Genomic DNA, 139641 nt, shown 5'->3' on the forward strand with positions numbered 1-139641 from the left:
ATTTTTGTAATGAGTTTTTTGGCTCTGTAAAATCAGTCTCTTTCTTTTTTTTTTTTTTTTTTTGGAGACGGAGTCTCGCTTTGTCGCCCAGGCTGGAGTGCAGTGGCCGGATCTCAGCTCACTGCAAGCTCCGCCTCCCGGGTTTACGCCATTCTCCTGCCTCAGCCTCCTGAGTAGCTGGGACTACAGGCGCCCGCCACCTCGCCCGGCTAGTTTTTTTGTATTTTTTAGTAGAGACGGGGTTTCACTGTGTTAGCCAGGATGGTCTCGATCTCCTGACCTCGTGATCCGCCCGTCTCAGCCTCCCAAAGTGCTGGGATTACAGGCTTGAGCCACCGCGCCCGGCCCCAGTTTCTTTCTTTCTTACAATGTCTATTTCATCTTCCACCTCTTGTGTCATTTTACTGGGTTAGATTCCTTAGATTGGATTTCAACTTTCTTCCGTACCTCAACGATCTTTGTTTGGCATCCAGATTCTGAATTCTACGTCTGCCGTTTTAGCCATTGCATTAAAAATCACAGATGGCCACATAATAAATGAAAGTAGCACTGTACCTCTATCACCCCATCCCCCAGTCAGGATCAGCTTGGAATAAAGAGGGACTTCTCCTTGATGGAAAAAGCTGAGAAAAGAACCTAGCAGCTTCCATCAACACTTTGGACACCTGTAGATCTCACCATTGGAGATTCCCTTTCACAGATGCTAAGCACAGCTGATGGAGCTACCCACCACACAGCTGCACTCACCCAGGAGAAAAGACCGACACTGTGCCCCACTGTCCATGGCCGTTGTGGCTCTGGCACTATGCCATTGTGGAATGGGATCCACTTCTGGATCTCCGGGGGACACGTAGCCACAGCATCCTTCCATTGCTGAGGGGTTGTCACCGCTGAGCCAGCCTTGCCTAGTGGCCTGCCATCCCCGGGCTGAGCTGCTGCTATTCACTATCCTGTTGTGCCAAGCTGCCATAGAACCGCTCTATCCACCTTTCCCAGTAGCAGATGCATCCTGACCCTCAGGCACTGAGCTGAAGTGGAAATGGTGCCCTGGGTTTCACAAGAGTAATGACCCTGTGCCTGTGCTGATGTGACAACCTGTGTAGTAGGGTTCTCCAGGGGGACAGAACTAATGGTGTATATATATGTGTGTGTATGTATATATATGTCTGTGAATATATATTATTATGTTAGTGTATCAGTCAGGGTATATATATTATTATATTAATGTATTAGGGTTCTCCAGGGGGACAGAACTAATGGTGTATATATGTGTGTGTGTGTATATACATGTCTGTGAATATATATTATTATGTTAGTGTGTCAGTCAGGGCATATATATTATTATATTAATGTATTAGGGTTCTCCAGGGGGACAGAACTAATGGTGTATATATATGTGTGTGTATGTGTATATATATGTCTGTGAATATGTATTATTATATTAGTGTGTTAGTCAGGGCATATATATTATTATATCAATGTATTAGGGTTCTCCAGGGGGACAGAACTAATGGTGTATATATGTGTGTGTGTGTATATACATGTCTGTGAATATATATTATTATATTAGTGTATTGGTCAAGGCATATATATTATATTAACAGAACTAATGGTGTATATATATGTGTGTGTGTGTATATATATGTCTGTGAATATATATTATTACATTAGTGTATTAGTCAGGGCATATATATTATTATATTAATGTATTAGGGTTCTCCAGAGGGACAGAACTAATGGTGTATATATATGTGTGTGTGTATATATGTATAAAATCATATGTATGTATACATATGTGTGTATATATACACATATGTGTATTATGTGTATATATATACACACATATGTGTATATATATACATACAGAGTATATATACTATTATATTAATGTATTAGGGTTCTCTAGAGGGACAGAACTAATGGTATATATGTATATATATAGATATGTGTGTGCATATATCATATATGTATATTATATATACTGTATATATGTGTGTATATACCATACCATACAAATATATACACCATACATATATATGTATATACACCATATATATATATGGATGTTTATTAAGTATTAACTCACACTGTTTTACAAAATTAGCCAGGCGTGGTGGGGTGCACCTGTGGTCCCAGTTACTCGTGAGGCTGAGGCAGAAGAATCAGTCGAACCCGGGAAGCGAGGTTGTAGTGAGCCATGATTGTGCCACTGTACTCCAGCCTGGCGACAGAGTGAGACTCCATCTCAAAAAAAAGTTAAAATTAAAAAATAACTCACACTATCACAGCATCCCACAATGGGCTGTCTGCAGGCTGAGGAGCAAGGAGAGTGAGTCCGAGTTCCAAAACTGAAGAACTTGGAGTCTGATGTCCAAGGGCAGGAAGCATCCAGCACAGGGGAAAGATGTAGGCTGGGAGGTTAGACCAGTTTCATTTATTCACGTTTTTCTGCCTGCTTTGTATTTTCTGGCAGCTAACTAGATGGTGCCCACCCAGGTAAAGGGTGGGTCTGCCTTCCCCAGCCCACTGACTCAAATGTTAATCTCCTTCTGCAACACCCTCGCAGACACATCCAGGATCAATACTTTGCATCCTCCAATCCAATCACGTTGACACTCAGTATGAACCATCGCACCCTGCATCCTGGTGGAACAATGCCCTGGCCTCCGAAATCAGCCATGTCTTCCATGCCTGAGCTAAAGTGACACCCTGCCTCTGGACAAAGTGGTGCCATGGCTGAGCTGAGCATCCCCGGGGTGATCTGACGTGTTACCCCATTTCCCAGGGAAATAGAGTATTGACTGAGCAGAGATACATGGCCCTGTAGACTGAACAGCTGTGGTAGTCCGCTTCCCTAGAATTAGACCAGCCCCCTTGAGTCCGCGCTGCAGATACGCCTCTCTTCCCAGGCAGTGAAGTAATCCTTATAACACTCCCTATTTCCCAGGGCCCAATAAGCACCTCCATTTGTCTATTCTGGGGTCCCTGCTGCTGCTGAACCTGGCCTCATATGCTGTAGGAGATTTATTTACTTTTATTTTATTTTTTTGAGACAGAGTCTTGCTCTGTTGCCCAGGCTGGAGTGCAATGGCTCAATCTTGGCTCATTACAACCTTTGCCTCCCGGGTTCAAGCGATTCTCGTGCCTCATCCTCCCGAGTAGCTGGGATTACAGGTGAACAGCACCACGCCCGGCTAATTTTTGTATTTTTAGTAGAGACAGCGTTTCACCATGTCAGTCAGGCTGGTCTCGAACTCCTGAACTCAGGCGATCCACCTGCTTCGGCCTCCCAAAGTGCTGGGATTACAGGCATGGGACACCGGACCTGGCCCATTTATTGTCTTTATAGCTGTACCTATTATGTATATCATCTACAGCTTTCTATATCCCTGTTTACATCTACGGTAGCAGAACCCCCAAACTGCAGAGTCTCATTCACAAACTGTTCAATACATCCAATTTTAAGAGGCCATTTCAATGTTCTTTCGGTACCAGTAAAATCAAGCCACTGCATGGTACATATCTCAGGTCTTCCCCAGAATATCCTGTGGCCATGTTCTCATTCCCTCCACTGATTTTGTGGGCATCTGCATTTCCATTCTGAGAATAAGTCTTGGGCTATTTCGTTTAAACACGTCAGGCATTCGGAGTCCTCACAGACTCCTTCCATGAGCTCCGACAAACCCATTTTCAGCACGAGCATCCACTGGACTAAGGGAGGTTTGCTGCCCCCTCCTGGGTCGAATGTGTTCCATGTCATCAAGTCGTTACCAGGTGGATTGCTGGTCCCTTCTATGGATGGCATCACATCCAGACCTCTCTGCTGGTCACAGGTGAGACTTTCAGCTACAGTGGTGGCTACATGGTCCTTGGTGAGAGGGAGTCGCTGGTGTTGGGTCCATGCATGTCCTCCTTTCTTGCTCCATGGCTATCCCATTCATGGGCCCCTCCTGCTTGCACTGGGACTGCTGACCCCACAGCTGGATGGACTCCACCGCATCAATCCTGTACTCCACCTGGTGCCTGCCCCCGCTGTGGACTGCTCTTGCTTGCTTCTCAGGGGTAGGCGCACGGTGGGGAGTAGAAATTTCTCCCGTCCTCACCCAGCCTCAGTCTTGGGCAATTTCTTTCTTTCTTTCTTTCTTTTTTTTAAATTATACTTTAAGTTCTAGGGCACATGTGCACAATGTACAGGTTTGTTACATATGTATACATGTGCCATGTTGGTGTGCTGCACCCATTAACTCGTCATTTACATTAGGTATATCTCCTGATACTATCCCTCCCCACTCCCTCTACCCCATGACAGGCTCCAGTGTGTGATGTTTCATGGTGTATATGTGTGACATTTTCTTAATCCAGTCTATCATTGATGGGCATTTGAGTTGGTTCCGAGTTTTTGCTATTGTGAATAGTACCGCAATAAACATACATGTGCATGTGTCTTTATAGCAGCATGATTTATAATCCTTTGGGTATATACCCAGTAATGGGATGGCTGGGTCAAATGGTATTTCTAGTTCTAAATCCTTGAGGAATCGCCACACTGTCTTCCACAATGGTTGAACTAGTTTACAGTCCCACCAACAGTGTAAAAGTGTTGCTATTTCTCCACATCCTCTCCAGCACCTGTTTCCTGACTTTTTTTTTTTTTTTTTGAGACGGAGTCTCACGCTGTTGCCCAGGCTGGAGTGCAGTGGCGCGATCTCGGCTCACTGCAAGCTCCGCCTCCTGGGTTCCCGCCATTCTCCTGCCTCAGCCTCCTGAGTAGCTGGGACTACAGGCGCCCGCCACCGCGCCCGGCTAATTTTTTGTATTTTTAGTAGAGACGGGGTTTCACTGTGGTCTCGATCTCCTGACCTTGTGATCCGCCCGCCTCGGCCTCCCAAAGTGCTGGGATTACAGGCTTGAGCCACCACGCCCGGCCTGTTTCCTGACTTTTTAATGATCACCATTCTAACTGGTGTGAGATGGTATCTCATTGTGGTTTTGATTTGCATTTCTCTGATGGCCAGTGATGATGAGCATTTTTTCACATGTCTGTTGGCTGCATAAATGTCTTCTTTTGAGAAGTGTCTGTTCATATCCTTTGCCCACTTTTTGATGGGGTTGTTTGATTTATTCTTGTACATTTGTTTAAGTTCTTTGTAGATTCTGGATATCAGCCCTTTGTCAGATGGGTAGATTGCAAAAATGTTCTCCCATTCTGTAGGTTGCCTGTTCACTCTGATGGTAGTTTCTTTTGCGGTGCAGAAGCTCTTTCATTTAATGAGATCCCATTTGTCAATTTTGGCTTTTGTTGCCATTGCTTTTGGTGTTTTAGTCATGAAGTCCTTGCCAGTCTTGGGCAATTTCTATGTCTGTGGGCCTCGGGGGTGGGGCTCTCTCAGTGTTCGTGTCCTCCTTCCCCTTGGCAGCTGGATTGTACCTGGTAGCTTTGGTTGATTAGGGCAGGAATTTCCTGGCCCTCTCCTGACATTTGTATATCTGGGATTATGGTTTCAGAAAATTTCCTCTGTACTCCTAGTGATAGACTCTTAAATCTACCTTGTTACGTCCACAATGGGTTGTTTCCTGTATTGTGAGATTGGCAGGTTTTGCCCATCCTCTCCCAATGACTTAAGTCTTTTTCTACACATGGGAGAAGTATCTACACATGGGAGAAGTATCTACACATGGGAGAAGTATCTACACATGGGAGAAGTTTCAGGCCATGCACAGTGGAAGGTAATCATGTCTGACCACAAATTTCGGGTCTCCACCTTACTTCTAATCTATGTTGTGAATGTCCAGTTGAGATCCACGGAAAAGAGCTCGTGGCTGAATGTGAAGTGCTCCTCCGTCTTAAGTTCCCAGAGATCCTCGTCTCTTGGAGGCCAGCAAACACCGACTCTTGAATTCCTGACAATTTCATCCGATTTCTCTTTCCCAGCTTGTATGGCAGCCTCCCACTCTCGTGTGTTCTGCCTCTGTAGAGGCTGTCATGGCATCCTACTCCTCCTTGGAATTCAGGTTACCCCGTTGCTCCCAGAGCTCGGATTTCTGATGGTCTCAGGTGAAATATACATTATGGAGTTGATCTGAGTTTTACTCGTGGTTAGGATGGCCGTGAAGCTCTTTTTTTGGCGGGGGATGGGGAGGCATGGAGTTTCACTCTTGTTGCCCAGGCTAGAGTACAATGACACAATCTCTTGGCTCACTCACTGCAACCTCTGTCTCCCGGGTTCAAGGGATTCTCCTACCTCAGCCTCCCTAGTAGCTGGGATTACAGGCATGTGCCACCACACCCAGCTATTTCTTTGTATTTTTAGTAGAGATGGGGTTTCATTATGTTTGCCAGGCTAGTCTCAAACTTCTGACCTCAGGCGATCCACCCGCCTCAGCCTCCCAAAGTGCTGGGACTATAGGTGTGAGCCACTGTGCCCAGCTAGTGAAACTCTTTCCAGCTTCCCAAACCCTGGGCAGAAGCCTGGATATACATCATTTATTTATTTACTTAGTTATGTGACATAACTCACACCATATGAAATGCACCATTTTTTAGTGTACAAATAAATGGATTTTAGTGTCTTCACTATGCTGTGCAATCACCATCCCTACCTCATCCCACAGCATTTCCCTCACCTCAGAAAGAACCTCTTAAGTACTCAGTCCTAATTCTCCCCTTCCCTCAGCCTTAAATCACTAGACTACTTTCTGTTTCTATGGCTTTGTCTATTCTGGACATTTCATATGAATGAAATCACACCAAATATACATCCTTTTGTAGCTGTTGATGGAAAAGAAGTGGTTACCATGAAGGAACTGAAGTTTTCCAAAGACAAAATTATAATGTGGCCTGACAGAAGAAGCATAGAAATTGATAACAAAAGCAAATCCATCGCAACGTACCATGAATCTGGTCATGCCATTATTGCATATTACACAAAAGATGCAATGTCTATCAACAAAGCTACAATCATGCCACAAGGGCCAATATTTGGACATGTGTCCCTGTTACCTGGTGATGACAGATGGAATGAAACAAGCCCAGCTGCTTGCACAAATGGACATTAGTATGGGAGCAAGAGTGGCCGGGGAGCTTATATTTGGAACTGACCATATTACAACAGGTGCTTCCAGTGATTTTGCTAATGTCACTAAAATAGCAAAGCAGATAGTTATCAAATTTGGAATTAGTGGAAATCTTGGAGTTATGACTTACAGTGATACAGGGAGACTAAGTCCAGAAACTCAATCTGCCATTGAACATGAGATAAGAACCCTTCTAAGGGACTCATACAAATGAGCGAAACTTATCTTGAAAACTCATGCAGAGGAGCATAAGAATCTAGCAGAACCTTTATTGACCTGTGAGACTTTGGGTGCCAAAGAGATTCAAATTGTTTTTGAGGGGAAAAAGTTGGAAGTGAGAGGAGAACTCTCTTGATATGGATGCTTTGCCAGTTTTATTGCAAGATTGTAAGTAGCATTGCAGTAGTCTCCTTTTTGCAACGCTTTCTCCTCATTCTCGACGTGATGTAATTTAAGGGTGTGAAACATTTTGTCAATCTTTTGTCACATTTACTCAATTTTGGTTATTCCCATCGTGACTCCTATTGCAAATCAGCGTCCTGTGGCAAATATATTAAAAAAAAATAAAGAATTATCAGGATTAAGGACAGCTCATTTGGGAAATGTCAATTAGTTATTAAGTTGAAAGTAACTAATGATTTTATGGTTGATTACTCTACTAGATGTGAATAAAAATTCTCCTTTTTTGCTGGGCGCGGTGGCTCATGCCTGTAATCCCAGCACTTTGGGAGGCCGAGACGGGCGGATCACGAGGTCAGGAGATCGAGACCATCCTGGTTAACATGGTGAAACCCTGTCTCTACTAAAAATACAAAAAATTAGCCGGGTGTGGTGGTGCGCGCCTGTAGTCCCAGCTACTCGGGAGGCTGAGGCAGGAGAATGGTGTAAACCCGGGAGGCGGAGCTTGCAGTGAGCTGAGATCCAGCCACTGCACTCCAGCCTGGGTGACAGAGCAAGACTCTGTCTCAAAAAAAAAAAAAAAAAATTCTCCTTTTAGCCTTCTATATACATCAGTGGCAACTTAATTAAGATGCATTATGTTCCAGATTGACCATAATCTAAATGTAGAGAATTGTAAGCATACAGTTGCAACTCGAATTTAAATGATTATAACCTTTTGGCACGGTGTGGTGTCTCACACCTGTAATCCCAGCACTTTGGGAGGCTGAGGCGAATGGAAGGCTTGAGGCTAGGAGTTCGAGACCAGCCTGACCAACACAGTGAAACCCTGTCTCTACTAAAATACAAAAAAAAAAATAGACACCTGTGGTGGCGCACGCCTGTAATCCCAGCTACTTGGGAGGCTGAGGCACAATAATTGCTGGAACCCAGGAGGCAGAGGTTGCAGTGAGCTGAGATCACACCACTGCACTCTAGCCTGGGCAACAGAGTGAGACTCTGTCTCAAAATAAAATAAAATAAAATAAAATAAAATAATTATAACCTTTCAAAAGTGGAAAAAAAACAACAAATGTATGTCCTTTTGTGTCATTATTCATGATAGCTAAATAGTGAAAGCAACTCAAATGTCCATCAATTGGTGAATGCATAAACAAAATGTGATACAGCTGTAGAATGGAATATTCTTCAGTCACATAAGGTAACAAAGACCAGTGACATGTTATAACATGCATAGACCATGAAAACATGATTCTACGTGAAATTGGGTTTTTGTCATTGTTGTTGTTAATGTGATAAATTTATTTTTATTTATTGGTTTTTTAAAAAAATTCAATAGTTTTTGGGGAATAGGTGGTGTTTGGTTACAGGAATAAGTTCTTTAGTGGTGATTTTTGAGATTTTGGTGCATGCATCACCCGAGCAGTGTACACTGTACCCAGTGTGTGGTCTTTTATCCGTCATCCCCCTCCCATTGTTCCCTGTGAGTCCCCGGAGTCCATTATATCATTCTTGTGCCTTTACATCCTCATAGCTTAGCTCCCACTTATGAGAAGAGACGATGTTTGGTTTTCCATTCCTGAATTACTCCACTTAGAATAATGGTCTCCAACTTCATCTAGGTTGCTGCGAATGCCATTATTTTGTTCCTTTTTATGGCTGAGTGGTATTCCATGCACACACACACACACACACACACACGTTTTTCATATGTTTGTGGACCGTTTGTGTATCTTCTTTTGAGACTTGTCATAAAGGGAACTGGATTTGGAGGGAACAATTTTATGGCTATTTTTCAGTATAATCATCAGGTGAATATAGTGTCTCTTCAGCCAGTGTTACTTTAACCCATTGCCTGTAGCCAGGAAGGGAGACGTTTATCACAGAGACAGGCACCAACCTGGGATGCTTTTCCTCAAAGGTGAGTGACTGTAGTGTGAGCCCTAAATTTCAGTGCAGTTTGGTCCTGATTTGGCACAAGATAATGCTTTATCCACTGACGTGAAGTGTCCAGGTGTTTTTCGTATGGTTTTGTTGCTGAAAGACACAACACCCTCTAATCTAAGGCATCCTCTCCAAATCCCACTGAGGCACAGGAGCGGCACTAGGGAGGGGGTCCCGGAACTTACTGCGAGAGATTCGCCTCCTGAACCCCGGGCGGATCCTCCCCACCCTGGGATCTCTGCGAACCTCTGGGGTCTCCTATTCAATCAGGACCAAGTTGTGAGGTGGGATTCCTCCCAGGCTACAGTCTCCCCGCTCCCTCTTTCAATTTCATCAAGACAGATCAGGAGCGTGAGTGTGGGAGTCATGGCGTCTCCTCCCACAGCCCCTGGCTGTGCAAATGGAGGAGGCCACAGTTCCTGGGTGGAGTAAATCTACTGGAAGCCTGGGTTCTCCGTCATGAGGCTGTCCCGTCAGCAGCCCCACAGGAAGGGGAACTGCCCTCTCCGGGAGGCTGGCTTCCATTTCCCCAAGGCTGGGGCTGGGGCAGGCACCAGGCTCTCTTCAGATACTTCATACAGAGATGGTATCTCCCTGACCCTTTTCTGCTATTTACCCCATCGGTCCTTATCTCACCTCAGGACATAGGAGCCAATAGACCCAGCACCTTTCTGAGTCTGTCCTGTCCAAGTGAGGGTCACTGGGGCCTTGTTCTTCTTCTCAGAGCCTCCCCGTGGGGTCTCCTTCCTTCCTTCAGCCCGTCCATCAACACAGCATTGTGGGATCCTTACCATGGCGGCCCAGCCCTGGGGATGCTTCAGGGAAGCTGCAGGTCCCTGCTGCAGGGCAGACTCAGATCAGCAGAGACGCGTCGCACACCTGGCTGTGAACTTCAAGTTGAGCTGCAAATGGCAATGAGAAAAAAGAAGAAATAAAGAAATGCTGACTCTTCTTTTGTCTTTGGAGTCTGGGTTTTATTTCTTCCAGTTTCCTTCTTAGACTTCCCTCCTTTTTTTTTTTTCTTATTTTTTAACAGTGTTCACCTCCCCCTCCCTTAAAAGTAACCTCTGAGTCATTCCTGCCTCCTCGGTGTCGCTCCCACCCCCAATCCCGCTTCCTTGGGCATTCCCCTGCATCTCAGTCTGCCTTCAAGGGTTTGGAAACAAGTACTTAGTCTTGAGTTCTGATTTCGGGGTGGGATAGGGAGTTAATTTTTTCTGAATTGCTGACCTTCACCCCTGCCTGCATGACCTTGGGCAGTAAGTCCCATCTCTGAGCCTCGGTTTCCTCATTTGGGGCCTGTTGTCATGAACCCCCCTCCTGAGCGGTTCGGGGGCCAGTTGTGCCTGGGTCATGGGAGGGCCTCGGTCATGGCACATTTCCAGAGCGGGTTAAGACTCGAGGGGTGGACGCATGTGTGGATGCTGGTGTTGGACTGTGCAGTCACAGTGAGCGACTGACGTGCTCAACAGCCCACATCTGCTCCCAGCACTGGGAAAACCTGTTTACAATGTGTCTGAAATATGCAGCCACAGTCCTACGAAGAAAATGAGAAATGAAACTTCCTGTCATAGGCAGGAAACCTTAAGAAGCAGAAGAGGTCAGAGCTGAGTGGTGCTGGTGACTTGCGATGTCAGGCGGTCACTAAGGGGGAGGTTTCCACCTCTGTATGAGACAGAGGAGAACCCCCGGGCCCTCACACTCAGGGAGGGATCATGGTTTTGGACGGAAGTGGGGAGTTGTGGCTCCTCCTCCCCTGTGTTTGTGGATGGCACTGGGGTATCTCTGCCCATTGACTCAGGTCCATGGTCACCCCTGAGCCGCCTCCTCCATGTGTGCGAAACAGATTCACTGCAGCGTTATCACACATGGGCGTCTGTCCCACATGCGAGCCTGAGGCTCACATTGGACCCTCCCCTGCTGGTGACAGCCCTGAGCAGACTCATGTGGCACTGGCGGGTGGCACCATCTCCCCTTTTCCAGCCTTAGCTCCCAGCACAGCCCTGGTAGAAACCCTCTCTGGAAGGTGAGGCATGTGGGAAGCATGTGTCCAAGAATGACAAGAAGGAGGAATTGTCCTCATGATCAAAAGTGCTATGATGGGCCGGGCACCGTGGCTCATGCCTGCAGTCCCAGCACTTTGGGAGGTCAAGGCGGGTGGGTCTCTTGGGCCCAGGAGTTCAAGACTAGCCTGGGCCACACAGCAAAAACTCTTCTCTACAAAAAATACAAAAATTAGCTGGATGTGGTGTCATGAATAATGGCCTCCAGCTCATCCAAGTTGCTGCAAAACTCAATTCCTTGTACAACTGTTGCAAAAAATTAAAAATACCTAAGCAGATACCTAACCAAGGAGGTGAAAGATCTCTACAAGAAGAACAGTAAAACGCTGCTGAAAGAAATCGTAGATGGCACAGCAAAACAGAAATATATCCCATGCTCATGGATTGGAAGAATCAGTATTGTGAAAATGATCATACTGCCCAAAGCAATCTTCATATTCAATGCAATTCCCATCAAAATGCCAATATCATTTTTCACAGAATTAGAAAAAAAATCCTAAAATTCATATGGAACCAAAAAAGAGCATGAATACCAAGCCAATCCTAAGAAAAAGATCGAATGTAAATTTAATACACATATCCTAGGCTGAATTGCGGGGCTTTTTTTATTTTTTCTTTTTGACAGAGTCTCACTCTGTTGCCCAGGCTAGAATGCAGTGGCATAATCTCCTCTCACTGCAACCTCTGCCTCCTGGGTTCAAGCAATTCTCCTGTCTCAGCCTCCTGAGTAGCTGGGATTACAGGTGTGCGACACCACGCCTGGCTAATTTTTGTACTTTTAGTAGAGACAGGGTTTCACCATGTTGTCCAGGCTGGTCTCAAACTCCTGACCTCAAGTGATCCACCTGCCTCGGCCTCCCAAAGTGCTGGGATTACAGGCATGAGCCCCTGCGCCTGGCCTGAATTGTGGGTTTTAAAATGTTATTTTTATATTACATGATTTTCAACTCATTAAAAAAATACAAAGAGGTCTGGCCTGGAAACAACAACAACAACAACAACAACACAAATCCTAAAATTATTTCTTGGTAAAAATGCAAATTATTTCCAATGGATTTGCATGCTCATTGGGATTGGAACTTCCAACACCAAATTCAGCACCAGGAGATACTAAAGAAATGCCTTCAGAAATTCATGGTGAGCGAAGAATTCTATGTTAACCCAAATTACTAAAGACAAAGGTAAACGACCTGTTGGCAGCTTGTCTCACACATTAAACCCAACACGTCAGGCTTCATCTTGAGAAACGGGGACGGGTTGGCCGTAGTCACCTTAACCATTACATGTACTTTCCCTTCTACATCTTTTTCCTTATGCTTTATTTAATATAATTCAGGACATAGGCACGGGCAAAGATTTCATGGCAAAATCACCAAAAGCAATTGCAACGAAAACTAAAATTGACAAATGGGATCAAATTAAACTAAAGAGCTTCTGCACAGCAAGAGAAACCCTTATCAGAGCAAGTAGACAAGCTACAGAATGAGAGACCCTTTTTGCAATCTGTCCATCTAACAAAGGTCTAACATCCAGAATCTACAAGGAACTTAAACACATTTACAAGAATGAAACAAACTCATTAATAAATGGGCAAAGGACATGAACAAACACTTGTCAAAAGAAGACATCTATGCAGCCAATAAACATGAAAAAAAGCTCCACATCACTGATCATTAGAGAAATGCAAGTCAAAACCAACCACAATGGGATACCATCTCACACCAGTTGGAATGGCGATTATGAAAAAGTCAAGGAGAAACAGATGGTGGTGAGGTTGCAGAGAAATAGAAACACTTTTACACTGTTGGTGGGAATGTAATTAGTTCAACCAGTGTGGAAGATGGTGTGGCGATTCCTCAAAGATCTGGAACCAGAAATACCATTTGGCCCAGCAGTCCCTGGGTATGTACCCAAAGGAATGTAAATGATTCTATTACAAAGATACATGTACCCGTATGTTTATTGGAGCACTAGTCATAGTAGCAAAGACATGGAATCAGCCCAAATGCCCATCAACGATAGACTGGATAAAGAAAATGTGGCACATATACACCATGGAATACTATGCAGCCATAAAAAGGAACAAAATCATGTCTTTGTCAGGGACATGGATGGAGCTGGAAGCCATTATCCTTAGCAAACTAACGCAGGAACAAAAAACCAGACACTGCATGTTCTCACTTATAAGTGGGAGCTGAACAAGGAGATCACGTGGACACAGGGAGGGGGACAACACACACTGGGGCCTGCTGGAGGAGGTGGGGTTGGGAAAGGGAGAGGATTAGGAAAAATAGCTGATGCATGCTGGGCTTAATACCTAGGTGATGGGTTGGTAGGTGCAGGAAACCACCACGGCACACGTTTACCTGTGTAAAAAACCTGCAGACCCTGCACATACACCCCAGAACTTAAAATAAGAATAAATTTTTAAAAAATTTCACAAATCTTGATAGAGAGTGAAAGGGAAAGGAAGGTATTTCCAGAGCCACAATTAAAATTTTTTTTACTGTTTTCACACTCAGTGAAAGCAATTCTAAATGATGAAACTTAGTTGGAAGATCACAGGATTCAAAATGTGTAATGTGATACCCTCGAGGGAGGAAAAATGGGAAAAACCACACACTAAAACACACACTTACACACACGTGCACATGCACCCTCAGAGACACACACGTGGGTGAGTACTCAGACTGGGAAAACCACACACCGAAACACACACACACACACGTGACCATGCGCCCTCACAGATACATCCATGGGTGAGTACTCAGAGTTCAGCTAATGTGTAATTAGGGCCCGTTTTCTCTACAGGGAGAGCAGAAATGAATCCTTATTCAAAAATATAGAATTGTTTGTGAAACTTGGCAATTGTGAATCGTGCTGAACTTAGGAGTGTGGACATCTCTTCTGTGTGTCAATATCATTTCCTCTGGGTTTGCTGGATTACACGGTGGTTGCACATTTAGTTTTTTGAGAAGCTTCCATACTGTTTTCTAAAATGGCTGTATTAATTTACACATCCACCAATGGTATGTAAAGATTTTCTTTTCTCCCCATGCTCAACAATCTGATCTTCTACCATTTTCATAACAGGCAATGTAATAGCTGTGAGGTGATATCTCACTGCAAAATTTCACTTTTTACACATGCATGTGTATACATATGTGTATATATATACATACACATGCATATATGTACATACGTATCTGTACATATGTGCATATGTACGTATGGATGTATCCATATGAATGCATACTTTTTCATATATAAATATACATATATACATATAAACTTCAACAAGCTATAACCTCACGTCTGTTAGGATGGTTACTATGAAAAAGAATAGGCCGGGCACGGTGTCTCACGCCTGTAATCTCAGCACTTTGGGAGGCTCAGACGGGTGGATCACCTGAGGTCAGGAGTTCAAGACCAGCCTAACCAACAAGGTGAAACTCTGTCTCTACTAAAAATACAAAAAAATTAGCCGGGCATAGTGGCAGGCGTCTGTAGTCACAGCTACTTGGGAGGCTGAGACAGGAGAATTGCTTGAACCCGGGAGGCGGAGGTTGCAGTGAGCCAAGATCACGCCACTGCACTCTAGCCTGGGTCACAGAGCATGGGTCTATCTAAAAAAAAAAAAAAAAAGCAGAGTAGCAAGTGTTGCCGAGAAAGTGGAAAAATGGAACCCTGCACTCTGCTAGTGGTAATGTAAATGAGTACAATGACCGCAAAAATACCATAGATGTTTTTCAGAAGTTAACAATCAGAACTGCCCTATGCTGCAACAATTTCACTGCCGGGTGCGTATCTAAAGGAAACGACATCAGTATGTTGAAGAGATGCCCGCCCTCCCATATTCATGACAGCTTTAGTCACCATAACCAAGACGTGGAACCCACCCAAGGGTCCACCAGCAGGCGAGTGGATACAGAAAAGGAAGTGCTCAGAGTATCCACAGCGAAAAACTACTCAGCTTTCTAGAAGAAGGAAATCGTTTCATTTGTGACATGGATGAGCCTCGAGGACATCACGCCAGGTGGAGTAAAGAAGACACAGGAATACCCCTGCTGCCTGATCTCCCTTACGTGTGGATTGCCCCAGTTCAGCTCATGGAAGTAGAGTTGAAGGTGGTTCCTGGGAGCTGAGGGGGCGGGGGTGGAATCAGAGAGCTGCATGGAAAGATACCGCGTTTCAGTTAGACAGGAGGAGTGAGTTTAGCAGATCTGTTGTACAATACGGTGACTACAGTTGCTCACAATGGATTGTATACGCGAACATTGGTAAGAAAGTAGATTTTAGGGCCGAGCGCTGTGGCTCACACCTATAATCCTAGCACTCTGGGAGGCCAAGGTGAGTGAATCACGAGGTCAGGAGTTCAAGACCAGCCTGACCAACATGGACAAACCCCGTCTCTACTAAAAATACAAAATTAGCCGGGTGTGATGGTGCATGCCTGTAATTCCAGCTACTCGGGGGGCTGGGGCAGGAGAATTGCTTGAACCTGGGAGGTGGAGGTTGCGGTGAGCTGAGATTGTGCCACTGCACTCCAGCCTGGGCAACAGGAGTGAAACTTCGTCTCAAATAAAAAAAAAAAGTAGATTTTAAATGTTCTCTTAACAAAAAGATAACTACGTGATATTACAGATATGTTAATTAACTTGACCTACTGATTTCACAGGGTATTCATATATACTAAAATATCATGTTGTACACCCTAAATATGTAGACTTTTAAATTGCCAAATAAAATAAAGTAAAACGTTAAAACAAAATAAAAATATTATTTTGAAATAAAAAAACTGTAGAGTTTAAAACGTGCCTTTTATAGAATGGAAAATTCCATTTTATATGTGATGACTTTTTTATTTTTTTAATTTTTTGAGACAGAGTCTGGCTCTATGGACCAGGCTGGAGTGCAGGGGTGGGATCTGAGCTCACTGCAACCTCCACCTCCTGGGATCAAATGATTCTCCTGCCTCTGCCTCCCCAGTAGCTGGGATTGCAGCGTTAGCCACCATGTCTGGCTAATTTTTGTATTTTTAGTAAGAGATGGGGTTTTACCATGTTGGCCAGGCTGGTCTTGAACTCCCGGCCTCAAGTAATCTGCCGCCTCTGCCTCCCTATGTGTTGAGATTTCAGGCGTGAGCCACCGCACCCAGGCACATTGCCTATTTTTCTATTCTCAAGAAACATTTGTGACGCTCTGGGTGTGTTTGTGCATTTCATTAGTGTGTCAATATTTGTAAAAAAATCACCAATGAAGCTTCGTGAACTGGAGTTTATACCATGGGAACATTTTTATTAGTCAGTATATTTCACACACACACACACACACATCTAAAATGAGTCAGATTCTCTGATCACTCTTACGTTCATTAAGTAAACTCCAGTTTTGAATATTTCATCTATTTAATCTGCATTTTCTAGTATATTGGCATAGGTTTGCACCCTGTTCTGTTGTTAGTTTTTGAAAATGTGTGTAGGGTCTGCCGGGCTGTCTGCTTCTTCGCGCCCACATGGAAATGCGTGCCTGCTCTTTCTTTTTCTTGCTCAATGTAGTTAGGATTTATGAGTGTAATTAATATTTTCAAGAATCAGCTTCACTGGCTTTGTGGAATTTTCACGTTTTGGTGTTTCCTCATGAGCAACTCTGCTTTTTCTTATTATTCCCTTTCTCACACCTTCATTTGGGATAATTTGTTATTCTTTTTCTAAATTCCTGATACGAAAGCCAACGTCGTTCATTTCCTAGTGTTTTGTTTTGTTTTGTTTTTTCTTTTCTACTTTTTTCATTTGTGGTTTGTAGTTTTTCCATTTCATTGTGTGGTGTGTAATATTTATATTGTGATTCAGTTTCAAGCACATTCTTACTTCTGATTTTAGTTTTCTCAGTTAACTCATTGATTATTGAGAAGTCTGTTGTTTAATTTAAAAATGTAGGGATATTAGTTATTTAGACTACAGAATCAAGCGATTCCCAAAGTTCCCAGAGGTCCAGGCTGACTGAGGTTCATTGCTGTCCACTGGGGGCAGCTCCCGTGCCTTCAGCAGTCCCGAGTCTCCTTCTGCTGAGTGTGGGGTCTGGGTCCCCTCCAGGTTAGTGGATGGCCAGAGTGGCGTAGACGCTGGGCTCAGCTGGAGGTTCCCCTTCCTGGGGTGGAGGAGGCTCAGTTGCCTCCCGTCTGAGGGTCAAGCTCTGCAGCTGGGCGTAGGTCACATCCTGGGGGTCTTCAGATGCAGCAGCCTGCAGTGGGGGAGAGTGAGAGGGAAGGAACGTGGTGGGGGTGGGGGAGGCCTGGGGGCCTGGAGAGGAAAGGACTCACCTCAGTGTCCATCTGCCTGTCCTCTTCCGCCTGTGTGTCCTTTGTGTCCAGGAATTCCTCGGACAGTGGGGAGGGAGGGGAGGTCATTTCTCTCCTAGGTCCGGAGTGTTTCACCTGGGCGTATGTCACTGCCTGGGGGTCTTCATCGTGTGGGCTCTGCTGGAGAAAGACACTGGTGGGGGGTGTCCTTGAGTCCCCCTGACCCCCTGGAGTCAATTTTCTTCACTGTTCCCAGGATGATTCGACTACATCCCTTTCCTGATGGAATCTCAGGGACGCCCTAAGGCCGTGGAGGGTCTGGCCGCTCCCTCCCTGTGGTTCTGGCCTCTCCTCCTCACTCTGACCTTGCCCATTTGGCTGCAGCCTCACACGGCCTTCCTGCAAGAGCTCGCTGCTGCCTCGGGGCCTTTGCACGGCTGTTTCTTCTGCCTGCAGGGGCTCGTCCATTAGAGGATCCTGTGGCCCCCTCCATCCAGGCTTCTCAGATGACAGCTGAGCAGACAGCCCTCCCCTTACATTCAGACTGGCCCCACTGCCCCACACTCTCTGCCCTTTCCCTGGTTTATGTTTCTTACAGCACGCTGCACTGCTGGACACTGCATTTATTTGCATTTTGTTTCCCACCATGAGGTGAGCTCCAGAGGCAGGGGTGGCTCTGCTCCCTGCTGTGTCTGCAGCTCCCACAGGGAGCCTGATCCACAGTGAGCTCCCTGGGAACACTCGCTGGATGAATGAATGAAGGGAGCCCAGGGGACCGGGGTGGTTCATCTATTCCTCATCCTCCTGAGGCCTGGGGAGCGCTCTAACCACCAGACGGCCAAACAGAGGAGGAGGAGCGGGAAGGGGACCCAGAAGGAGGCCCGTGAGGTCCCAGGACAGCAGGAGAGAGTGAGGTCACAGCAGGCGGGAGGCAGCGTGCTGGACAAGGAGGGGTCCACCCCTGACGATGCTGAGAGCCAGGGGAAGGAGGACGGAGAAGTCCTGCAGGATTAGATCTGGCACCAGGAGGCCTTTGGTGCCCGGGACAGGGGCGGGGTCTCACCCGACTGTCCAGCTCCACCCTGTCCTCAGGCTGTGTGTCCTTCACGGCAGCATCTGCTGGGGCAGAGCAAGGGGTTTGTCTCCTCGGAAGGTTCCCTGAGACCTCTCAGTCCTGCGGGCCCCTGCCCAGCTCCCACACGGGGCCACTGCGATGCAGGGAGGGGCTGCGATGTTCCCGAGGTCCCACAGTGTGGGGTGAGATCATCTCACCCTGAACCCCAGACCCTTTCCAGCCTGTGCCCCTTTCCCCATTGCTACGGAAACTTTGGGGCCCCCATCTCCTCCTGGCTGGTCGCCTCCCCCATCTCCTCCTGGCTGGTCGCCTCCCCCATCTCCTCCTGGCTGGTCGCCTCCCCCATCTCCTCCTGGCTGGTCGCCTCCCCCATCTCCTCCTGGCTGGTCGCCTCCCCCATCTCCTCCTGGCTGGTCGCCTCTTCCTGTCACTCACAGAGGTTTTCTTCCTGGGTGTCGGCAGCTGGGCTGGACCTGGGGGAGGAACGGGAGCTTTAGGGGCAGTGTACGGGGGCCCAGTGGGAGTCTGGGGTCTTCGGGCAGAATTACCTCCTCTGAAGGCCTCTGTCTCTGGGCTCTGGCTCCACAGCCCCTGCAGGATGTTGGAAATCAGCCTTTCTCTGGGCTGGGGGAAGAAGGACAGAGCCTCAGCCCTGGGAACATCGGAGCCCCCTGCCCCCCCCACACAGCTCGAAGGTAAGGAAGGAAACCGGAAAACACTCCTGCCTCCGTGTTCCAAACGCCCCATGAGATGGACAGAGCCCGAAGGACACTTTACATTTGTAGATGGGACTGACATTAAGTGCTTTCTCCATTCGCCTGGTGAGAAATGCTGGAACAGTTCCTCAAAGCTGCATTTGCCCAGTGGTTTGGATTCCCTTTGGCTGCACCCTGAGCCCACCCTCGGTCGGCCCATGGGGTGCCCCCTTCCCTACTCACCTGATGTCCAACGTTTGCCCTGACGTCGATGTCGGAGGACGAGGAAGAGGAGGAGGAGGAGGAAGAGCAGCAGGACGAAGGCCACCAAGACACCGGTCACAACCCCCAGGTGCCTTCCCAGACCTTGAGCATGATGACATCAGAAATGGGGGTGATGTCATTGACATGAGCTCCTACTGTGTGCTGGACATTCTGTTCACCACCTCCAACCCCCACAACAGTCGTACAGCACGGAATGAAAACACAACCCACCCACCTTACAGATGGAAAACTGAGGCTCAGAGAAGTGAATCGCCTGCCCCAGGACCCCCAGCCGGGAAGTGGCAGAGCTGGGAAGGGAACCTGGGAGTCTGACCCGCAGCCCTTGTTCCCTGCACCAGAGCTGAGCCCCAGAGATGCAGGGAAAGAGCCTGACCATCCTGAACCACAGCCCTGCTCCCCTCCCCTGCCCCAGGTCACCGTCACTGCTGCAGGTGGGACAGGACAGGCCCCTGTGGAATCGGGTCTGGGAGGCTTCCCTGGGAGGCCTCCTCTCCCAGGAGGTCACAGCTGGGAGTCAGAGCTGAAAGGAACGTTCCCACCCGCAGGCCTCTCTCCTTTACACCTGGAGAAACTGAGGCCCAGGCAGGGGAGGGGCCTGTCCACGTCACCATCTTCAGAGGAGCCTGAACCTAGGACAGAATCCACCCCTGCCTCCCCGGACCCCGCCCACCTTCCTCTCAGAGCCGTCACTCACCACTCTGGGGATCCGACCCCGTGGGGTTGAGGGACTGGTCCTCAGGGCCTGCTGGGTCAGGATGGGAAGGTGAGGGCTGGGGCTGCCCTGCCCCCCATGTCAGCCCGGCTGCTCCTCCCCCAGGCTGGGCCCCAACACGTCCCTCTGCCTTGACCCCGCCCCTCACCGGCCCAGCCCCAGAGCCCCTGGGAGCCTGTGGCCCCTCCTCTGGCTCTGCCCAGCTCCCAAGATGGAAGCCCGAGCTTGAGTCCCCGAGGGGAATGGGACTCTGGGAAATGTGGGGGAGGCCGTGCTCCCTCCGAGCCCAGAGGCCTCAGGGACTCACCAGGTGTGGGGGTGGGACCAGTGAGTGGGAGGCTGGGACTCCCAGAGGGTCCTGGGTAAACGAAAGAGACGAGGCTGAGGAGCGGGGCTTCCTTGAAGTTCCCACCTCAAACCAAATTTCTCTACATGGGCCCTGTGGCCTCCTCAGGCCCCTCCCTCCACCCACTTCTCCTCTTCATGATGCTGGCGGGCCGCTGAGTGTCGGCATGCCTGGGAGGGCCCTGTTGTCCTCCTTCCCTCTGAGGGTGAGTGCCCCTCTGGCTAAGCCCCGCTCAGATCCCTGCTCACTCCATCCCAGCTCAGAGCTCTCCTGGGGCAGGGCCTGAGCTGAGCCTTTGACTTCAGAGAGGACAGGGTCAGGGCCCCCACCTGAGACCACGAGCTCCAGGGGCTCACTGGGGTGAGTCAGCAGGTAGGGGTTGTAGCTGAATGAGGCGTAGCACCTGTAGGTCCCCGCGTGGGCTGAGGTCACAGGACCCATGGGGAATTCAGCCTGGTACTTATGAGACCGGTGCTTTGATTTCAGATGCAGGGGGGCATCAGCTGCTCCCTCCTTGGTCAGAAAGAAAGTGTCCATCCATCCCTGTGACTGACACAGCAGGGTCACGTTCTCTCCTGAGGCCACTGTGGGGCCCGGCTGCACTGAGAGGGAGGGTCTGGCATGGGTCTGTCCTGGAGAGAAGAAGGATGGGTGAGGGACTGCCCCACCTTGTTCTGAGCTGAGACCTCCCCAGGGCTCTCTCTGGGACCCTCAGTCTCTGTCTCTGTTTTCTCTGAGTCTCCCCCTCCCCACCCATCCCTGTCTCTGTCTGTCTCTCCCTCCCTTGGGACCCCCACCCCTCATCCCGGCCATCACCAGCTGGAGTTCCCCAGCAGGGCCTGAGCAGAGCCTGCGTCCCTGACTGAACCCACAGGGTTCCTCACCTGAGATCAAGATGTCCAGGGGGTCACTGGGGGCCGACCACTCGGAGGAGAGGTTGTGTGCACCGTAGCATCTGTACTGGCCCCCGTGGGAGTGGCTCACAGGGCCCAGGGTGAAGTTGGCCTGGGAGAGCCCAGCCTGGGGCTGCTGGCCAGGGCACTGGAGGAAGTCACGTCCCCGCTCCTTGTATAGAACAAATCTGTCATAGCCGGCATCAGAGCCACACTGGAGGATCAGCTTCTCCCCAGGGGCCACGATAGGACCCGGCTGCACTGACAGTGACGGCTTCTTAGAAACACCTGGGAAAAGGTGGTCACGGTTTCCAGGAGCGACCCTCAGGCTTCCCCACAAACCCTCCCTCTCCCCCTGGGCCTCACCACTGCTGATCTTCCTGTGTCTCTGGCCCCAGGAGCCCTGAGCCCTCTCGTCCCAACATCATCCCACCTGGCGCTGCCCTGAGACGCGGCTCCTCCCCACCTGCCTGGAGACTCAGGGAACTCCAGGCAATGCTGTGAATTTCTCACCTGAAACCAAGAGCTCCAGGAGATCACTGGGTAAAGACCACAAATAGGGAAAGCTTGAGTCATAACCATAGCACTGGTACGACCACCTGCGACTCGGGCTCACGGGGCCCACGGAGAAGACGGCCTGGGATGCCCCACGGGTACGGGGCTGGGAGTTCAGGCATTGTGGGTGTTCATCTTCTCCTTCCTTACACAGAACGAAGCCGTCAAATGCCACCCGTGAGACACACTGGAGGGTCACATTCCATCCTGAGGCCACCACAGGGCTGGGCAGGGCTGAGAGGGTGGGTTTGTTGTAGGCTCCTGGGAGAGAAGGAGGCACCGTGTTAAATGGAGCTCACACCTCCTACATCATCCCCAGGGCTGGGCTGTGAGAGTGAGACACCCCTGAGAGCTGACCCCCTTCCTGAGGACAGAGCCTGCGGCTGGGACCCCTGAGTGTCCTCTCACCTGTCACCACCAGCTCCAGGGGGTCGCTGTGCTCTGACCACCAACTGTGGCTGTAATACTGACAGCGATACCGCCCTGCGTCTTCCCAGGTGATGGATGGGATGGGGAACTGGCCCTTCCTTACAAGCTCTGGTCGTATCGATGTAATCCAGGATGCTGATTTTCTCTCCCTATATAGATGGTACCCCAGGGCTTCAAGGTTTCCCTGACACCTGAGGGTCACGGGACTCCCCTGGGTGATCACACGGTCTGGCTCAGCCCAGAGCATGGGCTTGGGGAGGATTCCTAAAAGGAAATCAGAGGTCGGATTCTAAGTCATTTCCCACCCAACAGATCTCAGCTGTTGGCTGCAGGACCCTCCAGACGCCCCCATCAGTCAGCCCAGATCTGCTAATCCCCGTCCCCAGCTGCACGGGGGTGGCCCCTTGTCCCCAGTGAGTAGGAGGGACCTGGGACAGCTGGGGACAGACTCACCTGCCTGCACGCGGGTCCTGGGGCCCAGACTCAGCCCTGGAAGAGAGTTCCCCGTGAGAGATTTGCCCCTGAAGCCTGAGCAGGTCCTCCCCTCCCTGGGATCTTTGTGAGCCCCTGGGGTCTCCTTATGCACCAGAGTTTGGCTGTGGGGTGAGGCCCCTCCTAGGTTAGAATCTCCCCTCCCTCTTCAAATCTCACCGAGACAGATCAGGAGCGTGAGGATGGGGGTCATGGCGTCTCCTCCCAACACCCTGCTGTGCGGATGGAGGAGCCCTCGGTGCTGGCAGGACAGAGACACACAGAGAGAAATAGCCTCCCCTCCTTCCCACCCTGTGCGAACGCTCGGAGGCTGGGTCCTTCTCCTGGGGTGTTGTCATCTGCAGCCACACAGGAAGCAGAACTGACCTCCCAGGATCCTGACTCTCATTCTCTTAGGGCTGAGGTTGGGGCAGGCACCGGGCCCTCTGCAGACATGTCAGACTGTAATGGGGTCTTTCCTGACCCCCAGCCACTGTCTGTCTGGTTCATCCTCGTCTCACTGAGAGCCGGGATGTAGCGGCAAATAGAACTGGTGCTTCCTGTGTCTGCCCTTCCAGATGAGGGTAGCGGAGGCTTCCCCTTCCTTCTCACAGCCTCCCCCAAGGTCTCCCTCCCTCCTTCAGCCCGTCCATCAGCACACGTTGTGTGGTCCTTACCATGGCAGTGGTCTCTCCAGCCCTGGAGATGCTTCAGGGAAGACACAGGTCCATGCTGCAGGCAGACTCAGATCAGGAGAGACGCATCTCACAACTGACTGTACCATCCAGGCTGAGCTGTGTGTGGCAGTGAGGACAGAAGAGAAATGCAGGGAAATAGGGGAAGAAAAGTTGACTTCTTTCTTGGCACTGGACTGTGGGTTTTCTTTCAATAGTTCCCTCTCAACTTCTCCTTTTTTTTTTTTTTTTTGCTACAGCGTACACCCCCTCCCCCCAGGAACAAACCTCTGAGTCTTTCCTGCCTCCTCGGTGCCCCTTGCGTCCTTGGCCGTCCCTCTGCACCTCAATTCCTGGTCAACATTTTGGGAACAATGGCTTATGTTCGCGCTTTGATTTGAGGAGTTGAGGAGGGAGTTGATACTTATTTGATGACTGGTTTTCATCCACTGCCTATGTGACCTTGGTCTGTAGTGTCCCATCTCTGAGCCTCAGCTTCTTCCTTTGCAGACTGTTGTCATGAATCCCACTCGTCACCGTGGTTGTGGGGTCAGTGGTGCCTGGGACATTGGGAGGGGCTCATTTGTGCTTGATTTCCAGACCAGGGTAAGACCTGAGGTGTTTGGGACATGAGAGGATCTTGGTGTTGGACTCCACAGTCTGTGAAGGTGATTGATGTGTCCACTTGAGATGTCACATCTGACCCTAATGGAGAAATGTACATCAGGCATTTCTGAAATACCCAGAGCATCAATGTCATGAGCAGAAAAAGATGTGTGGAAGCCCCGAGTGTAGAAGGATCCACAAGAAAGAACAGAGGCCAGAGGTGAGATGCCACAGGGTCCTGGGACCATCAAGGGCTCATTAGGGTGTAGGTTTCCGCCACTGAGTGGAGCGGGGAGAGGAACCTCGGGATCTGCAATGACAGAGAGGGGCTCAGGGCTCCAGACCAAGGTGGGAGGCTGCGTCTTCCAGCCACACCTGAGGCTCGAGTGGACCCCAAGCAGCCCAGAGGAGTTCCCTCAAAGGAGTGCACCAAACCGTCCAGTGATAGAGCTGCTGGGATTCCATAGAAAGAAGCACTAAACACCGGGGTGTTCATAGAGCATTTATTAGGGGGACTGCCATAGAGTGGGGCATCCTTGTCTCCTTGCCCAGTGTCTCCTTGTGGATCTCAAGGATGTGCTTCCACATAGCAGCATGTTCTTCAGATGGACAAGGAGACACTGGATGTTCTATCCAAAGCTTTAACCTAAAATAAAAATAAACACAATAATAAACCCCTAGAGAATATGATCTCTCAGTACAGTTGTTTCTTGGGATACACAGGCAGCTCGTTTCAGTGCCCTCTACACGTAACAAAACTTACTTGTACTCCAGCCCTGACATTGTCTCTGCTGGACCTGCATATAGGAAAAGCCCGCTGTTCATATACGCAAGTTTTGCTTCTCACAAATGCAATAGTTCTAATCCCCATTTATTTGAAAACAGTGTGGCCGGGCGCGGTGGCTCAAGCCTGTAATCCCAGCACTTTGGGAGGCCGAGACGGGCGGATCACGGGGTCAGGAGATCGAGACCATCCTGGCTAACACGGTGAAACCCCGTCTCTACTAAAAATACAAAAAAAAATAGCCGGGCGAGGTGGCGGGCCCCTGTAGTCCCAGCTACTGGGGAGGCTGAGGCAGGAGAATGGCGTAAACCCGGGAGGCGGAGCTTGCAGTGAGCCGAGATAGTGCCACTGCACTCCAGCCTGGGCGACAGAGTGAGACTCCGTCTCAAAAAAAAAAAAAAAAAAAAAAGAAAAGAAAACAGTGTGCACATAAGAGACCCCAGGAATTCAAGGTTGCATTGCTCCAGGGTTGCCTGGATTTTGAGTGTATTTGGGAATGAGAAGCACGGATTATAATCTGGAGTGCATGGCATGGCAAGCCACAGTGCATCCGGGGAGGGAATTGTGAAGTTGGGATATATGCTGGTTTTCACCTACGGTTCCTGGTTCATAACTCCCATAGCGCTTGTTACAGTCTTTCGTTAGAATGTTGGCTGTGTTGGGCTTAGGTGGCGCCTCTGACCTCCTTCTGCCCTTCCTTCACCTGCCCAAGGCACAACTCGAATGTTCCCTGCCTTTCTGATGGTGGCTCATAAGACCCTCCCAGAGGATGGTCTCACTCTGTTCCTTGTGGGAGGAAATGCTGACATCATGAAGCTGCCATAAAAGCCCAAGAGGACTGGGTTTCATGAGTTTCTGGATGGCTGAACACATGGAAGCTCCTGGAGGATGGCGCCCAGGGAGGGCATGGAAGCCCCGCGCCCCTTCCTGCGTGCCTCCTGCTATGTGTCTCTTCATCTGTGTCCTCTGCAGTGTGCTTTGTATTCAACCAGGAAATGTCAGTGTTTCTCTGAGTTCTGTGAGCTGCTACAGGAAATTAATCAAACCCAAAGTGGTGGTCATGGGATCCCCAACTTGAAGCCAGTCGATCAGAAGTTCTGGAGGTCTGCACTTGGGAATGGTGTGGGGGACAATCTTGGGGACTTAGCCTTTAATCTGTGAGATGTGGGACTGTCTCTGGGTAGACAGCGTCAGAGCTGACTTAGAGGACACCCAGCTGCTGTTCGCTACTGGGTCTGGGGAAAAAAAAATCCCACACATCTGGTCCTAGAAGTCTTCTTCTGTGTTGATGATTCCTGTGATGTGAGAGTAGAGGAAAAGCACTGTAGAGAGAGCTCTCTGTACATAGAGAGGTAGAGGAAGTTCTTATCAACAACGAGGGAGAGGCTGACAGAGCTGCCTAGAAACAGAGTTCCCTGGTTCCAGAGGTTCAAAGCCAGAGTTGCCGTCAGTCCTTTGGAGGAGATGCCGTTGCTGGGCAAGTGTTCTCTCGAGAGCATCTTATCTGAATTCCTGACGTCCTAAAGAATAGCTAGCGATAAACCTTATCAAAGCAGGAGGAGGGTGAAGGACGTGGAAGAGGGACAGAACTAACCTTACAGCTTTTGATTTATGATACTGGGATGACGTTTTCCTTATTTAGGTCTTTTGTTATTTCTTTGAGCAGTAGTTTTAAATTGTCAATGTGTATCTATTGCATCTCTTTGGTTAAATGTATTTCTCATTTTTTTTTGAGACAGAGTCTCACTCTATTGCCCAGGCTGGAGTGCCATGGCACGATCTCAGCTCACTGCAACCTTCGCCTCCTGGGTTGAAGCGATTCTGCTGCCTCAGACTCCTGAGTAGCTGGGTTTACAGGCGTGTGCCACCACCCCCAGCTACTTTTTGTATTTGGATAAATGTATTTCTATGAGTACTTTTCTTGTAGACACTGGTATAAATTGACTTGTTCCTCTAATATACATGTTGAAATGCTGAGCTCCATTAGCTATAAATGTGAACATAGTTGGAAATAGTCTTTGCAAATGCATTTAAGTCATGATCAAGAGATCATAATGAATTAGAATGGGTCCTAATTTGATCTGAGTGATATCATAATCTGAAGAAGAGAAGAGACACACAGAGAAGAATGGGTGTAAAGACAGAGGTACCCAGGTAGACGTAGGCTGAGAAGATGGAGGCAGAAATTGGCGCAACACTGCCCCAAGCCAAGGAGTGTCTGAACCAGCAGAAAGTAGGACAAGTCATTTAAGAATTCTTCCATCGGCCAGGTGCAGTGGTGTACACCTGTAATCCCAGCACTTTGGGAGGCCGAGGCGGGCGGATCACCTGAGGTCAGGAGTTCAAGACCAGCCCGACTAACATGGTGAGATTCCCATCTCTGCTAAAAATACAAAGATTAGCCGGGAATAATGGTGCACACCTGTAGTCCAATTACTCGAGAGGCAGAGGCAGGAGAATCGCTTGAACCTGGGAGGGGGGATGTTTCAGTGAGCCGAGATCGCGCCTTTGCTCTCCAGCCTGGGTGACAGCGAAACTCCATCTCAAAAACAAAACAAAACAAAACAAAAGAACAAAACATTCTTTCATTGAACCTGCACAATTATGTCAACATCTTTCTTATGTTGTACTTAGATTTTTAAGTGAGCCGTGTTATCTCTCACATCAGATATTAATATGTCTGTCTTTTGTGGATATACTAGGATAGCAGTGTCAGAGTTTCATTTGACCTGTGCCATAACACTGAAGCAGAAGTGATCATTGCCTCAGAAAGGACTGTAGGTATATGGGTGAGCTCTCAGTGGGATGTGCCACAGGTGCCTGGTGCTCCTTAGTGAAGACACCTGTGTCACTCACTTCCCAACCCTACATTCAGTGAGAACCTATTGGCACCTTGATTAGGGCTATGAAAAGAAATATTTATGTCACAGAAATTGGTAGATACCACCAATAATAGCATTTGAAAGACGTCTTTTTCAGAATCAGCATAGCTGTGGTGTCACTTGAAATGTGTGAGTGATGATTCCAAGAGGTGATATTTCAGGAAAAGTTGCACACAGAGCATCTGAGAAGGAGGGAAGGGCTCCAAGGGTGCAGAGAGGCTGTCAGGGTCTCAGGGTGGATTTATGTTTACCTGGTTGGAATTTGATCTGTCGTTGACTTAGTTGGTGGTTCAGGTTTGGATCTCTGAACTGAAGAGATGGCGACTCAGTAAGGGACATCAAGGAGTGTGACAATGAGGAATAAGGAAGACTGTGTTACATGCTGTGGACCAGAGCACGCAGGTGTGCGGAGGTGTGGACCCAACGCTGCCTTGTGGGATGGAGCCTCATGTCTGGGGATGGTATAAAAGGGGGATCCATTCGAGGAAAGTCAACATTCATAGTTAAAAAAATGTATCACAGTTTAATGATCTTCTAGGAATCACCGCAGACAGTTTCCCTGCACACAAATATGGATTCCTGTCTCTAGAAGTGACCAGCAGAGAGTTCAGATAATGTAGGTCCTAGATTGTCCTCCAGAACTTCCTGGGATCATCAGATCTGTCCCTGAGGCTCCACCACTCTGAAGGGAGCATTGTCGTCTCTGCTGTTCACTGGCCGGCTGCATCTTGGGGGCTTCTCTGGCTGTGCTGAGCCTCAAATAGCAGAATCCCGAGGACCACCAGGACCAAGCCAGCCACGCCCATGCGGATGAGATTCTCCACTGTGTAATCCTGTGGGTGTTGGCCTAGGGGTGGTGGACAAAGAGGTCACAGAGGTCACGGCAGGTCAGAATCACCCCGGGACCCCTGGATGTCCACCCAGGGCACCCACCTCCCCTGGACAGTCCCTGACCCTCTGTGCCAGTCCCATAACGGAGAGCATCTCCTCACTCACCAGTCTTGGAGTCTGTCTGGTTTTGTGACGGGCTGAGGGTCTCAGCTGCTCCTGAGAATCAAAACAGTGGAGAAGAGCCCTGAGGCCCGCCTCGCTCCTGGGCTCTGCATTCTTCTCTTCCCCTGTGTCTCTTGACATGAGTTTTATGGAGTTCCTCAGAAACCCTTCCTCTGCTGTAGCAGGGTTCCCTCCAGTCTCCTCATTAATTATGTCAGACTTCCTGTGCCCTACAAATCCAAGCTTGGCTCCTGAGTCATTTGGGAGAGTTTTCCTGCACCCCAGGAGCTCAGCATCTATAAGGAAAGTGGTCCCCAGTCCAGAAATAACCGAGACCTTGGGTGCTCTCTGTGCATCCTGGGACCTTGTGTGCTCTCTGAGCCCTAACAGGCTGCAAGGAGCAGGTGCAGGACCACAGCAGTCAATTTCCCTGGAGATGAGAGTCTCACGTATCCACCAGCTGAAGACGTAGGCTCCATGGAGGAGGAGTTGGACCTCAGGGGCTCCTGAATGTCAGGAGCACAGAGGGGTGAAAGTCTGGGCCTGCCTCCCCTTCATGCCCTCAGCCACTTCACCTGGGGTTTCATCTTCCATTTAATCCCTAGGTAACGAATTCCTCGTGCAGGCAGGAACCCCTAGAATGCAATACAGGTGCACACACACCCGCACACACAGATAAGCATGTGCTAAGTGGCGGTGCTATCTGAGCTTCATAAATCAATATTTCTGCTTTTAGGAAGTGTGAATTTAGCTGAGAAAACCAATAACAAACATGTAAAGACCTGTCACGTCAAATGTATTAAGCATATGGATGAATACACATAAAAATGTATTTAGATATACCTACACACATTCAGATGTAAGTATATAACTGTACATAAACATGTGTATATATGTAAAACTTCAGATATATGCTTAATATGAAGTTATATACATGTTAGTATTTGAGTGAGAAATATTGCTATGCAATTTAGAAATAAAGAAATCAAATTTCCATGTTTTATAATTTATATAAATTTTACCAGAAATTAAAAGAGATCTACTGAAAAGTAATTAGAAAGGAGCGATTCTGTAGTGAGTGAACACGAATTTAAAAGAATATGCTCAAACCAGTCGCTTTCTCATGGATACCTCTTTCTTATTTTAAAAAAGATAAAGAAATCAAATATCTCACCTAAAAATTGTTAAAGATGTTGAATAAGTCTTTAAGTTAAAATGAGCATACAATATTCTTATGAGTAAAATTTCAAAACACTTCTTAAATTCATTAAGAAAATTTCCATTTTGAATGTCTAAAGGAGGAAGATTTGATATTAATGAGAAATTCGTTTCTACATTGAATGTGTGAATTAAATCAAGACCCAATTAAAGGGGGAGTATCATTCATGATTTTTAAATAATAAATGCATACAACAAACACAATTATAAATTTATATATTCAAATATTGTTTTAAAAGTTTTAGATAAAAAGGAACGATGGACACGTGCGTATAGAAAACGCAGAGTAGAAATGAGTTGTACAAAGGATGAGCTGTGAATAATTCCCTAACTCGTTCAGGGAGCAGGTGCACAGCCCCTTCTTATTCTCAGGGGTACCCTGAGCACAGAAGCCTCCAGATGGGCACAGGAGGGGCAGTGTGAGGGGCACCCACAGCTGGGGTGCTTCTCTCTAAAGGAGCGGGTCTGGGGCACACTCCAGCCTCATCACAGTCAGATCCCACCGAGGCCCGAGCAGCTTCTTCTCCAGTCCTGAGACGGCCCAGGGACCCCGCAGGTGTGGGTGAGGGGCTCATTCTCAGGGACCCTTGGAAATGAGAAATGAGAGCTGCCAAGGGAACGTCTGTCTGTCCTCTCTCCATCTCTCCTGCCTCTCTTCCTCCTCCATCAGTCCAGCATCTTCCCCGTGTCCAAGTCAGACTGGGCCCCAGATCCTGCTGACCCAGCCTGTTCTCCTTTCTCTACTCATCACACATCCTGCAGGACAAGGTCGGAGTCTGGGGGTCCTGCAGAGCTGTGCCAGGTGTTGCTTTTAGTAGAAAAATGGAGAGATTTTCTCTTATACATGAGACAGAGGCGATTGTCAACCAGTGGGGTTTGTAAACTTTTGTTCTTTCCAAAATAGTGTGGCTTTGTCTTACTAAGCTGAGATTCCAGGAGGGATGAGCAAAACTGCACGCACCTGCCCCCATCTCTGTTGGTTTTTTTTTTTTTTTTAAACCCTTACAGTTATTGGGACAATCAGGACAGGGCCTGAGAGGGCTGCACGGGGGAGCAGATCTAGGATGAGCCGCATCCCAGATGCCCCAGAAGGTCAGAAATGAAGGGGCTTTGGGGTGATCAGATCCAGGCAGCTCCCCGTTATTCAGATGGGGAATCCTGGGTGCAAGGAGAACCAGCTTTTTCAGAATTTCCACCTCCCAAGGAGAGGGTGAGCCATCACAGACCCAGCCCCACCTCCCCGGGCTCCTCCCACCTGACTCCTAGAGCAAGCACCTGCCTGTGATCTCCACTGGCCCTGGCTCCCCATGAGAGGTGATGGCTCCTGGGAATCCTGCTCGGGGAGGGGGAAAGTCCCCGCTGCTCCACTCATCAATGCCGAACCTCAGACACCTCCCTCCCCTCTGACCACCACGGAGGGAGCACCTGCCCCAACCCTGGAGCACCAGGAAGCCACGCGGACCACATCCTTACTGTCCACCCTCCCCTCTGCTGCCCTGGAAATCAGACCCTGCTTATTGGAGGTAGCATTGAGATGAATCTAGAAACTTCTCTTGAGCTGGGAGTGGCTGTTTTTGTCACCCATGAGTCAGGACTTAGAGGTTGGGACCCCCAGAGGCTCTGATTCTGAGGTGGAGACATCAGGAGGGGAGCGGGTGGGGCCTCCGTCTTCCACCCTCAGTCTAATCTCATCTCTGAGCTTCACCGCCGTCTCCTCCCAGCCCTCCCTACTCTTTACCCTACTGAGACTTCAGGGGTGGGAGCCAGGGGTGGGAGATCCCATGTATTTCCACCCTCTCATGGGCTGGGCCCTTCCCTGCGGACCCTCCCCCTTCACTGCCCTCAATCATTATTGTTCCAGAGCTCCCCTGGAGGCAGGGCCTGAGCTGAGCCTTTGAGCTCAGAGAGGACAGGATCAGGGCCCTCACCTGAGACCACAAGCTCCAGGGGGTCACTGGGGGCCGACCACTCGGAGGAGAGGTTGTATGCACCGTAGCATGTGTACTGGCCCCCATGGGAGCCCCTCACAGGGCCCAGGGTGAAGTTGGCCTGGGAGAGCCCAGCCTGGGGCTGCTGGCCAGGGCGCTGGAAGAGGTCACATCCCCCCTCCTTGTACAGAGCGAATCTGTTGTAGCCGACATCAGAGCCACACTGGAGGGTCAGCTTATCCCCAGGGGCCACGACAGGACCCGGCTGCACTGACAGTGACGGCTTCTTAGAAACACCTGGGAAAAGGTGGTCACGGTTTCCAGGAGCGACCCTCAGGCTTCCCCACAAACCCTCCCTCTCCCCCTGGGCCTCACCACTGCTGATCTTCCCGTGTCTCTGGCCCCTGGAGCCCTGAGCCCTCTCGTCCCAACATCATCCCACCTGGCGCTGCCCTGAGAAGCGGCTCCTCCCCACCTGCCCGGAGACTCAGGGAACTCCAGGCAATGCTGTGAATTTCTCACCTGTGACCAGGAGCTCCAGGAGATCACTGGGTAAAGACCACACATAGGGAGAGCGTGAGTCATAACTATAGCACCGGTAGGACCACCTGCGACTCGGGCTCACGGGTCCCACGGAGAAGACGGCCTGGGATGACCCACGGGTACGGGGCTGGGAGATCAGGCATTGTGGGTGTTCATCTTCTCCTTCCTTACACAGAATGAAGCCACCCGATGCCGCCTGTGAGTCACACTGGAGGGTCACGTTCCCTCCTGACGTCACCACAGGGCTGGGCAGGGCTGAGAGGGTGGGTTTTCTGTAGGTTCCTAGGAGAGAAGAAGGCACCGTGTTAAATGGGCTCCCACCTCCCGCATCATCCCCAGGGCTGGGCTGGGAGAGGGAGACGCCCCTGAGAGCCGACCCCCTTCCTGAGGACAGAGCCTGCGGCTGGGACCCCTGAGTGTCCTCTCACCTGTCACCACCAGCTCCAGGGGGTCACTGGGCTCTGACCACCAACTGTGGCTGTAATACAGACAGCGATACCGCCCTGCGTCTTCCCAGGTGATGGATGGGATGGGGAACTGGCCCTTCCTTACAAGCTCTGGTCGTATCGATGTAATCCAGGATGCTGATTTTCTCTCCCTATATAGATGGTACCCCAGGGCTTCAAGGTTTCCCTGACACCTGAGGGTCACGGGACTCCCCTGGGTGATCACACGGTCTGGCTCAGCCCAGAGCATGGGCTTGGGGAGGGTTCCTAAAAGGAAATCAGAGATCGCATTCTAAGTCATTTCCCACGCAACAGATCTCAGCTGTTGGCTGCAGGACCCTCCACACGCCCCCATCAGTCAGCCCAGAACTGCTATTCCCCGTCCCCAGCTGCACAGAGGTGGCCCCTTGTCCCCATTAAGGATGAGGGAACTGGGACAGCTGGGGACAGACTCACCTGCCTGCACGCGGGTTCTGGGGCCCAGACTCAGCCCTGGAAGAGAGTTCCCTGTGAGAGATTTGCCCCTGAAGCCTGAGCAGGTCCTCCCCTCCCTGGGATCTTTGTGAGCCCCTGGGGTCTCCTTATGCACCAGAGTTTGGCTGTGGGGTGAGGTCCCTCCTAGGTTAGAATCTCCCCTCCCTCTTCAAATCTCACCGAGACAGATCAGGAGCGTGAGGATGGGTGTCATGGCATCTCCTCCCACTGCCCTGCTGTGCGGATGGATGTGGCCTCGGTGCTGGCAAGACAGAGACACACAGAGAGAAATAGCCTCCCCTCCTTCCCACCCTGTGCGGACACTCGGAGGCTGGGTCCTTCTCCTGGTGTGTTGTCATCTGCAGCCACACAGGAAGCGGAACTGACCTCCCAGGATCCTGACTCTCATTCTCTTGGGGCTGAGGTTGGGGCAGGCACCGGGCCCTCTGCAGACATTTCAGACGGTAATGGGGTCTTTCCTGACCCCCAGCCACTGTCTGTCTGGTTTATCCTCGTCTCACTAAGAGCCGGGATGTAGCGGCAAATAGAACTGGTGCTTCCTGTGTCTGCCCTTCCAGATGAGGGTAGCGGAGGCTTCCCCTTCCTCCTCACAGCCTCCCGCAAGGTCTCCCTCCCTCCTTCAGCCCGTCCATCAGCACACGTTGTGGGGTCCTTACCTTGCCAGTTATCTCTCCAGCCCTGGAGATACTTCAGGGAAGACGCAGGTCCATGCTGCAGGCAGACTCAGACCAGCAGAGACGCATCTCACAACTGACTGTGCCGTCCAGGCTAAGCTGTGTGTGGCAGTGACGACAGAAGAGAAATGGAGGGAAATAGGGGAAGAAAAGTTGACTTCTTTCTTGGCACTGGATTGTGGTTTTTCTTTCAATAGTTCCCTCTCAACTTCTCCTTTTTAATTTTTTTTTTTTCTTTTTGCTACAGCGTCCACTCCCTCCCCCCAGGAACAAACCTCTGAGTCTTTCCTGCCTCCTCGGTGCCCCTTGCGTCCTTGGCCGTCCCTCTGCACCTCGATTCCTGGTCAACATTTTGGGAACAATGACTTATGTTTGCGCTTTGATTTGAGGAGCTGAGGAGGGAGTTGATACTTATTTGATGACTGGTTTTCATCCACTGCCTATGTGACCTTGGTTTGTAGTGTCCCATCTCTGAGCCTCAGCTTCTTCCTTTGCAGGCTGTTGTCATGAATCCCACTCGTCACCGTGGTTGTGGGGTCAGTGGTGCCTGGGACATTGGGAGGGGCTCATTTGTGCTTGATTTCCAGACCAGGGTAAGACCTGAGGTGTTTGCGACATGAGAGGGTCTTGGTGTTGGACTCCACAGTCTCTGAAGGTGATTGATGTGTCCACTTAAGATGTCACATCTGACCCTAATGGAGAAATGTACATCAGGCATTTCTGAAATACCCAGAGCATCAATGTCATGAGCAGAAAAAGACGTGTGGAAGCCCCGAGTGTAGAAGGATCCACAAGAAAGAACAGAGGCAGAGGTGAGATGCCACAGGATCCCGGGACCATCAAGGGCTCATTAGGGTGTAGGTTTCCGCCACTGAGTGGAGCGGGGAGAGGAACCTCGGGATCTGCAATGACAGAGAGGGGTTCAGGGCTCCAGACCAAGGTGGGAGGCTGCGTCTTCCAGCCACACCTGAGGCTCGAGTGGACCCCAAGCAGCCCAGAGGAGTTCCCTCAAAGGAGTGCACCCAACCGTCCAGTGATAGAGCTGCTGGGATTCCAAAGAAAGAAGCACTGAACACCAGGGTGTCCATAGAGCATTTATTAGGGGGACTGCCATAGAGTGGGGCATCCTTGTCTCCTTGCCCAGTGTCTCCTTGTGGATCTCAAGGATGTGCTTCCACATAGCAGCATGTTCTTCAGATGGACAAGGAGACACTGGGTGTTCTATCCAAAGCTTTAACCTAAAATAAAAATAAACACAAAAATAAACCCCTAGAGAATATGATCTCTCAGTACAGTTGTTTCTTGGGATACACAGGCAGCTCGTTTCAGTACCCGCTACGTGTAACAAAACTCGCTGGTACTCCAGCCCTGACATTGTCTCTGCTGGACCTGCACATAGGAAAAGCCCGCTGTTCATATACACAAGTCTTGCTTCTCACAAATGCAATAGTTTTGATCCCCGTTGGTTTGAAAAAAGTGTGCACATAAGAGATCCCAGGAATTCAAGGTTGCCTTGCTCCAGGGTTGCCTGGATTTTGAGTGTATTTGGGAATGAGAAGCAAGGATTACAATCTGGAGTGCATGGCATGGCAGGACACAGTGCATCCAGGGAGGAAAGTGCGATGTTGGGATATATGCTGGTGTTCACCCGCGGTTCCTGGTTCATAACTCTCATAACGCTTGTTACAGTCTTTCGTTAGAATGTTGGCTGTGTTGGGCTTAGGGGAGGCCTCTGACCTCCTCCTGCCCTTCCTTCACCTGCCCAAGGCAAGACTTGAATGTTCCCTGCCTTTGTGATGATGGCTCTTAAGACCCATCTAGAAGATGGTCTCACCCTGTTCCTTGTGGGAGGAAATGCTGACATCATGAAGCTTCCATAAAAGCCCAAGAGGACTGGGTTTCGTGAGTTTCTGGATGGCTGAGCTGTGGAAGCTCCTGGAGGGTGGCGCCCAGGGAGGGCATGGAAGCCCCGTGCCCCTTCCCCCATGCCTCCTCCTATGTGTCTCTTCATCTGTGTCCTCTGCAGTGTGCTTTGTATTCAACCAGGAAATGTCAGTGTTTCTCTGAGTTCTGTGAGCTGCTACAGGAAATTAATCAAACCCAAAGAGGGGATCATGGGATCCCCAACTTGAAGCCAGTCGATCAGAAGTTCTGGAGGTCTGCGCTTGGGAATGGTGTGGGGGACAGTCTTGGGGACTTAGCCTTTAATCTGTGCGATGTGGGATTGTCTCTGGGTAGACAGCATCAGAGCTGACTTAGAGGACACCCAGCTGCTGTTCGCTACTGGGTCTGGGGGAAAAAAAATCCCACACATCTGGTCCTAGAAGTCTTCTTCTGTGTTGATGATTCCTGTGATGTGAGAGTAGAGGAAAAGCACTGTAGAGAGAGCTCTCTGTACCTAGAGAGGTAGAGGAAGTTCTTATCAGCAACAAGGGAGAGGCTGACAGCTGCCTAGAAACAGAGTTCCCTGGTTCCAGAGGTTCAAAGCCAGAGTTGCTGTCAGTCCTTTGGAGGAAATGCCGTTGCTGGGCAAGTGTTCTCTCGAGAGCATCTTACCTGAATTCCTGACGTACTGAAGAATAGCTAGCAATAAACCTTGTCAAAGCAGGAGGAGGGTGAAGGACACGGAAGAGGGACAGAACTAACCTTAAACCTTTTGATTTATGATACTGGGATGACGTTTTCCTCATTTAGGTCTTTTGTTATTTCTTTGAGCGGTAGTTTTAAATTGTCAATGTGTACATATTGCATCTCTTTGGTTAAATGTATTTCTCTTTTTTTTTTTTTTTTTGAGACAGAGTCTCACTCTGTTGCCCAGGCTGGAGTGCCATGGCACGATCTCAGCTCACTGCAACCTTTGCCTCCTGGGTTGAAGCGATTCTGCTGCCTCAGACTCCTGAGTAGCTGGGTTTACAGGCGTGTGCCACCACCCCCAGCTACTTTTTGTATTTGGATAAATGTATTTCTATGAGTACTTTTCTTGTAGACACTGGTATAAATTGACTTGTTCCTCAAATATACATGTTGAAATGCTGAGCTCCATTAGCTATAAATGTGAACATAGTTGGAAATAGTCTTTGCAAATGCATTTAAGTCATGATCAAGAGACCATAATGAATTAGAATGGGTCCTAATTTGATCTGAGTGATATCATCATCTGAAGAAGAGAAGAGACACACAGAGAAGAATGGGTGTAAAGACAGAGGTACCCAGGTAGACGTAGGCTGAGAAGATGGAGGCAGAAATTGGCGCAACACTGCCCCAAGCCAAGGAATGTGTGAACCAGCAGAAAGTAGGACAAGTCATTTAAGAATGCTTCCATCGGCCAGGTGCAGTGGCGTACACCTGTATTCCCAGCACTTTGGGAGGCCGAGGCGGGTGCATCACCTGAGGTCAGGAGTTCAAGACCAGCCTGACTAACATGGTGAGACTCCCATCTCTACTAAAAATACAAAGATTAGCCGGGAATAATGGTGCACACCTGTAGTCCAATTACTCGAGAGGCAGAGGCAGGAGAATCGCTTGAACCTGGGAGGGGGGATGTTTCAGTGAGCCGAGATCGCGCCTTTGCTCTCCAGCCTGGGTGACAGCGAAACTCCATCTCAAAAACAAAACAAAACAAAACAAAACAAAAGAACAAAACATTCTTTCATTGAACCTGCACAATTATGTCAACATCTTTCTTATGTTGTGCTTAGATTTTTAAGTGAGCCGTGTTATCTCTCACATCAGATATTAATATGTCTGTCTTTTGTGGATATACTAGGATAGCAGTGTCAGAGTTTCATTTGGCCTGTGCCATAACACTGAAGCCGAAGTGATCATTGCCTCTGAATTAGAAAGGACTGTAGGTATATGGGTGAGCTCTCAGTGGGATGTGCCACAAGCGCCTGGTGCTCATTAGTGAAGACACCTGTGTCACTCACTTCCCAACCCTACATTCAGTGACAATGGCACCTTGATTTGGGCCATGAAAAGAAATATTTATGTCACAGAAACTGGTAGATACCACCAATAATAGCATTTTAAAGACGTCTTTTTCAGAATCAGCATAGCTGTGGTGTCACTTGAAATGTGTGAGTGATGATTCCAAGTGGTGATATTTCAGGAAAAGTTGCACACAGAGCATCTGAGAAGGAGGGAAGGGCTCCAAGGGTGCAGAGAGGCTGTCAGCGTCTCAGGGTGGATTTATGTTTTCCTGGTTGGAATTTGATCTGTCGTTGACTTAGTTGGTGGTTCAGGTTTGGATCTCTGAACTGAAGAGATGGCGACTCAGTAAGGGACATCAAGGAGTGTGACAATGAGGGATAAGGAAGACTGTGTTACATGCCGTGGACCAGAGCACGCAGGTGTGCAGAGGTGTGGACCCAACGATGCCATGTGGGATGGAGCCTCATGTCTGGGGATGGGATAAAAGGGGGATCCATTCGAGGAAAGTCAACATTCATAGTTAAAAAAATGTATTACAGTTTAATGATCTTCTAGGAATCACCCCAGACAGTTTCCCTGCACTCAAATATGGATTCCTGTCTCTAGAAGTGACCAGCAGACAGTTCAGAAAATGTAGGTCCTAGATTGTCCTCCAGAACTTCCTGGGATCATCAGATCTGTCCCTGAGGCTCCACCACTCTGAAGGGAGCATTGTCGTCTCTGCTGTTCACCGGCCGGCTGCATCTTGGGGGCTTCTCTGGCTGTGCTGAGCCTCAAATAGCAGAATCCCGAGGACCACCAGGACCAAGCCAGCCACGCCCATGCGGATGAGATTCTCCACTGTGTAATCCTGTGGGTGTTGGCCTAGGGGTGGTGGACAAAGAGGTCACAGAGGTCACGGCAGGTCAGAATCACCCCGGGACCCCTGGATGTCCACCCAGGGCACCCACCTCCCCTTGACAGTCCCTGGCCCTCTGTGCCAGCCCCATAACTGAGAGCATCTCCTCACTCACCAGTCTTGGAGTCTGTCTGGTTTTGTGACGGGCTGAGGGTCTCAGCTGCTCCTGAGAATCAAAACAGTGGAGAAGAGCCCTGAGGCCAGCCTCGCTCCTGGGTTCTACATTCTTCTCTTCCCTTGTGTCTCTTGACATGAGTTTTATGGAGTTCCTCAAAAACCCTTCCTCTGCTGTAGCAGGGTTCCCTCCAGTCTCCTCATTAATTATGTCAGACTTCCTGTGCCCTACAAATCCAAGCTCGGCTCCCGAGTCATTCGGGAGAGTTTTCCTGCACTCCAGGAACTCAGCATCTATCAGGAAAGTGGTCTCCAGTCCAGAAATAACCAAGACCTTGTGTGCTCTCTGAGCCCTAACAGGCTGCAGGGAGCAGGTGCAGGACCACAGCAGTCAATTCCCCTGGAGATGAGAGTCTCACGTATCCACCAGCTGAAGATCCAGGCTCCATGGAAGAGGGGTTGGACCTCAGGGGCTCCTGAATGTCAGGAGCACAGAGGGGTGAAAGTCTGGGCCTGCCTCCCCTTCATGCCCTCAGCCACTTCACCTGGGGTTTCATCTTCCGTTTAATCCCTAGGTAACGAATTCCTCGTGCAGGCAGGAATCCCTAGAATGCAATACAGGTGCACACACACCGGCACACACAGATAAGCATGTGCTAAGTGGTGGTGCTATCTGAGCTTCATAAATCAATATTTCTGCTTTCAGGAAGTGTGAATTTAGCTGAGAAAACCAATAACAAACATGTAAAGACCTGTCACGTCAAATGTATTAAGCATATGGATGAATACACATAAAAATGTATTTAGATATACCTACACACATTCAGATGTAAGTATATAACTGTACATAAACATGTGTATATATGTAAAACTTCAGATATATGCTTAATATGAAGTTATATACATGTTAGTATTTGAGTGAGAAATATTGCTATGCAATTTAGAAATAAAGAAATCAAATTTCCATGTTTTATAATTTATATAAATTTTACCAGAAATTAAAAGAGATCTACTGAAAAGTAATTAGAAACGAGTGATTCTGTCGTGAGTGAACACGAATTTAAAAGAATATGCTCAAACCAGTCGCTTTCTCATGGATACCTCTCTTATTTTAAAAAAGATAAATCAAATATCTCACCTAAAAATTGTTAAAGATGTTGAATAAGTCTTTAAGTTAAAATGAGCATACAATATTCTTATGAGCAAAATTTCAAAACACTTCTTAAATTCATTAAGAAAATTTCCATTTTGAATGTCTAAAGGAGGAAGATTTGATATTAATGAGAAATTCGTTTCTACATTGATTGTATAAATTAAATCAAGACCCAATTAACGGGGGAGTATCATTCATGATTTTTAAATAATAAATGCATACGACAAATAAAATCATAAATTTATATATTCACATATTGTTTTAAAAGTTTTAGAGAAAAAGGAACGATGGACACGTGCGTATAGAAAACGCAGAGTAGAAATGAATTGTACAAAAGATGAGCTGTGAATAATTCCCTAACTCGTTCAGGGAGCAGGTGAACGGCCCCTCCTTATTCTCAGGGGTGCCCTGAGCACAGAAGCCTCCAGATGGGCACAGGAGGGGCAGTGTGAGGGGCACCCACAGCCGGGGTGCTTCTCTCTAAAGGAGCGGGTCTAGGGCACACTCCAGCCTCATCACAGTCAGATCCCACCGAGGCCCGAGCAGCTTCTTCTCCGGTCCTGAGATGGCCCAGGGACCCCGCAGGTGTGGGTGAGGGGCTCATTCTCAGGGGCCCTTGGACATGAGAAATGAGAGCTGCCAAGGGAACGTCTGTCTGTCCTCTCTCCATCTCGCCTGCCTCTCTTCCTCCTCCATCAGTCCAGCATCTTCCCCGTGTCCAAGTCAGACTGGGCCCCAAATCCTGCTGACCCAGCCTGTTCTCCTTTCTCTACTCATCACACATCCTGCAGGACAAGGTCGGAGTCTGGGGGTCCTGCAGAGCTGTGCCAGGTGTTGTTTTTAGTAGAAAGTTGGACAGATTTTCTCTTATACATGAGACAGGGAGAATGTCAACCAGTGGGGTCTGTAAACTTTTGTTCTTTCCAAAATATTGTGGCTTTGTCTTACTAAGCTGAGATTCCAGGAGGGATGAGCAAAACTGCATGCACCTGCCCCCATCTCTGTTGGCTTTTTTTTTTTTTTTTAACCCTTACAGTTATTGGGACAATCAGGACAGGGCCTGAGAGGGCTGCAGGCGGGAGCAGATCTAGGATGAGCCACGTCCCAGATGCCCCAGAAGGCAGAAATGAAGGGGCTTTGGGGTGATCAGATCCAGGCAGCTCCCCGTTATTCAGATGGGGAGTCCAGGGTGCGAGGGAACCAACTTTTTCAGAAGTTCCACCTCCCAAGGAGAGGCTGAGCCATCACAGTCCCAGCCCCACCTCCCCGGGCGCCTCCCACCTGACTCCTAGAGCAAGCACCTGCCTGTGATCACCCCTGGCCGTGGCTCCCCATGAGAGGCGATGGCTCCTGGGAATCCTGCTTGGAGAGGGGGAAGGTCCCCGCTGCTCCACTCATCAATGCCGAACCTCAGACACCTCCCTCCCCTCTGACCACCACGGAGGGAGCACCTGCCCCATCCCTGGAGCACCAGGAAGCCACGAGGACCACACCCTTACTGTCCACCCTGCCCTCTGCTGCCCTGGAAATCAGACCCTGAATATTGGAGGTAGCATTGAGATGAGTCTGGAAACTTCTCTCGAGCTGGGAGTGGCTGTTTTTGTCACCCATGAGTCAGGACTTACAGGTTGGGACCCCCAGAGACTCTGATTCTGAGGTGGAGACATCAGGAGGGGAGCGGGTGGGGCCTCCGTCTTCCACCCTCAGTCTAATCTCATCTCTGAGGTTCACCCCTGTCTCCTCCCAGCCCTCCCTGTTCTTTACCCTATTGAGACTTCAGGGGTGGGAGGCGGGGGTGGGAGGTCCCGTCTATTTCCACCCTCTCATGGGCTGGGCCCTTCCCTGCGGACCCTCCCCCTTCACTGCCCTCAATCATTATTCTTCCAGAGCTCCCCTGGAGGCAGGGCTTGAGCTGAGCCTTTGAGCTCAGAGAGGACAGGATCAGGGCCCTCACCTGAGACCACTAGCTCCAGGGGGTCACTGGGGGCCGACCACTCGGAGGAGAGGTTGTGTGCACCGGAGCATCTGTACTGGCCCCCGTGGGAGCCCCTCACAGGGCCCAGGGTGAAGTTGGCCTGGGAGAGCCCAGCCTGGGGCTGCCGGCCAGGACGCTGGAGGAAGTCACGTCCCCCCTCCTTGTACAGAGCGAATCTGTCATAGCCGGCATCAGAGCCACACTGGAGGGTCAGGCTCTCTCCAGGGGCCACGACAGGACCCGGCTGCACTGAGAGTGACAGCTTCTTAGAAACACCTGGGAAAAGGTGGTCACGGTTTCCAGGAGCCGACCCTCAGGCTTCCCCACAAACCCTCCCTCTCCCCCTGGGCCTCACCACTGCTGATCTTCCTGTGTCTCTGGCCCCAGGAGCCCTGAGCCCTCTCGTCCCAACATCATCCCACCTGGAGCTGCCCTGAGTCGCGGCTCCTCCCCACCTGCCCGGAGACTCAGGGAACTCCAGGCAATGCTGTGAATTTCTCACCTGGGACCAGGAGCTCCAGGACATCACTGGGTAAAGACCACACATTGGGAGCGCTCGAGATATAACCATAGCACCGGTACGACCACCTGCGACTCGGGCTCACGGGGCCCACGGAGAAGACGGCCCGGGATGACGCACGGGTACAGGGCTGAGAGTTCAGGCGTTGTGGGTGTTCATCTCCTTCCTTATACAGAATGAAGCCGTCAAATGGCACCTGTGAGTCACACTGGAGGGTCCCGTTTCCTCCTGAGGCCACCACAGGGCTGGGCAGGGCTGAGAGGGTGGGTTTTCTGTAGGTTCCTAGGAGAGAAAGAGGCACCGTGTTAAATGGAGCTCCCACCTCCCGCATCATCCCCAGGGCTGGGCTGTGAGAGGGAGACGCCCCTGAGAGCCGACCCCCTTCCTGAGGACAGAGCCTGGGGCTGGGACCCCTGAGTGTCCTCTCACCTGTCACCACCAGCTCCAGGGGGTCACTGCGCTCTGACCAGCCTGCCGTGGGGTTACCATAGATGCAGCGATACCGCCCTGCATCTTCCCAGGTGATGGATGGGATGGGGAACTGGCCCTTCTTCACAAGCTCTGGTCGTATCAATGTAATCCAGGATGCTGGGTTTTTTTCCCTATATAGACGGTACTCCAGGGCTTCAAGGTTTCCCTGACACCTGAGGGTCACGGGACTCCTCTGGGTGATCACACGGTCTGGCTCAGCCCAGAGGGTGGGCTTGGGGAGGATTCCTAAAAGGAAATCAGAGATCAGATTCTAAGTTATTTCCCACCCAACAGATCTCAGCTCTTGGCTGCAGGACCCTCCAGATGCCCCCATCAGTCAGCCCAGATCTGCTAATCCCCGTCCCCAGCTGCACAGAGGTGGCCCCTTGTCCCCAGTGAGGAGGAGGGACCTGGGACAGCTGGGGACAGACTCACCTGCCTGCATGTGGGTCCTGGGGCCCAGACTCAGCCCTGGAAGAGAGTTCCCTGTGAGAGATTTGCCCCTGAAGCCCGCGCAGGTCCTCCCCATCCTGGGATCTTTGTGAGCCCCTGGGGTCTCCTTATGCATCAGAGTTTGGCTGTGGGGTGAGGTCCCTTCTAGGTTAGAATCTCCCCTCCCTCTTCAAATCTCACCGAGACAGATCAGGACCATGAGGATGGGGGTCATGGCGTCTCCTCCCAACGCCCTGCTCTGCGAATGGATGAGCCCTCAGTGCTGGCAGGACAGAGACACACAGGGTGTGGCCACTCGGAGGCTGGGTCGTTCTCCTGGGGTGTTGTCATCTGCAGCCACACAGGAAGCAGAACTGACCTCCCAGGATCCTGACTCTCATTCCCTTAGGGCTGAGGTAGGGGCAGGCACCGGGCCCTCTGCAGACATTTCAGACTGTAATGGGGTCTTTCCTGACCCCCAGCCACTGTCTGTCTGGTTTATCCTCATCTCACTGAGAGCTGGGATGTAGCGCCAAATAGAACTGGTGCTTCCTGTGTCTGCCCTTCCAGATGAGGGTAGCAGAGGCTTCCCCTTCCTTCTCACAGCCTCCCCCAAGGTCTCCCTCCCTCCTTCAGCTCGTCCATCAGCACAGCGTTATGTGGTCCTTACCATGGCAGTGGTCTCTCCAGCCCTGGAGATGCTTCAGGGAAGACACAGGTCCATGCTACAGGCAGACTCAGACCAGCAGAGATGCACCTCACATCTGGCTGTGCCATCCAGGCTGAGCTGCGTGTGGCAGTGAGGACAGAAGAGAAATGGAGGGAAATAGGGGAAGAAAAGTTGACTTCTTTCTTGGCACTGGACTGTGGGTTTTCTTTCAATAGTTCCCTCTCAACGTCTCCTTTTTTTTTTTTTTTTTTTTTTTTTTTTGCTAGAGCGTCCACCCCCTCCCCCCAGGCACAAACCTCTGAGTCTTTCCTGCCTCCTCCGTGCCCCTTGCGTCCTTGGCCGTCCCTCTGCACCTCAATTCCTGGTCAACATTTTGGGAACAATGACTTATGTTTGCGCTTTGATTTGAGGAGTTGAGGAGGGAGTTGATACTTATTTGATGACTGGTTGTCATCCGCTGCCTATGTGACCTTGGTTTGTAGTGTCCCATCTCTGAGCCTCAGCTTCTTCCTTTGCAGGCTGTTGTCATGAATCCCACTCGTCACCGTGGTTGTGGGGTCAGTGGTGCCTGCTACATTGGGAGGGGCTCATTTGTGCTTGATTTCCAGACCAGGGTAAGACCTGAAGTGTTTGGGACATGAGAGGGTCTTGGTGTTGGACTCCACAGTCTACGTAGGTGATTGATGTCGCCACGTAAGATGTCACATCTGACCGTAATGGAGAAATGTACATCAGGCATTTCTGAAATACCCAGAGCATCAAGGTCATGAGCAGAAAAAGATGTGTGGAAGCCCGGAGTGTAGAAGGATCCACAAGAAAGAACAGAGGCAGAGGTGTGATGCCACAGGATCCCGGAACCATCAAGGGCTCATTAGGGTGGAGGTTTCCCCACAGAGTGGAGCCGGGAGAGGAACCTCAGGATCTGCAATGACAGAGAGGGCCTCAGGGCTCCAGATCAAGGTGGGAGGCTGCGTCTTCCAGCCACACCTGAGGCTCGAGTGGACCCCAAGCAGCCCAAAGGAGTTCCCTCAAAGGAGTGCACCCAACCGTCCAGTGATAGAGCTGCTGGGATTCCATAGAAAGAAGCACTAAACACCAGGGTGTTCATAGAGCATTTATTAGGGGGACTTCCATAGAGTGGGGCGTCCTTGTCTCCTTGCCCAGTGTCTCCTTGTGGATCTCAAGGATGTGCTTCCACATAGCAGCATGTTCTTCAGATGGACAAGGAGACACTGGATGTTCTATCCAAAGCTTTAACCTAAAATAAAAATAAAAACAAAAATAAACCCCTAGAGAATATGATCTCTCAGTACAGTTGTTTCTTGGGATACACAGGCAGCTCGTTTCAGTACCCCCTACACGTAACAAAACTTACTTGTACTCCAGCCCTGACATTGTCTCTGCTGGACCTGCATATAGGAAAAGCCCGCTGTTCATATACACAAGTCTTGCTTCTCACAAATGCAATAGTTCTGATCCCCATTTGTTTTAAAAACGTGTGCACATAAGAGACCCCAGGAATTCAAGGTTGCATTGCTCCAGGGTTGCCTGGATTTTGAGTGTATTTGGGAATGAGAAACAAGGATTACAATCTGGAGTGCATGGCATGGCAAGCCACAGTGCATCCGGGGAGGAAAGTGTGATGTTGGGATATATGCTGGTTTTCACCCACGGTTCCTGGTTCATAACTCTCATAACGCTTGTTACAGTCTTTCGTTAGAATGTTGGCTGTTTTGGGCCTAGGGGGGCCTCTGACCTCCTGCCCTTCCTTCACCTGCCCAAGGCAAGACTTGAATGTTCCCTGCCTTTCTGATGGTAGCTCTTGAGACCCATCTAGAAGATGGTCTCACCCTGTTCCTTGTGGGAGGAAATGCTGACATCATGAAGCTTCCATAAAAGCCCAAGAGGACTGGGTTTCATGAGTTTCTGGATGGCTGAGCTGTGGAAGCTCCTGGAGGGTGGCGTCCAGGGAGGGCATGGAAGCCCCGCGCCCCTTCCCCCGTGCCTCCTGCTATGTGTCTCTTCATCTGTGTCCTCTGCAGTGTGCTTTGTATTCAACCAGGAAATGTCAGTCTTTCCCTGAGTTCTGTGAGCTGCTACAGCAAATTATTCAAGCCCAAAGAGGGGGTCATGGGATCCCCAACTTGAAGCCAGTCGATCAGAAGTTCTGGAGGTCTGCGCTTGGGAATGGTGTGGGGGACAGTCTTGGGGACTTAGCCTTTAATCTGTGAGATGTGGGACTGTCTCTGGGTAGACAGCGTCAGAGTTGACTTAGAGGACACCCAGCTACAGTTCGCTACTGGGTCTGGGGGAAAAAAAATCCCACACATCTGGTCCTAGAAGTCTTCTTCTGTGTTGATGATTCCTGTGATGTGAGAGTAGAGGAAAAGCACTGTAGAGAGAGCTCTCTGTACATAGAGAGGTAAAGGAAGTTCTTATCAGCAACAAGGGAGAGGCTGACAGCTGCCTAGAAACAGAGTTCCCTGGTTCCAGAGGTTCAAAGCCAGAGTTGCTGTCAGTCCATTGGAGGAGATGCCATTGCTGGGCAAGTGTTCTCTCGAGAGCATCTTACCTGAATTCCTGACATCCTAAAGAATAGCTAGTGATAAACCTTGTCAAAGCAGGAGAGGGGTGAAGGACATGGAAGTGTTTCTTGTGGGTTTTTTTTTTTAAGTCCTTAGAAACAGTTCTTATCTGAGACCTGGAAGCATGAGCGTCTTCTCCTTCAGGCCTTTCTGGCCCTGTGGGGTGTGAGTTTGACCAAAGTCATCTCATCCTTGCACCTGTGACTTTCCTATTGGGTGTCTGCAGTGAAGGCACTGGGTTACGAAGTTTAACCTGAGAGTTTCAGGAATTTGGTTGAGGGGAGGACTCGTTTCTATATTTTTAGCAAAAGGGTTAATTTTTCAGTGTTTTCTAGAAACAACCTAAAGTGCTTTATGAGTACTTGGGGATGCTCAAGACCTCCGCTTGGGTTCCAGCCTGCAGGTGGAAACAGGCATCTGTCCAACCCACAGAGCAGTCGTGGCACTTTCTCTCTCTCAGAACAAGGAAAAAAGTGGAGGAAACTGTGGGACCTTAGAGACTGTGGCTCTCCGTCTTTTGTGTTTGTGGACAGACCCTGGGATAACTCAGTGACCCAGGCCACACTCAACACTGAGCCACCTTCCTGGGTGCACACGACACAGACTTGCTTTATCATTGTTGGACCGGGCGTATCTGGCACTTGAGTGTGAAGGTCACATGGACCTCGCCATGCTGGGCATAACACGGAACTGATTCAAAACTTGGGAGTGTGGACACTGCAGGGCAGGAGTGGCTACAGGAATGCCCTCATCAGTTTTCATTCCTGAGTCAGTCCTGGGAGAAACCCTGTATGGAAGATCATGTGTGTTGGGAGAAAAACCCACCCCCGAGGAATAAAAATCAAACAGTCCATTAGAGAAAAAACAGGCAACTATAGAAATGAATTAGGAAGCTATTGTGATGTGAAAAATAGTAAATTATATTAACACAGTTAGAAATAATTTCATCAAGAATGAGACACAGCTGAAACAATAAACATTGTATTGGTGTAGAATATTTATTAAAATTTTTCATTAGTCATCAGAGAAAAACTAGAAATAAAAAAATAGAAAAGATAATTAATGCACACAAGAAATGGAATGAGAAGAGGAAACAGATATCTCTCTATAGATCACACTTTCAGAATGAGGGAAATAAGGAGTATGTTAGTAAATACTTGCAAAGAAATAAGTTGACATTTTTACAGAAATGAAGAAAGAACATGAGTTTAATGTGCATAAACTCATAAATAACATTAATGTCTTAACTATGATAGAGCAAACAATACCTAGAATAGATACAAAGTAATTTTAAAATTACTGGAGAAAATGAAAATTATTCTCAAATGAAAGACAAGCACGTTGGGACTGGATTTCCCAAGAGTAAAAAGTGACAAGAAAATGACTGGGGGTTGAAGTTCCAGTTGGCTGAATGGAAAGGGCTGGAGTCTGCCTGCTCACCAAGAGGACCCAAAATGGCAAGTAAATAACAACAGGTCAAGTGGATCTTCCAAGAGGATGCTGGGGTTCACCTGAGAACCATGAGGACACGTAGAGAAGAGAAGAGAAAAGGTGGGAGCCAGGAGAGGCTCCTAACATGGGGAAGGGGTGAGAGAGAGATTCCCTAACATGGGGAAAGGGTGAGTGAGTGAGAGATTCCCTAACACGGGGAAAGGGTGAGTGAGTGAGAGATTCTCTAGCATGGGGAAGGGGTGAGTGAGTGAGAGGCCTCCTAACAAGGGGAAGGGGTGAGTGAGAGGCTCCTTAACAAAGGGAAAGGGTGAGTGGGTATGAGGCCCCTGGGATCCACTCCCCTGCCTTGGCCCTTTACAATTCTGGTCACAGGAGAGCCCCTGACCCCCCTTGGCCTGCAGAGGCACACAGGGAGTTCCTGGAGATGGCGCAGAGGCACCTGTGGAGCCCACGTGGAGTCCCACAGGCTTCTGATCCCTGGGCAGCCTGGGTCCAGCTGCCACTGCCTTAGCAAGGAGGGAGGAGGCCAGGCACCTCCGTGGGCCCCAGAATCAATATGACAGCTGGGGCACAGGAACAGCGAAGCTGAGCACCACACAGCTCCCCACCTCTGTTGTGTCCTGCTAAATTGGGCTTCCTTCCTGTTAAATTGGGCGTCCTTCCTGTTAAATGGGGCTTCCTTCCTGCTAAATGGGGCTTCCTTCCTGCTAAATGGGGCTTCCTTCCTGTTAAATGGGGCTTCCTTCCTGCTAAATGGGGCTTCCTTCCTGCTAAGGGGGCTTCCTTCCTGATAAGTGGGGCTTCCTTCCTGCTAAGTGGGGCTTCCTTCCTGCTAAATCGGGCTTGCCAGCTGCAGGGCCCCAGTGCACCCGTCCTGCCCCCACCTGAATACCGTGGCCCCGGCTTGGTGCCCTCTGAAAGCCCAATGCTCAGAGACCCCTGACAAGCCCTTTGCAGTCACTGCCACCTCTGCCTCTGCCCCTAGGCTGCCCCAGGCTCAGGGAGGGTGTGGGGAGGCCTGGCACTTTTGCATGTCCCCAACAGCAAAACCGAGTGCCACTTTTTCAGGTGGGCAGTGTGAGCGGGCCCTGTGCCCCACAGCTGCCAGTCTCCAGTGCCCCAGCCAAGGGGCCCTGCCCTCCCTAGTGACAGGCCCACAGCACAGCCACCCTGCCCCCACCTGGACATTTTAGCTGCAGCCTCCAGCCCTTCTGAGAGCCCAGTCCCCACAGGCCTGTGATCTGCCCACGGGCTCTACCACCTGAGCCTTCTGCCTGTCCCGCCTGAGAATTCTGCCTGTGACCTGGGGACCAGCCCAGCCCTCCCCATCACAGCCGGCACCTGAACCCTGGAAGAGCCGAAACCCAGTCAAGCCCCTACAGGACTCGCACACACTGTCCAGCCGGCCACCTAGGGGCCTGCAATCCAGGAACTGCCTGCCCTTTCCTACCCTGCTGGCACCTGACCAGTCACCCCAGGGCCTGAGGTCGGGCCCACCCAGCCGGTAACACCACCACAACTGACGTCCACTCTCCCATCCAGAGACGCAGAACCCCCCACATCCCACCTACATGAAGCAGCTGCCACGTCGGACAACAGACAGCCGTTCAGGGTCTGCACTGGGCTGAGGGAGGAGGCTCTGCCTTGGAACCATGACTGCAGAGGGTGGCAAGGCAGGTGTTTCCCACGGCTCCCAGCCACACCGTGGACAGCCGCTCAGGGTCTGCACTGGGCTGAGGGAGGAGGCTCTGCCTTGGAACCATGTCTGCAGAGAATAGCAAGGCAGGTGTTTCCCACGGCTCCCAGCCACACCGTGGCCTGGGGAGAGACAACAGTGTGAGTCTGAACTGAGACTCACGAGCCCTGGAGCAAGGGTGTGATAGGGAAACAGACAATGTTCCTCCCTATGGGACTGGAAGCAGATGTAGCTCCTTCATCCCCTGCAGAGACCTCAGGGCATTTTACCAGGCGCTGCCCCAGCCATGTCCATCAGGACTGGTGCCTACACTCATCATTAGGATATTCGTGGGCAAGCCAGGGGTTCCAGCTCTGCCCCGCTGTGTTCTCTCACCCCGTTAGAACAGGAAGCTCCGGGCTCCAGACACTCCACGGTCCAGCCCTTCCGCTGAAACGACAGACAGCACCTCACAGGAAACACGCCAGGTCCATATGCACCTGCTTGTGCTGAGGGTGGCTCTTACCCTTAAGCACCAGCTCCCGGCCTGCGATTTGAACTGAACAGCCCAACACAAACCGTGCTGCAGAAGCGCCCAAGGCTATGGGAAAAGCCAAAAGACCCTTCCCAGCATGCTCTGCAGTCACACTCCCCGCGGGACCGGGGGGAAAATGCGCAAAAGAAATCCCATCCAGATGAAAATAAATTCAAAGAGAGTAAGTGGCAGCCTCTCCAGATGAGAAGGAATCCGTGCAAGGATTCTGACGCCGTGAAAAATCTGAATATTGTGGCACCACCAAAGGATCGCACTAGCTCTCTAGCGATGGACGCTGAAAACAACAGAAACTCAGAAAGGACAGGTAAAGAATGCGACGGAGACAAAAACATCACAAAGAATCAGTGAAAGAACGTTGGTTTTTTAAAAGCATAAATAAAATTGAGAGATGGCTGACTACACTAATCACAAAAAGGAGATTTAAATAAGCACAATCAGAAATGATCAAGTTGACAGTACAACTAACACCACAGAAATACAAAAGATCATCAGAGACTACTATGAACAGCTTTATGCACATAAACTAGAAAACCTAGAGAAATGGATGAATTCCTACACACATATAGCTTCCCAAGATCGCACAGGCAAAAAATAGAAACCCTAAACAGACCAATAACGACCAATGAAAAAGGATCAGTACTAAAAATTCTTCCAGCAAAAAGGCCCAGGAACAGATGGATTCACGGCTGAACTTTGCCATATGTACGAAGAAGAGCTGGTGCCAATCATACCGAAAGTATTTCAGAAAATCAAGCTTGTGGAATTCTTTGCTAGTTCATTCTACAAAATCAGTATCATGTGGATAGCAAAATCACACAAGGATCCAACAGAAAAATAAAACTACAGGCCAAGAAACCTGAGGAACACAGATGCAAAAATCCTCAAGAAAATACTAGCAAACGGAATCTAACTGTGTATCAAAAACATAATTCATCATGCTCAAGTTGGCTTGATTCCAGGGATGGAAGGATGGCTCAATATATGCAAGTCAATAAAGATGACTCATGAAATAAACTAAGAACAGAAAGCATATGATCATCTCAATAGATGCAGATAAAGCATTCAAGAAAGTCCAACATCCCTTCACGATAAAATCCCTCAACAGACGAGGCATGAAAGAAACATACCTCAAAATAATAAGAGCCCCGGCATGACAAACCCACAGTCAATATCAAATTGAATAGGGAGAAATGAAAACTTTTTCCCAGGAAAATGGGAATGGGATCCTCCGTAATTCCCTGGGGTCTCCTACTGGCCTACCTGTGGGGCAAGGTCCCTCTCATACTGGAATCTCCCATTCCCCTCGTCAAATCTCAGTGAAGTGAACCATGGCCATGGGCGTGAGAGTCATGGCGTCTCCTCCTACTGGCCCCGGCCGTGCGGGTGGATAAGGCCACAGTGCCCACTGGACAGAGACACACAGGGCCTGGGCACATAGAAGCAATGTTCTCCCACTGACTGGATTTTCCCACCAGCATCTCCACGGGTGGTGAACTGTCCCGGACCCCACCACGAGCCTGGCTCTTGTTTTCCCAGGGCTTGGACTTTCTTGAAGGCTTTATCTGCCTCTGTTGAGATGATCATATGGTTTTTGTTCTTAGTTTATGTCGTGAGTCACGTATATTGAACCATCCTTTGAGACAGGCACCGGGCTTTCTGCTGATATTTCAGCCACACGAGGCATCTCTCCTGATCTCCTTTCGCTGTCTGCCCGAACTGTCGTCATCTCACTGAGGGCCAGGATGTAGCTGCAAATGGACGTGGTGCCTCCCTGAGTTGGTCCCTTCGAGGTGAAGGCAACGGAGGGTTCTTCCTTCCTCTCAGAGCCTCTCCGTGGGGTCCCACTCTCTCCTTCAGGTCACCCGTAAACACACCCTTGTGGGGAACCTACCGGGGCCAGTCTTCTCACCAGTCCTGGGGAAGCTTCAGGGAAGATGCAAATTCAGGCTGCAGGGCAGACTCAGATCAGCAGAGACTCCTCTCACGTCTGGCTGTGCAGTTCCAGTTGAGTTTCACTGTGGCAATGAGCAGAAAGCGGAAATACAGGGACACAAGGGAAGGAATCATGACCCTTTTCCCAGAACTGGAGTGTGGGTTTTCTCTATGCAGTTCTCTCTATGAGAAGTTCGTTCCCTTCACGAACTTCTCATTTACTCATCGCAACGGTCATCCGTCCCGTCTCCCTGGAAACATTGGCCTGACTCTGCCTTCTTGGTGCCCCCCCTTTCTTTCAAACACTCCTGTTCCCATCCTGCGCTCCTGCGTTCAAGGTTGTGGGACAATACATAGGGTTAGCACTCTGATTTGAGGGGAAATCTCGTCTTTATTTAATTATTCGTGTGTTACCCCTTGCCTGTGTGACCTTGGGCAGTAACTTCCCATCTCTGAGCCTCAGTTTCCTCATTTGGAGCCTGTCATGAACTCCATTCCTCACAGGGTGGCTGGGTCATTGGTGCCTGGGGGCTGCAGGGGGCTCAGCCATGGGTAATTTCCAGAGAGGTGAAGACAGGAGAGGTGGGGGCGTGAGGGGATGCTGGCGCCCACCATCAAGGCCTGTGATTGAGGTTTGCACTCAGGAGTGCCCGTTTGTTCCTGCCCTTGAGAGATGCTTCTCACAATATTTCCTCAACACCCCGGTTATCACAGTCATGTGCAGAAAATGGGAAATGAAAGCTGGTCAGAAGGAGAAGCACCTACATTAAAGAGAAAATTAAAACTGACAGAGCATTTGTGTCTGGTGCCATTAGGGGTCATTAGGGAGGAAGCAATTAAGTCACCAGGGTGCATGCATTTAAGCATGAAATGCAAATCATTTCTGAGATGGAGTCTCATTCTGTCCCCCAGGCTGGAGTGCAGTGGCGTAATCTCGGCTGATCGCAACCTGCGCCTCCCGGGTTCAAGTGATTCTCCTGCCTCAGCCTCCCGAGTAGCTGGCACTACAAGCACGCACCACCACACCCGGCTAATTTTTGTATTATAGTAGAGACGGGGTTTCGCCATGTTGGCCAGGCTGGTCTTGAACTCCTGACCTCAGGTGATCCACCTGCCTCAGCCTCCCAAAGTGCTGGGATTACAGGTGTGAGCCACTGCGCCCGGCCAAAATGCAAATCTTGACCTATCATGAGAAACTGAAAAATAGGAGTAAATTAAAAAATATAGGCCGGGCGCGGTGGCTCACGCCTGTAATCCTAGCACTTTGGGAGGCCAAGGCAGGTGGATCACAAGGTCAGGAGATGGAGACCATCCTGGCTAACACGGTGAAACCCCGTCTCTACTAAAAATAGAAAAAATTAGCTGGGCGTGGTGGCGGGCGCCTATAGTCCCAGCTACTCGGAGGCTGAGGCAGGAGAACGGTGTGAACCCGGGAGGAGGAGCTTGCAGTGAGCCGAGATCGCGCCGCTCACTCCAGCCTGGGCGACAGAGCGAGACTCCGTCTCAAAAAAAAAAAAAAGGTCAATGACTCCAAAACGTAGAATATGAGATGCCGCAGTGATGAAAGTGGGAAACAGTCTAGTATTTGAAAATCACACACACACACACACACATGCACACACGAATGCAACCACACGGGAGCACACACGTATGAGTACGTGTGCATGTACACATATCAGTACTCAGAGTTCAGCTACGGGGGATTTAGAACCTGTCTTCTCTAAAGGCGAGGATAAATGAATCTTCATTCGAAAATATATAATTGAATGAATACTTAACTAAATAGGCGAAGTTATTCCAAACTATTCATTTTTTTACCCTGTACGTAAAAGAGTAATTCACCCACTGAAGGATGAGTTAAATAGCTCAGTAGCCCCAATAACACCTAGGCATGAAACACAACAGTACCATCCAAAATAAAGTGATAATTTACAATCGGTAAGTGAAGAAAGGTATGCTATTATAATATCTATTGGAAATATTAATACCCAATAAAATGTAACATGATACAAAAACTTTCAGAAATAAAAACTAAAATTTTGTGTTTTAATGAAGATGTAAGAGCTGGGCATGAAGGGTTTTTGCAGGTTGAGGTGGGAGGATCACTTGAGCCCAGGAGTTCAAGACCGGCCAGGGCAACATAGTGAGACTCATCTTCATTTATTTTTTTAAAGAAGGTATTAAAGATGACAAAAGATATGTAAACTTTTTTTTTTTTTTTTTTTTTTGAGACGGAGTCTCGCTCTGTTGCCCAGGCTGGAGTGCAGCTTCGAGATCTTGGCTCACTGCAAGCTCTGCCTCCTACGTTCACGCCATTCTCCCGCCTCAGCCTCCCGAGTAGCTGGGACTACAGGTTCCTGTCTCCATGCCTGGCTGATTTTTTGTATTTTTTTGTAGAGACGGGATTTCACCATGTTAGCCAGGATGGTCTCGAACTCCTGACCTCGTGATCTGCCCTCCTCGGCCTCCCAAAGTGCTGGGATTACAGGCGTGAACCGCCGCACCTGGCCAAAGGTATGTAAACCTTCATTCATCTAACCATAGGTTCTTGAAATTATACAACATAAAGTTATATTTATTTGGTGATTCAAACAAGTGTTTATCAAGACCTGATAGGTTAAGAGAAAAAATTAATGAGTAAAGTGTACACATTAATGTTCAATCTCAATTACATACATATGGTAAAACATTCTAGTTACACATGTTATGGGACTTGTATAGACGAATTCTGATTCTGATATGTGTGTATACATATATATGTTAATATGTGTATATATTTACCTATCATGTACATATACTATATATAGTACAAATACTATATATACACACATTATATATGTGTGCAGATGTATAGAGAAATATTATAAAGTTTGTATAGAACAAAGAATCCACATATATTTGGATATATAGGATACATACACTTAGTCTAAGTGTTATGTGTGTATTACTCACATATCACATAAAAACACTATGTGTGTATACACTGTATGTGTAGATGCTACTGTACAGTATATACATGTGTGTGTGAGTGTATATATGCGTGTACATTTATGAACACATATCTCAAAGGAGGAAATGCCCATATTTAAGGCAGGCATTGCACATAAAATATTAAGTATTTAGTAGACAAAAAAGGAAAAAAACTCTTTCTACATGGCTGTCTTACACATTATATTCCCAGACACAATTGTTATTCAATTTGCAGTCAACAATCAAAAGATACTATGAGAAAACCTCACTATTGCTCAAAATTAATAGAATCCTCAGTCATTTTGTATGATATTTATTTGAATTCATGATGTACTAAGAAATATTTTGCTAGATGGATGTTTGTATTTTATAGTGTTTGGATGATTATTTTCCTTTTTGTGGTATATGAAGAATTCCGTTTCCATTTTATGAAATGGAAGCCCTGAGGAGATTGCCGTGGAACCAGTGAGGAATTTCTGGCAGAGGAAACTAGACGGCAGTCCTGGGAAAAATTACTGTGTGAAAAACTGAGGAAGAAGGAATTAGGGCTCCTGGATGGGGTGAAGACCCACATACAGAGTATCTCCGAGCCCTGAGAGTAGAGCAGTGTGTTCAGGGCCCTGAGCCTGTGGAAGGAATCTTCTCTGAGATGTGAGTCTGTGGAATGTGTGTTGTAAGACCTGCCTTTTACTAGTATAATCCAGCAAAAGCCCTTGGGTGAGGACCCAGTTTTATTTTAGGGAATGTGGGGACAGTATATTTCTTATTCATATTTGTGCAGATTTCATAGTGCTGGTCAGTCATGTAGAAGGCGGAGGTCAGTGTGTTCACAGGATTCGCACCCGAGAGTCAGGAGGCACACGCGGGGGTCCGTGGAAAAGGCTGGCGGCCTGGTATGGCGGGAAGGTCATCAGCGATAGACGCTAGAGTCTCTTGCTTGATCTTGCTGAAATCTGGCTCAAATGTTTGGCCTGGCACAACCAAACTAGAACTTGGAAGATGCTGTATAGATGAAACCTAATATTGTAACCATTCATATTGTTATGGATATGAACATAACGTTGAAAATGTCCTTAATAAGATTTCTTTATTCTAGAGGGTAGATGGTGAATGATGAGATTTCTTTGTTCTAGAGGGTAGATGGTGAATGATAAGATTTCTTTATTCTAGAGGGTAGATGGCAAATGATAAGATTTCTTTACTCTAGAAGGTAGATGGCAAATGATAACATTTATTTACTCTAGAGGGTAGATGGTGAATGATGAGATTTCTTTATTCTAGAGGATAGATGGTGAATGATAAGATTTCTTTATTCTAGAGGGTAGATGGTGAATGATGAGATTTCTTTATTCTAGAGGGTAGATGGTGAATGATAAGATTTCTTTATTCTAGAGGGTAGATGGTGAATGATAACATTTGTTTATTCTAGAGGGTAGATGGCGAATGATAAGTTTTCTTCTAGAGGGTAGGTGGTGAATGGTAAGATTTGTTTATTCTGTAGGGCAGGTGGCAAATGATAAGATTTCTTTACTCTAGAAGGTAGATGGTGAATGACAAGGTTTCTTTACTCTAGAGGGTTGATGGTGAATGATAAGATTTCTTTGCTCTAGAGGGTAGGTGGCGAATGATAAGATTTCTTTATTCTAGAGGGTAGATGGGGAATATTCGGTCCCTCATGTTTCTCACGTTCCTCCCTCCAAACATTCTATTCTATGCAGCAGGGTTTTACATCCTTCAAACACAACAGTGGTCTTTGACCTAGACATGTTGAACTCTTTAGTGCTAGGACTCAAGTTCTCTTGCTGTTTTGGGACAATTCAGAAAAGAATCAGCCCCAGTCCTTTTGCATACTTCTGTCTGACTGTCCTAGGTGAGTAGAAAGAAACAGTTCAACTGCTTGACAAGATTCATTGACCTGAGGTCTTGTCTGCAGCTGGATTTCTATTCTACTTCTGTGATTTTCCTTTCGTGGATCACCAACGCACTGCAAATGCCTATCATTGCTTTTGACATGATGTACTTTGGTTCTGCCTGGAAAGGCAGGGAGTCTCGGAGTGAGGAGCTCACAGATCATAGGCAGATTGAAATGTTTTCAGCAAGAATAGGCAAAGCCATAGAGACAGAAAGCACACTCGTGGTTAGCAGGTGCTGGAGGGAGGAAGGAATGGGGGGTGGCTGCTGACTCGGTGTAGGGTGATGACAATGTGTGGAACAGGATGGCAGTGATGGTTACACAATGATCTGAGGAGAAGCTGCACAGGTAGCATCTGAGAAGGAGGGAAGGGCTCACAGGGTTCAGAGAGGGTGTCAGGGCATCAGGGTGGATTTATCTTTTCCTGGTGGAAATCCGATATTTCCCCCATTGATTTAGTTACTGAAGCGTGTTTGGAACTCTGAACTGAAGAGATGGAGGCTCAGTAAAGCACACCAGGGAGTGTGGCAATGAGGACTAAAGAAGACTGTGTTACGCGCCATGGACCAGAGCACGCAGGTGTGCAGAGCTGTGGAGCCAACGCTGCCGTGTGGGATGTAGCCTCATGTCTGGGGGTGGGAAAAGAAGGGGATTCAACCAAGGGAAGTCAACATTAATAGAGAGGAAAGGTATCACATGTTAGACGCCGGAAAATGTCTCTGCAATCCAACACTGATTCCTCCTTCTGGAAATGATCGGCAGACAGTCCAGATACCATTGGCCCTAAATTGTCTCCCGGAACCTCCTGGGATCACCAGATCTATTCCCAAGGCTCCCACTCTGAGGGGTGCATTGTCCTCTCTGCTGTTCACCTCCCGGCTGCATTTTAGGGGCTTCTCTGGCTGTGCTGAGCCTCAAATAACAGAATCCCGAGGACCACCAGGATCAAGCCAGCCATGCCCATGCAGATGAGATTCTCCAGTGTGTAATCCTGGGGGAATGAGGTGGGGGATGGTGGACAAAGAGGCCGCAGAGGTCAGGGCAGATCAGCAATGCCCAGTACCTCTGGATGTCCACCCAGGGCACCCACCTCCCCTTCACAGGACCTGACCCTCTGTGCCAGCCCCATAACTGAAAGCATCTCCTCACTCACCAGTCTTGGGGTCTGAATTGTTTTGTGATGGGCTGAGGGTCTCAGCTGCTCCTGAGGATCAAAACAAAGGAGAAGTACCCTGAGCCAGCCTCTCTCCTAGGCTCTGCATTCTTATCTTCCCGTGTCTTCTGACACGAGTTCTAGTGAGTTCCTCAGTAAACCCTTCCTCTGTAGCAGGGTTTCCTCCAGTCTCCTCATGGAACCATTTCAGCTTTCCTGTGTTCTACAAATCCAAACATTGCTCTTGAGTCATTTGGGAGAGTTTTCCTGTACCCCAAGGGCTCAGGATCTGCAAGGAAAGTGTCCCCAGTATAGAAATCACTGAGCCCTGGGTGCTGTCAGTGCAGCCTGGGACACAGGAGCACATGAACCAATTCCCCCGGAGATGAGAGTTTCACAGATCCACCAGCTGAGGACCCAGGCTCCGTGCATGAGGGGTTGGTCCTCAGGGGCGCCTCAATGTCAGAAGCAGAAAGGGGTGAAAGTCTGGGGCTGCCTTCCCTTCATGCCCTCAGCCACTTCACCTGGGTTTTCAATGTCCAATTAATCTAACTAATTCTTCATATAGTCAGGAAAACCTAGAATGATGTGATACCTTCCCCTCCATCCCCACTCACAAACATCTGTCTGCTAAATAGTGGTGCTATTAGAGGTTCATAAATCAGTATTTCTGCTTTTACAAAGTGCGAATCTAGGTGAATCTAGACCAGTAACAAACATGTAAACTCCCACCACACAAAATATCTTTTTATTTATTTATTTACTTATTTATTGAGATGGAGTCTCTCTCTGTTTCCCAGGCTGGAGTGCAGTGGCATGATCTCAGCTCACTGCAACCTCCGCCTCCCAGGTTCAAGCAATTCTCCTGCCCCCAGCGTCCCAAGTAGCTGGGATGACAGGTGCGTGCCACCACCCCCAGCTAATTTTTTGTATCTTTAGTAGAGATGGGGTTTCACCATGTTGGCCAGGCTGGCCTTGAACTCTCTACCTCATGATCCTTCTGCCTCAGCCTCCCAAAGTGCTGGGATTACAGGCATGAGCTACCGCACCAGGCCTATTTTTATTTTTATTGAGATGGAATCTCACTCAGTCGCATAGGCTGGAGTGCAGTGGCGCTCTCTTGGCTCATTGCAACCTCTGCCGCCTGGGTTCATGAGGTGATTCTCATGGTTCAGCCTCCTGAGTAGCTGGCACTACAAGGGTGTGCCACCATGCCCAGCTATTTTTTTTGTATTTTTAGTAGAGACGAGCTTTTACCAGGCTGGTATCAAACTCCTGACCTCAGGTGATCTGCCCGCCTTGGCCTCCCAAAGTGCTGGGATTACAGGCGTGAGTCACCGTGCCCGGCCATCAAATATATTAAGAATATGGATGAATATATATCAGATGAACTTGGATATGCCTACACACATACTCAAATGTAACTTATATAACCACACATAAATATGTATAGATATAAAGCTTTAGATATTTATTTAAGATGTATTACATACATATTGGTATTTGAAGTGAGAAATATTGGCAAGCAATATAGAAGTAAAGAAGTAAAATTTCCGTTGTCTCATGGTTTGTATAAATTTTATCAGGAAATTAGAGGAGATCCATAGAAAAGCAGTGAGAATGGAGTCATTTGGTAGTGAGTTAGTACGAAACACAATGAATATACTCAAACTCAGCTTTCTCATGGATAATTACCTTTTATTTTTAAAATATGAAAGAATAAAGTACTTCACTTATAAATTGTTAAAGGTGTTGAATAATTCTTTAAGTTGGAATGAATATAATTCTTCAAATGTCCGCCCAGGACACCCAGCTCCCCTTGACAGGACCTGACCCTCTGCGCCCAGCGTCTTCACCGCGAGCATCTCCTCACTCGCCGGCCTTGGAGTGGGACTTGGTTTGTGGTGGGCTGAAGGTCTCAGCTGCTCCTGAGAATCAAAACAGAGGAGAAGAGACATTCAGATGTAACTTATATGACAAATTCTGCCTAAGGTTATATACAACTTACATAACTTCCCTGTCAAGGGGAGGTGGGGGTCTTGGGTAGACATTTAAAAAATTATGTCCATTTTAATTTAAAGAATTATTCAACACCTTTGACAATTTATAAGTGAAGTATTTGATTCTTTCATATTTTTTAAACAAGAGGTAAGTACCCATGAGAAAGCTACTGGTTTGGGTATATTCATTGTATTTCATATTAACTCACTACCAAATTGCCCTCTTCTAATTTAAATTTAAATTATCAAATTTAAAGCACCTCCTTTTCCTATAAAAGAGGTTTATTTAGATGTTAGAATCATGCAGTGATTGGACAAGATTGGACATGAACCCACCCGGGCCCAGGGTTGAGCTGCACTGCAGCCCCCGCTGACCTCCCGCGGGTTTCACGAGCCACACGGAGCCCCCCGGTCAGTTTCCCTGGGGCCACTGTGCTTTGAAACATCCAAACACTTCTGAAGTTCATTAAGGAAACCTCAATTTTTAATATGTAGGGGAGGAAGACTTGAGGTTAACGAAAAATGGATGTCTACATTGAATATATAAATTAAATCACAGCCCAATGAAAGAAATATAATTATTTTTAAATAATAGGTTCACATAACTGAAATAAAAATTATAAATTTACATATTCAAGTATTGCTTTAAAAGGTTTAGAAAAGAAGAGAGTAACAATGGGCAAGTGCATATAGAAAACGCAGAGTAGAAATGAGTTATACACAAGATGCACTGTGAATAATTGCCTAACTCATCCAGGGAGCAGGTGCACGGCCCCTCCTTAATCTCAGGGTGCCCTGAGCACAGAGGCCTCCAGGTGAGCACAGGAGGGGCCGTGTGAGGGACACCCACAGCTGGAGTGCTTCTCTCTAAAGGAGTGGGTCTGGGGCGGACTCCAGCCTCATCACAGTCAGATCCCATTGAGGCCTGAGCAGCCTCCTCTCCCGTCCTAAGACGGCCCAGGGACCCCGCAGGTGTGGGTGAGGGGCTCCATCCTCAGGGGCCCTTGGAAATAAGAAGTGAGAATGGCCAAGGGAGCATCTGTCTGTCCTCTCTCCATCTCGCCTGCCTCTCTTCCTCCTCCGTCAGCTCAGTATCTTCCCCGTGTCCAAGTCAGGCCTGGACCCCAAATCCTCCTGACCCAGCCTGTGCTCCTTCCTCTACTCATCACACATCCTGCAGGACAGGGTAGGGGCCTGCAGGACATGCAGAGCTGTGACAGGAGTGGCTTTCGGTATAAAATTGGAGGGATTTTGTCTTTTACATGAGAGAGGGGAGATTCTAAAACAGTGGGACTTTGTAAATCTTTGTTGTTTCAAAATAGTGTGGCTTTGTCTTACTAAGCTGAGATTCCAGGAGGGATGAGTAAAACTGCATGCACCTGCCCCCATCTCCGTTGGCTTTTTAACCCTTACAAGCCTCCGTTATTGGGAGAATTAGGACAAGGCCAGAGAGGGCTGGAGATGGGAGCAGGTCTAGGAGGAGCCACATCCCAGATGCCCCAGAAGGTCAGAAATGAAGGGGCTTTGGGGTGGTCACATCCAGGCAGCTCCCCGTTATTCAGATGGGGAGTCCAGGGTGCGAGGGGAACCAACTTTTTCAGAAGTTCCACCTCCCAAGGAGAGGCTGAGCCATCACAGTCCCAGTCCCACCTCCCCGGGCTCCTCCCACCTGACTCCTAGAGCAAGCACCTGCCTATGATCGCCCCTGGCCCTGGCTCCCCATGAGAGGTGATGGCTCCTGGGAATCCTGCTCAGGGAGGGGGAAAGTCCCCGCTGCTCCACTCATCAATGCCGAACCTCAGACACCTCCCTCCCCTCTGACCACCACGGAGGGAGCACCTGCCCCAACCCTGGAGCACCAGGAAGCCACGCGGACCACACCCTTACTGTCCAACCTGCCCTCTGCTGCCCTGAATCAGATCCCGAATATTGGAGGTAGCATTGAGATGAGTCTAGAAACTTCTCTTGACTTGGGAGTGGCTGGTTTTTTTTTGTCACCCATGAGTCAGGACTTAGAGGTTGGGACCCCCAGAGGCTCTGATTCTGAGGTGGAGACATCAGGAGGGGTGCGGGTGGGGCCTCCGTCTTCCACAGTCATTCTAATCTCATCTCCTCTGAGGTTCACCCCCGTCTCCTCCCAGCCCTCCCGACTCTTCACTCCACTGAGACTTCAGGGGTGGGAGCCAGGGGTGGGAGGTCGCATCTATTTCCACCCTCTCATGGGCTGGATCCTCCCCTGCGGACCCTGCCCCTTCACTCCCCTCCTTCATTATTGTTCCAGAGCTCTGCTGGGAGCAGGGCCTGAGCTGAGCCTTTGAGTTCAGAGAGGACAGGGTCAGGGCCCTCACCTGAGACCACGAGCTCCAGGGGGTCACTGGGGTGAGTCAGCAGGTAGGGGTTGGAGCTGAGTGAGCCGTAGCACCTGTAGGTCCCCGCATGGGCTGAGGTCACAGGACTTATGGGGAATTCAGCCTGGTACTTATGAGATTGGCGCTTTGATTTTAGACGCAGGGGGGGATCAGCTGCTCCCTCCTTGGTCAGAAGGAAAGTGTGCATCCATCCCTGTGACTGACACAGCAGGGTCACGTTCTCTCCTGAGGCCACCGTGGAGCCCGGCTGCACTGAGAGGAAGGGTCTGGCACGGATCTGTCCTGGAGAGGGGAAGGATGGATGAGGGGCTGCCCCACCTTGTTCTGAGCTGATACCTCCCAGGCCTCTCTCTGGAACCCTTAGTCTCTCTGTCTGTTTTCTCTGAGTCTCCCCCTCTCTGCCCATCGCCTGTCTCTGTCTGTCTCTCTCTCCCTTGGGACCCCCACACCTCGTCCCAGCCATCACCATCTTGGCTCCCCCAGCAGGGCCTGTGCAGAGCGTGGGTCCCTGACTGAACCCACTGGGCTCCTCACCTGAGATCAGGATGTCCAGGGGGTCACTGGGGGCCGACCACTCGGAGGAGAGGTTGTGTGCACCGGAGCATCTGTACTGGCCCCCGTAGGAGCGGCTCACAGGGCCCAGGGGGAAGTTGGCCTGGGAGAGCCCAGCCTGGGGCTGCCGGCCAGGGCGCTGGAGGAAGTCACGTCCCCACTCCTTGTACAGAGCAAATCTGTTGTAGCCGGCATCAGAGCCACACTGGAGGGTCAGCTTCTCCCCAGGGGCCACGACAGGACCCGGCTGCACTGACAGTGACGGCTTCTTAGAAACACCTGGGAAAAGGTGGTCACGGTTTCCAGGAGCGACCCTCAGGCTTCCCCACAAACCCTCCCTTTCCCCCTGGGCCTCACCACTGCTGATCTTCCTGTGTCTCTGGCCCCAGGAGCCCTGAGCCCTCTGGTCCCAACATCATCCCACCTGGCGCTGCCCTGAGACGCGGCTCCTCCCCACCTGCCCGGAGACTCAGGGAACTCCAGGCAATGCTGTGAATTTCTCACCTGGGACCAGGAGCTCCAGGAGATCACTGGGTAAAGACCACACATAGGGAGAGCGTGAGTCATAACCATAGCACCGGTACGACCACCTGCGACTCGGGCTCACGGGGCCCACGGAGAAGATGGCCCGGGATGACCCACGAGTATGGGGCTGGGAGTTCAGGCATTGTGGGTGTTCATCTTCTCCTTCCTTACACAGAATGAAGCCGTCAAGTGCCACCCGTGAGTCACACTGGAGGGTCACGTTCCCTCCTGAGGCCACCACAGGGCTGGGCAGGGCTGAGAGGGTGGGTTTTCTGTAGGCTCCTAGGAGAGAAGGAGGCACCGTGTTAAATGGGACTCACACCTCCCGCATCATCCCCAGGGCTGGGCTGTGAGAGGGAGACGCCCCTGAGAGCCGACCCCCTTCCTGAGGGCAGAGCCTGGGGCTGGGACCCCTGAGTGTCCTCTCACCTGTCACCACCAGCTCCAGGGGGTCGCTGGGCTCTGACCGGCCTGCCGTGTGGTTACCATAGATACAGCGATACCGCCCTGCGTGCTCCCAGGTGGTGGATGGGATGGGGAACTGGCCCTTCTTCACAAGCTCCTGTGGGATCCGTGTAATCCAGGGTGCTGTTTTTTCTTCTCTATATAGACGGTACTCCTGGGTCTCCAGGCTCCCCTGACACCTGAGGGTCATGGGACTCCCCTGGGTGATCACAGAGTCTGGCTCAGCCCAGAGGGTGGGTTTGGGGAGGGTGCCTGGAAGGAAATCAGAGTTCAGATTCTAAGTCATTTCCTACCCAACCCAACAGATTCCAGCTCCCAGTCCAGGACCCTCCAGATGCCCCCATCAGTCAGGCCAGATCTGCTATTCCCTGTCCCCAGCTGCACGGGGGTGGCCCCTTGTCCCCAGTGAGGAGAAGGGACCTGGGACATCTGGGGACAGACTCACCTGCCTGCACACAGGTCCTCCGGCCCAGACTCAGCCCTGGAAGAGAGTTCCCTGTGAGAGATTTGTCCCTGAAACCTGAGCAGGTCCTCCCCTCCCTGGGATCTTTGTGAGCCCCTGGGGTCTCCTTATGCACCAGAGTTTGGCTGTGAGGTGAGGTCCCTCCTAGGTTAGAATCTCCCCTCCCTCTTCAAATCTCACCGAGACAGATCAGGAGCGTGAGGATGGGGGTCATGGCGTCTCGTCCCACTGCCCTGCTCTGCAGATGGATGAGCCCTCGGTGCTGGCAGGACAGAGACATGGGGTGTGGCCACTCGGAGGCTGGGTCCTTCTTATGGGGTTTTGTCATCTGCAGCCACACAGGAAGTGGAACTGCCCTCCCCTGGAACCTGGCTGTCATTTCTTTAGGTCTGAGGTAGGGGCAGGCCCAACCCCTTTGTAGACATTTCAGACAGAAATGGGGTCTTTCCTGACCCCCAGCCACCGTCTGTCTGGCTTGCCTTCATCTCGCTAAGACCTGGGATGTAGCAGGAGAAAGAACTGATGCCTTCTTGAGTCAGCCCCTTTCAGGCGAGGGCGACCGTGGGCTCCTCTTCCCTCTCAGAGCCTCCCCATGGGGTCTCCCTCCCTCCTTCAGCCTGTCCATCAGCTGAGTGTCGCGGGGTTCTTACCATGGCAGTCGTCTCTCCAGCCCTGGAGATGCTTCAGGGAAGATGCAGGTCCACGCTGCAGGCAGACCCAGGTCAGCAGAGACGCACCTGACACCGGGCTGTGCAGCTCAGGCTGAGCTGCGTGTGGCAGTGAGCACAGAGGAGAAATGCAGGGAATAAAGAGAGGAAGTCGTGACCCTCTTTGTGGCCTTGGACTATAGATTTTCTTTCTAATCAATAGTAATCCCCCCCTTTTGTTAACTTCCTCCCTTTTTGTTTTCTACAACGTCCACCCCTGACCTCCCTGGGAACAAACCTCTGAGTCTTTCCGGCCTCCTCGGTGCCCCTGGCGTCCTTGGCTCTCCCTCTGCACCTCAATCCCTGTTCAACGTTTTGGGAACAATGACTTATGTTTGAGCTTTGATTTGGGGAGTGGGGGAGGGAGCTGATATTTATTCAATGACCGGTTATCATCCACTGCCTACGTGACCTCGGGCGGTAATGAACCATCTCTGAGCCTCAGTTTCTTCCTTTGCAGCTTGTTGTCGCAAATCCCACTCGTCACCATGGTTGTGGGGTCAGTGGTTCCTGGGACATGGGAGAGGCTCCTTGGTGCTTCATTTCCAGACCAGGTGAGGACATGAGGTGTTTGGGATATGATAGGATCAGAGCGTTGGATGATTGATGTGTTCACTCGAGATCTCACATCTGAGATCCCTAATGGAGAAATCTACAGGCAGCATTTCTGAAATACGCAGAACATAACTGTCAAGAGGCATGGAAGCCCCCAAGTGTAGATGTCATGAGGCATGGAAGTCCCCAAGTGTAGATGGATCCACATTAAATAACGGAGGTCAGAGGTGGGTCGCCACAGGTGCCCAGGACCCTCACGAGGTCATTAAGGTGGAGGTTTCCACCAAAGGTGGCCCAAAGTGATTAGACTCAAAATGCCAGACCTGCCTTGGTTTATTTACTATAGAGAAACGGATTCAAATGTTTAGGAAGATTGAAATGTTAGAGAGGAGTTGTCATTCAAAACTCCTCATCTAAATTGGAAGAGTCTAGAAGATGTATCTTTCTTTTTTTCTTTTTCTTTTTTTTTTTTTTTTTTGAGACGGAGTCTCACTCTGTTGCCCAGGCTGGAGCGCAGTGGTGTGATCTCAGCTCACTGCAACCTCCATCTCCTTGGTTCAAGCGATTCTCCTGCCTCAGTCTCCTGAGTAGCTGGAATTACAGGCGTGCGCCACCACACCCAGCTAATTTTTGTATTTTTGGTAGAGACAGGATCTCACCGTGTTGGCCAAGCTGGTCTCGAACTCCTGACCTGAAATGATCCACCAGCCTCGGCCTCTGAAAGGCGTGAGCCACCGTGCCCAGCCGAAAATGTATCTTTCAACAATCTTGTGAGAAATAAATGTGTGAGGGAAGACCCAGAATTGTGGAAGAGCTCTGTGATGATTTTTCTTTTTAGATTCAAACTTCAGGCGAGAGCTGCTGAATCGAGAAACATAAATGTAACTAGAGTCATTGGATCCCAGAGTGGCAGGGGCCATGCGGCGAAACTCCACTAACAAAGGCGAGATTGGTGTGACCACAGTAATGCAAAGCAGACTCAAAGCAGCAATTGAAATCATGTGACTTATGCGACTATGTGGTGCTTGCTAGTTTGTCATGGTGTTCCCATAAGTGAAATAGATAAGAAACCTACTTAATTTTAATCTGTGTCATCAGAAAATGGCTGGGTAAAGTAAGCAAAAGTTTAACCTGAATCATAAAAGCATACACAGCAGTCCCTTAATCAATTCCTGGAATGGAGCCAGTTTATAGGCCCAGAACCCCTTGAATTATGATGAAGGCCACATTTCCTTGACATTGCCTCTGCTACACTGCCATTTACACTGTTAATCTCCCTCCCAGCCTTCCTGAAGGAGACCTATGACCTTTTGTCAGGGCAACTGTGCACTAGAGAAAAACACAGTTACCAGACATCTTGGGTGCTACTGGACACTGATTCTGAGCTGATACTGATTCCAGGAGACCCAAAATATCAGTGACCCTCCAGTCAGAAGGGGTTTGTGGAGATCATATGATCAACATAGTCTGAGCTCACGTCTTTCTCAGTGTAAATTCAGTGAGTCTCAGACCTATCCTGTTGACCATATCCACAGATCTGGTATGAACAATTGGAATAGACAACTATTCAATTTTCTTTCTTTTTCTCTCTTTCTTCTCTCTCCCCTCCCCCTCCTCCCCTCCCCCTTCTCCCCTCCCCTCCTCCCCCCTCCTCCCCATCCTCCCATCCCCCTCCCCCCCCTCCCATCCCCCTCCCCTCTCCCCTCCCCTCTCCTCCTCCTCCTCCTCCTCTTCCTCCTCCTCCTTCTTCCTCTTCCTCTTCCTCTTCCTCTTCCCCTTCTTCTTCTTCTCCTTCTCCTTCTCCTTCTCCTTCTCCTCCTCCTCCTCCTCCTCCTCCTCCTCCTCCTCCTCCTCCTCCTCCTCCTCCTCCTCCTCCTCCTTCTTCTTCTTCTTCTTCTTCTTCTTCTTCTTCTTCTTCTTCTTCTTCTTCTTCTTCTTCTTCTTCTTCTTCTTCTTCTTCTTCTTTGAGATGGAGTCTTGCTCTGTCACCCAGGCTGGAGTGCAGTGGCACAATCTCAGCTCACTGCAACCTCTGCCTCCCAGGTTCAAGCAATTCTCCTGTCTCAGCCTCCAGAGTAGCTGGGACTATAGGCACGTGCCACCATGACCGACTAATTTTTGCATTTTTAGTAGAGACGGGGCTTCACCTTGTTGGTCAGGCTGGTCTCGAACTCCTGACCTCAGGTGATCCACCCACCTTGGCCTCCCAAAGTGCTGGGGCCCCACACCTGGACCTCTCTTGCCTTCTCATGGGAGAATTGTGTAACAGTCCTTGCTAACCTCAACTTCCACCTCAGACGGAGCACTGTATGATTTCCTTCCTCAAATTTGTTCCAGTTCTTGGGCCTCATTGAGGTCACCACCAACCTCTTGGTTTGGGGGATAGTAAGAGTTTAGTTTTGCAACCACAACTCAGTGACAGAAAAAAGGATTTCAAAGACACAGCAGTGCTTAACTATGCTCCTTTCTCATCTCAAATTTCTTCCCAAATTAGCTAAACCCATGCTTAACCCCTTAAGGTAAATACCTCTCGTAACTCTTCACCTGTCCATACAGAATTCATGTGTGTGTGACTCTAGGTTGTACCAGAGCCCAGCATACAACAGAGCCAAAGGCTGTCACTGCCTTTTCTATTGTTCTGCCTCATCCAATTATCTCTGTGGTCCAGTGCAGCTTAATACTACTACTACTAAAAGTAATAATCACTGACTCACTTTTAATGATTGGGTCCACCCATCTGTCCTGTTCTGCAATGAATGACTATAGCATCCAAACCTTTTTTTTTTTTTTTTTTTTTTTTTTGAGGCAGAGTTTTGCTCTTGTTGCCCAGGCTGGAGTGCAATGGTGAGATCTTGGCTCACGGCAACCTCTGCCTCCCAGATTCAACCGATTCGCCTCCCTCAGTCTCCTGAGTAGCTGGGATTACAGACATGCGCAACTATGCCTGTCTAATTTTGTATTTTTAATAGAGACAGGGTTTCTCCATGTTGGTCAGGCTGGTCCCGAACTCCTGACCTCAGATGATCTGCCCACCTTGGCCTCCCAAAGTGCTGGGATTACAGGTGTGAGCCACCATGCCAGGCCGCATCCAAGCCTCTTTTTCAGGAACAAGAAACACTACAGTGAACAAAATCTCCCATTGTTAATTCAATGTATAAACTCATGAGAAAAAAGCAAAAAATTTTTAAGGAGATAAATTAGAAAAAAAAAAAAACCATGTGCAGACGGATACATGGACAAAAAATTAAGCTACCTAGAGATCTCAAATATGTGTTAACCTAATACAAGGACTATTAGAGAATATAGGTGAGCAAGAATCACTTAACCTACTTTGTCATGGAAAATGTCTTTGCGGATGTGACAGGTTTGGTAAGAACCAAACAATGAGAAGGTGGTCACTATATAAAGATCCAGAAAAATAATATTATTCAATATAAGATCAGCTGATTGAAGTATTTTGTGAACCAATATGCAGAAAGTTTCCTAGTGTGGACAATACTTATTTAATTATGAGCAAATTTAATAAGTGATGTGAAGTAACATAGATCTGTATTTACAGATGTGCAATAAATTGTTAAGTAAAAATCAATGAAGAAATAAAATGAGAAAAAACCTATCTACAATAAAACCATGAATCTCAAATCATTGGATGGAGAGAAATATACATATGCAGAATACTCTCTGAGAAGAACTAGAATAAGGAGATATGTGGCCGGGTGCAGTGGCTCACACCTGTAATCCCAGCACTTCATGAGGTCGAGGTGGGTGGATCACTTGAGGTCAGGAGTTCGAGACCAGCCTGACCAACATGGTGAAACCCCATCTCTACCAAAAATACAAAATTAGCCGGAAATGGTGGTGCACGCCTGTAGTCCCAGCTGCTCGAGAGGCTTAGGCAGGAGAATCACTTGAGCCCAGAAGGTAGAGGTTGCAGTGAGCCAAGATCGTGCCATTGTACAGGAAGTTTCAAACCCAGGAGAGATTATCTTTCAAGTACTCAGTGTTGTGGTTTCCCCTGCCAGGGTGACAACCTGATGATTATGGAAATCTAATCAGAAAACTGCTATCTTGCTTTTGTTCCTGCCTCCACACGATGAAAACAGTTACTGGTGGAGACAAAATATGTCCAGAGTAGACAGAGGTCACAGAAAAAGTGAATTCTGACACGTTCTTTCCCAGGAAGTTACTGGTACAGAAGTTTAGAGCTGAGAGACCTTTTGGAAATAAGGATGGCATTCTGCCTTTGATGGATGGAAGAGTACCATCCTAGATTTAGACAGAGTTTGCTAAAGGCATCTATCTTAGAGTGGCTGAGCCATCTCCACTTCAAGCTATCACTCTCTGTGAATTACCCACCCACTTGTCCTACAGAATATGAGGGACCTTTTAGTCTGCTCTTCCGGTTGCAGACCTGATTCCACAGGTGCCTGGGGCATCTTTGCCATCCCTAGGAATCAGCACCATGGACAGGGACAAGGACTCGTGTCCACTCCTCTCTCCACTTCAGCTGGACCTCTCCTTCCTTCCTTCCTTCCTTCCTTCCTTCCTTCCTTCCTTCCTTCCTTCCTTCCTTCCTTCCTTCCTTCCTTCCTTCCTTTCTTCCTTCCTTCCTTCCTTCTTTCCTTCCTTCCTTCTTTCCTTCCTTCCTTCCTTCTTTCTCTCTCTCTTTCCTTCCTTCCTTCCTTTTTCTTCCTCTTTCATTATTTCTCTCTTTTTCTCTTTCTCCCCTTCCTTCCTTCTTTTCCTTCCTTCCTTCCTTCCTTCCTTAGTTTCTTTCTTTCTTTCTCTTTCTTTCTTTTTCTTTCTTTCTTTTCTTTCTTTCTTTTCCTCTCTTTCTTCCCTTCCTTCCTTCCTTGTTTCCCTTTCTTTCTCTCTCTTTCTCTCTCTTTCCTTCCTTCCTACCTTCCTTCCTTCCTGCCAACTTTTATTTCAGATACAGGGGGTACAAGTACAAATTTCTTACATGGGAATATTGCTTGATGCTGAGGTTTAGAGTATGGATCACATCACCCAGTTAGTGAGCATAGTGCCCAATAAGTAGTTTTCTAACCCTCCTACACCCTCTAGTAGTCCACAGTGTCTATTGTTCCTATCCTTATGCTCATCTTTTTCTTTACATATTTCATCTCATGCAGCTAATTTTTTTATTTTTAGTAGGGACGGGGTTTCACCATGTTGGCCAGGATGGTCCTGATCTCTTGACCTCATGATCCACTCTCCTTGGCCTTCCAAAATGCTGGGAATATAGGCGGGAGCCACTGCTCTCGGCCCAAAAATATTTAACATTGATAAATATATGTTGTCAGGATTTTAACATTTTTTTTCCTGAAGAAATGGTTGAAGCTACCTTAGGACAGAAACTATAGGAGATGAACTCAGAACCCCTTATTGTTCAAAAGAGCAAAGGAGTCACCAAGTACCCTCAGACTCATGTGACCAGAAGAAAAAGGGTTCCCAATGGAGGATTCTTATTGGCAAAGTATGGGACATTTATAGCATCAAATAATATTTGTAATGGATAAAAAATGAATAGATACAAACTCTATGTGTTTAATACCGCTATAAACAAAATACAACATACAACACTTCACATTTGGGATATGGTAAAGAACCAAATCACTACATTGCAAAGTTGCAAATGGAGGCAAGACCCAAGTGCTCTCTTTTCTCTATGAAGTACTTCACAGGAAACATTCTTTTTCTCTGTAGAATTTTCCACCTAATAATGTCAAAGAGTGGACATACTTGGGTAATCTGTGTATTGCGTGTATAGGCAATAAAGACCAATGGCTGCCCCAACCCTGAGGTTACAGGTCAATGCTAAATATAAAAATGGGTGGATCCAGTTGAAGATACAGCCATAGGGGCAGAATTGCAAAATGGAGAATGCAAGACACAAGCAAATGAGTTACTGTGTCTCAGTTCTGACATTAAGAAAATTAAAAAAATAAGCAGGGTGCAGTGGCTCATGCCTGTAATCCCAGCACTTTGGGAGGCTGAGGTGGGTGGATCATCTGAGGTCGGGAGTTTGAGACCAACCTGACCAACATGGAGAAATCCCATCTCTACTCCAGCCTGGGCAACAAGAGTGAAACTCCGTCTAAAAACAAACAAACAAACAAAGTCAAAAACCTGTGTTATGCTTTCAAATCCGTATTGTTTTCAAAATCTTTAATTTTTACAAGAAACTTACAATTAAATCCCAAGATAGAAGGAGTGGTATTATTAACATGGTGGAATAGACAAGCCTTGCCCTCAGACCCTCTAGGAGCATCCATTTTGACTCCCGTCCATGAACAGAAATATTTCTGCGAGAATTCAGAAGTCCAGTGCAGCATCTTCAGAACCAGATTAAGGGAAAAAAAAAAAAAAAAAAAAAAGGAGAAATGATTCTTGAAGAGTGTAGGAAGAAACGTTACCGTGTTTCTGCATTACCCCTCCTCCAAGGTGGCACAGCTCAGTGCCAAGCAAGCTCCCACGGCGTGCAATTCCTACCAGAGGGCTAAGTGGGAGCAGAGTGAGCACACAGCCTCCCAGCCTCAGGGAAAATTGCCCAAGAAGCCCAAACCACCCTGCACCCACCCAGATCACTCAGGAAATTGGTACGACCGAATAGTCTAGCCATTCCAAAGGAGCTAGCACCAGGGAAAGACGAAAGACATCACAGTAACCAACACAGAGATCTCAAAAACTGCTGCAGAGCCTAATAACTGACTTGTGGGGCCCATCAAGAGACCCGGGCATGAACCATGGGAGATGCCTCACCTGTGGCCCTCACAAGTGGCTAATGTGTTCCCCAGGAATCTGCATGTACGCCCAAGATGGCTCACATGAGCCTTCACAGACAGTGAGCACACACCTCTTCAAAGGGCAGTCCCAGATCCCTATAGACAGCACATGGATATCAGCAGCCAGGTAACCGGGTACAGGGAGAAGGCTGGGAAAATATCGCCAGACCAACACAAAATCACAGTTTCCAGAGCTTATATACCTTCTAAGTTATATGTCTATGCGTTAAGTGTTCATTCACCTAAAGACATAAGTGGTTAACTTCTTCTTTTTTTTGTTTTTTGAGATGGAGTCTTGCTCTGTCATCCAGGCTGGAGTGCAGTGGCCTGATCTCGGCTCACTGCAAGCTCCACCTCCTGGGTTCACGCTGTTCTCCTGCCTCAGCCTCCCAAGTAGCTGGGACTACAGGTGCCTGCAACCACACCCGGCTATTTTTTTGTATTTTTAGTTGAGATGGTGTTTCACCGTGTTAGCCAGGATGGTCTCGATCTCCTGACCTTGTGATCTGCCCACCTCAGCCTCCCAAAATGCTGGGATTACAGGCATGAGCCACCATGCCCAGCCATAAGTGGCTAACTTATTTTAATCTATAACTAAGACCTGAGTCCTGAAGACCTTCCTCTGAAGCCTCAGTAAATTTACTTAATCTGAATGGGTCCAGGTGCTGAGGTGATTCCCTCTGCTTACAAGGTGGGGCCACGGTGGGGAGGGGACCCGGATCCTCCCTCCTACCTGTCACTGCCGGGGGCAAGGGGTGACTTCATTTTTACCAGACATTCCAGCTGTGATACACACAGGCACACCACCCTGCAGTGTGTGAGCTCTTGTAAGCTATGCAGAGAGGCGCCTTGTTGATGAAGTCCTGCAGGGCCGTGTATCTGAGAATTGAGAGACCCTCACTTTATATAGATGGCAGGTGCCAGCCTGCAGAGACCTCTGACAACAGATGGTTGTAGGAAGCTCCGTGATGATCAAGGAACCTGGGTCAGCCCAGGTGGAGGATCTGTGGAGGGTTTCTGGGAAGGAATTGGAGCTGAAGTTCCTAGGGGGTGCTCTACTCCCTCAATTTCCCCGGCTGTCACTCCAAGTCACTACCCAGCCTAGTCCTCATAACACCAGGTTCTCTGTGCACCCAGGCCCCCTGCAAAACTACTCTCACGGCTCCATTGGGTTGAACCAGGAGGTCTGGGGAGGATGCACCTGCTTGTGCTGGTCCCGTGGATCTTAACACAGCTCTGGAGGAGGGACCCCTAAGAGAGCTCATCCTGACCCACACATAGAAGCTGCTCCAGGCCCGTTCTGGGCCCCTGAGAGCTGGCATCACAGATGGAGCTGAGCACATTCTCTCCTTCCTCAAGGACTCAAGCCCCTGAGCCTCTGGGGTCTCCCAAGGGGCCATCAGCTGGAAGTGGGAAGGGAACTCTGTTGCAAGAAAGATGAGTCCCCAAATCGGGGCTTAACCTGGGAGGGTGCTTATCTTCACCCAGGATTCACAGGTAAACCAATAGTGTGAAACAGGAATCTTTTTTTGAATAAGGCTGATCCTTGCAGAGAAGGGCTCACTCACAGTCAGTGCACCCAAGTTCTACTACATTTGAGCTCTTGGCAACTGTATTTATACTCACGTAAACCTACCTTATATTATATGCAAATTAAGGAGCAAGTCAATGCAGATTGAGGGGAGAGTTATTTAGAACTTTCTAGGAAATGGGCAGTAGCTTCTGAGTCATTGCAATGAAAAGTGGTGGTAACTTTTGGGTCTTTGCCATGGCATTTGTAAACTGTCATGGTACTGGTGGGAATGTCTTATGCCAGTGAGCCACGAGGACAGCTAGGGATCTCTTTTGTCACCTTTTGCTGGTTCCTGCTGGTTTCTTCATTTCATCATGTCTGGATCAGATCCTGTTTTGGTTGGCAGGGTGACCAGAACACAAGTACTGCTGGTCTTTCTACCTCAGCTCCATTCCTCCTCTCTCCCCAAAGCTCCCAGAGAAGGGCAATGAGGGTCAAGATCTGGTACTACCTTCCATTGGCCCTCAAAGGTACAAATTATAAAGACCACAAAGCCCAGCAGGGCAGATGGACACACAGGTGTCACAAGCCCTAAGCGCTGTGTCACAGGGCATGGGTTCCTCATAAAGGGCGTCTTAGGAAGGGGAACAGCCTCCCCTGAAGGATGAGGCAGAGGAGACAGCAGGCTCCAGGGATCTTTCAGACAAGATCTGAGTCTCACCTGACTCCCCACATTCTGCCTGACCAGCCTGCCTCCATCTCATGCCAAACCCACACCCAAGGAGTGACCTTGTCCCAGAACATGCAGCTGGAGAAGGCAGGAGAGAAGCCAACTCAACTGCAACTGCAGCGTTAACTCTGCATTTCATCCAGGCTGTGTAACATGGGCCAAGTAACTTCCTTTTCCTGAGTTTCCACGAATGAAAAATATCTTCCTTCCTGCTGTCTGCCTGACGGTGCAATGTATTGAGCAATGACCGTGTGTCAGGAAGGTACTAGGATGTGAAGATCTATTGGTGTGATGGATACTTTTATGTCAACTTGATTGATTCACAGGGTGCCCAGGTATTTGGTTAAACACTATTCTGGGTGTGTCTTTGAGGGCATTTCTGGGTAAGAATTGAATCAGTGGGCTGAGTAAAGAAGTTTGTCGGGCCGGGCGCAGTGGCTCAAGCCTGTAATCCCAGCACTTTGGGAGGCCGAGGTGGGCAGATCACAAGGTCAGGAGATCGAGACCATCCTGGCCAACATGGTGAAACCCTGTCACTACTAAAAATACAAAAATTAGCCAGGCATGGTGGCAGGTGCCTGTAGCTCCAGCTACCCGGGAGGCTAAGCCAGGAGAATGGTGTGAATCTGGGAGGCGGAGCTTGCAGTGAGCCAAATTGGCACCATGTCACTCCAGCCTGGGCAACAGAGCGAGGCTCCGTCTCAAAAAAAAAAAAAAAAAAAAAAAAGAGTGAAGAGGCTTGAAGGCTACAGACAGGAGGTTAGGATGCCCTCTGGATTTATCTTTTCCTGGTGGGGATCTGACCTTCTCCCATGGATTTAGTTACTGGGTCAGGTGTGGAACTCTGAACTGAAGAGATGGAGGCTCAGTAAAGCACACAGGGAGTGTGGTAATGAGAAATGAAGAGGACTGGCTGACACGCCATGGACCACAGTACACAGGCGTGCGGAGATGTGGACCCAACGCTGCCATGTGGGATGTAACCTGTCTCGGGCTGGGAAGAGAAGGGAATCCAACCAAGGGAAGTCAACATTAATAGAAAGGAAAGGTATCATATTTTTATGGTCCTCTACAGATCACCCCAGACCAGTGTCCCTGCACTCAAACATCCATTCCTCCCTCCAGAAATTGCCAGAGGCTGAGGCAGGAGAATCACTTGAACCCAAGAGGCGGAGGTTGCAGTGAGCCCAGATTCCACCACTGCATTCCAGCCTGGCAACAGAGCGAGACTCCGTCTCAAAAAAAAAAAAAAAAAAAAAAAAAAAGAAAGAAAGAAAGAAAAAAGAAAAACAAACAAACAAAAAAAGAAATTGCTAGCAGACAGTCCAGATAGCATAGGCCTCAGATTGTCTTCCAGAACCTCCTGGGACTTTCAGATTCTCTTCCAAGGCTCCAGCACCCAATGGTGCATTGTCCTCTCTTCTGTTCACCTCCCAGCTGCATCCTGGGGGCTTCTCTGGCTGTGCCAATCCTGAAATATCAGAATCCCAAGGACCACCAGGATCAAGCCAGCCATGCCCATGCGGATGAGATTCTCCACAGTGTAATCCTGGGGGTGTGAGGCTGGGGATGGTGGACAAAGAGGTCACAGAGGTCAGGGCAGATCAGTATCACCCAGGACCCCTAGATGACCCCCAGGGCACCCACATCATCTTAACAGGACCTGACCCTCTGTGCCAGTTCCATAACTGAGAGCATCTCCTCACTCACCAGTCCCAGAGTCAGACTTGTTTTGTGACGGACTGAGGTTATCAGCTGCTCCTGAAAATCAAAACAGGGGAAGGGGAAGGGGAAGGAGAAGTTCTTGAAGAGATCTCAGCCCAGCCTCTCACCTGGGCTCTGCATTCTCCTAGTTCCCTATGCCTCTCGACATGACTTCTATGGAGTTCCTCGATAAGCCCTCCCTCTGCTGGAGCAGGGTTCCCTCCAGTCTCCTCACTGAATTATTTCACCTTTCCTTTGTTTTTGCTCCTGAGTCATTTGGGAAAGAGTTTTCCTGCACCGTGAAAGACCAGGATCTGGTCCCCGGTACAGAGGTCACTGAGCCCTGGGTGCTGTCTGTGCAGCCTGGGACACAGGAGCACATGAGCCAATTCCCCTGGAGATAAGAGTTTCACGGATCCACCAGCTGAGGACTCAGGCTCCGTGCATGAGGGGTGGGTCCTCAGGGGCTCCTGAATGTCAGAAACACAAACAGCTGCCTCCCCTTCACGCCACCTCAACCACCTCACCTGGTGTTTCATCATACAATAAGTATCTAGTTAGCTGATTATTCATGTAGTCAGTCATATATATATGTATGTATATAAATGTGTGGGGGGTGTGTGTGTATATATATATATATGACGTTATCAGAGGCCATAAAACAATTTCTGCTTTTAGGGGTAGGCACGGTGGCTCATGCCTGTAATTCCAGCACTTTGGGAGGAGGGCAGATCACGAGGTCAGGGGTTCGAGACCAGCCTGGCCAACGTGGTGAAACCCTGTCTCTACTAAAGATACAAAAAATTAGTTGGGCGAGTTGGTACATGCTTATAATCCCAGCTACTCGGGCGTCTGAAACAGGAGAATCGCTTGAAACTGGGAGGCGGAGGTTGCAGTGAGCCCAGGTCGTGCCACTGCACTCCAGCTTGGGCGACAGGGCAAGATTCCGTCTCAAACAAACAAACAAAAAACAATTTCTGATTTTATAAAGTGCAAATCTAAGTGAGAAGACCAATAACAAACGTGTAAAAGCCCGTGATGTGAAATACATTAAGCATGTAGATATACATATAAAAAATATATGCAGATATACCTACACTTATATTCAGATGTAACTTATATAACCATACATAAGTATGTATATATGTTAAACTTTAGATATTTATTTAAGATGCAATTACATGCATATTAATACTTGAAGTGACAAAAATTGATATGCAGTTTAGAAATAAAAAAAATTTTTCAATTTTCTTATAGTTAATATAAATTTTATCAGTAAATTTGGGGAGATCAGTTGAAAGATAATGGAAAGGGAAAAATGTCATAGCAAGCTAATATGAAATTAAATGAATATACTCAAACTAAAAGCTTTCTCATGTGTATATCTTACTTAGAAATATAAATTAATCAGGCTGGGCACGGTGGCTCACACCTGTAATCCCAGCACTTTGGGAGGCTGAGGCGGGTGGATCACGAGGTCAGGAGATCGAGACCATCCTGGCTAACACGGTGAAACCCTGTCTCTACTGAAAATACTAGCCAGGCATGGTGGCGGGCACCTGTAGTCTCAGCTACTTGGGAGGCTGAGGCAGGAGAATGGGGTGAACCCAGGAAGCAGAGCTTGCAATGAGCTGAGACTGCACCACTGCACTCCAGCCTGGGTGACAGAGCAAGACTCCATCTCAAAAAAAAAAAAAAAAAAAAGAAATATAAATGAATCAAATATTTCACTTAAAAATAATTAAAGTAGTTGAAGAATTCTTTAGACTAAATGTACACATTCTTATGAACAGAACTTCAAAACACTTATTAACTTCATTCATAAACTTCAATTTTATATATTAATAATAGAAATACTTGTCGTTAACAACTAATTTTATAAAGCAAATGTAAATATTGAATTACACCCCACAACAATGGGAGTGGAATTACTGGTTTTTAAATCATAAATCCACATATCTTAAAGAGACAAATTTAAATATTCAAATATTGTTTTAAAAGATTCAGAGGAAGAGAGAGAAAATAGACAAGCATGCCCAGCAAATGCAGAGTAGCAATGAACAGCAGACAAGATGTGCCGTGAATAAGTTCCTAAGTTACTGCTGGGAGCAGGTGCACGGCCCCTCCTTCGTCTCAGGGGTGCCCTGAGCAAAAAGGCCTCCGGTTGAAGACAGGAGGGGCCATGAGAGTGGCACCCACAGCTGGGGTGCTTCTCTTTAAAGGAGCAGGTCTGGGGTGGGTTCCACCCTCATCACAGTCAGATCCCACTGAGGCCGGAGCAGCGTCCTCCCCTGTCCTGAGTGGGCCCAGGGACCCTGCAGGTGTGGGTGAGGGGCTCCATCTTCAGGATCTCATGGAAACAAGAAGTGAGAGCTGCCAAGGGAGGGTCCATCTGTCCTCTCTCCAACTTGCCTGCCTCTCTTCCTCCTCCACCAGCCCCAGCATCTTCCCCATGTTCCAAGTCAGGCCTGGACCCCAAATCCTGCTTACCAGGTCTGTTCTCCTTCCTCTACTCATCGCTCATCCTGCAGGATAGGGTGGGGGCCTGGGAGTCTTGTAGAGCTGCATGGTTTTTAGTAGAAAATCTGAAACAACTTCGTGTGATGTGTGAGAGAGGGGAGATTCTAAACAGTGGGGTTTTTTGTAAATCTTTCTTTCTCGTAATTTTGTGGCTTCATCTCACGAATCTCAGACCCCAGGATGGATAGATACGATTACATGTACCTGCAGCTGCCCCTCTTGGCTTTCTAACCCTTACGAGGTGTCGCTATTGGCAAGAGCAGACCAGGTCTTAGGGTGACTGATAAGAGCTGCTTTTCTAGGTCTGGGATGAGCCACATCTCAGATGCCCCAGAAGGTCAGAAATGAGGGGGTTTTGGGGGTCACTTCCAAGCCCAGGGGGAAGTCATCCTGGGAGAGCCCAGCCCGGGGCTGCTGGCCAGGGTGCTGGAGGAGGTCGTGTCTGTCCTCCGTGTATAGTGAACCTGTCATAGCCAACATCAGAGTGACACTGGAGGGTCAGGTTCTCTCCAGGGACCACAACAGGGCCCTGTGGGGTCAGGAGGAAGGGCATTCTAGACACACCTGCAGGGGAAAGAAGCCGGGAGTGCAGGGGCTGGTTCCTTCTGTAAACCTCCGTCTGGAGTCTTCCTTGCTCTGTTTTTCTTTTTCTTTTCCTCTTTTTTTTTTTTTTTTTTTTTTTTTTTTGAGATGGAGTCAGACTGGAGTGCAGTGGCACGATCTCGGCTCACTGCAACTTCTCCCTCCTGGGTTCACGCCGTTCTCCTGCCTCAGCCTCCCGAGTAGCTGGGACTACAGGCACCCGCCACCACGCCCAGCTAATTCTTTGTGTTTTTAGTAGAGACGGGGTTTCACCGTGTTAGCCAGGATGGTCTCGATCTCCTGACCTCGTGATCCGCCCACCTCAGCCTCCGAAAGTGCTGGGATTACAGGCGTGAGCCACCGCGCCTGGCCTTTTTTTTTTTTTTTTTTTTTGTGAGATGGAATCTCGCTCTGTCACCCAGGTTGGAGTGCAATGACACAATCTTGGCTGACTGCAACCTCTGCCTCCCAGATTCAAGCGATTCTCCTGCCTCAGCCTCCCAAATAGCTGGGATTACAGGTGTGTACCACCACACCCAGCTATTTTTATATTTTTAGTAAAGATGGGGTTTCACTGTGTTGGTCAGGCTGTTTTTGAACTCCTGACATCAGGTGATCCACCCGCCTCAGCCTCCCAAAGTGCTGAGATTACAGGTGTGAGCCACCACGCCCGGCCTTTGCTCTGTTTTTCTCACTCTGAACTTGTATCCCTAGGATTTCTGTATTCTCCTTCCCCTTTTTTTCTTTCTTAGCAGGGGCTGCCCTGCAGGTAAGAGTCTCCACAACCTGCCTGGCTCCCCTAAATTGTACGAGAGAAGGCTGTGGCTTCCTCACCTGAGACCGGAATCTCCAGGAGGTCACTGGGTTCTGACCACACCTGTAGGATATGCCTGCGAGAGCCATAGCATCTGAACGTCCACCTGTGGCTGGGGGTCATGGGGCCCACAGGGAACAGGGCCTGGAACTGCCCACTAAGAGACAGCTGTGAGTTCGAGGTCCAGGAGAGATTGTGGTCTCCTTCCTCAGTCAGAATGAACCTGTCGAATCTTAGCCGTGAGCCACACAGGAGGGTCACGTTCCCTCCTGAGGCCACCACAGGGCTAGGCAGGACTGAGAGGGTGGGTTTGCTGTAGAATCCTAGGAGAGAAGGAGGCACCGTGTTTAATGGGCTCCCACCTCCCACATCATCCCCCAGGGCTGGGCTGTGAGAGGGAGACGCCCCTGAGAGCCGACCCCCTTCCTGAGGACAGAGCCTGGGGCTGGGACCCCTGAGTGTCCTCTCACCTGTCACCACCAGCTCCAGGGGGTCACTGGGCTCTGACCAGCCTTCAGGGCTGAGATAGTAACAGCGAAATCTCCCTGCATGGTGCTCTGTCATGTATGGGATGGAGAATCTGGCCTTGTTCCTGGGCTCCAGTGGGTTCTGTGTGTTCCAGGGCGCTGTGCTTCCCTCTTTATCCAGACGGTACTCCTGGGCCTCCAGGGTCCCCTGACACCAGATGGTCACGGGGTTCCCCCGGATGATCACAGAGCCTGGCTCAGCCCAGAGGGCGGGTTTGGGGAGGGGCCCTGGAAGGAAATCAGAGGCTGCATCCCAAGACGTCCCTCAGCCCTCAGATCCCAGCTCTCAGTCCCAGGACCCTTCAGATGTCGCCATCAGTCACCCAGAACTGCTGTCTCCTCTCCTAGCTGCCCATGGGTGGCCCTTTGTCCCCAGTGAGGAGGAGGGACCTGGGACAGCTGGGGACAGACTCACCTGCCTGCACGCAGGTCCTGGGGCCCAGACTCAGCCCTGGAAGAGAGTTCCCTGTGAGCGATTTGCCCCTGAAGCCTGAGCAGACCCTCCCCGCCCTGGGAACCTGCTAACACCCTGGAGTTTCCTGATAGACAAGGCCCTGGTTATGGAGTGGGGTCCCTCCCAGACTAGGGTGCCCCTTCCCTGCTTCCAATCTCACCGAGGCAGAGCAGAGCCACGAGGGCAGGGGTCACAGCGTCTCCTCCCACTGGCTGCAGCTGTGCAGATGGATGAGACCATGGTGCCTGGCAGGACAGAGACACACACAGGGTGTGGCCGCTCGGAGGCTGGGTCCTTCTTGTCATAGGGTTGTCTCATCCTCAGCCCACAGGAAGGGGAACCGCCCTCCCCCGGAGCCTGGCTCTCATTTCCCCAGGGCTGAGGTGGGGGCGGGCATCAGGCTCTCTGCAGACATTTCAGAGAGAAATGGGGTCTCCCCGTCCCCGGGCCACTGTCTGCCTGATTTATCTTTATCTCACTGAGGGCCGGGACACAGCAACAAGTAGACCCGGTGACTTCCTCAGTCAGCCCCTTTCAGGCGAGGGCGACCGTGGGCTCCTCTTCCCTCTCAGAGCCTCCCCATGGGGTCTCCCTCCCTCCTTCAGCCCGTCCATCGGCTCAGCCTCGCGGGGTCCTTACCATGGCAGTCGTCTCTCCAGCCCTGGAGATGCTTCAGGGAAGATGCAGGTCCATGCTGCAGGCAGACCCAGGTCAGCAGAGACGCACCTGACACCGGGCTGTGCAGCCCAGGCTGAGCTGTGAGTGGCAGTGAGCACAGAGGAGAAATGCAGGGAAATAGGGGAAGAAATCATGACCCTTTAGTGGCCCTGGAGTGTTTCTTTTCTAACCAATAGTACTCTTTTTCTTTTACTTCTCTTAATTTTTTTTTTTTGTTTTTTTGCAACAGAGTCTACTTCCACCCCACCTCCAGGAACAAACCTCTGAATCATTTCTGCCTCCACTGTGCCTTTTGTTTCTTTGGGTTTCCCTCTACACCTCAATCCAAGTTCAACATTTTCAGAGTAATTACTTAGGCTTTGTTTTGAAATTTTTATTCTTATGTATCTATTTATTTTTTAATTTTTGTGGGTACATTACTTAGATTTGGGCTCTGGTTTGCGGAGAGGGGACAACTCTCTCAACAATTTCTTTCTTTCTTTTTTTTTTTTTTTTCTGAGATGGAATCTTGACCTGTCACCCAGGCTAGAGTGCAGTGGCACAATCTTGGCACACTGCAAGCTCCACCTCCCGGGTTCACGCCATTCTCCTGCCTCAGCTTCCCGAGCAGCTGGGACTACAGGTGCCCACCACCACGCCCGGCTACTTTTTTTGTATTTTTATTAGAGACGGGGTTTCACCGTGTTAGCTAGGATGGTCTTGATCTCCTGACCTCATGATCCGTCCGCCTCGGCCTCCCAAAGTGCTGGGATTACAGGCGTGAGCCACCACACCCAGCCAGTGGGGAATTGATTTCTATGTAATTCCTGATTATTATCTATGGCCTGCGTGATCTTGGGCAGTACTACCTTGTTTCTGAGCCTCAGTTTCCCTGTGTGGAGCCTGCTGTCATGAACCTCACTCATCACAGCGGATGTGAGGGCCAGCGGCGCTTGGCTCATGGCAGAGACTCAATCACAGTTAATTTCTAGACTAGATTAAGACATGAGGGGTGGGGACATGAGAGGACTCTGGTTTCAGTCTCTATGATTATGTCAGAGATGCAGAAAAAGCATTTGGTAAAATCCTGCATCTCTTCAGGATAAAAATTCTCAACAAACAAGGCATAGAAGGAGATACCTCAAAATACTAAAGACCATAGGCGACGAAATCACAGCCAATATAGCAAACAGGGAAAAGCAGAAAGCTTTCCCCCTAAGAACTGGAGTAAGACAAAGATGTCCGCTCTCACCACTCGGATTCGACGTAGTGCTGGAGGTCCTCGCCGGAGCAATCAGGCAAGACAAAGAAATAACACTTAGCCCCAGTGTATGTTTTTGTCAGTTTTGTCAAAGATCAGCTGGCTGTAGATACGTGCCTTCATTTTTGGGTCCTTTATTCTGTTTCATTGGTTTATATGTCTTTTTTTTTTTTTTTCCTGAGTTGGAGTCTCACTATTACCCAGGCTGGTGTGCAGTGGTGTGATCTTAGCTCACTGCAACCTCTGACGCCTGGGTTCAAGCAATTCTCCTGCCTCAGCCTCCCGAGTAGCTGGGATTACAGGCACCCATCACCACGCCCGGCTCTTCTTGTATTTTTAGCAGAGAGGGGGGTTTCACCATGTTGGTCAAGCTGGTCTTGAACTTCTGACCTCATGATTCATCCACCTCAGCCTCCCAAAGTGCTGAGATTACAGGCGTGAGCCACTGCGCTTGGCCCAAAGTGATTTTTATGAAGGCACAATTAGGGATTAAATGAGACATATCTTACATTCTGAGCTAGTGACAGAAAAATCCCCATCCCATAGCATTTGTGGCTGGGATCTCAGCAGTCAGAACAGACCAAATTCTTACTGCTTCAGGACTGACTGGAGCAATGACTTTTGGAAGCTTTAACTTTAGGTCCCAATGGAACTGAAATACGTGCAAAAGTCTGTGGAATATCAAAACATTTAAAAATCTGATAACTGTCAGCATTGCATTTGGACCCCAGCACATTGATAGTCCCTGGTTATTCTTGCTCCCTAAGCCTTGAACACTCGGTCTCTCTTTTTGTAAAAAGATTTCTAATTCTTCAAATAGGATATAGAGTTTACCTTCTTCACACTAATCCCAGAAATGTTCTGTGAACGTAAGATTATCCGTGCACTAAAGTGCACCCTGCTCCCAGAAAGGAGATCCAAGTATAGGATTTTGCACTTACCAGGTTTCCACAGACGTACATCCGTCTCCAACCAAAGCACAACGTGCTATCGCAGATCCTTTCGAATGTCCTAGGTAGCTGTTGCCATCAGAAAACAGATGTGTAAACAGGGGCCAAGGGCTAAATACACTCATACTCCTTGTACAAGCAGGAGAGTGAAGGCTGGGAAGTTTGGTGTGTTCAGAGAATGTTCCAGACGGGGCTACAACAGAGAAGGTAAACAAGAGATGCCAGATAGCCCTGGAAGCAGAAGTTTAGGATGATTCTACATTTAAGGAACTCTCAGAAAATACTTGTACTTCATTTTTTTTGTTGTTCTATTTTTGACCCTCGAGGGAAAAAGAGAATTGTATGCCCATTCCATATTATTATTTTATGACCCGCATTCTATGTCTCTAAGAATATGGCTCTCTACATACAAAGAAAATCCGCTTACCAAATGCCATTTCTCACTGGGAAAGTAACTGCCAGGGATTCAGTCTGAGCATGTGGGCAGAAGGGGACATCTTATCTCTGAGGTAAAGTTTGGGACACCATGAGGTCATTTTCTTGCTGACAGGTAATTATCATATTACCTACAAGTGTAGTGACAGTGTGTGCATGGGGATTTGAGATGATCTCAGAAAAATACCTGTGAGACGTTCAAATCACTGAGCGCTAATATCAGCTCTAAGTTTAGATCAACTGAGAAGAGAACAAGAGAGAGAGACAGAGACAAAAAGAGACATCGATACAGAACAGAGAAAGAAATAATGAAACAGACAGGAGAAGGGAACACATAGATATAGAGACAGAGAGAAGCAAATACAGAGTTGAGGGAGAAATAATCAGGGGGAAACGTATGTGAGATGTTTGGAGAAATCAGAAATGTTTTGTGTCAGACGGAGGGTATCAGCTACTTCTGAGAATCCAAGGGGAAGGAGAAGGACAGGTTCTTGAAGAGATCTCAGCCCAGCCTCTCCCCCTGGGCTCTGCATTGTTATAGTTCCCTATGTCTCTCAACATGACTTTTATGGAGTTCCTCAATCAACCCTCCCTCGGCTGCGTCCTCACTAAGTTATTTCAGCCTTCTTGTGTTCTTTGAATTTAAATTGTGCTCCGGAGTCATTTTTTGACAAGAGTTTTGCTGTACCTCAGAGTTCAGGATCTGCAAGAAAAATCATCTTCTGCAACAGAAAAAACTGATCCTTCAACTACTCTCTGTTCAGTGTACAACACGGACCACATGACCTAATTCCTCCATAGATGTGTCTTTCCGCTTATTCACCAGCTGAAGACCCAAGCTCCATGGATGAGGAAGCTCAGGGGCTCCTGAATATCAGGAATCCAAAGAGTGAAGGCCTGGGGCTGCCTCTCCTTCACTCCAGCTCAGCCAGTTCACCTAGGGTTTCTTCTTCCACTAACTAATTCTTCATATAGGCAAGGACACCTAACATGTGATGTACACACATGCACATGTACAAATGTATATATTCTAAATGGTGGTGGTGTACTCTTACCAATGCACCAAGATGGAACAGTCTCTCGTTGTCTGAGATAATACCTGGAGTTCTTTTTTTTGCTTTTTTTTTTTTTTTTTCTGAGACGAAATCTCACTCTGTTGCCGAGGCTGGAGTACAGTAGCGCGATCTCGGCTCACTGCAACCTCCACCTCCCAGGTTCATGCCATTCTCCTGCCTCAGCCTCCCGAGTAGCTGGGACTACAGGCGCCTGCCACCACACCCGGCTAATTTTTGTTATTGTTGTATTTTTAGTAGAGACAAGGTTTCACCGTGTTAGCCAGGATGGTCTCGATCTCCTGACCCCGTGATCCACCCACCTCCGCCTCCCAAAGTGCTGGGATTACAGGCGTGAGCCACATGCCCGGCCTATTTCTGCTTGTAGGAAGTGTGAATGTAGGTGGGAAGATGAATAACAAGCAGGTAAAGACCCACTACGTCAAACATACTAAGCACATGGACAAGTATACATATGTAGATAAAAACACAAATACATTCAGATGCAACTTACATAATCATTTATAGATACATCTATATAATACTTTAGATTTTTAATATGTAGTTATATATTAATATTTGACATGAGAAATATTGCCATGCAATTTAGAAATAAAGTGAAATTTCAACTTTCTTGTGAGTTATATATATTTTATTAGTAAATTAGAGGGGATCAATTGAAAATAATTGGAATTAAGAAATTCTGTAGTAAGTTGGTATAAAATAAAATAAATGTACTCAAACCATTTACTGTATCATGTGTACCTAGCTTTTATTTATAAGGAATCAAAGGCCTCATTTACAGATTATTAAAGTGATTGAATAATTGCTTACATTGAAATAAATATATAAAAGTCATAAATAAAATTTCAAGACACTTCTTAAGTTCATCAATAAACCTCAATTTTAAAAGTTTAGGATAGGAAAACTTAACGTAAATAAGAAACTATTTTCTAAAGCAAATATATAAATGAAATCAAGTCCCAAATTAAAATGATAAGTTTATATATTCATGTATTGCTTTAAATGTTTCAGAAGAACAGAGAGGAACAATAGACAAGTGTGCACGGAAAAGGCAGGGTAGAAATGAATGACACACAAGCCGTGCTGTGACTAATTCCCTAACTCATCCAGGGAGCAGGTGCACAGCCCCTCCTTAGTCTCAGGAGTTCCCTGAGCACAGAGGTCTCCAGGTGAGCACAGGAGCGACCGTGTGAGCGGCACCCACAGCTGGGGTGCTTCTCTCTAAAGGAGCAGATCTTTGGTGGACTCCAGCCTCATCACAGTCAGATCCCACCGAGGCCTGAGCAGCCTCCTTTCCTGTCCTCAGAGGACCCAGGGACCCTGCAGGTGTGGGTGAGGGGTTCACCCTCAGGAGCTCTTGGAAATGAGAAATAAGAGCTGCCAAGGAAGCGTCCGTCTTTCCTCTCTCCAACTTGCCTGCCTCTCTTCCTCCTCCATCAGCCCCAGCATCTTCCCCGTGTCCAAGTCAGGCTGGACCCCAACTCCTCCTGACCCAGCCTGTGCTCCTTCCTCTACTCGTCACCCATCTTGCAGGACAGGGTCGGGGCCTGGGAGTCATGCATAGCTGTGCTGGGTGTTGCTTTTAGTAGAAAATCTGAACCACTTTGTGTGATACATGAGAGAGGGGAGATTCTAAACCAGTGGGGTTTTTACAAATCTTTGCTTTCTCCTAATATTGTGGCTTCATCTCACGAATCTCAGACTCCAGCACTGATGGATACAATTACACGTACCTGCGGCTGCCTCTCCTGGCTTTGTAACCCTTGCAACACATAGTTATTGGTAGGAGCCGACCAGGCCCAGGGAGGGTTGGAGACTGGGGCAGGTCTAGGATGAGCCACAACCCAGATGCCCCAGGAGGTCAGAAATGAAAGGGCTTTGGGGGTCACTTCCAGGCAGCTCCTTCTTATTCGGATGGGAAAACCCAGGGTGGGAGGGGAAAAAGCTTTCTCAGAAGTTCTGAGGTAGGATGTGGGACTTTGGAGGCGGGGACTCAGACGCCACCCCAGATTGACACCTAGTTAATATAGGGCGGGAGGAGGGGTAGAAGCCGCTGTTCTTAAGACACGCCCACCAGCGTGGCATCTCAGTTTACCATTGCCATGGCAACGCCCGGAAGTTGCCGCCCTTTTCCAAGGCGAACACCCACTGACCGGAAGTTACCACCCTTTCCTAGGAATTTCTGCATACGTACCCTTTAATTAGCCTATCATTAAAAGCAGGTACAAGAGTGACTGCAGCTGTGTTTCTAGGCTGCTGTTCTGGGCACCCTGCCTGCGGGGCAGCCCTGCTACCTGAGGCGGAGTACCTCTGCTGCTGCTGCTGTGCATGGCCGCTTGACGAGAGGTTGGCGTAACCCTTAAGGGGTTAGGTAACACTAGCTCACCCTTAAATGTTGTTTTATTTTATTTATTTATTATTTATTTTTTTTTTTTGAGACGGAGTTTGGGTGTGTTGCCCAGGCTGAAGTGCAATGGCGCCATCTCGGCTCACTGCAACCTCCGCCTCAAGCTCCTAAGTGGCTGGGATTACAGGCGCCCACCACCACGCCCTGCTAATTTTTGTAGTTTTTTTTTTTTTTTTTTTTTTTTTTTTTTTTTTTTTTTTTGAGACGGAGTCTCACGCTGTTGCCCAGGCTGGAGTGCAGTGGCGCGATCTCGGCTCACTGCAAGCTCCGCCTCCTGGGTTCACGCCATTCTCCTGCCTCAGCCTCCTGAGTAGCTGGGACTACAGGCGCCCGCCACCGCGCCCGGCTAATTTTTTGTATTTTTAGTAGAGACGGGGTTTCACTGTGGTCTCGATCTCCTGACCTTGTGATCCGCCCGCCTCGGCCTCCCAAAGTGCTGCTGGGATTACAGGCTTGAGCCACCGCGCCCGGCCTTTTGTAGTTTTTTAGTAGAGAGGGGGTTTTACCGTGTTGGCCAGGCTGGTCTCGGACTCCTGACCTCAAGTGATCCACCCACCTGAGCCTCCCACAGTGCTGGGATGACAGGTGTGAGCCACCGCGCCCGGCCTAAATTCTTTCTTAGGCAAAGCCAAGAACTGTCCTGGGCTATGCCCCAATCTGGGAGCTCACCTTGCCCGCGTCATCTAGTAACCAGGAAAGGATGATGAGGACAGCGAGTGAGAGGCAGAGAGACTTTCAGCCGAGGCAGGGACAATTAGCAGAGAGGCCAGATGGCTGGACAGCAGAGATGGTGACAGTCAGCGATCCAAGCAGGGGAGGCAACGGGTGAGAGACACGGAGAGGTGGCACTGGGCAAGACAGCGAGAGGTTGCTGAGACAGGTGGAGAGGCAGCGAGGACAGGGCAGTCTGTGATCAGGGCTCCAAGAGCGGTCACACTGAGGCCGTAACGATAAACAGCTGCTAATGCTGCAGAGCTGTCATACCAACCAGAGGCTTTGCCCTTGGCGCCTGCATCTTTCCCTGGCTGGTGGTGGAGCTCAGCGACGGGCAAGCAGGTGAGACCCCCGCTCCAACCGGCAGGCCCATGGGTTACCAGTCCCCGCACTGGACCCCTGGGTGACAACTGAGCCCACCCAAGCGGGGGGATCCTGCAGAGACCTTCACCTGGGCCCCATGTGGAAATGTTATTTAGGCTCTTGGGGATGGAGAAGTATCCCCTTTGCCTCCCCGCTAATATCTGGTGAGCTATATGGGTAATGTGTGCCCTAGACACCTAAACCTCACCAGAACACAATGCATCCATGTAAGGAACCTGCGTGTGTAGCACCTGAATCTAAAAAAATAGCGTAACATTAAAACAACAACAACAGCATCCAAAAGCCGGGTGAGGTGGCTCACGCCTGTAATCCTTGAAGAGATATTTAATTTGATGGAAAATTTTATAATTCTCTAAAATGTAGATATTGTCTAAATAATTTAAATTAGATTTATCAAAGCAAGAACTGTCTTTATTTTGAAAAATATTGCATTTATTTACTCAAACAATGAAGAAGTTAGTGGATTACAATGTGATTTAACTGGTACTAAAATTTGGGAACTATTAGAATGCTGGTAAAGTACAGATTAGTTAAAAGAAATAGGTGCTTTAGAAAATCAAGGTAATTTCTGAAAGAATATATAATAATCAGTAACAGTTTGGTTCCAGAGTTATAAAGAATGGGGAGAAAAGTGGGAGAGCAAGAAAAGAACACTAAGTTATGCACACAAACAGGTTCAAACTTCTTAGGAAGGAAATGTTTTGTCACAACAAATAGCATAAATTTAGCAAATTTGTATTAGAGACCAATAAATAAATCCAAAAAAGAAGAGGGGAGTGGTCTATGGAACCAGAGAAGAATCTTACAGATGAATTTATATTATACTAAATAAATGTAGAAGGGGAATAATAAAAGAGAGATTCACAAGAAAATATCTGTGAATTTTAGATCAGCTGGGATTATAGATTCCATGCGCCCTTAAAAAACAAGAATTCATGAAAAAGAAAAGACCTTCTCCTTTTCTTTATCAAAGTGATCTTGATGGAGGCACAATTAGAGAATAAATGAGGCATATTTTACTTCCTGGGAGAGTAACAGGAAAATTCCCATCCCACAGCTCTTACGACTTAGATCTTAGCAGTCAGAACAGAACAAGCTTTCACTGCTGATGAACCAAGTGCAATGACAACTCTGAGAAGCTTTAGCTCTACATCATGATGGATTGGGAGCAGGTGCAAAGCCTGTGGGCTATCAAAGCACTTTGACCTCTGGTAAGAGTCAGAGTCATATTTAGACTTTAAAATACTTATATTCTCTAATTATTTCTACTCCCTAATCCTTAAAAATGTAGCCACTTAATATCAAAAAGATATTTTTATTTCTCTGGATGGAAGAGAGAGTTTCTATTCTTCACGCTTAATCCAGAAATTCTCTATAGACGTAAAATCATCGGTGGAAAAAAGTGCATACTGCTCCCCAGGACCTATCAAAAAAGTGATGAAGGTTTACGGTTTTGTACTCATCACAGAAAGTTTTCGGAAACTCACTGGCGTCACCAACCAAAGCACAACATGCTGCCACCACAGATATTTCTAAATGTCCGAAGTAGCAGCTTCCGTTAGACAACAGGAGTGTAAGCAGGAGCCAAGAGTGAAACATGCTCTTCACCCTCTTACAAAGACTGTGAGGTTTGGTGTATTCATCCAGAGAGACTTCAAATGCAGCTATGACAGAGAAGGTAGACAAGACATGTCAGGCATCCCTGGGGTGAGAAAGTTTGGGTGATTCTGTCTCAGAGAAAATATCCCTGCTTCTTGTTTTTTTTTTGTTTTGTTTTTTGTTGTTGTTGTTCAGTTTTTACTCTGAGGGATAAAACGAATTATATGTCCACACCATATTTTTATGATAAACATTTCATTCCTCTAAGAATGAGCATCTGAACCTAAAAAATTAGGTCCACGGCCGGGCGCGGTGGCTCAAGCCTGTAATCCCAGCACTTTGGGAGGCCGAGACGGGCGGATCACGAGATCAGGAGATCGAGACCATCCTGGCGAACACCGTGAAACCCCGTCTCTACTAAAAAATACAAAAAACTAGCCGGGCGAGGTGGCAGGCGCCTGTAGTCCCAGCTACTCGGGAGGCTGAGGCAGGAGAATGGCGTGAACCCGGGAGGTGGAGCTTGCAGTGAGCTGAGATCCGGCCACTGCACTCCAGCCTGGGCCACAGAGCGAGACTCCGTCTCAAAAAAAAAAAATTAGGTCCACTTACCAAATGCCATTTTTTTGCTGCAGAAGTAGCTGCTGCCATCATCACAGTCTGTGCGTCTGTCCAAAAGGGGCATCTTATCCCAGAGATAAAGTTTTGGGACACCATGAGGTCATCTCCTTGCTGACAGGTAATTACCATTTTATCTGTAGGTACAGTGACAGCGTTCACATGGGGATTTGAGATGATCTCAGAAAAACACTTGTGAAATGTTTAAATTACCGTAAGTTACTAATAGCTATTAGTTGTGATCAATTGGAGTTAGTTTGGCAGAATATGAAAATCTTAGTTGTAATTTCTTTTTTTTTTTTTTTGAGACAGATTCTCATTCTGTCGCCCAGGCTGGAGTGCAGTGGAGTGATCTCGGCTCACTGCAACCTCCACCTCCTGGATTCAAGTGATTCTTCTGCCTCAGCTTCCTGGGTAGCTGGGACTACAGGCGCGTGCCACCATGCCCGGCTATTTTTTTTTTTTTTTTTTTTTTTTATAGTAGAGATGGGGATTCACCACATTGGCCAGGCTGGTCTCAAACTCTTGACCTCGTGATCCGCCTGCCTCGGCCTCCCAAAGTGCTGGGATTAGAGGCATGAGCCACCGCCCCCGGCCATGTAATTACTTTTTTAAGGACACTGAAAATAGGCCTCCAATCTCTTCTGGCTTCTAAGATTTCTATTGAGAAGTCTGCTTCTCACCTGATGGGGCTCCTCTTGTGGGTGACCTGTCCTTTTTTTCTAGCTGCCTTTAGGTCTTTTTCGTTTGCATTTACACTGATAAATCTGAGGACTGTGTACCTTGGGGATGGTCATCTTATATATAGTATCTGGCTGGACGTCTCTGTGTTTCTTGGATTTGTGTGTCAAACTCTAGCGAGTTTAGGAAAATATTCATGGACTATATCCTCAAATATATTTTCCAAGTTGCTTATTCTCTCTCCTCTTTCAGGAATGCTGACAAGTCATATATTTGGTCTCTTTAGATAATGTATTTCTCAGAGATTTTGTTCATTTTTAAAAGTATTTTTTCTTTATATTTGACTGATTTGATTCAAACAAGTCTTCAAGCTTTGACATTCTTTTCCTCAGCTTGGTCTATTCTGCTGTTAATGCTTCTCCACGTATTATGAAATTCGCGTCGTGAATTTTTCAACTCAAGTAGTTCAGTTTGGGTCTTTCTTAAAATTTAATCGTTCATGTCATTAATCACGTTACTGGATTGCTTGGGTTCCTTGGATTGAGTTTCAACTTTGTTCTTGATTTGAATGACCTTCCTTGCGATCCAGATTCCAAATTCTACGTTTGTCATTTGAGACAATTCATACTGATTAAGGACAATTTCTGGGGAGTTCGTGGGCTGGTTTGGAGATACTAGGAGTCATTTCCCTGATTTTTTTCTCATCTGGGAGGGTTGCTATTCCTTTCATTGCAAGGGTATAAGTTGAGTATAGTCTGTTGGCTTTATTTCTGGAAGTTTTCAGACAACTAAGGCATTGATGAATTCTTGCTCTTGGTTTCTTCCAGGCGGTAGAATTGAGTAGTGATTCTTGGTGTTGTCGTTCGGCTGCGATCCAGTAGACGGCGCTTGAGAGCAACAGGCAACAGACAGGCTCGCACTCCACTACGTGGTGCCTTTGCTGACCTTTGTTCTCGACCGTGATACTTTTGAAAAGGTCAGAGCCGTTTTTTTTGTTTTTGTTTTCTGAGACAGGGTCTCACTTTGTCCCCCAGGCTGCAGTGCAGTGGCACGATCTTGGATCACTGCAGCCTCAACCTTCCCAGGCTCAGGTGGGTGACCCCCCCACCTCAGCCCCTGAAGTAGCTGGGACTCTAGGCGTACGCCACCACACTCCGCTAATTTTTGTATTTTCAGTAGAGAGGACGTCTCACCATGTTGCCCAGGCTGGTCTCGAACTCCTGGGCTTAAGCAGTCCTCCCGCCTCGGCCTCCTCAAGTGCTGGGATTACAGGTGTGAACCACCGTGCTCTGATGTTTCTTCATGTGTAGCAGGACGAGCCGCGGACAAAACCCCTCAGACACTGAGACAGTGAAGGGAGTGGCTTTAATCAGCTGGGAGCGTCTTAAAATCGGAGCTCGTCAGGTGCTCAACTTCTGTCCCTTTGAAAGGCTCACGACTCTAAGGGAGTCTGCGTGAGAAGGTTGTGATCTGATTGACCAAGCCAGGGGGTACGTGACGGGGCTGCGAGCAGAGCACCGGTGGTCAGAGTGAAACAGAACAGAACGGGAGGTTTCACAATGTCCTTCCAGACAATGTCTGGAATGTACAGATAACAACAGTTGCTAGGTCAGGGGTCGAATTTTAACTGCCAGGCTTAGGTCAGGCAGGCCCAGGCCTGGTTTCGGGTCTGGTTCCTAGGCGCCAGGCTACCTGCCTTTAGTTTAGTTTTTAGTCAAATACATCCCTTGTCCTCCTCTGGCTCTGCAGATCTCACTGTCACTTACACTCTACGTCTCTGGCCCCAGAAGCCCTTGTTCCCCTCATTCCACCCTCACACTTGGGGCTTGCCTGGGAGTGAGATGCACAGCAACCTGTCTGATGCCTCAAAGAACGTTTGGGGTTAAGACAGGACTTCCTCACCTAAGAACAGGAGCCTCAGGGAGTCGCTGGGTTCTGATCACACCTGAAGGGTGTTCCAACTTCCTCACCTGAGAACAGGAGCCTCAGGGAGTCGCTGGGGTCCGACCGCACCTGAAGGGTGTTCCTGTTCTTGCCATAGCATCCGAACACCCACCTGCGGCTGAGGGTCATGGGGCCCACAGGGAACAGGGCTTGGGACTGTCCACTAGGGTGTTGCTGAGAGTCTAGGGTGCAGGGGAGACTGAGTTCTCCTTCCTCAGTCAGAATGAATCTGTCCGGTTGCAGCCGTGAGCCACACTGGAGGGTCCTCTCTTAAAGTCACAACAGGCTCAGGGGGGCTGAGAAGGTAGATTGGCTGTAGAATCCTAGGAGAGAAGGAGGCAGTGTGATCTCTGAGGCTCAAGCCTCCCACCTTATCCCTTAGGGTTGGGCTGTGAGAGAGAGACGCCCCTGAGAGCAGACCCCTTTCCTGAGGGCAGAGCCTGGGGCTGGGACCCCAAGGTGTCCTCCCACCTGTCACCACCAGCTCCAGGGGGTCAGTGAGCTCTGACAAGTCACTGGGGCTGAAATAGTGACAGTAATGTCATCCTACATATTCATTTGTTATGGACGTGATAGGAGAACTCAGCCTGTCTCCAGGCTGCACTGGGCTCTGTCTGTCCCAGGGCACTGGGCTTCCCTCTTTTTTTTTTTTTTTTTTTTATGTTTTGTAGATGGAGTCTTGCTCTGTCGCCAGGCTGGAGAGCAGTGGCACAATCTCGGCTCAGTGAAACTTCCGCCTCCCAGGTTCAAGCGATTCTCCTGCCTCAGCCTCCCAAGTAGTTGGGACTACAGGTGCCCGCCACCACGCCCAGCTAATTTTTGTATTTTTAGTAGAGACGGGGTTTCACCATGTTGGCCAGGCTGGTCTCGATCTCTTGACCTCATGATCCGCCCGCTTTGGCCTCTCAAAAGTGCTGGGATTACAGGCGTGAGCCACCGCGCCCGGCCCTGGGCTTCCCTCTTTATCCAGTCGGTACTCCTGGGCCTCCAGGTTCCCCTGACACCAGACACACAGGCCTCTCCCAGGTGATCACAGAGCCTGTCTCAGCCCATGGGGAGGGTTTGGGGAAGGAATGGTTCCTGAAATGGAACCAGAGACTGGATCCCAAGATCTCTTTCACTCCCGGTCCTCCAGCTTAGTCCAAAACCCCTCTCTGTTTTATCACCCTCAGCCCAGAACGACTGTGCCCCCCCAACCCTGAGAGCCCAGGGGCTGGAGTAAGAGAGAGGCTCGTGGAGAACCTGGTAGCCCCATCTCCCTCCATCACTGACTGAGGCAGAGAAGCACGAACATCGTGATGCCTGCTCTGGGGGCTCCAGCTGTGGGAGAGGAGACCACAGGGCCCTCCAAGACAGAGAGATACACGGATGTGGTCACTCAGAGCCTGCTGCTGCCCGTCCAGGTCCCCACAGCTGTGGACCCACAGGAAGGGAAACTGCTTTTCTCTGGGTTTGGCTCTGGTTTTCCCTGGGTGGGGAGGGGGATGGCTTGGGAGGACCCCAGACCCTCTGGACACATGAGCCTCTGCTCCCCTCCCCTGCCCCAGGTCACCGTCACTGCTGCAGGTGGGAAAGGACAGGCCCCTATGGAATCGGGTCCTGGGAGGCTTCCCTGGGAGGTCTCCTTTCCCAGGAGGTCCCAGCTGGGAGTCAGAGCTGAAAGGAACTTTCCCACCCGCAGGCCTCTTGCCTTTACACCTGGAGAAACTGAGGCCCAGGCAGGGGAGGGGCCTGTCCATGTCACCATCACCAGAGGAGCCTCAAACTGATGACGGAACTCAGCCCTTCCTCCCCTGGACCTCGCCCACCTCCCACTCAAAGCCCTGCACTGACCCCATGGGGGTGAGGGGCTGGTCCTCATGGCCTGTTAGGTCAGGACAGGCAGGGGAGGGCTGGGACTGCCCTGCTCCCCACGTCAGCCAGGCTGCTCCTTCCCCAGGCTGGGCCCCAACATCTCCCTCTGCCTCGACCCCGCCCCTCACCAGCCCAGCCTGAGGCCCTGGGAGCCTGTGGCCCCTCCTCTGGCTCTGGAGGGAAGCCGGTACTTGAGTCCTTGAGGGGAATGGGATCCTCTGGGAGACTCAAGACTGCCCTGCGGGAGGCCGCCCTCTCTCCGAGCCCAGAGGCCTCAATGACTCACCGGTGTGGAGGAGGAGCCTGTGGGTTGGGGGCTGGGATCCCTGGAGGGTCCTGGGAATGGGCACAGAAAGGGACTGAGGAATTGGAGCTATCCTGCAGTCCCCACCTCCACTCAAAGCTCTCCCCTCCATCTGCCCGGTGGCCTCTCCAAGACCCTCCCTCTCCCCACCTAGCACCTTCTGGACTCCAGGTGAAGGAGACGAGGGAGAACCGCTGTTGGCCTCCTCTCCTCTGAGGGGCGAATTCCTCTGTGGCCGAGCCTCCCTCAGAGCCCCCTTCACTCCATCTCTGCCCAGAGCGCTCCTGGGGGCAGGGCCTGAGCCGAACCTTCGAACTTAGAGAGGGCAGGGTCAGGACCTTTCACCCAAGACCAACCCAAGACCACCAGCTCTGACTGGGGTGTGACAGCAGGTCGGGGAAGGTGCAGTCATGTGAGAATCTTGAAGCTGCCCATGAAGGGAGTGTTTATACCACAGTCATCAACAAATTCCACAAATAAATGCTTTTTAGAAAACGTTTTTGTTGTCGTTCAGGAAGCCAGTCTATGGGCACAATAGCAGGCTTTTCCATCAGACACCTCTCTTTTGATTCCTAGTGACTGTATTTCTAGAGAAACAACAGATGGAGAGTGACAGGTGGTAGGGCATCACTTTGAACTTAAATTTTGCAAATGCAAATCTGATTTTTGCACATGGATTTAATTATCAAAAGCAAATTCCATGTTATGAGCTGAAAAGATAGTCCCAGTAATACACATCAGAAAATGCACTAGCTAGAAATAATGAAAGATGTATTACCTGAAAGTGGAGCAGAGCATGAGGTCACAGAGGAGCGGACCCAAACTCACCATAGGGGCAAAACCTTACATCATAGGGAAGAAAAAGGAAGGGAGGGGCAGTCAAGGAGAGTCAACAATGAGGAGGAAAGCACCACAGTTTAATGGAGGAAGCATCTTCTACAGACACCCAGACACCTTCCTGCACCTGACCCATGCTGCTTCCCCTTGATATTCTCAGCAGACACTTCCCCAACTGCTGCCCCAGTCTTGCAGAACCTCCTGGGATCATCAGATCTGTTCCCAGGGCTCCACCACTCTGAAGGGTGCATTGTCTTCTCTGCTGTTCACCTCCTGGCTGCACCTTGTGGGGCTTCTCTGGCTCTGCTGAGCCTCAAATAACAGAATCCCAAGGAACACCAGGACCAAGCCAGCTATACCCATGCGGATGAGATTCTCCACTGTGTAATCCTGGAGGTGTGGGGCTAGGGATGGTGGACAAAGAGGTCACAGAGGTCAGGGCAGATCATGATTACCCAGGACCCCTGGATGTCCACCCAGGGTACCCACCTCCCCTTGACAGGACCTGACCCTCTGTGCCCAGCCCCATAACTGGGAGCATCTCCTCACTCACCAGTCTTGGAATCTGACTTATTTTGTGCTGGATTGAGGGTCTCAGTTGCTTCTAAAAATCAAAGAACAAGGATGTTGGCAAGAAGCTGAAGAGCCTCTCCCCCAGGCTCTGCTTTCTTATATTCCTCTATCTCTCATGGTGTGGCTTTATGTAGATCCTTAGTGAACACATTCTCTGCTCTAGCAGGCCTCCCCTGGTATGTCATTGGGTTTTTCAACCTCTCTCTGCTCTGGGAATTCAGATCTTGTGTCTGAGTCACTTTGGAACAACGTTTCCTTGAGCCCAAGAGCTCAGGACTAGTGAGAAGAATGATCTCCCAACTAGAAAGAATTGAGCTCTTGTGTACTGTCTTGGATGTGCAATCTTGTGCAACAAGAACACAAAACTAATTCCCCCAGAGACAGAAATTTCCATTTTTCAGTGGATGAGGACCCAGTCTCTGTGGATGAGGAGTTGGTCCTCAGTGGCTCTTGAAAGTCAGGAGTACAAGGACTGAAGGCTGCGATGGCCCCCGCTGCGTGCTGCCTCAGCCAGCTCCCCTGCGGTTTCATCATTCGTTTACTGTCTTGTTAACTAATTCTTCATACAGTTAGGAACACCAACAATGTGATATACTTAAATATGAAAATGTATTGTTTTCTAAATGATAATGACTGAGCGGGACAGAAAAACATCATTTCTGCGTTTTTGAAGTATGAACCTAGATTGAAAGGTGAAAGCAAATATGTAAAAACATACCCAAACTTAAAAAATAAAAACAAATAAATATTTAAAAAATGATGGAAAATATTAAGCATAGGAATGAATACTTGAATATATGTTTGTGTCTATATATGTACATATACATATATTCATATAAAATATATGTGATTAACATGGCTTATAAAATATATGTGATTAACATGGTTTGCATTTGTGTCCCTTTGAAATCTCACGTTGAATTTTAATCCCCAGTGTCGGAGGAGAGGCCCAGTGGGAGGTAACTGGTTCGTGGGAGCCGACTTCCCCCTTGCTGCTCTCATGATAGTGAGTTGTCATGAGATCTTGTTATTTAAAAGTGGGCAACACCTCCCCGTTCTCTCTCTTCCTCCTATTCCAGCCTTAGAAGACATTCCTGCTTTCCCTCCACCTTCCGCCATGATTGTGTTTCCTGAGGCCTCCCCAGCCATGCTTCCTGTATGGCCTGTGGAACCGTGAGTCAGTTAAACCTCTTTCCTTTATAAATTACCCAATCTCAGGTAGGTTTTTGTTTGTTTGTTTGTTTTTGAGACAGAGTCTTTGTCTGTCCCCCAGGCTGGAGAGCAATGGTGCGATCTCAGCTCACTGCAGCCTCTGCCTCCCAGGTTCCAGAGATTCTCCTGCCTCAGCCTCCTGGGTAGTTGGGATTACAGGCACCTGCCACCACGACCAGCTAATTTTTGTATTTTTAGTAGAGACAGGGTTTTGCCATGTTGGCCAGGCTGGTCTTTAACTCCTGACCTCAGGTGATCCGCCTGCCTTGGCCTCCCAAAGTGCTGGGATTACAGGCGTGAGCCATCGTGCCCAGCCTCAGGTAGTTCTTTTTTTTTTTTTTTTTTTTTTTTTGAGGCGGAGTCTCGCTCTATCACCCAGGCTGGAGTGCAGTGGTGCAATCTCAGCTCATTGCAAGCTCCGCTTCCCAGGTTCACGCCATTCTGCTGCCTCAGCCTCCCAAGTAGCTGGGACTACAGGCACCCACCACCATACCCGGCTAATTTTTTCGTATGTTTAGTAGAGATGGGGTTTCACTGTGTTAACCAGGATGGTATCCATCTCCTGACCTCATGATCCACCTGCCTCGGCCTCCCAAAGTGCTGGGATTACAGGCGTGAGCCACCGCACCCGGCCCATCAGGTAGTTCTTTATAGCAGTGTTAGAACTGATTAATACAATGATTGTAGATACATATGTATATGTGGCTTTAGATATTTGTCTTAAAAAATATAATGTAGGCCGGGCACGGTGGCTCAAGCCTGTAATCCCAGTACTTTGGTAGGCCGAGACGGGTGGATCACGAGGTCAGGAGATCGAGACCATCCTGGCTAACACGGTGAAACCCCGTCTTTACTAAAAAATACAAAAAACTAGCAGGGCGAGGTGGCGGGCGCCTGTAGTCCCAGCTACTCGGGAGGCTGAGGCAGGAGAATGGCGTGAACCGGGGAGGCGGAGCTTGCAGTGAGCTGAGATCCGGCCACTGTACTCCAGCCTGGGCGGCAGAGCGAGACTCCGTCTCAAAAAAAAAAAAAAAAAAAAAAATATATATATATATATATATATATATATATATATATATAATGTAACTACATATATATTCATAGTTGAGGTGAGAAAGAGGGGCTTACAATTTGGAAATATAAAAGTGAAATTTCCAGTTTTTTATGGTTGATATAAACAGCCTCAGCGTCTTCCCCTTGTCCATGTCAGGCCTGGACCCCGGGACCCCAAATCCTGCTCAGATAGAGGAGGACAGACCTAGCTCCTCTGCCCATCATCGCTGCTCCCTCCTTCCTGCCTGGTCCTAGGACACCTCCCTCCCCTCTGACCACCACAGAGGGAACACCTGCCCCATCCTCGGGGCCCCAGGAAGCCACGTGGACCATGCCCCTTTTGTCCACTCTCCCCTCTGCTCCCTTTCCTGAATATTGGAGATAAGGTTGAGACGAGTCTAGAATATTATACTGGGTCAGAGTAACTGCGTTTTCATCTCCCATGGGGTCAGGACTTAGAGGTTGGGACACCCAGACGTTGATTCTGAGATGGAGACATCAGGAGCAGAGCGTGTGGGGCCTCCGTCTTCCACTCTCAGTCTAATCTCATCTCCTCCGAGGCTCACCCCCACCTCCTTCCAGTCCTCTCCACTCTTTACCCTACTGAGACTTCAGGGCTGGGAGCCCCGGGTGGGAAGTCCCCATCTATTTCCACACTCCCCTGGCTAGACCTTCCCCTGGGTGGGAGGTTCCTGTGTGTTTCCACCCTCCCATGGGCTGGGCCCTCCGCTGTGCACCTTCCCCCTTCACTCTCCTGTTTTCTTAGTGTCCTGAGCTCTCTTGGGGGCAGGGCCTGCGCTGAGAGAGGCTCAGGGCTCAGAGAGGCTGGTGCTGATGGAGGAAGAAGAGGAGTGGGCAAGTGAGACAAACGGATGGACATTCCCTTGGAAGCTCTCCTTTTTCATTTCCAAGAACCTCTTCGAGCTCAGAGAGGACAGAGTCAGGGCCCTCACCTGAAACCACAAGCTCCAGGGGCTCACTGGAGTGAGACAGCAGGTAGGGGTCGGAGCTGCGTGAGCCGTAGCACCTGTAGGTCCCCGCGTGGGCCGAGGTCACGGGACTCATGGGGAATTCAGCCTGGTACTGCTGAGCTCTGTAAGTGGATCTTAGACGCAGCGGGGGATGGGCTGCCCCCTCCTTGGCCAGAAGGAAAGTGAACATCGGACCCCATGACTGACACAACAGGGTCACCTTCTCTCCTGAGGCCACCGTGGGGCCCAGCTGCACTGAGAGGGAGGGTCTGTCAGGGATCTGTCCTAGAGACAAGAAGGATGGGTGAAGGGTTGCCCCACCTCGTTCTGAGCTGAGCCACCCTCAGGCCTCTCTCTGGGACCCTCAGTCTGAGTCTCCCCTCCCTGCCCATCCCCTGTCTCTGTCTGTCTTTCCTTCCCTTGGGAACTCCCCGCCCCCATCCCGGCCATCACCACCTGGGCTCCCCCCGGCAGGGCCTGTGCAGAGCCTGGGTCCCTGACTGAACCCGCTGGGCTCCTCACCTGCGATCAGGATGTCCAGGGGGTCGCTGGGGGCCGACCACTTGGAGGAGACATTGTGTGCACCGTAGCATCTGTACTGGCCCCCGTGGGAGCCCCTCACAGGGTTCAGGGTGAAGCTGGCCTGGGAGAGCCCAGCCTGGGACTGCTGTCCAGGGCGCTGGGGGAGGCCATCGCCCCCCTCCTTGTACAGAGCGTATCTGATGTAGCCGACATCAGAGCCACACTGGAGGGTCAGGTTCTCTCCGGGGGCCACGACAGGGCCCTGCAGGGTCAGGAGGGAGGGCTTCCTAGACACACCTGGAGGGAAAGTCGAGTCGGGACTCGGAGGGGCTGGTTCCTCCCGCACCCCTTCCTTCTGGAGCCTTCCTCACTAGGGTTTCCAGTGTCCTTGTTTTTTTCTCATCCTGTATTTGTGTCCCCAGGAACCCCGTCTTCCCCTCATCTTTTCTTCTTCGTGGGCTAGCCTGAGGGTAAGGCTCCCAACAGCTCAGCCGCTGCCCTGACTTTGTGTGAGGAAAAGCTACGGCTTCTTACCTGACACCAGTAGCTGCAGGGGGTCACTGGGTTCCGACCACACGTACGGGGTGTTGTTTTCATAGCCGTAGCATCTGAACGTACCCCTGTTGCTGAAGGTCAGGGGACCCACGGGGAACAGGGCCTGGAACTTTCCATGGTTGTGTTGGTGTGAGTCCAGGGTCCAGGAGAGCCTGTGGTCTCCTTCCTCGATCAGAGTGAACCTGCCCAGTCCCAGCCGTGAGGCACACCGGAGGGTCACGTTCACTCCTGAGGTCACCACAGGGCTCGGCAGGGCGGACAGGCTGGGTCTGCTGTAGGCTTTCAGGAGAGCAAAGGGCAGCTATGTTTACGTGGGGCTCACACCTCCCACTTTATCCCGCAAGGCTGGGCTGTGAGAGGGGAGACCCCTTGAGAGCTGAGAGCTGACCCCCTTCCCGAGGGCAGAGCCTGGGGCTGGGACCCCTGAGTGTCCTCTCACCTGTCACCACCAGCTCCAGGGGGTCGCTGGGCTCTGACCAGCCTGCAGGGCTCTGATAGTAACAGTGGTATCGCCCTGCGTGTTCCCACATCATGGATGGGATGGAGAATTTGACCTTGTTTTCAGACTCCAGTGTTTTTAACATGTGCCTCGATATAGAGTTTCCCTCTTTATCCAGACGGTACTCCTGGGCCTCCAGGGTGCCCTGACACCAGATGGTCACGGGTTTTTTCCAGATGATCACGGGACCTGGCTCTGCCCACAGGATGGGTTTGAGTAGGTTCTCTGGAAGGAAACCACAGGTTAGGTCTGAAGATGTCCCCAACCCTCAGATTCCGGCTCTCAGCCCCAGGACCCCCGTCATCCCCATCAGTCAGCCCAGAACTGCTGTCCCCACCCCCAGCTGCCCAGGGGTGGTCCCTTGTCCCCAGAGAGGAGGAGGGACCTGGGACAGCTGGGGACAGACTCACCTGCCTGCAGGCAGGTCCTGGGGCCCAGGCTCAGCCCTGGAAGAGAGTTCCCTGTGAGAGATTTGCCCCCAAAGCCTGAGCAGGTCTTCTTTTCCTTGAGCCCCTGGGGTGTCCTAATTGACCAGGGCCTGGCTATGGATTGGGGTCTCTCTCCTAGACTAGGGTCTCTCCTCCCCCTCTTAAGATCTCACCAAAGCAGAGCAGGGTTGTGAGAATGGGGGTCATGGCATTTCCTCCTCCTCCTGGCCCCGGCTGTGCAGGCAGGTGTGAGCACGGTGCCCGTAGACAGACAGACACATGGTGTGTAGGCACACGGAGGCTGGGTCCTCCCCATCACGAGGTCATCCCATCAGCAGCCCCACAGAAAGAGGAACTGCCCCTCCCCAGGAGCCTGGCTCTCATTTCCCAGGGCTTGCTCTGGGGGTGAGCACCAGACTCTCTGGAGATATTTCAGACACAAATGGGAACTCACAAGGGAGTCTTTAAGAAGGACGTTTTGGACTGGATGTCCTGGCTTACAAATGTAATCCCAGCACTTTGGGAGGCCAAGGTGGGTGGACCACTTGAGGTCAGGAGTTCGAGACCAGCCTGGCCAACATGGCACAACCCCGTCTCTACTAAAAATACAAAAATGAGCCAGGCGTGGTGGCCCAAGCCTGTAATCCTAGCTATTCGGGAGGCTGAGGCAGGAGAACCACTAGAACTCGGGAGGCAGAGGTGGCAGTGAGCCAAGATCACGCCATTGCACTCCAGCCTGGGCAACAAGAACAAAACTCCATCTCAAAAAAAAAAAAAGGACATTTCCACCTCTATGTGGCACAGCACAGGAAGTCCAGGTTCCTCACAGACAGGGAGGAACCAGGGATCCAGGAGAAGGTGGGACGCTGTGGTTCCCCCTCTTCCATGTTTGTAGATGGGCACTGCCATATCTCTGCTTCCTGGTGGGAGCCCATGAGGGGCAGAAAGAGGAACTACCCCTCCCCAGGAGCCCAGCTCTCATTTCCCCAGGGCTTGTCCTGGGGGTGAACACCAGGCTCTCTGGAGATATTACAGACAGAAATGAGCTCTCCCCTCACTTTGGCTGCGTCTATCTAATCTGTCCTTGTCTCACCAAGGGCCAGGATGTAGCAGCAAATGGACCCGGAGTCTTCCTGATTCAGCCCCTTCCAGGGGAGAGGGACTGACGGCTCCTCCTTCCCTCTCAGAGCCTCCCCATGGAAGAGGCTGCATCTCCCCTGTGTGGTATTGCCACACCTGGACATCTGTCCCATGTGTGAGTGGGAGGTGACATTGGACTCCGCCTTGCCAGCCACAACCTTGGGCAGATGCTAAGTTTGGAAGAGTTGATGCTCTGGGACAGTAGGAGCTGCAACCATCCCCTCGGGACAGGCCTGATTTCTGAGCCATCTCTGGGAGAAATGTTCTTTGTAAGATCTTGTGCATGGGGGAGATGGACAGCATGCAGTATATTTGAGAAGAGATAGCCGACTAGAAATTACATAGGCAGATGTTGCTGTGGTGAAAAGTAGTGGGTAGAATTAACACACTTGAAAATCAATTCTATGGCCGGGCACGGTGGCTCACACTTGTAATCCCAGCACTTTGGGAGGCCCAGGCAGGTGAATCACCTGAGATCAGGAATTCAAGACCAGCCTGGCCAACATGATGAAACCCCATCTCTATACTAAAAATAACAAAAATTAGCCTCATTTTTGAATCCCCTTAAACATTACCAGCCTATAAATGTCTGCTCTTTGGATTATTCTTTGAATTCAGTATTAATATTTTTCCCGTTCCCTTGTTAATAGTAAGCTAAATAAAAACTTGTGTCCATCTAGAAGAGTAATTTTTTTTTACCTTTTTGAAAAAAAAAAAAAAACTTTACCAAAATAAATTTAAGATCAAGAATGCTAGTCGTAAGCTGTGAAAATCTGTGTCTTGTCTTAATCATTCCATCAGCATAAAAAATGTAGCAACACATGTGAAGTGTTGGTTCCAGGCAAACCGGCTTAAGACTCAATGTTCAAGGTTGTTTTTAGGTGGGGACCACATAGGCATAAGGGTCAGTCACAGGGAAACCAGGGAAAAGCTGGTGTTCACCAGCTTTTCTTTTTTTTTTTTTTAACTAGCTCATCAACAGTGAGCTACACTGTTTGCAGAAACAGCCTAGTCAAGACACAGCAGAATTCAATGCTGCAGTCACACAACCCCAGTTTATCTCTTAGGAACGTAGGGAACATTCCAGGAGCCATGTTTAGGAACTAGACGCCAGCTCAGGACCACCTTTACAAGCAAACCCTCCCAACGTTATCCCCCTTGCAGCTGTGAGATTAACTCCTTCTTGCACAACCTGCACCTGAAAAAAATAACAGTCCTCTTGAATGCAGCAGCACGCTGTTCACCCAGAACATGCCTCCAGCTCCTCCAGATTCTTCTGGCCCTATCTCAGTTTTTTTCTGCAGATTCTCCAAGGTTCTGCAAACTGTAAGTAGTAAATCCATACTCATCTTGAGTTTTCATGAGGGAAGCCATCTGGGGCCTTCCCTGGCTGTACTGAGCCTGAAAGAGCATCCCCCAGAGACCACCAGGATCAAGGCAGCATGGTCATTGGGATGAGATTCTCCATGGCAGAGTCTAGAGGGGCGTGGTCAGTAGACAGAATGGAGCATTTGGTGAGGGCTTAGACAGATCACACTTACCTTGGAAGCCCAGGATGGGTGTTTACACATCTACACTCTGGAAAGGGGAGTTCCAGTTATTCCTCACTGTGGGTCTATACTTGGTGGAGGATGGTTGAGAGGATCCACCACTCTGTATGAGTCTGTTCTCACTCTGCTAGGAAGAACTATCCGAGACTGGGTAATTTACAAGAAAAGTGGTTTAATTGACTCACAGTTCTACATGTCTGGGGAGGCCTCATGAAACTGACAATCATGGTGGATGGCACCTCTTCACAGGGCGGCAGGAGAGAGAATGAGAGTGGAGCGAAGGGGGAAGCCCCTTATAAAACCATCAGTTCTCGTGAGAACTCACTCACTATCAGTACAGGGAAAACTGCCCCCATGATTCAGTAACCTCCATCTGGTCCCACCCTTGACAGGTGGTGATTATTACAATTCAAGGTGGGATTTGGGTGGGGACACAGAGCCAAATTTCTCCACCTGGTTTCATGATTGATACATGGGGATTATTACAATTCAAGGTGAGATTTGGGTGGGGACACAGAGCTAAACCATATTAGACTCCTATGAATAAGAATGAGGCGGGGCATGAGTAGCCAGGCCACCATTGTATCACCCTACCAGGGCATGTAACCCACCATTGTATCCCCCCACCAGGGCGTGTAACCCACCACTGTATCCCCCACCAGGGCGTGTAACCCACCACTGTATCCCCCCCCCCAGGGCATGTAACCCACCATTGTATCCCTCCACCAGGGCATGTAACCCACCATTGTATCCCCCCCACCAGGGTGTGTAACCCACCATTGTATCCCCTCCACCAGGGCGTGTAACCCAGCATTGTATCCCTGCCGCCACCCAGGGTGTGTAACTCACCATCAGTCCCCCACCAGCGTGTGTAACCCACTATGCCCTGGCTCCTTCACACTCTCCTCCCTTCTCATGGGGGAATTGTATGAGATCCTTGCTGAACTCAACTCCCAGCTCAGGCTTAGAACCCTATGGTCCCCTCCTCAAATGTGTTCAGGTTCCTGGGCCTTGTTGAAGTCACAAACAACTTCTCAGCTGCAGAGATATTGCGGGTTTGGTTTTTACAACAACTCAGGGACAGAGGACAACAATCTCCAACCTCTGGGACGCTTAACTCTGCTCTTCTCTGGTCTCAAATTAGTCTCAAAATTAGCTAAACCCAAGCCTCACCCTTTGACCTCCAGTAATGCATCACCTGTCAGTATGGAATCCATAGATCTGCATGTAGGACTCCTGGTGTCCCAGGGCCAGGACTATGAATCAGCCAAAGGCTGTGACTGCCTTTCCTTTTCTTTCTTTTTTTTTTTTTTTTTTTTTGACACAAAGTCTCGCTCTGTCGCTCAGGCTGGAGTGCAGTGGCGTGATCTTGGCTCACTGCAACCTCTGCCTCCCAGGTTCAAGCAATTCTCCTGCCTCAGCCTCCTGAGTAGCTGGGACTACAGGCACGTGCCACCACGCCTGGCTAATTTTTTGTATTTTTAGTAGAGACAGGGCTTCACCGTGTTAGCCAGGATGGTCTCGATCTCCTGACCTGGTGATCTGCCCACCGCAGCCTCCTAAAATGCTGTGATTACAGGCATAAGCCACCGCGCCCAGCTTCCTTTTCTTTTTTTGTAGCTCACTCAGCTCTCCGTGTTCTCTGGTTCAACTTAATAGTACTACTAATAATCCAAGTAATAATCTCACTATCTATTCTTCTGTCCATTTATCTGTTTTGTTTTACAATTAATGAGAGACTAGTCATAGATTCCAAGTAACTTTCTCAGGAATAAGAAACACTATAGTGAGCAAAACCTTGCATTGTTCACTCAATTTATGGTAGAAATGGAGAAAGTCAGATGAATTAAGCAAAAATACAAAAGAGCTGAACTATTATTTAAAAACAACACACAGAGGGATAAATAGACAAAATTTAAGCTACCTAGAGGTCTTGGAATGTGTGTTGTCCTTATAAAAAAAAATACCAGTGCCAGCCTGGCCAACACGGTGAAACCCCGTCTCTACTAAAAATACAAAAATTAGCTGGGCGTGGTGGCGCACTCCTGTAATCCCAGCTACTCAGGAGGCTGAGGCAGGAGAATCACTTGAATCCGGGAGGGAGAGATTGCAGTGAGCTGAGATCTTGCCACTGCATTCCATCCTGGGTGACACAGGGAGACTCTATTAAAAAAAAAAAAAAAACAGTGAGTACTAGGGGCAAAGATCACTCAACCCAGTTTGTCATAAAAAGAAAAATGTTTGTGAGGATGTGACAGGTTAGGTAAAAACTGAACAATGAGCAAGAGGAGGATCCAGAAAGGTAATATTGCCCAACATAGGAGCAGATGATTGGGGTCTTTTGATACCAAAAAATGCAGAAATGTTCCTAGTGTGTCTAAAATGTATTTGAGAAAGAGGAAATGAAAAAAGTGGTGTAGAGCTGTATTTCCAGGTGTGCAAACAGACGTATGGACATCGACGTGTGCAATAAATTGTTCACTGAAAATCAATACATAAATAAAGTGAGAAATAAAAACACTTATCTGCAATACAGCCATGAGTCTCAGAGCACGGCATGTGGAGAAAACAGAATAAAGAGGCATTTGACTGCCTCTGGAGATGGAAGAAGATGGGAACAGGATCACCTCTATGCACGTTGGTAAATATATTTGTGTGTGTGTGTGTTTCTTTTTTTTTGAGGGAACAAGGATCACCTGTGTGCCCATTGGTAAATATTTGTGTGTGTGTGTGTGTGTGTGTGTGTGTTTTAGATGAAGTCTGACTCTTGTTTCCCAGGCTGGCGTGCAGTGGCACCATCTCAGCTCACTGCAAACTCCGCCTCCGCCTCCCAGGTTCAAGTGCTTCTCCTGCCTCAGCCTCCTGAGTAGCTGGGATTATAGGCGCCTGCCACCACATCTGGCTAACTTTTTTTTTTTTTTTTTTTTTTTTTGAGACGGAGTCTCTCTCTGTCACCCAGGCTGGAGTGCAGTGGCGTGATCTCGGCTCACCGCAACCTTCGCCTCCTGGGTTCCCGCCATTCTCCTGCCTCAGCCTCTGGAGCAGCTGGGACTACAGGCGCCCGCCACCACGCCCGGCTAATTTCTTTGCATTTTTAGTAGAGACGGGGTTTCACCGTGTTAGCCAGAATGGTCTCGATCTCCTGACCTCGTGATCTGCCTGCCTTGGCCTCCCAAAGTGCTGGGATTACAGGTGTGAGTGAGCCTGCGCCTAGCCCGTATTTTTTTTTTTTTTTTCCAGGAGAGATGGGGTTTCACCATGTTGGCCAGGCTGGTCTTGAACTCGTGACCTCAGGTGATCCACCCATCTTGGCCTCCCAAAGTGCTGGGATTACAGGCTTGAGCCACCGCGCCCGGCCCCAACTTTTTTTTTAAATCAAGTGAGTGACAAGAAGATTCATCTTTTCCACAAGCCTCAGAAGTCCAGGTGATGATTCTGGTTAGAAAGAGCTGTCCGTGGTCGGGCGCGGTGCCTCACGCCTGTAATCCCAGCACTTTGGGAGGCCGAGGCAGGTGGATCACGAGGTCAGAAGTTCAAGACCAGCCTAGCAAAGATGGTGAAACCCCATCTCTACTAAAAATATGAAAAGTAGCCAGGCATGGTGGCGGCGCCTGTCGTCCCAGCTACTCGGGAGGCTGAGGCAGGAGAATTGCTTGAACTTGGGAGGCGGAGCTTGCAATGAGCCGAGATCTCGCCACTGCACTCCAGCCTGAGTGACAGAGCGAGACTCCATCTCAAAAAAAAAAAAAAAAAAAAACAAAGAGCTGTCTGGAGTTAAATTCAGACCAGCAGGCTGGGCCCAGTGGCTCACGCCTGTAATCCCAGCACTTTGGGAGGCCAAGGCGGGCGGATCACGAGGTCAGGAGATCGAGACCATCCTGGCTAACCCGGTGAAGCCCCATCTTTACTAAAAATACAAAAAATTAGCCGGGCGTGGTGGCGCTTGTAGTCTCAGCTACTCGGAACTCGGGAGGCTGAGGCAGGAGCATGGGTGAACCCGGGAGGCGGAGCTTGCAGTGAGCCGGGATCGCACCACTGTACTGTCCAGCCTGGGCGACGAGCGAGACTCCGTCTCAAAAAAGAAAAAATTCCAGACCAGCAGTGATTTTCCCTAAAACGAGAATCCTGAGATAGGAGCTTCCATACTCACCACAACTGGAGTCAACTTTACACACAGACCCCAAGGTGTCCAAGTACTTTCCATATAAGTGTTGCTGCTAAAAAAAAAATACAATACAATAATAATAATAATAAATAATAATACAAACTCCAGGCCTCTTGGATTCTAAAAATGGGACTTGTGTATCTCTTTTTTCTCCAGATTTAGCCTGGCCTGTCTTTCTCGAGTTGGCTGCAGCAGGTTCCTTGAGTTCCCAGTGTGGTTGAAATCATAAATATTCCTTCTCTTTCATTTCCCTTTTTCACATCCCCAGACCCACGTGGTGGTTCATCTGGGGAGCCGTATTTCCTTGGGGAGGAAAGTGAGATTTTGAGGAAAGTAACAGTGGGTGTCATACCCAGGGGAGATTAACTTTCAGTTCCTGCAGTTGCCCCTACCGGGCGACAATCTGGTGCTCATAGAAACCTGCTCAGAGAATCTCTTTCTTGCTTTTGTTCCTTCCTCAACACAACGGCCACGGTTACCGGTGGAGACAAAATATGTCCCGAGTGGACTGGAGTCCAAGAAAAGGTATATCTGGCATTTCCTTGCCTAGGAAGTCGCTGGCACAGAAGTTCAGAAATGAGTGAGCTTTTGAAAACAAGAACGGGCCCGGCGCAATGGCTCACGCCTGGAATCCCAGCACTTTGGGAGGCCGAGGCAGGCAGATCACCTGAGGTCAGGAGTTCAAGACCAGCCTGGCCAATATGGTCAAAATATTTCAAAAAAAAATTTGAAAGTGCAGTTGATTTTTATTTAAAATACATTCATTAGCCAAATGTTTAATTCAGGGTCACACCTTCAATTTGTATAATAATTGTTCTGATTCCAGCCTTGCTCTTTTAATTCTACACAGAAATAAATGAATTATGATTTCTCAATTTGCCAATAATTAAAGTAGAATGAAAAGAGAATCATTCTATATTTATATCATGCAAAGTAAAATATATGACTTTCTTAGTCATGTTTAATTTAACAGAAAATTTTATAAGTATCCAAAATGTAAATGGTTTTTAAAGAATTCAAATTGGGATTCATCAAAAATAGGACTGTCTTTATTCTTGAAAAACACTGTATTTGTTTAATAATGAACAAGTTATTAAGTTACGATGTGATTTAACTGGTATGAGAATTTGGGAAATTAGAATCTTGGTAAAGTACAGATTAGTTAAAAGAAAGAGATGCTTTAGAAAATCAAAGACATTTCTGAAAGAATGTATAATAACCAATAACAGTTTGACCCCAGTGTTATAGAGGATGGGGAAAAGGTGGAAGAATGAGAAAATAATACACATTTCATGTAGTCTATGTGCACAAATCTTTTTCTTTTGTTGGGAAGAAAATGTTTTATCACAACAAAGATAAAAAATTTAGCAACTTTGTTCTAGAGATCAATCAATAAATCCAAATAGGAGAAAGAGGAGTGGTCTATAAAAGCAGAAAGCAATCTCACAAATGAATAGATATAGTGTACTAAATAAATTGAGCTGGATGGTAACTAAAAGCAACAAGAAAATATCTGTAAATCCTAGACCAGCTGTGATGATGGCTCCATATGCCCTTAAGGAACTGCAAAAATTCATGAAAAAGTAAAGACCTTCTCCTTTCTTTATCAAAGTGATTTTTATGGAGGTACAATGTAGGACCAAATGAGGCACGTTTTACTGCTTGGAACAGCAACAGGAAAATTCTCATCCCGCAGCTCTTACAGCTTAGATCTTAGCAATCGGAACAGAACAGGTTTTCACGGCTGAAGGACTGAGCAGAACAACAGTTTTTGGAAGCTTTAGCTCTAAATCCCAGTGGATCTGGAGCAGGTGCAGAGCTTTGGGGACTCTCAAAGCACTTTTAAATCTGGTTAAGTGTCAGAATTGCATGTAGACATCAACACACTTATATTCCTTGATTATTCCTCCTCCCTAAGCCTTAAACGTATAGCCACCTTTTATCAAAAAGATATTTTATTTGTTTAAGTGGAAGATATAGTTTACTTTCTTCACACGGATGCCAGAAATTTTCTATTGTTGGTGCAATCAAGTGCATACTGCGTCCCAGATCCTATAACAAAGGAGATGAAGGTGTATAATTTTATACTCATCACAGAAAGTTTTCAGAGACTAACTGGCATCACCAACCAAAATACAACGTGCTACCACCACAACTATTTTCAAATGTCCTCAGTAGTAGTTTCCACTGGACAGCAGGTGTGTAAGCAAGAGCCAAGAGTGAAACATGCTCTTCCTAGCAAGAGAGCAAAGATTGTGCGGTTTGGTGTATTCATCCAGAGAGAGTGTTTTAAATGGGGCTATGACAGAGAAGGTAACAAGAGGTGTCGGGCAGCCCTGGACACCCTCAGAAAATATCCCCGCTTCATGAATTTATTTTCTATGTTCAGTTTTGACACTAAAAGGTTATATATATATATGTGTGTGTGTGTGTGTGTGTATATATATATGTGTGTGTATATATATACACATATCTCCACCCTATAGTTTATATGACAAACATTCTCACTTGTTCAAGCTGTATTCAATGTCAAGCCCATTTTATTTCCCCTACTACAAAATCCCACCGCTGTGGTCCTTGTACCTACGGTGATGGTTCTGAATAAAGCCCTCCCTACTTTGCTTTAATAAAGGTCACTGGGTAATCTTTCTCTCAACACCTTGCCCAGTGGCCCAGGCTCCAAGAAAGGGAAGGTCAGACCCCTGGCCTGTGCCCTGGATACTCACAGGGATGTCTGTGTGTATATGCTGCTGCCCCATCTGGCCCAGGTGAGGCCTGTCCCCCCTTCCACGTTGGGCCCCACTGCAGCCTCCTGGTGCTCACACCCCAGGGGAATTGGGGAATCACAAGCACAGGGTAGGCCCTCCCTCTCTGCCTGGCCGCACTGCACTGCCCAGGTGGTGCTTGGGGGCCGTGCAGCAGGAGGGACATCTCCACACAGCAATGTCCCCAGACCTCATCACCCTGAGTTCTAGCCCCTGCGTTGGGTGGGTTGGAAGGTGAAGAAGAAAAGACAGTCCCCTGCATCTGATTTTCTGTCTTCTCTCTGGACCCATCCTCCTCCCACTAATATTTCAAGAAATAACAGTGTGGTATTTTTGCTTAATTTCCCCTAAACTATATCTGTCCTGTTTCCACTGTGACCTCACCGCCTGAACTTCCTGGACTTCCTTGCACTGGAGCAGACAGTGGCATCTGCTCAGCTCAGCTCTCCTGTGCTCTGCAAGGGGTAGAAAAATTCACACATCCTCGCCTATGTCCAGACTGTCCGCCTTCTGCTAAAGAGTTCATTTACCCACCTGTCAACCTCAGAGTCAAACAAACAAGACGTTATGGCAGAAAACACCCGGCTGATGGTTGAAAAACAACCAGAAAAGAAAGACAGAGATACAGAAAAAGAGATAGAGATGGCTGGGCGCAGTGGCTCACACCTGTAATCCCAGGACTTTGGGAGGCCGAGGTGGGTGGATCACCTGAGGTTGGGAGTTCGAGACCAGCCTGACCAACATGCAGAAATCCCGTCTCTAACAAAAATACAAAAAATTAGCTGGGTGTGGTGGTGCATGCCTGTAATCCCAGCTACTCGGGAGGCTGAGGCAGAATTGCTTGAACCTGGGAGGCAGAGGTTGTAGTGAGCTGAGATCGCACCATTACACTCCAGCCTGGGAAACAAGAGGGAAACTCTGTCTCAAAAAAAAAAAAGAGAGACAGAGAGAGAGAGAGAGAGACAGAGACACATTGTGAGAGAGAAAGAAAGAGAGAGAGACAAAGACAGAGACAGATAAAGCAGGGAGAACGTGTCCCACGTGAAGAACAGGGAAAATCAGTCATGATATTCAGGCAAGAAAGCAAAGATATAGAGTACAGCAATAGAAAGCAGATCACAGGAGGAAATTAAACCTGAGCACAAAGAGAAAATTAAAGCTTAGTACAAATTAAAATTGGGTAGGCCAGCCAGGCACCCACCCTCTTTGAACCAGGACAGAAACCTCCCAGCAGACTGAGCTGCAGTCCGTCCCGGGGTTCATAATATGGAATCAGGAGCCTCACCCGGGTCTGAAGCCCCTGCCTCTGAGACTTGGCCGACCTTGGACCAGTTACTTCATGTCTCGGTCCATAGTTTTGTTTTTTTTTTTTTAATGAGGAAAATAATAGAGCACGCTGTGAAGGGTTTGTAGGAGAATTTAATGTGTCCATGTTTGCTTAAACTAAATTAGCAACTGCCCCACAGAAAGAGCTGGCTGAGTTTTTGCTGAATTCCTAAAAATCTTTCTATATATATATAAAAAATAGTATTTTAAAAATATTCTCTTTGTAGTGGGCATGCAGGCTTCTTTTCTAGGATTTTTCATTTGTTTGGTTTGCTTTTTCGGGATTTTTTTCGTATTCTTTTTTTCACTGACAGATAATAATGGCATATACGTACGGGGTACAATGTTGCATTACTCTGTTTTCACACGGCTACAAAGAACCTCCGGGGACTGGGTAATTTATAAAGGAAAGAGGTTTAATTGACTCACAGTTCAGCATGGCTCGGGAGCCCTCAGGAAACTTACAATCATGGCGGAAGGCAAAGGAGAAACAGGCACCTTCCTCACAAGCAGGCAGGAAGGAGAACGAATACAGGCGGAATTACCAAACACTTATAAAACCATCAGCTGTCATGAAAACTCACTTACTGTCAAAGGAACAGCATGGGGAAAACTGCCCCGATGATTCAATTACCTCCACCTGGTGTCTCCCTTGACACGTGGGGATTGCAGGGCTTACAATTCAAGATGAGATGTGGGTGGGAACACAGAGCCAAACTGTCTTAAGTGTTTTGATGATTGGTTTACACGTGCAGTTCTTCTCAGGTGGGGTCTGAAGGAGTGGCCTTCCCCTCCACACCTGTGGGCGTTTCTCGTTAGGTGGAACGAGAGACTTGAGAAAAGAAATGAGACACACAGACAAAGTATAGAGAAAGAAAAAGTGGGCCCAGGGGACCTTTGCTCAGCATACAGAGGACCCACGCCGGCACCGGTCTCTGAGTTCCCTCAGTATTTATTGATAATTATCTTTGCCATCTTAGAAAAAAGGGAAGTGGTAGGGAGAAGGTCAGCAGTAAGACATATGAATACAGATCTCTGTGACTTAAGTTTAAGGAAAAGTGCTGTGCCTTGATATGCATATGTAGACATCTCCATAAACCTTTTTAGTGCATTAAGAGCAGCATTGCACTAGCAAGTCCCACCTTTCGCCCTAAGGCGGTTTTCTCCTTTCTCAGTAAACGGAACATACAATCGGGTTTTATACCGAGATGTTCCATTGCCCAGGGACGGGCAGGAGACAGATGCTTTTCTCTATCTCAACCGCCAACAACCGCCAAGAGGCCTTCTTCCCTCTTACACTAGTCCTCCTCAGCACAGACCCTTCACGGGTGTCAGGCTGGGGGACGATCAGGTCTTTCCCTTCCCACAAGGCCATGTTTCAGACTGTCACATGGGGAGAAACCTTGGACAATACCTAGCTTTCCTAGGCAGAGGTCCCTGCGACCTTTGGCAGTGTGTGTGTCCCTGGGTACTTGAGATTAAGAGAATGGTGATGACTTTTCACCAGCAAGCTGCCTTCAGGCAATTGTTTAACAAAGCACACCCTGCACAGCCCAAAATCCTCTGAACCTTGAGTCACCACAGCACATGTCTCTTGCAAGGACAAGGTCAGGGGTAGGGTCACAGATTAACAGCATCTCAAATACAGAACAAAATGGAGTCTCTTATGTCTACTTCTTTCTATATAGACACAGTAACAGTCTGATCTTTCTTTTCCCCACAGGGTCTCACGCAGAGCCATGCCCATTGGAGTCTCCACCTCAGGCTTGTGACTGTTTTGGGGTTTTTGTTTTGTTTTGTTTTGAGACAGAGTCTCACTCTGTCGCCCAGGCTGGAGTGCAGTGGCGTGATTTCAGCTCACTGCAAGCTATCCCTCCCGGGTTCACGCTCTTCTCCTGCCTCAGCCTCCCGAGTAACTGGGACTACAGGCGTCCGCCACCACTCCCGGCTAGTGTTTTGTATTTTTAGTAGAGACGGGGTTTCACCATGTTAGCCAGGATGGTCTCGATCTCCTGACCTCGTGATCCGCCCGCCTCAGCCTCCCAGAGTGCTGGGATTACAGGCGTGAGCCACCGCGCCTGGCCTGCTTTTGTTTTTTAAAGACAAACACAGATGAACCCAAATGAGATTGTCACCTCCTAGTGCTGCATAGGGTAATTTTCTGTTTCAATCTGCATTTGAGAGAGTACCATCTTACCCTACAGGTAGGGTGGATACTCAGATATGCCTCAACCAACAGCAGGCTCAGTGATTCCTTGGATGTCCTGAGGCGTGTGAGTGTGTGTGCATGTCTGTGTGTGTGTACGCATGTGTGTGAGAGCATGCATTCCTGTGCATGTATGCGCAGATGTGGACCTGTAGGGTCAGCTCTCTGCCTTCACCCAGCCACACCTCCCTCATTCATTCCTGATACACGTGATTTGTCAGAAAACAGTGACACCAACGGGAAGTCCTAAGATGAGCAAATTCAGAATATCTAATGTATAATATCCGTGGTAGTGGGTGCGCTGATGAATTTGATTGTGGCTATCATTGCACAATGTATGCGTATAACGAATTATCACGTTTTACGCCTTGAATATGTACAATCCTGATCAATTAAATTTTAAAAAGAAAACGCTGACACCTCCTTTGTAGGTCCTGTTTCCCACGCTCAGCTTTGAACAACTGTGACAGCAGAGCCTGGGTCCGAGAGACCTATGCACCCAGGACCAGGCCTGAGGTTGCCAGATGTGAGGTATTCAAAATTATTTATTGATGCACAGAGTAAAGCATGATCCAGAGAACTGGGCTTGGCTCTCAGCTGTGTGTGTATAGTGCAGTCTCAAGGCTAGCTCTTGACTTCTAGGAAGGTCTTTAGGGTTAACAGGGCAGATAATTATAGCAAAGTCCCTGGGGTCATTGGAGGTTCACAGCAGACACCTAGGACAAGCTTGGAGGCGGCATCACTGCTCAGGAAATCAGCTGATTGACTGTAGCGGGGTCTCTGGAAATAGCCTGACGGCTATAGCTGGGCCTCTAGAACAGGCAGGTGACTTTAGCTGGGTCTCTGGAAACAGTCAGGTGAATAAAGCTGGGTCTCTAGAAACAGCCAGGGAACTGTAGCTGGGTCTCTGGAATCAACTGAGAAACTGTCCAAGGAGCTGCTCAATTGTAGAAGGGACTACCTGGCTAACGAACCTTCTGGATGCTGGTTAGAAACCTCCAGTCTCCAGCTCATGTCTCCAGGTCGGCTGCCTGACTGGCTTTCTGGATGAAGATGAGTCCAAGGGGAAGCCTTCCAAATGGCCGCTTCAGCCTTTTCCTAGAGTGACTTTATATCCTCAGGTGCAGAGGCCAGGTGGGCCTGGGGTCAGTGTCTGGCAACAGCTGCATACGTGCTGGACTCAGCCATGGGCTCTGTGGACTGTGGGGACACAGCCTGGGCTGTCCTCCGTGTGAGGGCCCAGTGGTCCAGCTGAGCATACGTCACCTCCTGGGAACTCCCTGCAGCCGGGGCCTGAGAGAGAGAGACCCAGGGTGAGGGAGTGCCTGGTGGAGGGTGAGGTGAGGGGTTGTGGGGCTGGAGGGCTGTGGCGGCCATCTCCATGGGCCCCGAGGACCCTCTCCTGAAATTGCATCCGTGTGAAGAGCCCTCCCACAGGGTATTAGGGTTGGTCTATGTGACAATGAACAAGGCAGAAGGGAAGACTCCTGACTTCCAAGCTGAGGCAAAAGACATCGCGCTTCCGCCCCTCCCCGCCACCCATCCTTGGATCCCTCCCTCTGGGGGAATCTGCGGTGTGGAGAGGCCCCTGTGAGAGGAACAGAGGTTTCCTGCCCACAGCCGTGGGAGTGAGCGTCTTGGACGTAGAGCCTCCAGCCCACAAGAGCCTTCAGATGGACACAGCCCTGGGCGACCTCTCGACAGCAACCTCAGGACAGGCCATGAGCCAGAACCGCCCAGCTGAACCACTCCTGAATTCCCAGTCCAAGGAACTGAGATTTTTTTAAGCTGCTAAATGTGGGGAACTTGAATAACTAGGAGGAAGGCTCACCGAGGTGTCCGTCTCTCTGTCCTTCTCAGGAAGTCCATTGATTGTGGCCTTCTCAGGAAGTCCATTGACTGTGGCCTTGTCTGGGGGAGAAAATACATGGCCAGTTTTCTGGGAAGGATGTCACAAGGCAAATCTGCCTGAGACCCCCCAGCTTCAGTTGACATCCTGCACCCAATCAATAATACGACCTTCTAGAATGTTCCCAAAGATTCTTCCCCCCGCCCCCCACATTGCATCTGGATTGGCAAGAAGTTCCCACTTCCCCATCCCAGGCCTGTCCCTCCTCCTCCCCCTTTACCTGCTGTCCTCTCTAGAACATCAACAGCCAGGTCGGGCCTGAGAGGAAAAATAAAAGTGAACCTCAGGGGCAGCCTGGGGGCAGAGGACTGGGTGGAGGCCCAGGAGTCATTCCCAGGGGCCTCACCTCTGCTGTAGCTTCTGCTCCTCGTCCTTGCTTCTGGGGGAACCTGAGGACAGTCGGGGTATGAATTAAGGAGACCTTCTTCCTAGCCTCTCCTGACAGCTTCCCCAGGTCACTCCACCCTGCCCCTGAGACCTACCCTGCTTTATCTGATTCTGGCGATGGAGGAAAAAGAGGACCAGAAGGAGGAGACAAAAGAGGAAGACCACTGAGACCCCAATGAGAATATAAAGATGCTCAGCACTCAGGCCTTGGGAAGCAGGTGCATCTAAGAAAGACAGAAACAGGTTTTCAGCAGTGTGCATTTATTGAGCACCTACTGTATACCACACACATGTCGCGTGCGTGTCATAAACTTACTAATATATAAAATCTCTCAGGTAAATAATAGTTCTGCAGCACAGGGATCGTTATCCCCTTCTTCCACCACCGGGGTCCTGAGTGCTGGGGTCCTCTGCACAGGGACACAGCCGTGGCCATTGGCAGAGTGGGAATCTGACCAACCCCAAAGCCCAACCTCTTTCTCGTTCACCAGGAGGCACACACCAGGCTCACGCTCCATAGTCCCCATCACTCACGCTCATTGTGACCGTTGTCCGATGGCCTCTGCATGGGTCCTGGGAGGGAGGAATTAGAAAGAAATGGAGTTAGTCCTGAGCTGGACAGAGAAGGCTCTGAGTCCTCCCATGTCCACTGTGGGGATCTCTCTTCACTCCCCAGGACCCTGACCGCTCCTTCTAGACCAACACCATCCAGCAGAGTCTTCTGTGATGATGGAAACTTTCTACATCTACTGTCCAGTATGAGAGTCACACGTAGCTACTGATATTTAAATTTATCCAAAGTCGAATGGTGTGAGAAGCCTGCTGCACTGTCTGCATCTCGAGGGCTCAGTGACCCCATGTGCCTGATGCCATCCCTACTGGACAGTGCAGATACAGCACGTTTCCTGGGCATGAAGCTGTGGTAGACATCGCTGGTCTCTGCCCTCTGTGGATCTAGGCAGAGACCAACCACCAAGAAGAGGGAGGGAGACTTTCCCTCCCTGACCTCCTTCTGGGTTCCCACCAGAGTGCAAGAATCCCCGTGTCTGATTTTATCGCCCTCGCGGCAACCCCCTCATGGGGATATAACCCGCCCTCCTGTGGGAAGAATCCAAGCCCCGATGTGCTCCTGTTTCCTGAAGCCCTGCAGCTAGCGGGCGAGTGTGTGCGGCGCCGCCCAGGCTCCCTGCGCAGCGCATTCCGGGCCGGCCCGTCATCTCCTCGAACATTCACCGTCCTCAGCACAGTGCACGCCACTACCCAATTCACAGGTAACCAAATGGGGTCCTGTGGGGCTCCCCAAAACCCAGGGTCCGAGCCAAGCGTCTCTCTTCCAGGAACAGCATCCCTCCCCTCCCCCGCTGCCTAGGTAGCATCTTCAATATCCTTCAAGAAAGGCAGACGTTCTCTCTTGGAGTGTGCTTTCTCTCATGCCTCGTCCACGTTCCAAGGTCCAGGACACCACCCGTTATTCTACACCATGACTTCCTGGGCTTGCTCTTCATAACATTTGCCACCATTTAAAATTGCATATGTATTATTCATGTGCAATAGTATACATTTTATATTATTTATAGCTATATGTATCATGTATTATGCAAATGTATAATATATAATATATTTTTAAATTATGTAATCTTGATATAGACATAATTTAATGTATATAGTGTTAATTGTATATGATTTATAACTCATATGTTACATATATTCACTATAACATATAATGTATAATTTATATTAAATCGAAACCTGTAATTAAATATAACATATTTTTTCTATTATAGTTATATATAATGTATACATAATAGATGGTATGTTTACATTAATACCTATATTTATTTATTAATTATAACAGTTGAAATTTATTATGCTATATAGTAAATTATCTTTCATATAATATATAACATACATTATAGTCATATGTAGTGATACACTAACATATTCTTATTATATAATTATCTTCCTTATATACATAATATATGATGGAAAAATATTTATTATAATTTAAATTATAGATCTGAAATTCTCCATTGCAAATCATATATTTTTATTTGTATATGCATGTATGAGAACCTGTGCATTTCTATCGCTCATTCTAATTGTTTCTCCCCATTGAAGTTCACAAGGTGGGAGGCCATTTCTCCTCATTCACGGTGCATCACACCCAGAGCCTTCAGTGCCTGGCACAGTCCCTGTGAGGACAAAATACTTCCTCAGTATTAATAGCAGCACCCCTCCTTTGGGGTTTTCTAATCAGCACTGATGTCAGCGCCGTGTATACTTGAACTCAAGTCTCCCCTAAACGATTCTACCGGGACAGCTATTTTACTGCCTATGTTTCACATGAGGAATTTGGGACACAGGACGTTTGGGTGAGTCACCATCAGGCATGGAGCCGGGGGGGTGGCAGAACCACCGGGATTTGAACCATGAACCCAGCCATCTGGCTGCAGGAGGGTCTGTCCTCGTAACCTTTATATGTCACTGCATGAAAGATGAGAGAGGAGAGAGGGAAGGAGAGGGAGAGAGAGAGAAAGAGAGGGTAGATATTCCTGCAGACAGAAGGCCAATAAAAACCAGACACTGGACTTGAACCAGGTCAGCTGGACTCAGAAGCACGTCCCGTCCTGCTCCAGCAGCCCAGGAGCCTCTGAGGGGGTCCGGAAGGAGCACAGCATGGCTCCTCCCACCTCCCCATGTGGCTTCAGCCCCTGGTCCCACCTGCCTGAGCTCACAGCCCGAGCCTCACAGGCCATCACTGGGTCTAGGTCCGAGGACGACCACTCTGGTGATGGAAACCCAGGTGGAGAAGGGTCCGCGGATGTCTTATGACCCCGTGTGTCCTCCCTTGGGAAGTTCCAGTCACAGATCACGGGGGAGATGGACAACTTGAGACCCAGGGACTTGGGGCAGCTTCACTTCAATCACACAGAGTCCAGGGCCAGAGCCAGGGGCAGCTTCTCTACCATCACAGAGTCCAGGGCAGAGCCAGATGGAAGGGAAGCCTCATGGCTTCATCCTGGTCACCGTTCACAGGCTACGTCCCCTCCCTGTCACCCTCCTCCTCTTACGGGACCTTACTCCACTGTTCAGGCCTCCCCCGGAGATCACAGAGCCAATAGGAGCATCACCGTCCCTCTCCAGGTGTCCCAGGTTGGAAGGTGAGTTCTAAGTCCCTCCATCAGTTGCAGAGCGGGGTGAATGGTGAGGCCACGCCCACAAGGGGGCAGCATGGAGCTCGGGAGAACCCGAAAGTCTGGGGTGGGGCTGCCCGGGTGGGTGGCTCCTGCCCCTGCCCCTGCCCCTGCCCCTGCCCCTGCCCCTGCCCCTTCATAGCCTTGTGACTTTAAGCAAGAAACTTTAATTTTTGTTTTGCATATTACAGAGGAGGAGGAGTTAGAGAACCAGACTAGTACCTCCCCTGGAGAGTGGTGCTTGCATTAAGTGTTTTCCACAGTTCCTGGCTTGGAATGAGGTTACAATCACGGTACCATTGTTGCTATGGTCTCTAGGAGCATTAGCCACCTCCCAGAGCCGGGCGGGTGTCAGTTCCTTCCCGTGGCCTCCCTAGACCTTGACTCCAAGCCCAGGGCCGAGGGCTAGACTCGGAGCTGCATCCCCAGCACAGATCCCCCTGTTATCCCTTCCGGCTGAGGACCCTGCTACTGACCAGCTGAGGAGTCGGGCTCTGTGACGGGGGAGTCCATGTTTCCAGAGGTTTCTGCAAACAGGGGCAAGAGAAGGATGTAGAACCCGTCCCAACCAACCTGCCCTCCTCCACCCTGAGCCCCCATCCAAAGGCCGCATGGCCATCAGGCAATCCCAGACAATGTCCCGAGACTCCTGAGAAAACGGGGCAGGGGACAGGAGGCTGGGGAGAGCCCCGCTGCTTGCCCCATTCTCCCTGGGGCTGGTCACTCCCTCTGCTCCTCCCACCACAAGCTCTGCTTGACCTCAGGGGACCTTTGAGGTCCTGGGGGGACATGAAGGTGGGTTGGAGCCTCTCCAGTGGACTTTGACTCCAGGACATCTCGGGCTGAGCACACACAGGGGTGCGTGTGGTCACATACCAAAGGTTTCCCCAAAGCCCTGTCCAGCCCTGACCAGGGGCCATCCCTGGGCCCTGTGCTTTGCCCAGTGGGAGATGAACCACACCAGGAGAAGCACATTGCCTGGGGCAGGTTCTGGCTCAGTGGAAAGGAATAACAAGTGAGACCATCCACCCTGTGTGAAAAGACACTCATCCCCTTGTAGGGGCGTCGCCCCCTAATCTCTGGGAACCCACTCCCCACCCAGCCAAGCAGAGCCAGCTCTGAGCCCACCGGATGCTGGGGCTGAGTGTCCAGGCCATCTGTGGTGTCCGGAGGAGACCAGGGCTCCAGGGACCTAAGCAGGTGCGAGGGCAGAGGGGAGGTGTGTGCAGAGGGAGAGGGGGAGAGGAGGGCTTGGGGGTCAGGAGGAGGGCAAGGGTGGCCACAGAGAGAGAGGGCAGCAGCTGGGACAGGGTCCAGGGACCTGTGCTCGAGGGCCGAGCTGAGACTGGGGCAAGGCCCAGGTGACGTCCTCACCTTTCACCACCAGGTTCAGGTAGTCGCTGTGCTCAGACCATCGGTGGGTCTTATAATAGATGCAGCGATAAAGCCCGGCGTTGGCTTCACTTACTGAGTCGATGCGGAATCTGGCCTCGGACTCAGATGGACTAGCTTGAGACACATCATTAGTATCATGGTAGTCGGATATACTCTTCCCCTCCAGGCGGAATGTTTGAACCCCAACCGGGCCCCGGCACACGATAGTCACAGGCCTCCCCGGGGGGATCACGGTGCCTGGCTCAGCCGAGATGGAGGGTCTGGGCAGGGGCCCTAGGAGGGAAGCAGAGAAGGACCTCAGCGTCCACCATAGGAAGTCACCATGCCACACATGTCATTTTAGCGTCACACGTCAGGGATTTTAGCAATTTTGTAGAGTTGTGCAGCCACGACCACAGCCCAACCTTAGAACATCGCCAGGCCTCCTGCACCTTCTACATGTGCGGGAATCCTCATCGGTGCAGAGTTATTTTCCCAGTTGACAATAAGGACCCCGAGACTTGCTCACAACTTGGGCCTTGCTCAGGGTCACGTGGGAAGTGTTGGAGCAGCCTGGGGCCCCTCATGTCTGCCGAGGGCCCAGGGTCACTTTCCAGAGGGACAGAGGGCGGGAGGGGGCACAGGACGGGGATGACAGGGTCATTCGTGAAGGACAAGGGACAGGGGAGCGAGGGCTCTGGAGATGGCTCGTGCTGGGGCCTGAAGGGCACTGGCCGGTCCCCGGGGGGGACTGAGTGTGGGACGGGGGTTGCCAGGCTCCTGTGAGGGTCCGATGGGGTGAGGGTGAAGCCCCCAGCCCTGACCCAGCCCTGATCTGCTCACAGCAGATGCCCAGCCCGTGACAGGTCCCCATTGCTAATGCAGGTCTCTGTGGAGACACCACCTCTGTGTTTTCCTCTATAGTTTCTCCTTTCTCCTCAGCCGAATTTGCATTTCCTTGTTATTAAAGCTCTTGAAAAACCCTGTTTATCTCAACTGGGCTTGGGGTGGAGGAGGAAGGGCGGGTTTGATGCCCTGAAACAGGAAGGTTGTGTCAAAATTAGCAAAATCCCTGAGCAGGGCAGAGAGCTGGCAGGGCTTCAATTCGCTCATCCCGTCTTCATTCATTCTCTGTTATTGCCAGATTAAAACTGCATATATTGCAGGTGTACAACATGATGTGTTGGTACAGATACACACTGTGGACTCGCTGAATCAAGCTAATTCATATAACCTTACTTTGCATAATTTTTGTGGTGAGAACATTTAAAATCTGCCTCTTAGCGATTTTCAAGCATACGATACATTGTGATTAATCCTTATGTTGCACAATCCTGAACTTACTCTTCCTGTCTGGACGAAATTTTCTATCCTTTGAACAGCATCTCCCCAAACCCACCCATTTGTTCATTTTTCTTTCTTTTAACCATATCTCAGTTACTTATCAATCCGTTTAAAGATGCTTTTCATGGGCTGCTAATTCCACAAATGTGAGAAACACACACAGGGTGCCTGCCCTTTGGAGGTGGACGTCTAGAAGGGAGGACAGATACTGCTCGGAGAATTGTCCAATCTGCAGCTGTGAACTGCGGTTAAGTTTCCTGTGGGTAAGCGCAGGAATCTAGGGGACAGGTGGGCGGTGGAGCTGACCTCCTCTGCAAAGTCCTCAGGGACAGGATGTGGGTGGGAAAATGGGCATGTCCAGACCAAAGAGAGGTACACAGGTCTGATTCTATCTGAAGATAAACAGGGGAAGGGCTCTGAGAAAAAAAAATTCATCTTACAATGAGATAGTAAATGAAAAATTTTGAATACAATTTAAAAACGGTGGAAAGTACAATGGTCATGTCTGTGCTTTCGCAAATCACAGCGTCCCTGGGGTCAGGAAGGCAGCGGGCAGCAGTGGCATGGACAGGCTGAGGCCGGCCTCGGGGAGCCACGGAGGGGAGAGCGGCCACCACTGGGGGGAGACACAGGAAAAGTCAATGAAGAGAGAGGGAAAGATGAGAAAAACTGAGAGTGAAATCACCAGGACTGGGTGACATGATGCATCTAGGAGGATGGAGAAGAGATGGAATGTTCAGAGTCTGCCCTTTGTGACTGTCGTGTTCCCCACCAAGAAGCTGCCGAGTGAAGTGTGGGCTGGTCTGGGGAAAACTGCTGGGCTTAACCTTGTCGTGTTGGGGGTTTTTTTGTATTTTTTTTGTTTTTTTTTTTGTTTTTTTTTTTTTTTTTTGAGACAGAGTCTTGCTCTGTCACCCAGGCTGGAGTGCAGTGGCCGGATCTCAGCTCACTGCAAGCTCCGCCTCCTGGGTTCACGCCATTCTCCTGCCTCAGCCTCCTGAGTAGCTGGGACTACAGGCGCCTGCCACCTCGCCGGGCTAGTTTTTTGTATTTTTTAGTAGAGGCGGGGTTTCACCGGGTTAGCCAGGATGGTCTCGATCTCCTGATCTCGTGATCCACCCGTCTCGGCCTCCCAAAGTGCTGGGATTACAGGCTTGAGCCACCGCGCCCGGCCGTCGTGTTGGGTTTGAATTCTCATTGTGGAAATCGGTGTGTGAAGGTGACGCCTGCACTCCCAGGGTGACCGCAGAGCTACTCACAGCTGCCAAGACCTGGAAGTAACTCGAGTGTCCACTGCCAAATGAATGGATGAGGAAAATGTGGTGTGTCTATGCAATGGAATATTATTCAGCCCTAAAAAAGGAAGGACGTTGTATCATTTGCAACAACATGGATGAACCAGAGGACATTGTGCTAAGTGAAATAAGCCGGGCACAGAAAGACAATTATTACTGCATGATCTCACTTATCTGTGGAATCTAAGAAAAGTTGATCACACGGAAGTAGAGAGTAGGATGGTGGTTACTGGAGGCTGCAGGGCCTCCAGTAATATGGGAGAGACACTGATCAAATGATACAGAGTTTCAACTAGCCAGGAGGAGTGAGTTTTTCAGATCTGTTGCACAGCAGAACAATAGTTCATAATAATTTATTGTATATTTCAAAAGTACTAAAAGGAGATTTAAAATATTCTCATCACAATAAAATAAGTATGTGATGGGACTGATATGTTAATCAGCTTTATTTAATCTTTCCACCATGTGTCCACACGTCATCAGATCACAACGTACCCTTCAAACATATACAATTATTTGTCAATTAAAAATAAAATTTTTGAAAATAAGAAAGGCAAAATAAGACAGGTGGAGGATGCGAGAGAGAACTGGGTGAGGGTTATGCATTTTACATCTGGAATAGTTTGCAATCTAGGGTGTGTGTATATATATATATGTATATATATATATATATTTTTTTTTTTTGAGACAGAGTCTCGCTCTGTCGCCCAGGCTGGAGCGCAGTGGCCGGATCTCAGCTCACTGCAAGCTCCGCCTCCCGGGTTTACGCCATTCTCCTGCCTCAGCCTCCCGAGTAGCTGGGACTACAGGCACCTGCCACCTCGCCCAGCTAATTTTTTTTGTATTTTAGTAGAGACGGGGTTTCACCGTGTTCGCCAGGGTGGTCTCGATCTCCTGACCTCGTGATCCGCCTGTCTCGGCCTCCCAAAGTGCTGGGATTACAGGCTTCAGCCACTGCGCCCGGCCAATCTAGGGTATACTTAAAGGGGTCCCTCCAGGCCCTCTAAGCATCAACATGACTCCCACCCAGGACTGCCCTTGGGGTGCCAGAGGGGACGGGGAAGACGGGACAAAGGTGTGACTCACCCTCCTGCGCGTGGATCGTCTGGGCCAGGCAGAGCACTGCAAGAGAAGCCCCAGTGAGAAAAATGCCACCACCCAGTCTCCTTACGGGGCTGCTATCAAAACAGGGCTGGATGGAGCTGGGGGGCGTTCAGCATTTCATCAGGACCAAACCAACCCTCCTCGACATCACTATCTCAGTGCAATCCTTCTTGCTGCAAAATGGTTTCAAGATAAATCCCAAAGTCTCCTCTTCCAAAAAGGCTCCTGCTCCCCCAGCCCTTCTTAAAGCTGACCTCATCCCCATACCCGGGTCCCTGTTTTTAGGACAAGGTCTTCTCTGGTCAGACTTAGGCCCTGGGGAGAGCAGCAGGGCAGTCTTGGGGGAGGAGGACACTTTCCTTCCCAGAATCTTCTGCACTGGAGTCAGGCTTGAGCAGGGAACTTTCTAGACCTCCCGACCCCCTTTCCAGCCTCCCCGCTGCCTCCAGGACTCACCTAGGCCCAGGAGGGCGGTGGGGTGGGGAGACATGGCCCCGGTCCCAGTAGTCCGGCCTGGCCTGGGGTGCACCAGTGCAAGGACAGAACTCTGCAGCAGACACAAGCTGACAGGATGTGCTGGCCAGGGGCCTCCTGCCTGTGGGGTTTCCACAGCAGCTGCCTCACACAAGAGGAAGAGCTTTCTGTCCTGTTCTTTCCCGCCTTCCCACTAGTGAGACAAGAGGGAGGGTGCTGGTTTCTGAAAAATGTCACTTACCCTAAATGTGGCTTAGGATCAGATGACCCTAAACTAGGTACCCGATGTGTCAGCCTCTTTCTAAATCTATGGGACAAGGCAGAATAAAGGTCGGGCAACCAACTGACTTGGACGCCATCCCAACTCCACAAGTCAACGGTCGCAGCTCTTGGGCAAGACATGACACAACTAGAAGCTGACATTTCCTCGTATTAGAAATGGGAGCCATAGAAATCCTTCCCCAAATTTTTCATACTGTGATCTTTGCTAAAATCCCAACAAGGTATATAACATGTTAAAAAATATCCTACGACGCATACTATTTTTTTCAGGAGACAGTGTTGGTGAGGATGTGGAGAAACTGGATCCCTCGCGTACTTCAGTGGGAATTAAAAATTGGGCAATCACTATAGAGAACAGTGGGGAGGTTCCTCAAAAAATTAAAAATAGAGCTACCATATGGCCCAGGAATCCCACTTCTGGGTCTATATTTAAAATAAACAAAACAAAACAAAAAAAATAAATAAAAATTAAAAAATAAAATAAAATAAAATAAAATAAACAGGCCAGGCATGATGGCTCACGGCTGTCATCCCAGCACTTTGGGAGGCCGAGGCAGGTGGATCACCTGAGGCCAGGAGTTCGAGACTAGCCTGGCCAACATAGTGAAACCCTGTCTCTACTAAAAATACAAAAAAATTAGCTGGGTGTGGTGGTGGCAGGTGCCTGTAATCCCAGCTACTTGGGAGGCTGAGGCAGGAGAATCGCTTGAACCCAGAAGGCGGGGGTTGCAGTGAGCTGAGATTGCACCACTGCACTCCAGCCTGGGCAAGAAGAGCAAGACTCTGTCTCCAAAAAAAAAAAAAAAAAATCAATATGTAAAGAGCCATCTGAACTCCCCTGATCACTGCAGCACTATGCACTATAGCTAAGACGTGAAAATCATCTAAATGTCCATGACAGATGAATGGATATGGAAAATGTGGTACACACACAGGGGAATACTATGCAGCCTTAAACAAGGAAGAAAATTCTGCCATGGGCGACAACACAGACAAACCCTGAGGACATCATGCCAAGTGATGCAGATGCAGAGACCAAGTACTGCATGATGTCACAGGGGGTCTGCAAAGTCACCAGAGTCACAACATCACAGCAGGGAATGGTGGTTATGGGGGCTGGGAGGAAGGGAAAATGGGGAGTTATTAGCAAACAGGCCCTATCTGCTGTCCAACCTACAACCTATAAATCATCAATAATAATGTCTTGTTCACTTGAAATTTGTTAACTCATGTTATTTGGAGGGCCCAGAGGAAGACAGGAAGAGAAGGGAATGTTTGAAACTTCTTAGAGACTGATTACATGGTTGTGACCAAGATGCTGATAGTGATGTGAGCAGCGAAGTCCAGACTGACAAGGTCTCAGCTGGAAATGAGGATCTTACTGGGAACTAGAGCAATGGCCGCCCTTGTTACGCCTTAGCAAACAACACTGCTGCATTGCGTCCATGCCCTCGAGATACCACACCAGGGTATCTGGGGAAGAAATTTCTTTTTTCTTTTTTCTTTTTTTTAACAGAGTCTCGCTCTGTCGCCCAGGCTGGAGTGCAGTGGTGCGATCGTAGCTCACTGCAACCTCCGCCTCCCAGGTTGACGCCATTCTCCTGCCTCAGCCTCCCGTGTAGCTGGGACTACAGGCGCCGCCACCTCGCCCGGCTAATTTTTTGTATTTTTAGTAGAGACAGGATTTCATTGTGTTGGCCAGGATGGTCTTGATCTCTTGTCCTCGTGATCCACCCGCCTCGGCCTCCCAAAGTGCTGGGATTACAGGCGTGAGCCACCACGCCTGGCTGACTAATTTATTTCTTAAACACACTTCTTACCTGGGAATAAATTCAAATTTGCAGAAGAGTTGCAGAGATACAGAGAGTTCCCATATGCCCTTCATCCAGATCCCTCTAATGTTCAGGCTTTACACGACCCCAGCACATCTGCCAGAAAGAAAAAAATTAACACTGATACAGTAATTAAAATGACAGGTTTTATTTAGATTTCATCACCTTTCCACTAATGTTCTTTGCCTGTGCTGGGATCCAATGCAGGGGCACCGTCCTGCCTTTACTTCCCTCTCTGTTAACTGTAGAGAAGGGTTTCTGTTTTCCTAGTTGGGCCCTGATTAATATTCCCCTAGTATCTGAATACCAGGTGCCCAGGAAGGATGGGGGACAAGGGTGTGGTGCCCACTAGGGAAGGAGTGGCTGGCAGAATCGGCATCTGTCGGTTCCTCCACAATCTAAGGTCACAGAAAACATGGGCAGTTACTCTGGGTTTTTCCGTAAGAGGGGTGATACAGAGCTGTCGTTGTTCCATATTCTCAGAGGGCCCCTCCACCTTTGCATTCCTCTAAGACTTTGATCCCAGCTGGAGAAGGCAAGCTATATGCTTATGTCCAAGGCATGCCACAGACTCAGCACGTCACAGCGTCCTCACTCAAAAACGTTACTTGGTGTGGGATGCACAGGCATGGAGTAATGATTCCCACACTAGACTCAGATACACACACAATATTAGCGACTTAAACACCAATTAAATGTCAAGTGCAAAGACGACATCTGCATAAACAAAATGACGTAAGATACAACGTGAAACGTCATTCAAAGAAGAGTTTGCATTAGAATAGTTCAAATATTTCAAAACTGTTCCAGCACGGTCACTGCGTTGCTGACCAGTCTTCCTCCTGACATGTGGTCGCCGTAGTGATCTCAGGCTTGGACCTCGTGGACAGACTGGGGAACTCAAGCTAAACCCTGGTCCTCACAGAGTTCGGCACATTGCAATCCCTGTGTCTTTCCTTCCAATAGAATCCAATCTCAAGGTCCCCAGTTCCTGAGCAGCCCTGGCTTGGCTCAGCCAAAGGGAGGTGTCTAGAGAATCTGAGTCTCGACTGCCCGGAGGTCTGCACTTCTTGCCGTTTTCAGGAGATTCAACTGCAAAGCCCTCCCCAGGTCATCCACATTGGCTCACGTGTCTGTGCCCCACCCTTCCTGCCTGGGAGAAGCCTCTTGTTCAGCCGAAAAAGCAACCTGAGGGTGAGGTGGTAGCAGGGACTCACCCACGTCTCTCGCCATCTTCGGGCCCGGAGGGAGCCCTGGAAGGAAGACCTCAAGACGATGGTCATCTCCACAGGATTCCCACCCTGCCCCTGGCTTTGTCCTGAATATTAGCCTTGGCGGCCTGGCCCGGGTTCCGATGCTGGATGAACCTGGCTTTCCACGGGCTCCCACCTCCAGCCTGCGCTGTGGAGAGACCAGGTCCTCGGAACCGTATTTTAACCTTGTCCTCCCTTCCCTGCCGGGGTTTACCAAGACATAGCGGGTGTCGTAGATGTGAAAATGCTTCTGCTATACCAGAGTCAGGAACTGAGCAAAACTGAAAAATGCACAGGATGTGGTCCGCCAGGTGCTAGCATCACAGCTCTAATCTTTAACAAGGTCCAACCGCAGGCACGGAAATAAACAGCTTCTCCCTGCCCTGTACACATCTCCAATTTTACCCAGGATGGGGCTGAGGAAGCAACACAGATTCACAAATTTTACTTTTTTTTTTTCTTGCATGAGAGCCAAGGCAATAGGAGGCAAGGCTTGCTCCCTAATTAGTGCCTGACAGGAACCGTATCTCCGTCCCAATCCTTCTATTCAAAGTAGGCGCAATTTGCTTTTACCAAATGTAAAACTCACGTCAAAACCGTGGTGTGAGTATTTACACCAGAGAAATCGGCAAACGCTACACGTCAGGGCTGTTTTCTGTGTTTCCTTTTGCTTTTTTTTTCAGAGAGCTGATGGTCAAGCCTTTACCAGCACACCACTGGTAAATTTCCAAGGGCCCATTTAAAGACATTTTTTTTTGCAGAACACATAAAAAAAATCAACGTGAAGTCAACATGCTCCAGGAAAACCAGAGAATTGATAAAGGATGACTATTTCTGTAGCACATAGTCCACCCTGTTTCCCCTCCTACCTCAGCTACCACAATCAGCATCTGAAGTCTTATGTTCAAATTTCCCTTGTACATTTGTATATATAGTGTTCTCTCATCGATGTGTCTATTTGGTGTGTGTGTGCATATATATACATATAAGTGTGTGTATATACATATATGTATATATATACATATGTATGTATGTGTATATATACATATATGTGTGTATATATACATATATGTGTATATATACATATGCATGTATGTGTATATATACATATGTGTATATATACACATATATTATATATAATATATGTGTGCATATACATATATGTGTGTATGCACGTGTGTATATGGACACATGTGTATATACATATGTGTGTATACACGTGTGTATATGGACATATATGTGTATATACATGTGTGTGTATACACGTGTATATGGACATATGTGTGTATATACATATATGCATGTGTGTATATACACATATGTGTGTGTGTGCATGTATATATATATGCTGTCATTTAAAATTTTTATTTATTTAAGATAGGTCTCTCTCCATCACCGAGGCTGGAGTGCAATGGTGCAATCTCAGCTCACTGCAGCCTCCACTTCCCGGGCTCCAGCGATCTTCCTGCCTCAGCCATCCGAGTAGCTGGGATTACAGGCACGTGACCCCACACCCAGCTAATTGTTGTATGTTTAGTAGAGATGGGGTTTCGCCATGTTGACCAGGCTGGTCTTGAACTCCTGCCCTCAGGTGATCTGCTCGCCTCAGCCTCCCAAAGTGCTGGGATTACAGGCATGCGCCACTGTCCTCAGCCTCTTTTTTAATTTTAGTGCAAAGTACAGTTTTCAAAACAATGTTTGCAATGTCATCAAATACGGAATGAGCATGCATGAATGTTTCCTTAATTCATTCATGATGAAATCATCATTGAAAATTCCTGTCTTTACCCAAATATTTAGCTGCTTCTGTTGCTCTTCATTTGTTCCTGCGTTTCTCCATTTCCACTGGGATTATTTCCTCTTGTCCAAGCCTTTTATTCTGGCAACCAATGAACTTTTCACTCTTTCTATAGTTTTACCTTTTCTAGAGTGTCACATAGTTGGAATCAGACAGTGGATCCCCTATCTGGGCTGACTTCTTTCATGTAATGATATACATTTAACTCTCTTCCACGTCTTTTCATGACTTGAGAGCTCATATCTTCTTCGCACGGGGTAATATTCCATTGTCTGGACACACAGTTAATCCACTCATTCACTGCAGAGCATCTCGGTTGCTTCCAAGTTTGGGCAATTATGAATAAAGTTACCGTAAAGATCCATATGTATGTTTTATGTGACCGTACGTTTTCAGTTCCCTCGGGTAAATACCAAGGAATGTAATTGCTGGATTATACGGTAAGGCTATATTTAGTTTTAGAAGAAATTGCCACACTGTCTGCCAAAGTGGCTGGACCATTTCGCAATCCCACCAGCAATGAATGAGAGTTCCTGTTGCTCCACGTCCTCTCCAGTGTGCCAGTATGTGGTATCATCTGCATTTCAGAATTTGGCCACTCTAATAGGTGTGTCGTGGTAACTTGGTTCCTAAGATACTGAGAGAGGTGCAGAACACCAGCTGGGAAGTCAGCCAGAATGAGCTTCTCCTGTGACGTCCTGTCCCACAGCCTCAGTGTCCTCAGACAAGCCACTTCCCCTTTCCTTCTTCTTTTTTTTTCTTTTTTTTTTTTTTTTTTTTGAGATGGAATCTCACTCTGTAACCCAGGCTGAAGTGCAATGGCATGATCTCGGCTCACTGCAGCCTCTGCCTCCCAGGTTCAAGTGATTCTCCTGCCTCAGTCTTGCAAGTAGCTGGGATTACAGGCACCCACCACCATGCCCGGCTAATTTTGTATTTTTAGTAGAGATGGGTTTTCACCATGTTGACCAGGCTGGTCTTGAACTCGACCTCATGATTTGGCTGCCTCAGCCTTTCAAAGTGCTGGGATTACAGGTGTGAGCCACCGAGCCCGGCCTCCTTATAAACTTCTCTAAATCTAAATTTGTGAATATTCCTTCTTTGAAAGTTGATCAACTGGCCAGGCGCAGTGGCTCACGCTTGTAATACCAGCATTTTGGAAGGCCGAGGTGGATGGATCACTTGAGGTCAGGAGTTCGAGACCAGCCTGGCCAACATGATGAAACCCCATCATGATGAAACCCCAAAATACAAAATTAGAGGGGCATAGCGGCAGGCGCCTGTAATCCCAGCTGCTCCGGAGGCTGAGAGGCAAGAGAATTGCTTGAACCTGGGAGGCAGAGTTTTGTGGCACTGAGAGCCACATCTGCTGATGCAGTAAGTGCTCTAAAGAAAAAAATATCCGGCTGGGTGCAGTGGCTCATGCCTGTAATCCCAGCACTTTGGGAGGCCAAGGCAGGCAGATCACAAGGTCAAGAGATGGAGACCATCCTGGCCAACATGGTGAAACCCCGTCTCTACTAAAAATACAAAAGTTAGCTGGGCGTGGTGGCGGGCACTTGTAATCCCAGCTATTCGGGAGGCTGAGGCAGAAGAATCACTTGAACCTGGGAGGCGGAGGTTGTAGTGAGCCAAGATCACACCACTGCACCCCAGCCTGGGGACAGAGTGAGACTCTGTCTCAAAATAAATAAATACATAAATACATACAATAGGATACAAGCCGACCTTGTGTGAAAAGGGGACTCGACCCTGAGAGCTGACCCCAGGGTAGCCACCTGTGCTGTGTAGTGTAATCGGCGGCTGAGGACTGACTGAAGAGCAGCTGGGGGGAGACGTGGACGGAGGAGACAGCTTTGGTGAAAGTCCCCATCAGCAGATAATTTTTCTTGTCGTTAAGTTGAGTGGATTCCAGATGGAAAAATGATAAGGAAGAGTATGTGTATTGATTGAGCGGGAGTCTCTAAAAGGCCAAATGAAGTTTTGGTATTTTACCCTCGAGAGAGTGGGAAAGGTGTGGCATCATCATATTTTTGTCTAAAACGTTTCTGTGAGACCGCTTCCTGAAGTCAGAATTGCTCGAAGCAAAAAAAGTAAGAGGTAACGTTTTCTGAGCACTTACTTTATGCCAGACACTGCTCTGAGTCCCCTGTATGGATAGTTCACTTAACTTTCCCAACAACTTTGGAAAGGCGTTTTCATCACTAGACTCATTTTACAGATGAGAACCCTGAACTCAGAGGTTAATTAGTTTGATTAGTGTCATGCATTAACACGCGTAATTTCATGGATGGAACTGGATTTCAACCCAGGAAGAAAGTATGTCCTTACCTATTATTATTATTATTATTATTATTATTATTATTATTATTATTGAGACAGAGTCTTGCTCTGTTACCCAGGCTGGAGTTCAGTGGCACAATCGTGGCTCACTGCAACCTCTGCCTTCCGGGTGCTAGCAGTTCTCCTTCTCTCAGCCTCCTGAGTAGCTGGGATTACAGGCTCCTGCCACCATGCCTGGCTAATTTTTGTATTTTTTAGTAGAGACAGGATTTCACCATGTTGACCAGGCTGATCTCCATCTCCTGACCTCAGATAATCCACCCGCCTCGGCCTCCCAGAAAGCTGGGATTACAGGCATGAGCCCCTGCACCCGGCTGTCCTTACTATTATTATTGTTGTTGTTATTATTATTATTATTATTATTATTATTATTACTAAGTCAGAGTCTTGCTCTGTCACCCAGGCTGGAGTTCCGTGGCATGATCTTGGCTCACTGCAACATCCACCTCCTGGGTTCAAGCAATTCTCCTGCCTCAGCCTCCCAAGTAGCTGGGACTACAGGAGCCTGCCACCATGCCCGGCTAATTTTTGTATTTTTAGTAGAGATGGAGTTTCACCATGTTGACCAGGCTGGTCTCGAACTCCTGACCTCAGATGATCCATCCGCCTCGGCCTCCCAGAATGCTGGGATTACAGGCGTGAGCCACCCCACCCAGCTGGCCTTACCTATTATTGATATATCATTATATTTCTAAAAGAAAACAAGAAAAACCAAGTGTGGATAGACCAGTTAGAAAGCTGTTGCCTTCCGGCCGGGCGCGGTGGCTCACGCCTGTAATCCCAGCACTTTGGGAGGCCGAGACGGGCGGATCATGAGGTCGGGAGATCGAGACCATCCTGGCTAACACGGTGAAACCCCGTCTCTACTAAAAACATACAAAAAACTAGCCGGGCGAGGCGGCGGGCGCCTGTAGTCCCAGCTACTCGGGAGGCTGAGGCAGGAGAATGGCGTGAACCCGGGAGGTGGAGCTTGCAGTGAGCTGAGATTCGGCCACAGCACTCCAGCCTGGGCGACAGAGCCAGACTCCGTCTCAAAAAAAAAAAAAAGAAAGTTGTTGCCTTCCAGGACAGTGATGATTTGCTTGGACTGGAATTATCACAGCAGGAATTTCAGTAAATATGTGGATTTATGCCTGGGAGGTAGGTTCAGAAGAAACACTGATGGAAGTTTGGCTTCCAGAAATATCTGACTAGGTCGTTTTAGAATAAACTTCTCGCTGTTCATTTAAAAAACAAAACAAAACAAAACAAAAACTTTAGGCCTGTTGTTGTGGCTTGTGCCTGTAATCCCAGTACCTGGGGAGGCCAAAGTGGGCAGATCACGAGGTCAAGAGATCGAGACTATCCTGGCCAATATGGTGAAACTCTGTCTCTACTAAAAATACAAAAATTAGCCAGGTGTGGTGGAGGGCACCTGTAGTCCCAGCTACTCGGAAGGCTGAGGCAGGAGAATCTCTTGAACCCGGGAGGTGGAATTTGCAGTGAGCCAAGATCGCACCATTGCACTCCAGCCTGGGCAACAGAACGAGACTCTGTCTCAAAAAAAAAAAAAGAAAAAAAAAATTTAAAAAGATGAACAAAAACCGAAGAACATCTGTCTGTAGAACTTGGCATGCTTCCAAGTCAGAGAGAATTTAGGGTTCCAAGACATAAAAGAGGAAGGAAACCAAGCAAAGGGACTTTATCCTTTGAGGTTAGCTTTATGTTAACGGTTTGCTGATTCTGAAACGAAAGGCAGCAGATGAGAGACCAAAAAGCTGAGTGGGAGCAGGATAAAGAATTTCAACAAAGAACTAGCAAATATAAGAACAAACACAGCCGGGCGTGGTGGCTCACGCCTGTAATCCCAGCACTTTGGGAGGCCAGAGGGGGCGGATCACCTGAGGTGGGGGGTTTGAGACCAGCCTGACCAACAGGGAGAAACCCCGTCTCTACTAAAACTACAAAATTAGCCGGACACAGTGGCTCATGCCCGTAATCCCAGCTACTCAGGAGGCTGAGGCAGGAGAATCTCTTGAACCTGGGAGGCGGAGGTTGCAGTGAGCTGAGATCGCACCACTGCACTCCAGCCCGGGCAACAGAGCAAGACTCCATCTCAAAAAAACAAAAAACACATGAAAATTCCAGAATTAAAAAACGGAGTTTGTAAAATTATAAACTCAACAAATGAGGTTAGTAACAAGCGGGACTCAGTTGGAGAGAGAAGTATTAACTGAAACATGAGTGAGAAAACAAAATCCAGACAGAAGCAGAGACAGATCATAGAATGGAAATACGGAGGCCGGGTGAAGTGGCTTATGCCTGTAATCCCAGCACTTTGGGAGGCCAAGGCAGGCAGATCACCTGAGGTCAAGAGTTCGAGACCAGCCTGGCCCACATGGTGAAACTCCATCTCTACTAAAAATACAAAAATTAGCCAGGTGTAGTGGCGGGCGCTTGTAATCCCAGCTACTCAGGAGGCTGAGGCAGGAGAATTGCTTGGAGGCAGAAGTTGCAGTGAGCCGAGATGGTGCCACTGCACTCCAGCCTGAGTGACAGAGTAAGATTCTGTTTCAAAAAAGAAAGAATGAAAGAAGAAAGAAAGAAAGAAAGAAAGAAAGAAAGAAAGAAAGAAAGAAAGAAAGAAAGAAAGAAAGAAAGAAAGAAAGAAGGAAAGAAAGAAAGAAAGAAAGAAAGAAAGAAAGAAAGAAAGAAAGAAAGAAAGAAAGAAAGAAAGAAAGAAAGAGAAAGAAAGAGAAAGAAAGAAAGAAAGAAAATATGGGACGTGGTGAAAACGCTTAACATATGTACAACTGGAATCCCATAAGGGGAAGAAAGACAGAGAAAGAGAATCAGGCAGACACAATATTGGAAGGGTTACTAAACAATATTTCCTAAAACGAATAAAAGACATCAAGCCACACAGTAGGTGTCCAGTAGGAACTTAAACCTAACATGTTTATAACCAAGTTTCTTTTTTTTCTTTTTTTTTTTTTTTGAGACGGAGTCTCGCTCTGTCGCCCAGGCTGGAGTGCAGTGGCGCGATCTCGGCTCACTGCAAGCTCCGCCTCCCGGGTTCACGCCATTCTCCTGCCTCAGCCTCCCGAGTAGCTGGGACTACAGGCGCCCACAACCGCGCCCGGCTAATTTTTTGTATTTTTAGTAGAGACGGGGTTTCACCGTGGTCTCGATCTCCTGACCTTGTGATCCGCCCGCCTCAGCCTCCCAAAGTGCTGGGATTACAGGCGTGAGCCACCGCGCCCGGCTATAACCAAGTTTCTTATATTCACTCCCAGATCTGCTCCTTTTAAGGTCTTCCCCATCTCAGTAAATGAGAATTCCAGTCACTAGTTATTTGGGAAAAAAATATATATATAGTGTTATCCTTGACTCTATGCTTTTCCTCATATCTCACAGCTGTGAACACATTATAAGACGTTTTCCTTTGAAATATCTCCAGAATCGCATCATTTCCCACCACCTCTTGAAGACCACCCGGGCCTGAACCACTGTCTGCTGTACCTGGATCATTGCAAGAGCTTCCTAATTAATCCTTCTTGCATCTAACATTCCTCATCTATTAATCTGTTCTCCACCCAGTAGCAGAGTTGTCCTGTAAAAAGATAACGTTTCTCCCAAGGATCAGAGAAGATCAGACACAGCAGTGGCTGCTCCAAGCCACAAGGACGCCTGCCCACGCATTGTGCCAGCCAAGCTCGTTTCTGGAGTTTTGGGTGGCTCCAGATGAGAGAAGACAATAGCTGAGTTTATGGCTGTCATTCTGGGAAATCATTCCCTTGAGAACAGAACTTTGTCAGAAGAAGGTGGAGTCTACAAAAGATTATGCGGTAAATGACTCAAAATATGATCAGGCAATGGGGGAAAATTAGCCAAGAGCTGATTCCTATGAAATGTTTTTTTATTCCTGTGAAATTTTTGCATAAATCAAGACTGTGGCTTTGGAAGGAGCCCTCCTTGGAGAAGACGTCTTCATTGGAATCAACGGTCCCTGTACAGGTGACTGAGAGGAACACAATCAAACCAAAGTCCAAGTAGAGCAGGAAGGATGCCCCTCAGGAGCAAGGAGGGGTCACCGGGTGAGACCCAGGGTGTCTCCTTAGAGAGTGAAGGTCCCGGGTACCTGCTGCCAGGTCCTGGTGACCAGCCTGCAGAATGGAAGTACAAGGGTAATGCCCAGCTACTCACACGGGTGATGTCCTGGAGACAGGGCTGATGGTA

General features: G+C 48.9%; 6 protein-coding genes, 1 long non-coding RNA gene and 1 pseudogene across 24 annotated transcripts; 2 read left to right on the forward strand and 6 right to left on the reverse strand.

Annotated features, from left to right (window-relative positions):
• The first annotated feature begins 6808 nt into the window (after nt 1-6808).
• LOC105496999 (ATP-dependent zinc metalloprotease YME1L1 pseudogene) lies at nt 6809-7614 on the forward strand (annotated as a pseudogene).
• A 9561-nt stretch (nt 7615-17175) lies between these two features.
• Nucleotides 17176-52945, reverse strand: LOC105471152 (leukocyte immunoglobulin-like receptor subfamily B member 1). Its single transcript, XM_071087811.1, has 16 exons — nt 52376-52945; nt 23920-24036; nt 23423-23504; nt 23225-23260; nt 22751-23035; nt 22301-22603; nt 21779-22075; nt 21224-21526; nt 20856-20906; nt 20531-20581; nt 19795-19917; nt 19405-19480; nt 19292-19329; nt 18845-18897; nt 17803-17961; nt 17176-17723 (listed from the first exon to the last, which is right to left on the reverse strand). The coding sequence occupies exons 2-16, from the start codon at nt 23920-23922 to the stop codon at nt 17577-17579; spliced, it is 2007 nt and encodes a 668-aa protein (XP_070943912.1). The 5' UTR covers nt 23923-24036; nt 52376-52945; the 3' UTR covers nt 17176-17576.
• Nucleotides 28685-44862, reverse strand: LOC105497002 (leukocyte immunoglobulin-like receptor subfamily A member 2). 3 transcript variants are annotated; one of them, XM_071087801.1, is made up of 8 exons: nt 44649-44860; nt 44180-44329; nt 43982-44017; nt 43505-43792; nt 43058-43357; nt 32328-32624; nt 29185-29235; nt 28685-29035 (listed from the first exon to the last, which is right to left on the reverse strand). In XM_071087801.1, exons 2-8 carry the CDS (start codon nt 44211-44213, stop codon nt 28899-28901), a joined length of 1143 nt encoding a protein of 380 aa, XP_070943902.1. In that variant the 5' UTR covers nt 44214-44329; nt 44649-44860; the 3' UTR covers nt 28685-28898. The 3 variants fall into 3 exon arrangements, 2 of the variants coding, with proteins under 2 accessions (XP_070943902.1, XP_070943901.1); XM_071087800.1 differs by lacking the exons at nt 43058-43357; nt 43505-43792; nt 43982-44017 and adding exons at nt 32850-33152; nt 33299-33583; nt 33773-33808 and having other exon boundaries at nt 44649-44850; XR_011617884.1 differs by lacking the exons at nt 28685-29035; nt 29185-29235; nt 32328-32624 and adding exons at nt 39201-39279; nt 39429-40032; nt 42535-42831 and having other exon boundaries at nt 44649-44862.
• LOC139360469 (leukocyte immunoglobulin-like receptor subfamily A member 3) lies at nt 38929-66113 on the reverse strand. 3 transcript variants are annotated; one of them, XM_071087796.1, is made up of 9 exons: nt 65908-66113; nt 65438-65519; nt 65240-65275; nt 64759-65046; nt 64309-64611; nt 63787-64083; nt 63232-63534; nt 39429-39479; nt 38929-39279 (listed from the first exon to the last, which is right to left on the reverse strand). In XM_071087796.1, exons 1-9 carry the CDS (start codon nt 65908-65910, stop codon nt 39143-39145), a joined length of 1500 nt encoding a protein of 499 aa, XP_070943897.1. In that variant the 5' UTR covers nt 65911-66113; the 3' UTR covers nt 38929-39142. The 3 variants fall into 3 exon arrangements, with proteins under 3 accessions (XP_070943897.1, XP_070943896.1, XP_070943898.1); XM_071087795.1 differs by lacking the exon at nt 65908-66113 and having other exon boundaries at nt 65438-65604; XM_071087797.1 differs by lacking the exons at nt 38929-39279; nt 39429-39479; nt 65908-66113 and adding an exon at nt 60562-60811 and having other exon boundaries at nt 65438-65605.
• A 10469-nt stretch (nt 66114-76582) lies between these two features.
• LOC105497004 (leukocyte immunoglobulin like receptor A5) lies at nt 76583-88597 on the reverse strand. 3 transcript variants are annotated; one of them, XM_071087806.1, is made up of 10 exons: nt 88264-88597; nt 85011-85212; nt 83949-84080; nt 82791-82907; nt 82312-82396; nt 82113-82148; nt 81641-81925; nt 81191-81493; nt 77261-77311; nt 76583-77113 (listed from the first exon to the last, which is right to left on the reverse strand). In XM_071087806.1, exons 4-10 carry the CDS (start codon nt 82791-82793, stop codon nt 76977-76979), a joined length of 900 nt encoding a protein of 299 aa, XP_070943907.1. In that variant the 5' UTR covers nt 82794-82907; nt 83949-84080; nt 85011-85212; nt 88264-88597; the 3' UTR covers nt 76583-76976. The 3 variants fall into 3 exon arrangements, with proteins under 3 accessions (XP_070943907.1, XP_070943906.1, XP_011765960.2); XM_071087805.1 differs by having other exon boundaries at nt 83949-84089; XM_011767658.3 differs by lacking the exon at nt 83949-84080.
• Nucleotides 88598-88688: 91 nt separating this feature from the next.
• Nucleotides 88689-100720, forward strand: LOC105497005 (uncharacterized). Of its 7 annotated transcripts, XR_011617889.1 has the most exons (6): nt 88689-89993; nt 91093-91246; nt 91504-91713; nt 92267-92370; nt 93758-93906; nt 96047-100720. It is a non-coding gene; the product is annotated as an uncharacterized lncRNA (long non-coding RNA). The 7 variants fall into 7 exon arrangements; XR_011617890.1 differs by lacking the exon at nt 91504-91713; XR_011617887.1 differs by lacking the exons at nt 91093-91246; nt 91504-91713 and adding an exon at nt 95546-95666.
• LOC105497006 (leukocyte immunoglobulin-like receptor subfamily A member 4) lies at nt 98080-103982 on the reverse strand. The gene is made up of 8 exons (XM_071087798.1): nt 103856-103982; nt 103665-103700; nt 103195-103479; nt 102735-103034; nt 102201-102497; nt 101661-101963; nt 98423-98473; nt 98080-98273 (listed from the first exon to the last, which is right to left on the reverse strand). Exons 1-8 carry the CDS (start codon nt 103887-103889, stop codon nt 98080-98082), a joined length of 1500 nt encoding a protein of 499 aa, XP_070943899.1. The 5' UTR covers nt 103890-103982.
• An 11510-nt stretch (nt 103983-115492) lies between these two features.
• Nucleotides 115493-131588, reverse strand: LOC105496991 (leukocyte-associated immunoglobulin-like receptor 1). Of its 6 annotated transcripts, none has more exons than XM_071087813.1 (12): nt 131247-131572; nt 130018-130125; nt 127898-128036; nt 127424-127459; nt 123699-123992; nt 122801-122851; nt 119665-119703; nt 119226-119354; nt 119090-119132; nt 118964-119001; nt 118666-118745; nt 115493-118127 (listed from the first exon to the last, which is right to left on the reverse strand). In XM_071087813.1, the coding sequence occupies exons 3-12, from the start codon at nt 127929-127931 to the stop codon at nt 117981-117983; spliced, it is 891 nt and encodes a 296-aa protein (XP_070943914.1). In that variant the 5' UTR covers nt 127932-128036; nt 130018-130125; nt 131247-131572; the 3' UTR covers nt 115493-117980. The 6 variants fall into 6 exon arrangements, with proteins under 6 accessions (XP_070943914.1, XP_070943913.1, XP_011765950.3 ...); XM_071087812.1 differs by having other exon boundaries at nt 127898-128108; XM_011767648.3 differs by having other exon boundaries at nt 127898-128222.
• Nucleotides 131589-139641: the final 8053 nt, after the last annotated feature.

The sequence above is a fragment of the Macaca nemestrina genome, chromosome 20 (genome assembly GCF_043159975.1).
Source record: "Macaca nemestrina isolate mMacNem1 chromosome 20, mMacNem.hap1, whole genome shotgun sequence".
Lineage (NCBI taxonomy): Eukaryota > Metazoa > Chordata > Mammalia > Primates > Cercopithecidae > Macaca > Macaca nemestrina.

Bases quoted from the DNA above. Each gene is read 5' to 3' on its own strand.
- LOC105471152 (XM_071087811.1), bottom strand. The intron at 23,036-23,224 runs GTGAGTCTGTCC...ATTTCCTTTTAG, and splicing joins CAGGACCCGCGTGCAGGCAG to GAATCCTCCCCAAGCCCATG. The intron at 20,907-21,223 runs GTGGGGGCCCTG...TCGTTTACCCAG, and splicing joins CCTGGAGCTCGTGGTCTCAG to GACCCTCTGGGAGTCCCAGC.
- LOC105497002 (XM_071087801.1), bottom strand. From the start codon at position 44,213: ATGACCCCCATCCTCATGGTCCTGATCTGTCTCG. The intron at 44,018-44,179 runs GTGAGATTTGAA...ACTCTCTTCCAG, and splicing joins CATGGTCCTGATCTGTCTCG to GGCTGAGTCTGGGCCCCAGG. The intron at 32,625-43,057 runs GTGAGAAATTCA...ACCTTTTCCCAG, and splicing joins CCTGGAGCTCCTGGTCCCAG to GTGTTTCTAAGAAGCCGTCA.
- LOC139360469 (XM_071087795.1), bottom strand. From the start codon at position 65,585: ATGACAAAACCCCATAAGAAGGACCCAGCCTCCGAGTGGCCACACCCC. The intron at 65,276-65,437 runs GTGAGATTTGAA...ACTCTCTTCCAG, and splicing joins CACGCTCCTGATCTGTCTCG to GGCTGAGTCTGGGCCGGAGG. The intron at 64,084-64,308 runs GTGAGAAATTCA...ACCTTTTCCCAG, and splicing joins CCTGGAGCTCCTGGTCCCAG to GTGTTTCTAAGAAGCCGTCA.
- LOC105497004 (XM_011767658.3), bottom strand. The intron at 82,149-82,311 runs GTGAGATTGGAA...ACTCTCTTCCAG, and splicing joins CGTGGCTCTGCTCTGCCTCG to GGCTGAGTCTGGGCCCCAGG. The intron at 81,926-82,112 runs GTGAGTCTGTCC...ATTTCCTTCCAG, and splicing joins CAGGACCTGCGTGCAGGCAG to GGCCCCTCCCCAAACCCGCC.
- LOC105497006 (XM_071087798.1), bottom strand. From the start codon at position 103,889: ATGACCCCCATTCTCACAACCCTGCTCTGCTTTG. The intron at 103,480-103,664 runs GTGAGTCTGTCC...GTTTCCTTCCAG, and splicing joins CAGGACCTGCCTGCAGGCAG to AGAACCTACTCAAACCCATC. The intron at 102,498-102,734 runs GTAAGAAGCCGT...CTTTCCCTCCAG, and splicing joins CCTGCAGCTACTGGTGTCAG to GTGTGTCTAGGAAGCCCTCC.
- LOC105496991 (XM_071087813.1), bottom strand. From the start codon at position 127,931: ATGTCTCCCCACCCCACCGCCCTCCTGGGCCTAG. The intron at 123,993-127,423 runs GTGAGTCACACC...CTTCCCTCCTAG, and splicing joins GACGATCCACGCGCAGGAGG to GGCCCCTGCCCAGACCCTCC. The intron at 118,746-118,963 runs GTAAAGGGGGAG...TTTCTCCCCCAG, and splicing joins TGTTCTAGAGAGGACAGCAG to ACAAGGCCACAGTCAATGGA.